Genomic DNA, 144,179 nt, shown 5'->3' with positions numbered 1-144,179 from the left:
CGATAGAGTATTGCAGAGGTGTCTGCATGGGGGAAAAGTAGTCTCCTGATGGGGAGAAACAAACAAACAAAGAGACTTCTAATTTCTCTTGCTTTGTGCCTCATATTTTATTTATTTATTTATTTATTTTTGAGATGGAGTCTTGCTCTATCCCCTAGGCTGGAGTGCAGTGGTGCAGTCTTGGCTCACTGCAATCTCCGCCTCCCGGGTTCAAGCGATTCTCACACCTCAGCCTCCTGAGTAGCTGGGATCACAAGCATCTGCCACTATGCCTGGCTAATTTTTGTATTTTGAGTAGAGATGAGGTTTCACCATGTTGGCCAGACTGTTCTCAAACTCTTGATCTCAAGTGATCCACCCGCCTCAGCCTCCCAAAGTGCTGGGATTACCGGTGTGAGCCACTGCACCTGGCCTCATATTTTAAAATGTTTATTAGTGTGCTGCATAATAAATTAGTACAGTAGCACCTACACATAATCTATTAAAAATACCTAAGTTTTCTGTCAGTGATCACAGTAAAATTTTTTATCAATAAAGTGCACAATCAAAAGGAGGTGGAGGCGCCTGGGCTAGAGGATGCTTTCATGGTTGTGCTGAATGCACTATCATGTAGTGGTTGGAGCTCAGGGCTGGGTCCAAAAGTTTTAAATCTCAGTTCTGTCACTTATGCACTCTTTGACTTATCAAGGCACAGCCTCTCTGGGCCCAAGTTTTCTCCTCCATGGAATAGGAGTGTTGTACCCACCTCATAGGATTGTTGAAGGAATTAAATAAGGTGATTCATGTTTAGTAAGTGCTAGTTGACGTTGTTGTGGTTATTAGCATTATTATTTTAGCCTTAGTAGCTTTTTGCTCTTTTTGAGGCTCAACTCGAGTCTTCGAGTTGATCGTTCATGAGTCTGCTTCATCTTCAGTACCACTCTCTATGCTTTGTAAAAAGTTGCTCTGATTTCCTTTCATCTCAGGAGAAAGAGATCTCTACCAGGGACTCCTATTGTCTTTCCTGATGTCATTCTGATGCCACCTCTCTCACACTGTCTTGTATTCTAATTTTTTTTTTTTGCCCCTTTCTTTTTGTTTTATTTTATTTTTTTGAGATGGAGTGTCGCTCTGTCACTCAGGCTGGAGTACAGTGGTACAATCTCAGCTCACCGAAACCTCTGTCTCCCAGGTTCAAGCAATTCTCCTGCCTCAGCCTCCTGAGTAGCTGGGACTACAGGCGCATGCCACCACGCCTGGCTAATTTTTGTTTTAGTAGAAATGGGGTCTCACCATGTTGGCCAGGTTAGTCTTGAACTCCTGACCTCAAGTGATCCACCCGCCTTGGCCTCTCAAAGTGCTGGGATTACAGGCATGAGTCACCGTGGCTGGCCACCCCTTTAAAAAAAAAATTAAATTTTATTATAAATTGACAATTGGTGGTTGTAGATATTTATAAGGTACTAAATGTGGAATAATTAAATTAAGCTAATTAACATATCTGTTACATCAAATATTGTTTTTCATGGTGAGAACATTTGAATTTATTGTTAGTGGTTTTGAAACGTACAATACACCGTTATTAACTATATTCACCATCCTGCGCAATAGGCCTAAAATATATTTATTCTTCCTGAGACTTTGTATCCTTTGACCATCATCTCCCCATTCACCCCTTTCCCCAGTCTCTGTAACCACCATTCTACTCTGCTTCTATGAGTTTGATTGTTTCAGATTCCACATATAAGTAAGAACATGCAGTATTTGTCGTGTCTGGCTTATTGCCCTTAGCATCATGTTCTCTAATATTTTCCTTCTTTTTAAAGGCTGAATAGTATTCCATTGTGTATATAGATGACACTTTCTTTATCTATTCATCTGTTGATGGACATAGGTTAATTCCGTAACTGGGCTACTGCGAATAGTGTCTACTTCTCTTAATCTTCTTCTTTTGGGGGGCAGTAGCCCTACTCTGTGTCATTATTACTTCCTGTGTGACTAGAACAATGCTGTGTATTTAGTAGTGTTCACTTGATACCAATTGAACAATTGCAGAAGTAATGGCAAAGCTGATGACTTGGCCTTCTGCTGTGCATCCCCTCTGCTCTGTAGTGACAGTACCTGGGCAGCATCTGCGGGACACACAGGTGGCAGGAGAGAGAGAGAGTCAAGGAAGTCAAGCTTGTTTCAACTCCATGCACTCCATTCACTGTCTGGGCTAAAGTCAGTCCTTATATTAGTGAATGTTTCACAGAATTTTTAGACGAAGTGACACTCAACCCATTCTCCTTTGGTCATAAATGAAAAGAGAAGCTTTGTACTTGTACTTGTCAAGGAGTTCCTCCTTGTCGTTTATTTATTTACTTTTAATGATTAGGATTGAAAAAAACCCCTAACAACTAGCATCGTTTAACTGATGACCCCGCAGGCTCTGTGCTTGTTTTTACACACATTGGTGTAGTATCAAATCTTAGTGATGGAAAGGAACAAGTTGATTTTACTTACATTATCAATTGGATCTTCACCACAAATCTTTGAGGGATATTAGTATTATCATATTATAGATGGGGACACTGAGGCCCAGAAAGGATAAATCATTTTCTTAATGTTACTCAGTAAGCGGAAAATTTAGAATATGAACACAGGCTTTTGTCACTTCAAGGTCCATTTGCTTCCCACTTTCCCACAGGTGGCTTGGGCTAAAGTGTTTGAATTAGCAGTATTGTGTCGACCTGCCAGTGGCCACTTAAGCTTCTTCATGACTTTTGCATGGGCTTTCCCTGTGGCCAGAAGGGCAGGGCTTAGATGATGATTGTGGCAATACTGACATGGAGAAAACTTCAAGAAGTAGGGTTTTCTTTTCTCTCTGGGCATGCGCTCACTCATGTGTTTGGGAAAGTGAGGGAGAATAGCAGAAAGCTGCTGCTGTCTTTCTCCCCAGCTCCATGACCAGCTGGATGTGAAGATGGCAAAGTGAGAAGGCCACTGAGATGATCATGCTCGATACTGCGATGTGCTAAGAGCTTATCGCCTTCATCAAGGCCTTGCTGACTTCTCCCATCATGTTGCAGACTTGTAGAATTCTAGGACTGACGTAGGTCTTCACTTTTCAGTTCTCAGAGTAAAAAGGTGGGTTGAAGAGGGGAGTACATGAAACGAGCTAGTTTAGCAACTAATCTATCAGGCAAAGAGCTCAGCACTGATTCTCAAAGGATGCCATTTTTACACCTGAGAATGTATATGGTGATGCTGGTGGGGAGATAAATACCAATTAGAGATTCAGTGCCAGTGTCAATGTGAATGTTGTTTTCTTAACGTTTTTGGCCATTGGCTAAGTTCTAGATGAATAGGCAGAGAAATAATGTCAAAGTTTATTTAGATTGTCATCCTGCCAATGGGCAGAGAAGTATCTTGAAAGAAAGTTGATATGAAATGAATGCTGCTAAGTCATGGGAATTGCTCTCAGGAAGGAAAGTATTAGCAGAGTTAAGTAACGTTAATTGCAAGGGATGAATTTGCTTTGGTACTGAGGTCTGAAATGTTGCCATTCTCAACTTCTTAAATGAGAAACAATAATATTGCTTTTAAAAAAATAATGTTGATTTTATATTTATTTTATTTTGGTTCCTTGCAAGAAACAAGATTTTTTATTTTTATTTTTTATTTTTTATTTTTAGTAGACCTGCAGATCCTGAGGGTTAAACCCTCCTTATGCCTTTGAATAGTTGTCAGGTGATTTGGGGCGGCTTCATTTGTTTCTGGAGAGGGTAAGGCTAAACTAGGGACAACTACATTCCAAGTGTAATCCCAATCTCTTGACATCACAGAAGAAACCACTAATTTTCAGAAGCTTCTCAAGTCTGGGAATTTGTCAATGCACTGGGCACAGTCGACCTTGGTGCAGCATTAGACATGCTTAAATGAGGCAAACTGGACTGACCGATTCGGTCAAATAAGAAGTAGAATTTTTCTTCTAAGTTACTTTGAAATTGACCAATTCAACAAAATGACAGCACTGGAGAGCTGTTTTGGTGATATGTTAACATTTCTCTTTTGTATTTAACATTTTAAATATTGTAGAGCTAATTCATAATCTGACATGTACAAAATAAATGCTTATCCCATAAACCTAATACCAACACATGATATACTACAAATAATTTGATTCCAAATGAATTAAGAAAAAAGTTTTCAAGTTTTAGATTCTTTTACCAAAAATATCCTGGGAATTTGAGATTGTGCCTATGCAGCTTCAAACAGATGAATAAAAAGTAATGTAGGCCAGGCGCAGTGGCTCACACCTACAGTCCTAGGACTTTGGGAGGCTGAGGCGGTTGGATCACCTGAGCTCAGGAGTTCAAAGCCAGCCTGGCCAACATGGTGAAGCCCCGTCTCTACTGAAAATACAAAAATTAGCCAGGCATAGGGGTGCATGCCTGTAATCCCAGCTACTCAGGAGGCTGAGGTAGGAGAATCGCTGGAACCCGGGAGGCGGAGGTTGCAGTGAGCTGAGATCGCGCCACTGCACTCCAGCCTGGATGACAAGAGCGAAACTCCATCTCAAAAAAAAAAAAAAAAGCAATGTAAGGTTTTTTTTTTTGTTTTCCTTTGGGTGATGAGATTAAAAGTAATTTAAAAATTTTAAATACTTTAATATATTTTCACATGTCCTACAATAAATATATAGCTTTTTATTTCAACAAAAAATAATTTTGAGTGGTTACAAAAAGAGACAGGTGTGGCTTGGTAACTAGGAAAACATTCCCAGCCTGGCAAACAATCTGGTGAGAGCTTGGAGGCAGAAGGCAGCACTCTGACTACATTCAAGGAGTTTGCCAGATGGCAACAGATAATGCCAATGTTCGATTGCACTATAATTATTATACACTCTCTGTCACTTCAGCAAGCTCTCTTTTCACAAGACAAGTGGGGACAGAATGTTGTATTAAGATTACCCATCGCTAAGCTTATGTTAAAATGAGGAAACGAAATGGAAAGTCTTGTTTTGGTAATGTCTCTGGGGTATGAGGAATGGAATGGACGGAAAGGTTTCACGACGGGCACAACTACGTAGAGAATTTCGTTTGTTTATGCCTTTTGGGAATGCATTATTTTGATTGACCCTAACTGGGAATTCAGAGGGGGAGATTTCCTCTATTATCTATAAAGAAAGGATCTGCTGAGCAAACACAATGGCTAGGGTCATGTTTAAAGTACTCAATTGATCTGCTTTCAAGTCTAATGAAACACTTCAGGGGCTCTAAACATGTGATATGTTGGTTACAAACTCATCTTAGTCTAATTTTAGTCAATGTTTGTGTTAGAAAGTTATATAATACTTGTCTTTCATTCAGATATATTCTATAATTCACATTTTCCACTAATTTTACCCCAGTTCTCCTTCCCCCCCAATCTATCCAAATAACTGAGTTGAACTCTGTGAGTTTACTGCTCTATTAATTTATTGACAGAGATATACAAACCATGACTTCCTCGGCTGTTTCAGATGAAACTGTAGATCCACATGTAAACTTGCAATGCACAGCTTAGCCGGAAAGTTATGTGGAGCAGGTGACTGAGGGGATAGCTTTCACTGCTTGGACTAAAGTCAGTTTTCAAAGAGCTAAAGATGCCTATTGAATTCTGGAGTGTGTGTGTGTGTGTGTGTGTGTGTGTGTGTATGGGTGTGCATGTGTGTGGGTGTAAAGCAGCAAACTCTTCACATTTCAAATAACTAAAGATATGGGTGGTAAAATGAAGTCACATTTTTACACCTCACATGCTGACTAGGGAGAGCAGTCAAATGCAGCATCGACTGGTTAAAATTAGTCTCTCATTCTTGGTTTAGGATGTTTTAAAGACATGTTAAAGATATTCGTGAAGATGTAAAAGATACATTTAAAACCCACGTCAATTGCACTAAAAGTCAACTGGAAACAGAAGGTTTTTAAATCCTGGTAGTGGCAAATTGGCAGCCAAAGGAACAGAGTCTTAGTCAACATATTCCCATGTCCCCCTGAACACAAATAGCCTCGAACCTTCGGAGGGTGTTCCTTTGAGATATTTCATCAGTGACATCACAGTGATTGCCAGCTTCCACGGACTACTTTAGGCACTGCCCAGAGTCTAGGAGTCCAGACAGCCTGGGAGGGGAGAAGGAGTTGGAGCTGAAGTTGGAGACAGCGAGGAGAAACCTGCTATAGCCAGGGTGTGTCTCTGATCCTCTTCAGGTAACTGCAGGATTTTTATGCTTAGCATACGGTGTGTGTGTGTGTACAAGCTGCAAATGAGAAAGGCACAGGAATGTTTACATTTCTTAATGAAATAGGCAATGCCCCTTGTATACAGCGTGCCTTAAGGTATAAAGTGAATACTATTGCTTTCTCTTTTCCTTTTCTTTCTCCTAAGGGTATGCATTTTTTCCCTTCCTAGTAAAAAAAAAAAAAAAAAAAATTTTTTTTGGTATTATGGAAGAAGGTCTGTTTGCTATCTTCTCTAAGTCTCCATTCAAAGAAAACCAACGTCAAGCTTCCTGTACAATTTATTCAGAGCTTTTTTGGGTTTTAGTTCATCCACTTGCAATCACTGGATCATATGGCATGACCTTGACTTCAGGGAATGTTTAAAATGAAACCCAAAGTGTCTTTATGGGTTAACAGCAGAAAAATGGAACTTGGCTGATCTGAATTTCTGCCTAACTGGTTCATTCTTCCTAAAGTGTATAAATGTGTGTGAAAGGAATGTTCACACCACACCTTACAGTTAGTATATGTGTTGATTGAATTGAATTCACTAGAAATTCTCAACTTAACTCTTTATGTTTAATTCATCTAAAATCACATAAAACAATAAATACTTAAGGTCACCGTTAAAGTGCAAGAAGTAGTAAGAAGTAAATCCCAAGAAAGAAAGAAGTGTGATGGGTAGCCTGCTAATTCAGAGATGACTGAAAAAAAAAATGTAAAGAGTGCATAAACATATACAGTTTAAACAGTAACTAAAAGGCAACACTTCTATAATTATCATCCAGCTCAAGAAACAGATCATTGCCAGCGCCCAGAAACCCATTCCTGATCAACCCCCATCCTGCCCTTCTGCCTCAGATGTTGGGATCCTCTTGTCCCTGTTATTCTTTATAGTTTGACCATCTATGTGTGCATTCCTAAACAGTATGATTAGCCTCCCTATTTTTGACTTCATATAAATGGAGTCATATTCTATGTTTCTTTTGTAAATTCTTTCACCCAACAGTTATATTTGTGAGATCTACCCATTTTGTGTGTAGCTATAGTTCATACGTTTTCTTTGCTTTATAAAATTCAAATGTATGAATATACCACAATTTATCATCCATTCTGCTGTTGATAAACATTTGAGTTGTTTCCAGCTTGGAGTTATTGTGATAATATTGCTGTGAACCTCTTTGTTTATGTAACCTGGCACACACGTCCTTAAATGTCTTAAGGTAGAAGTGAAATGCTAGATATTAGAGAATGAACATTTTCACCATTAATTCTAAGAAAGCCAAATTGTTTTCCAAAGTGGTAGAAAATTTATGCTAACTTTGTTTAGCCAGGCCAGTTAATTGCAGTGATAATTCAATTATGTCATAACTCCTAGGAAGTGACCACAATTCTAGTAACTAGTTCCAGTCTGCTAATTCTAGCTTTGCCTCTAACTTGTTATCTGTCATTACACAAACATCTTAATCTCCTCTCTCTAAAAGTCAGTTTCTCAGCTGCAATCTTGAGAAAGAGAAAAACTGCAGTAACACTTGCCTGCGTTGTTGTGAAGGTAACACGAACAGAGCTGTGGAACAGCTTTCAATAGTATTTTTCTCATTTTCTGAGTATATCCTGTTGGATAACTATCCATGATTCCTGTGACTTAACAGCTTAATTTAATAGGCAGATTTGGTGGGACCGTTATTTTGCCCTCCTTGAATTGAATTGTTTTGATCATTATAAGCCAGGCTTCATATTTTCTGCATTTCTTGAGAACTTACCCAAATAAATGGACATTTGGACTAGGGTTTTATTTCATTGATAAGTCTATAAGAAAGAATCTGTCTTCATTTCTCATTCCTTTGCCTCCAGGCACCTTGGCAAGACTCATTACCTTTCTGTTCTCCTCTGCTCTTTTGTACATTCTCATAAATCCTTTTTCCTTGATCCATTCATTTTCTTCTGTTTACTTTCTCCTCCAAGCAAATCTTTGTAAAGATTTTCTATTTTTTCCCCTTTTTATTTTCTTGGAGAGACAGGGTCTTGCTATGTTATCCAGGCTGCTCTTGAACTCCTAGGCTCAGGTGATCCTCCCACTCATTATTAGACTGCCTGAATAATGTGCAAGCCTCCCAAAGTGCTCATTAGAGGCATGAGCCACCATGCCCAGCCATTTGCGATCGTTTTCATTGGCAATTTACTATTTCCTTCATGCTGAGGTCTAAAAGATGGATAACAATTAAAAGGGAGATGAAACATAAATCTGTCATCATTTGGCTATATATTTGCTGGCTGGCACCATCCGATTTGAACTTGTATTTTTTTTTGAGACAGGGTCTCATTATGTTGCCTAGGCTGGTCTTAAACTCTTAGGCTCAAGGAATCCTCCCACCTCAGCTTCGCAAGTAGCTAGGACTACGGGTACCCACTGCCATGCCTGGCTGAACCTGTATGTTATGCCAGTTACACAATACGAAAAATGATTATTCAGTTGGCATTTATGCAATTAATAATTTGGTCCATTGATAATATAATCAATACAGTAATTACAATTAATAATTCAGTCATGTTAGATAGTTAAAAAAATACCGCTCAGACCAAAAGCTTGCTCACAACCCTTTCAGCCTCTTGAACTCTCACCTTTAGCAAACAAACAAAACACCTTTTCTCCCTAAACTTTCACTCTACAGTAGACTTTGGCCCTAAATATCTAAGATATAAATATCTAATTATTCAAAATACATAAATCTTTAATTTCATTTAGACTGCCTGAATAATGTGCAATTTACACTACCTCACTGAAGACAATAATTTGATGACTTCATTGCATATGTTCTCAAAGTATGATTTCCTGTATGGACAATCTGTACATACTATGAGGATACCATCCCTGCTCTTTGAAATGTTTACAATCTAGGCACATCCTGGACCTGACTAAAAATAGCTGGCACAAGCCCTTGTTGAAACAGAAGTACCCATGAAGTTAACACTTGCTCTTTGGGCTGAATGCCTGTTATGCGAGGGGCTTTTGGTTGATCCCAGTAGGCTGTGTGCCCAATGCAGGACTTGTCAGAGGCCATGCAGCTGTGGAAAGTGCTTTCTGCTTTCCGTAGAGTTAGATGAAGACCTACAGCAGTCTGAGGCCTGAAAGATTATGGCATCCCACTTACCTACGTAATTCAAAGCAAGAACAATACTAAACCATAAAGTTTTTCTGTTTTGGTACCCCTGCTTATTGATACTCTTAAGAAAAGTATACACATGCATATGCACGCACACACAAACACACACAGAAGTTGGAGAAAGAAAAATGTAATATTTCACATTTTATGAAAAGCACCAATACAATCATCACAGGAAAAAAAATCAGGACAAAAATGGTGGTCTTTATGACATTAGACAGAAAAATCAGGCTGTCTGTAATCATTAGGGCTCTTCAGAGAAACATAACTAATAGAATGTGTTGTGTTGAGAGATTGGTGTCTGTTTTTAAGGAATTGGCTTGTGTGATTACTGAGACTGGCAAGTCCAAAATCTGCAGGGTGGGCTGGTGGGCTGGTGGGCTGGTAGGCTGGAGACTCAGGGAAGTCTCCAGTCCAAAGACAGTCAGTAGGCTACATGTCCCAGATCAAGGTGTTGGCACAGTTGGTTTCTTTTGAGTCCTTTCTTTGGCTTGTAAATGCCCATCTTCTCCTTGTGTTTTCACATGGTCTTCCCCTCTGTTTCTGTCTGTGTCCTAATCTCTTCTGATAAAGACACTAGTCATATTGGATTATGGCCCACCTTAATTACCTCATTTTAACTTACTTACCTCTTAAAAGACCCTATCTCCAAGCACAGTTGCATTCTGAGATACTGTGGGCTACGGCTTTGACATGTAGATTTTTGGGGGACACAATTTAGCCCATCACACTCTCCTTTTCCACAACACTTCTGTTTCCTTTGAGGAAAGGACGAGCATTGTTATACAGGAATGCTCATTAATCTCCTTGTGTTTTCTTTGTTATGTTTTATTAGGAGGTGAGGACAAGCCAGAGGTTCTTGGTGTGCCCTCAGAAGTCTGCCTGAAGTTCTCACCAAGCTGCTGGGAAAATGGGGATAAACACCCGGGAGCTGTTTCTCAACTTCACTATTGTCTTGATTACGGTTATTCTTATGTGGCTCCTTGTGAGGTCCTATCAGTACTGAGAGGCCATGCCATGGTCCTGGGATTGACTGAGATGCTCTGGAGCTGCCTGCTCTATGCCCTGAGACCCCACTGCTGTCATTGTCATGGGATGCCATTCTCCACCTGAGGGCACCTGTGACCTGCACTCACAATGTCTGCTATGGCGTAGTGCTAGGATTGATTATGTGTTCTCTAAAGATGCTGCTCCCAAGGGCTGCCAAGTGTTTGCCAATGAATGTTAGATTTATTCCCCAGCTCTTAACTGAAAATGTGTTAGACAAGCCATAAAGTTAAAATTAAACTGTATTCATGATGATGTAGGATTGTTACAAGCCCCTGATCTGTCTCACCACACATCCCTTCAAACGGTCTGCAACCAAACTCTAATTCAACCTGCCAGAAGGAATGTTAGAGCAAGTCTTTGTCAGCCCTTACAGCTATCATGTGAATAAAGTTAAGCCAACTTCAAAAACAACTTCTAGAATTTATTTTAGCTTCCATGTGTGATAGAGCATTTGACCCTTGGCTGGGATTGGAATGACAAGTGCTACCGTATTTCTAGCATTTGAGGTAAGCCAAGATGCTCCAACTGCTGAAGATTTGAAACCAAGTCAACACACTGTGTCATATTTCAAGTAATTCCATTGGTTCAGCGCTCCTCAAACTTTTCCCCTAAACTAGTCTCAAGGGCAGAGGAAGAATAAATCCGTTCCACTACGGGGTCTGAAGCATAGCCTGAATTGCCAGCTAAAAGTGCAACATTTCTTTGAAGTCTTGTGTTTTATCTTTAGAATCCACGAGAAATGTATTTTCTACCTTATAATATCTTCATGTTTGTTTTCATATAAATATTTAAAATTATTTACACTAAGTAACACAAGAACATGAGTCATGTCCCCAAGAGTAGCATATTCTATTTTGGTTATTGTTATTACACAAATGGAGCTAGTCTTTAATCAGCTACAGTTCTAAAAGGAGGAAAATAGAGAATGCAAACTTATATGTTTATAAAAGACATATAAAATAGACATTTCTTAAACATGTTGCCAGAACACCCCATGTTAGACAGACCAAATCCGCTATTTGTGCCAATGCTGAGGTAACCACAGAGAAAGGGAATGTTGTTAAACCTCATCTTACAAAGCCGCCTTCGTGAAGGCGTTTCTTGCCAAGAATTTGACCTGTCATTGAGGCATTGCCTACATTGCATTATAGTTCTTAACCCTGGCTACATTCAAAGAAAGTCAATTATCCCAGGGGTGATTTTTCAAAATACTGAGGCTGGGTACTTCTCAGACCAATTAAATAAAAATCCCAGGGGATAGAGTCCAAGTATCTATCTTCTAAAAATATTTTCTAGATGATTACATTGTGTAGCCAGAGTTGAGAATCTACTGATACCAACCCTTGCTTCTCAAAATTCGATGTGATTTTGAATCATTGGGAAGTCTCATTTAAATGCAGATTCTAATTCCATTCTGATTCTGATACTGATTCAGTCTGGGGTGGGGCCTGAGAGCCTACATTTTGGACAAGATCCTAAGTGATGCCGGTGCTGCCTGTCCAGACTGCCACCCTTGGATTAACATATTAGAATCACTTGGAGGACCTTTAGCAAAACCACGCAAGCTTAAGCCCAATTCCTAGTTGTTTCTAATTTTTCAGCCTTGGGTGAACCTGAGTGTTATTCTTTTTTGGAAGAACTCCAGGTGACTCTAATGTGCAGTCAGGATTACGAATCTTCAAATAGCAAAAGAAAAAAATGTTATATTTTGAGAGGTTCCTCTCCAAATTGGGAAATAGTAGTGTATAGTCCTCAGTGCCTTGTCCCTAATTTCAGTTAGACTCCACATATGGATGTGCAACTGCTAATGATTTAGCAGGCAGCACCTGTACTCATAGACTTTTGGCTCTAGGGCCCTTAGTAGATGGTTAGCCGTCTTTCCCCTATTTGCAGAAAACCTACTGGTTGTGTATGTGTTTGAGAAAGTGTGTATGTGTGTTGGGGAGAGCCACAACATTCCCTTCAGATGTTGGACCATCTGGCCTCTCACTGAAGTCTGAGTGATGGTGCCAACACTGACAACAGGTACCATTTATTGAGTCTACCATATATGAAACCCTGTTCTGGGCACTTTCCATAATTCATGCCATTTGTCAGATTTGGGAACTGAGGATCAGAGACTTCACTAAATAGATGTAAGTGGGGAAGCTGCAATGAGAAAAGGATCATGTTAACCTCTATGCAGAACTGTGTACACATCATGCTTTGTTACAGATCTCCAAACCATTGGATTATGGTTTAGGTTTTACCCTCACATTCTTTAGCAGTCTAAAATATCAGCCTGTTTAGATCAAGGTAAGAATTGCAGTTCTCTGTGTCATTTCTTTTTGCTTGTTAATCCTCACTCCTTTCTTTCTCTAACTTCCTGTGACTGAATCTACTGAGAAGGCTCATTTTTAGACCACACTGTGAGCAAACTTTGCAGGGATAGGACATCTATTAACAACTTCAGTGGTGGGGCTAGGAGTTATGTATTGTCTTTCACATTCAGGAGTCCTAGTCATTATGGCTAAATCCCAGTCTGACTCATAAATCTCCTTTATGTACAACCTTCCCTATGACCTCAAGTACCCTGACTCATCACAGAACTCTGCGTCCCTCAATGTTGGCCCCATTCACTGAAATGCTGCCTGATTATCCCAAACAAGATGCTGGTTCTCCTCTAGAACCAGAGCACTGAATCCTAGTTAATAACTGAAGTTCCAGCTCATAGACTTGGTCCTACTCTGGCTTTTTTCTCTTGTGTTCATTCATTCATTCAACAAGTACTTATTATGCAACTAAGTGTTGGACGTTTACTAGACATTGGAGATAAAATGGCGAGACAGCCAAGCCCCATTCTCATGGAGCATACCAATTAGTGGGGGAGACAGATACATAAATAGGTAGTTATAATGGTGTGAAAAGTTCTTTGATGAGATAAGGATAAGGTGCTGTTGGAGGAGATTCCAGGCAGAAGGAATAGCATGAATGAAAAACCAAAGGCTAGAAAGGATGACGAATTTAGGTGTAGCTGAAGCACACAGTATCTCTCCAGCCACTGGCAGTAGTCATGCCACATAAGAGCAGATTTCACAATTCTCACCACGTTGCTCTGACTTCCAAGTTGAATCACTTCTGCTATTCTTGCTGGCGTGCTCATGCACTGGAGGGGGACCTTTGCCACCAACAATTGTTTGAGTCGTGTCTGTGCTTACATATAACTTAGACACTGGCCTAGGGCCATCCTATCACTTGTATCCACAGCAGCCAGACTGGCTCTTCCCATTTACCATCTCACCCCATTGAGCAGTTCTCTGTTGGGTGATGTTCTCCTCTTCTTGCCATAAGTCGCGGGATGCCAAGATCCCAGCATGTATTGGTATTGAGCTGCCTACCTTACCATACCATACCAACCAACCAACCATCTGAATTTTTTTAAAAAGATACCTTTCAGTGCTGACTTAAACTTCCAGTCTTCTCTAAACTCACTACTAAGGTGTACATCCTTTGGAACTTCTCGTTTTTATCTAACTATTCTCCTACATTGAAATACACACACTTTTGCTTCATTTCTGGCAGTCTCAACACCGTATCTGGTCCCTAACTCCTCTTCCTAGGGCTGCCACATAGTTGGCTCTGTAAGATATAAGAAATTATCCAGGTAATTCATGTCCCAAGCCGTGGCTCTAAGAAAAGAGACTCAAGATACTCCAACCTGATCAGCATCCATAATCACATTTCCGTCTTTGCTTCATGGACCCATATGGGGTGTGTGAAATGGTCACAAAATGGTAGTGCTTCCATTGTTTTCTAAGTTAATTTAAGGCATCTCAAGGGGATGGCACTTTCTTTACTTTTACTATTCCTTTATCATTTTGCTGTCTCTTTTGTTTCACTGGAACACAGTCTACCATTCTTGCCTGCCCCACAGGCATTTTGATGAATAATCAATGCCATTTCTAGATGGCATCCCTGGACCTTTCCTTAGCAGGGTGGGCATGTCTGTTACCACCTTGAAATCTCATTACCCAGAATCCTGTCCTGAATGTCTAGAGTACCCCCAGAAAGTAGTTAGTGACAAATTAAACTGGTTCTGTTCCCTTTTCCTCTGAATATGTTATCTATCATTCTTTCAGTAGATCTATTTTATCATTTCCTGGTTTCAGAATGTTTTTTAAAACTTTGGCACAGGAGATCCTTCTTAGGGGACCCAGGTCTACCTGTGGCCTCGCTTCTGTTTACCTGTCCCCCACGCCCCACCTCCACTCTCATTTCCAACCATTTCCTACTATTTGTTGTTTTCAGTCATGCTATGCTGTCTTCTACTGTGGGGTTCTTGCATAGCTATTCTCTTTGCCATTAAGTGTTATTACCTCTTGAAAGTTATCCCCAGATAATTTCCTTCTCTGGGCCTCATGCCTAAAAACTCATAGCGTTTATCACATTGTATTGGTTTGTTTGTGTGTCTCTCCCATGTGAAATTCTTGTTTATGGGGACTGTCTTCAATGTTTAATTTTAGTTTCTAGCTGGTGCATCATAATCACTAGATAAGTATCTGTTGAACACGTCAGTGACTACTTGGCTAGATGTAAAAACTTTTGGAAGAGACATGTACCTATTTCTATGACTAGGTGCATGATCTGTGTTCACCACAGTATAATAAAAAGGAGGCATAAACAGTTCTAGTTCTTTTTTTTTTTTTTTTTTTTTTTTTTTTTTTTTTTTTTGTGAGACGGAGTCTCGCTGTGTCTCCCAGGCTGGAGTGCAGTGGCGTGATCTCGGCTCACTGCAAGCTCCGCCTCCCGGGTTCACGCCATTCTCCCGCCTCAGCCTCCCAAGTAGCTGAGACTACAGGCGCCCGCCACCACGCCCGGCTAGTTTTTTGTATTTTTAGTAGAGACGGGGTTTCACCATGTTAGCCAGGATAGTCTCGATCTCCTGACCTCGTGATCCACCCGCCTCGGCCTCCCAAAGTGCTGGGATTACAGGCTTGAGCCACCGCGCCCGGCCAACAGTTCTAGTTCTAAAAGTTCTATGAGGTTAATGAGCAAACCAAACTTCTTTTTAAACTTTAGGCAGTTGAAACAGGTTTTCCAAAGGCAGTTTGTTTCTTTATGAAATATTCATGATGCTTGCTTCTTTTGATCTGTCTCTATCACCCCTGAACAAGTTGACAATGTTTATGAATTACTCATCAAAGCCCAATGTGTCGAGCATGTTTTTGAGTTCATCTACAAACAGGGTGAAACCAGAGAAATGTCCACTTTTCAAACTGCAGAAAGTTAAGGTCAAACTTCATGTCCACACAGCATATTTCAACTAACTTTACTGCATGCCTCCTACATGTGAGGAACTTTTATGTGTTCTATTTTACTCAATTCCCTTTTATATTGTGAAGTATTTATCTTCATTTGTACCTTAAAAGTGAGAAGCCTGAGGCTCAGAAAGGACAAGTGGCCAGGCTTAAAACACAAAGCTGAGAAGCAAACCCAGTTCTCTCCAATTCTGAGAGCTGGCTCTTCCCAGTCACCACGGTTGCCCTTCTGCGTCACTCTAGGGCACAAGCATGTTTCCTTATTCTGGGCTGAAAGAGCCAAAAGCATGTGTATGTCAGAAGCCTCCGGGTAAATGCCTCAATCACTGCAGCTCAGTCATACAGGGTTTGCCACTTACACAATTCTGTGTTTCCCAGGACTTTGAAACAAGCCCTGAGATCACCTTGTCTTTGTCAGTCAACTGCGCAGCAGATAATAAGAGAGGAGAGTATTGATGGTTGATTAGCTGTTTTCAGTGTGTCAGTTTTATACGTGGGGATTGAGTGGAAATGACAGCTCCATCTACAGCATTAGCTGGTTACACACACTTGCAGGAATTTGTCACATGGTAATTTTCATCTCCCACCCATTAGATCATTTTAAAATAAAGTACTAGAAAAAGCATGGTCTTTGGATTCACTGGCTATATTTTGCTTACTAATACGTGATCCCAGATAAGCTACTGAACTTTTGTGAACCTCAATTTCCCTAGCTATAAAAGTAGAAGATAACAGTAAGTATGAACAACTATTATGTATCAATTTAAAAAATAGAGAATAATACCTTTTTTGCAGGATCACTATGTTAAGTTACGTGATATTTTTCAAAGTGCTTAGCACAATGCCTGGCATTAGTAAATGCTCAATAAATGATAGTTAATCTTGTTATAACATAAGTAAAGCACAATATTTGATACATAGCCTCACTTTTAAAAAGAAGTGTTAGATTTTAGTACTTTTTTTTTTTTTTTGAGACAGAGTCTCACTCTGTCGCCCAGGCTAGAGTGCAGTGGCACAATCTCAGCTCACTACAACCTCTGCCTCCTGTGTTAAAGCGATTCTCCTGCTTCAGGCTCCTGAGTAGCTGGGATTACAGGCATGTGCCATGACACTGGATGATTTTTGTATTTTTAGTAGGGACGGGGTTTCACCATGTTGGTCTTGAACTCCTGACCTCAAGGGATCCTCCTGCCTTGGCCTCCCAAAGTCCTGGGATTACAGGTGTGAGCCACCGTACCCAGCCAAAGATTTTAGTACACTTTTAAAGAAAGCATCAGGGATTGGTGGTGGGGTGGTGGTTGCTGCTGCTGCTATTTCAACACTATTTCTTTTAAGAGGGTAACAAAACACTTTGAGAAAGTTGTGGCTTCTTTTTTTTTTTTCTTCAGCAGGGGAAAGGGATAGGGATACTGAATTGTAGAATCCCTTTGCTCATGAAGAATACAATGTATTTCTCAAAACGCAAGAACTGCTTGAATTACAATACTCAAAATACCTTTTCAATTGCAGATTCCTGCACCAACCCCAGAACAACTGAAAGGGAACTTCTGAGAGTGGGATCTGGCTTGCTACGTTCTTAAGCCAGCTCCCCAGATGATTGTTATAGTCACTAAAGTTTGAGAATCCCAGATCCACAACATCCTACCACACCAGCACCCAAGATTTGCATTTCTGCTTTTTTATTTTTATTTTTTCCACAGGAGTCTTACTTTGTTTCCCAGGCTGGAGTGCAGTGGTGAGATCACGGCCCACTACTGCCTTCGCCTCCTGGGCCCAGGCAATCTTCCCACTTCAGCCTCCCCAGTAGCTGGGACCACAAACGTGCACCACCACACCTGGCTAATTTTTGTATTTTTTTTTTTTTTTTGTAGGGATGGGGTCTCCCTATGTTTTCCAGGTTCGTCTCAAATTCCTGGGCCCAAGTGATCCTCCTGCCTCAGCCTCCCAAAGTGCTGGGATCACAGGAGCAAGCCATAGTTCCCAGCCCTGCATTTCTACTGTTTTCAACAACTTGGGCTCTGGTTGGTTGGACTGAGAAGTTCACACAATTCCACTTTTCCAGAGAGGTCACAAAATTCTTACCCCCATCCCTTTGAACTGCAAAGATACATTCTTTATCTTCCCATCTCTCCAGGAAAAGCTTTCCTTGCACCCTTTACCCCCATTCCTAGTCTGTTCCCACACCGGGTCTATATTCTCTCCCAAACAAGTTTGCCCTGTTGTACTTGGAGATTCAAACCCTGTCTACAACGCCACTTAATAAAAGGTATTTTTTAAACCTGAAGTTATATAGTGCGTTAACTTGCATGCAAGAGTTCTATTTTGACATATTTTCAATGAAGATGCTGGAACTGTCACTCCAGTTTCAACGGCTTTAGAGACTTTAAACATCAACAGGTGTTTCCAAATTATGTGTCCTTTTGACTTTCATTTTTCCGGGCAGTCAGACTACACCCAAGGATTAAAAATCAGCATAAAACAGTCTTTACTTTAGACCTCAGATTTAAAAATTTCAGAACTTTGTTACTTTCTCTCTGGGGAAGTAAATAAAAAATGAGTTTTCTCAGCAGCAGCAGTTCCAGCCAGGGTCTGCATGAAGCGATATCAGTCTCAGGGCAGTGTTCTCAGGTTCCAGCCAGTACTGCCTGACCCAGATCCAACTGTGAGCTGCCTCTCTTCCAACAACATACTCATTTTATATTCCTCTGACACTGCTTCGAAAGGACATGGAGAAAAAAGTCTATTTTCAACACACGCTGTGTCTACAATGATGACATGCATGGTGATACCCACCACCCACATCACAAACACCCTGCCAAGTCCTAAGCTAATTTGACTTCACAATGGCAAGCTTTTCAGACGCCCAGAGGTTGTACGGTGATTATTTGATGATTCAACATGAAAGCAGCTCCCGTTGTTTGCCACATCCGCACTGAGCTTTCCATTCATTCAGAATGACAAGGTATTCATAGTGTCTTGCAATCAATTTTGAGACGTCTCTGCCAAAGAGCTCCACTGGCAACATTGCAAGGCCCTTTTTATAAGTCACCATTTCCATCCCCACTCCATCCTGTCAGAATGACTGGGGTCGCATTCATATTGCAGACCAACAGAAACAGCGGGAACCTGAACTTGGAAGACTGGATTTGATCACATGCATCATACCATCTTGATTTTGGAAATGAGACAAGCCATATGCAGTTTGAGAGATGCCAACCTGAGATACATTTTGCATTATACCATATGTCACTGACTTTAAAGATGGGTTTAGACCAGTTCATTTTGAACAACACTTATGAAACATCACAGGCCAGGTAGCGGGTTTCACGCCTGTAATCCTAGCACTTTGGAAGGCCCAGCTGGGAGGATTGCTTGAGCTCAGGAGTTCAAGACCAGCCTGGGCAACATAGTGAGACCTCATCTCTATTTTTTTTAATTAAAAAAATTCTTAAAAAAGGGCACATCTCAGACATGTAATACGACTGATGATTAGTCTCTAAGTCATACAGCATTCTGCTCCTGAGAAGGATGTATATAGTGAAATAAATATATTTCCCTTGAAGACCTCTGTCTGTGGTTTCATCTTGTCTTTTTCATCTTTTCCTGGTATTTTCAGTGTCATAGATATGTTTATTCTGATGCCACAATGATTGATGTGAACTTTCAGCTGAGGTTATATTTAATCTACAATTAATTCTCTGAAATAAAAGGACATCCTTTTTATCTGCGGTGAAAAGGTAAAGCAAGCCCAATTCTTCAGACCTAGCTGTACAAACCACATGGCCACTTATCTGTGGAGATAAGAATGAAGGTATATCTTGGCCGGAAGAAAATGACGTATTATTACCTGAGAGCAGGACATATATTTGGATAACATCATTTTTGATTTGCACTTCAAAGCTGGCAAGTGTTCTTTTGAATATTATTTATGATGATTTGAAAAAGAGATACCAAAAGGTTTTTTGTTGTTGTTGTTGTTAATCTGGGTGCCAATCAAAAAAGAACTCAGACAGCCAGGCGCGGTGGCTCATGCGTGTAATCCCAGCACTTTGGGAGGCCGAGGCGGGTGGATCACAAGTTCAGGAGATCAAGACCATCCTGTCCAACACGGTGAAACCCCGTCTCTACTAAAATACAAAAAAATTTAGCCGGGCGTGGTGGTGCGCATCTGTAGTCCCAGCTACTCGGGAGGTTGAGACAAGGGAATTGCCTGAACCCGTGGGAGGCGGAGGTTGCAGTGAGCTGAGATTGCGCCACTGCACTCCAGCTTGACGACAGAGCGAGACTTTGTCTCAAAAACCAAACCAAACAAAACAAAAAACAAAAAAAGCTCAGCCTTGAAATATGAGTTGTTCTAAGTTACAACACTATTTAATTGTAAATTATTATAACCATTTGTTATAATGTCTTATCTTTTCTGGGAAGAGACAAATTTATTCAAATTTTGTTTGGCTGGAGTTTCCTTGAAGCTATCAGGGCTCTTTGGCTAAGTGATATTAGATTCTAGCCATGTTTATGAAATCAATCTTTCATCATCAACACCGACCTCTTTCATTAACAAAAACTTCTTGGTCGTATTTCATAACTTTTTTTTTTTTTAAGATACCGGTTTTGCTATGTTGGCTAGGCTGGATTCAAGCTCCTGGGCTCGAGCTGTTCTCCTGTCTCAGCCTCCTGAGTAGCTGGGACTGTAGGTGCACACCACCACACCTAGCTATTTCATAGCTTTTAGTTTTTTTTTTTTTTTTTGAGACAGGGTCACTTTGTCACCCAGGTTGGAGTGCAGTGGCATGATCATGGCTCACTGCAACCTTGACCTCTTGGGCTCAAGCGATCCTTCTACCTCAACCTCCAGAGTAGCTGGGACAACAAACATGTGCCCCCAGACTCAGATAATTTTTGTAATTTTTGTAGAGATGGGGTTTTGCCATGTGTCCCAGGCTGATCTCATATTCCTGAACTCAAGTGATCTGCCCTCCTTGGCATTCCAAAATGCTGGGATTACAGGCATGAGCCACAGTGCCCAGCCTAATCTTACGGTTCTATGACTATAAAATACTTGAGATCAACGTCTCTGTAGCCATATTTGTGTTACTGAGGTTGATGAAGAAATCAAGGGGAAAAGAAGAGAAAGAGTGAGGTCTATTGTTGCCTCTTTTAATGTGGTAGAACTTTTTGACTTACAGAAAGTGTGGAGCCCTTTTAAATGAATGCTTCACATTGGACATCACCCAGTGGTGCTTAAACTAGACTACATGATGTAGGCACAAGTTTCAACACAGAGTAGGAGAGATACCCCCACAATATGTGGGCTTAATTTCAAGCACAGGGAGTAATTGTCTCGTACCAGACCTCCAATAAGGTTTCCAGACTGTTCCAGCTAGAGGAGATTTCAAAGATACTAGGTTCAACAGTGAGATTTTATAGAGATGGGGGACAGGCTTAGAGAAGTTACACAACTACCCATGTTTTGTTTGTGGCAATGCTGGGGTGACAAGCCAGATCCCCTGATGTTTAGACTAATATTTTTCCAAGTGGCAACTCTATTAAATTGGATTTCTTTATGGAATCTGTCTTCACAGCTCTCGGGTGGGGGAAAAAAACAGCAAAATGTGGTTCCTTTTGTCTGTGGCCCAAAGAGTGTATCCTATTCCACACATATATAACTGAAAGTGTTTCATTGTGTGGCTACCCATGACCAGGTTTCTCTTTTATGGGCTGGAAAATATATTGACATTTGTCCTGGCTGGATAGCCAGGTATTTCTACTGAATATTCAGCTTCTAGTAGTGCGTTACTTGAAAAAGGGTGGGCCCAGGGGTGCTGCAATCAGAAGCCTCCTGTCTCTCTCAGAATCTTTCTAATGTCTATTTAGTGATAGACACTTTAGCCATCATTAAGGCTGGAAGTGGAAAGGAAATATCAGCAAGGGTTGAAATTTTAGCTGTGGAGAGGAATAAGTGCTTCTATGACCTCTAAGATTCCTTACAGTGTAATATCATTGGATGATTTTCTTAAGAACTTTATTTACAGCTCTCAGATGCTAAAACCAGCTGCTTACAGATATCTTTCCTATCTTTCCCTACTCTCAAGGAACATGATCTAAACATGAGTCATCACAGGCACCAAGATCTTGGCTAGAAAATCTTCCTAGTGACACGGTATCCTATTCCCTGAGAGCTGCCAAAGGAATTCTTTCCATAGCTTTTTCCTCAGAACAGAGGCAATTAGGCATAGTGGAAGAAGATGGACTTTGGCAACAATTAGTTAATCCCGAGTAAGCCACGTATTAATGTTTGACCTAAGACTAGTAAATTAAAGTCAATGAGCCCCACTTTTCTCGTCTAAATATAGAAATAATGCTACCTATCTCAGAAAGTAATAGAAGAAGTAGAAATGGTAAATATAAAAATACATACAAAGTACAAAACATAGTAGAATCTAGGTAAATAACTTTCAAACATAATTTTTAGGTTATATTGGGCTAATACTATGGAACCCCAACTTCTGTATAAGATAAGCTTTTGAGAGTTTATTGCCCCACCAAGTCCTACATACTGACCAGCACGTGTGTGTGTGTTGGGAGTAGAGGGTTGGATGAGAGAAGACAAAACAAGACAATGATTCTCATTTTGTAACTAAAATTTTAGTATTCTTTTTCATCTTTCTCTTTCTCATTCATTGCTTTCTCATCCCATTTTACAAAACTACTTTTAAAACAAAAAATATATATTAAGACATTCTTGTTAAAAAGTGTGAACAGAAGCATCTTTGTCATTCCTTTTTTCTGACTAGGGGAGAGTCAAAATAGCTGCTGCTATAGAGATGAAATGCTAGCAAGTAAACAAGGCTGGCTCTTCCTGTTAGAACTCAAAATTGTCTTAAGTACTCTTGCATATTAACTTTTACAAATGAAGTTTAGAATAAGTTTTTCAAATTTTGTAAAAAGCCCTTTGGGATTTTGATTTGAATTACATAGAATTTTAAGTTAGTTTTAAGAGAATTATCACCATTAAAAGATCAAATATTTCCAGTAATGAATGTGAAGTATTTTTCTAAATTTTCTAGTCTATTTAAAAAAAAGTGCTTCAGCAAAATGTTTAGTTTAATTTAAAAGGTCTTTGATATTTCTTATAAAATTTATTCCTATAGATTTTATAGCTTTTTGTCATTATAAATGAAATGTTTTTCTCTTAATTTAAAATAATTAGAGTATTTAAAAATAACTAAAAACCAACATTACTATTAATTTAATAACAATAATATGTTTATAATAATGTATTTATTTTATATCCAGCCACATTGCTAAACTTTTTGTCAGTTCCAGTAGTTTGGCAGTTGTTGCTTTGGAATTTTCAGGTGGACAATCACATATTAGGCAAAGACAGTTTCCCCAGTAGGTATGATATTTGACATAAGTTTCTGGTGGATAGTTTTTATCTGGTAAAGAAAGTTTTCCTTCTATTCTGAATTCGTTAATTTAAAAAATTAGGATTTTTTTTTTTTTTTTGCTTTATCAAACACTTTCCAAGCATCTGTTGAGATCCTCATGAAGTTTTTTTCTCATTTGACCTGGTAATTAATTAAACTATGTATATTCCTGGAGTATAACCTACTTGATCACAACATATTCTGTCATTATAGTATCAGAGTCAGTTTACTATCTTATTTAGAATGTTTGCATCTATATTCATAAGTGGAATTGTTTTCTAATTTTCTATTTTTGTGCTGTCCTTGTTCAGTCTAGATTTTGTAATAGGATCATGCATCATGCTGGTCTTATGAATTGGATTGTGTAGCTTTCAATTTTTCCTTATAGTTTATAAAATTTATGTAACTTATATTTTATGTAATATTGGAGTTATCTTTTCTTGAGGGTTTGGTAGAACTCATTGGTAAAATTGTCTTGGTGGACTACAGTGATTAGGGATAGATCTTAGATAATTCAGTTTCTTATATGGTTGATAAATTATTTAGATTCTCTACTCATGAATCAATTTGAATAATTTCTATTTTCTCTTAAAATCTTTCATTTCTGCTAGGATTTTAAATGTATAGAAAGTGGATAACCCAGCCAAACTTGATTCTGAAAAAAGCAAAAAAAAACTGGACAAAAGATTTTTTAAAAATCTGTTTGAAGTCTTCAGGAGCTAAGAAGGGAGTAAATAATTACAGAGATAGAATCATGGAGAAAAAGGAATCATAAGAAGTCAAGTCAGCATTTGGGACTGTTTTTTCCCATTAGACTCTAGATTCTGAAGAAGTCACTGAGAGGGTGAGCAGTGGTTTAGATCACCGTTAGGAACTAAGGGAATAAATATTTGAATTCAGAATCCCCTACGAAGGGAAATCATGGCAAGCTCCATAGCCTTTGGGACCCTCAAAAGTTTACCCTAAGAAAAAAGGTAAGCCAGAAGTAAACCAGACTTGATCCAATCTTTTATTCATGTTGACAATCTCTCTTTAGACCATTTATATTTAATATTACTATTAATATGGCTATATTTAGTATTATCATTTTATTATTTGTTTTCTGTTGTTCCTTCTGGGTGTTTTTGTTTGTTTGTTTGTTTCCACTGTCTTGTGTATTCCCTATAAATTTTTCTAGTTTTTGGCTATATATCTTTGAATAATTGTTTTAGTAGTTGCTCTGGGAATTGCAATATGCACTTTTCACAATCTACTTAGAGTTAATATTTTACCACTTTGAGTGAAATATAAAGGGAATCCCTTTACTTTCCTATCTTTACATTAAAGTTGTCATATGTTTACATCTACATAAACTGAAACCCCCCCAGAAAACATAATGTTATAATTCTCTCTCAGCACTTTAAAAATGTTCCACTGTCTTCTGACCATCATAGTTTATTTTTATTTTTTTAATTTATTATTATTAGTTTTTGAGACAGAGTCTCGCCGTCACCCAGGCTAGAGTGCAGTGGCTCAATCTCAGCGCACTGTAACCTCTGCCTCCCAGGTTCAAGTGATTCTCCTGCCTCAGCCTCCTGAGTAGCTGGGACTACAGGTGCATGCCACTACACCTGGCTAATTTTTGTATTTTTGTAGAGATGGGGTTTTACCATGTTGGCCAGGATAGTCTCGATCTCCTGACCTCGTGATTCGCCTGCCTTGGCCTCCCAAAGTGCTGGGATTACAGGTGTGAGCCACTGCGCCCGGCCATCATGATTTCTTAAAAGAGATCTACAACCATTCAGTTTGTCGTGTCCTATACGTAGTGTTTTATTTGTCTCTAGCTGCTTGCAAGATTTTTCTTTTATTTTTGGTTTTCAGCAGTTTTAAGTCATGATGTGTCAGACTGTGGTTTTCTTTCTTCCTTACCTGCCCTGCCCCCACAACCTATCTGGCTGTGGTTTTCTTTGAGTTACTCTGTTTGAGGTCCACTGAGCTTTTAAATCTGTAAATCCATGTCCTTCAACAAATTTGGGGTATTTTTGGCCGTTATTTTTTCAACTCTTTTTCTGCATTAATTTATTTCTTCTCTTCTTCCTGGACCTTAGTGATATGGACTATTAGACCTTTGATGTTGTCCTGCAGTTTCCCAAGGCGCTGTTCAGTTTTTAATAAATGGTTTTTGTGTTTGTTTTTCAGATTTAGTGATTTCTACTAATCTGTCTTTAAGTTCACCCACTCTTTTCTCTGCCATCTCCTTTCTGCAATGGAGTCCATTAGTGAATATTTTCATTTTATGTTTCAGTTCTAAATTTTAGGTTTGATTCTTTTTTATAGTCTCTATTTCTTTGCTGAGAACTTCTCTTTTTATTCATTTCAAGAGTATTGCTTTTACTTCATAAAGCATAATTAGAATGGATGCTTTAAAGTTTCTGTCTGATAATTTTAACTTCTGGTCATCTCTGAGCTAACTGTTGATTTTCTTTTCTATTGAGAATTGTTAAGAATGTCCTTATTCTTTACATGTCAAGGAATTTTGAATGGTTTCCTGAACATTTTGAATATTATGTTATGAGACTCTGGGTTCTGTTAAGATCCTCTGGATAATTTGATCTTTAGTTTTAGCAGGTAACCAGTCTTTGTAGTTTAAGATTACAAATCCCAATCTACCTTCTCTGTTCTATGGTTCCAAAGTCAGTTTAGTTTTGAAAACCTTTGCAGTGCTATTTTGGTTCACTTTATTTATGTCCCACCCAAAGTCTAGGCTGGCACATGGGCAGTGGCCTACACTATGGTGTGGTTCTGAAAACCTTTGCGGTGCTGCTTAATATCAGTTCCACCTACAAGTAGCTCAGAAGTGACTTCATACAAAGATTTAAGGAATCCATTTCCTCAGCGCTCTCTTCTCCATGACTTCCCCAACACTTTCTAGTTCTCAAGGGCTTCTTTTCATGGTCTTCTGGCTAAAAAACTGGGATTTTAGCCTCTCCATGTTGTTGTATACTTCTCACAGGGGGTCTGCCTCAGGAGCAGAAAGTAGAGAGAAAAAAGGAGGAAAACAATTAATAGAGAGTCCCCCAACATTCTCCATATCGCAGGGATATCTTTTTCCAGTTCCTCTGGTAATAAAAAAGGATTTTCTCTGAGTTCGAGGTGTTTGCAAGCCAACCACTGCTGCTGCTGTTGCAAAAGGGCAGCTTCATGACTTGCCACAGGGCAGGGCCAGGAGATTACTAAAAGAAAGAAAATGAGGATTCCCTTCACACTCACAATCCTACAGGGCCCCCATACTTTGTCCACTGACTAGACAAAGAGGATTTGTCTTAGTCCTTTTCTGCTCACCTTTGCTGTGTAGTTCCAGGATTTGGGCTGCTGTAGAGTGTAAGTTAGGATATATGCATGGGAAAAAAACCAAAAACAAAAGAAATAAGAAACTCACTGTTGTAATGGCTGTTCTATGAGTTTTGAGAAAGATATAGAGTGGAACCAGTTTACTCATTTTAACTAACATCAGAAGTCTCTGACATTCAGCCATGAATCATCTAAATCTTTCAGTAGATAATAGTGATACAAGATTGCTAGTGCCACAGCAGCCTGCCAAAGCAAACGAAAACTCCCTCAGGAGAAAGATAGCACAATCCTAGGCATCAACTTATCTTTACCATTTTTCATATACAATGTCTGGTACTCAATAAAAAAGAACCAGGCATAGTGCCAGTGTCTACGGAGTGCTGTAATGTAAGTTATTCAGAGCAACTTTCTTTGAATATGTTTTCTTTAAAGTAAAAATAGAAACCTCTTTACAGAAATGAAAAGTCATCACCCCACTTACATCTCCCTTCTCACCACGGTGCACAACAGTGTCTGCTAATATATAAATTAGATGTGTTATTTTCAGGCAAATATATTATTTTAAGTAATTTGTCACAAGATTAATTGTAATTTAAAAAATCTCTCCTGTTTAAATATTTTCTTTACGATAACATGATTAAGTCACCATGGCATATGATCTGGCATTTACTCTGTGAGTTGAGATACATTTGGATGTCGTCAGCTAGAATCTCAAGTGATGGATATATCCCCTGTATGTAGTTGCTGCTTCTCTCTCTTCTCAAAAGGATTCCAAATGTGGCAGGGAACAGAGTCCGGTGATCGAAAAAAAAAAAATTTTTTTCTTTTTTTTTTTTTGGTCACACAGGCTGGAGTACAGTGGTGCGATCTTGCGCACTGCAACCTCCGCCTCCCCAGTTCAAACGATTCTCCTGCTTCAGCCTCTTGAGTAGCTGAGACTACAGGTGCGTGCCACCATGTGTGGCTAATTTTTGTATTTTTTTTTTTTTAGTAGAGGTGGGGTTTCACCATATTGGCCAGGCTGGTCTTGCACTCCTGACCTCATGATCCACCCACCTTGGCCTCCCAAAGTGCTGGGATTACACGTGTGAGCCACCGCACCCGGCCACTAAATATTTTTTTTTAAAATTAACTGGGTGTGGTGGCATGCACCTGTAGTACCAGCTACTCAGAAATCTGAGGCAAGAGGATCACTTGAGCCCAGGAGTTCAAAGCTACAGTCAACTGTGACTGGGTCACTGCACTCCAGCCTGGGCGACAGCAAGACCCTGAAAAAAGAAAAGAAAAGAAAGAAAACAAAGACAAGAAAAACCTCATAAATAACATAGGTGGTTTCAGCAATAAAATAAACTGACCCCAGGTGTAGAACTGTGGCAAGGTGTAGTACCCCTTGAGTTGAGAAACTTTTGCTCAGAATGAGCCTTTCTGGAAATTTTCCCGTGGGCTTCCTTAAAAATTTCACTTTAGACCCAACATATACACAGCAGAGGGCGCCCCAGTATAATCCAAGAGCCCCAGGGCCACTGAACAGCTCTGCGATTATTGGGCCTTTGCTCAGTTCTTACACTTCTGGTGATGTTTGCTCAACAAACATCTAATGAGTGTTTATTATGTGCCAGGCACATATTCTCTTTAGGCACTTCAGACACAAAGCTGAATTTGAGTCATTTCCTGTTCTCAAGAAGCTTATATGCAGTCAGGCAGGGGAGATGAACGTGTGTGTTAACTAACTAAAAATATCAACAGCTAACATTTATTTTCCACTTACTGTGTTTCCGGCAGCATGCTAAAGGCTGTGCCTCTATAATCTCATCTACTCTCCATAAGAGCATTCCAAGTTAGTTATTGTTATTATGGCTGGCATCGCACTGTGAGAAGTGCTATAATCGAGGAATGAAAGTGCGTGGGAAGGAATAAGAAAGACTTAAGTCTACTTAAAGGAGTTAGAGAAAGAAAGAAGTGACATTGACTGTTTACTCGTTTACCTTGTCCTCAACTGTGAGCTGGTTGAGTGCACAGGCTGTTTTGCTCAGTTGTGAGACCTCAGTGCCTTGTCTCAATACATATCTGATGAATGAATGAATGATGTTTCAGCTGGATCTTGAATGACAAGCAGATTTTCACAAGATAGGAAAGAGAAAAAGGCCTCCTAGGCAGAGGATGCAGCATAATAAAGTCATTGAGACATGATTGTGAGATATTCAGGAAATACCAAGTAATTTGGGGTAAGAATCAGAGTACAAAGTGGGAAGTGGGAGGAGAAGCTGGAAGGTCAGTTGGTGGCTTTTGTAGCTACTACTGTGTGACAAATCACCCTAAATGAAGCGGAGTAAACAATAAGTATGTATTACTGTTTATATAAGCCCTCTGGGGGTTTCTGCCGGGGCTGGCTTGCCTAGGATGGCCTCACCCACACATGTGGTGATTGGCTGGCTGTTGGCTGAGACATGAGTCTCTGATCATTTAGTAGGCTAGCATGGCCTTGTTCACGTGGCAGTGGCAGAGTTCCACAAACGTGAGTGGACATGGACAAGGCCTTTTTAGAACTAGATTTGGAATTGGTACTCTGTCATTTCTACCATATTCTGTTGACCAAAGAAAGTCACAAGAACAGCCTAAATTCAAAGATTGGGGAAATAGACTCCACCCCTTAATGGGAGGAGCTACAAAGTAAAATTACAAAGGGTGGAGATACAGAGAGGGGCCATGAACTACAGACATGTTTGCACTCCAGCTATTTCCACTGAGACTAGATACCAAGGGGTTTTCACCATCTGAATGCCAAGTATGGACTTTATTTTGCAAGAATGGGAAGCTCTCAAAGGCATGACGTAAGTTTAGGTCTCAGAAATCTATCTGTGGTAGTGTGACATGATACAAAGTTTGAAGGGAGGAGAGACTGAAAGCAAAGTACCTTGGAGGAAGCAAATGCAGCAGTACAAGATGATGTGGGTTTGAACAAAACCTATGATGTTAGTCTAGTCTATCTAGTCTCCCGAGTTAAATCAAGACCACCTCCTCTATTCTCTGTCCCCACCAATCCATTCTGCACAGAGCTTTAAAAATGTGAGTTTAAATATGTGGGTAAGAAATCAATCTAGACGACCTCTAAATTTCTTCGGTGTGTTACGTTTCCTTCATTCTAAGAAGAGCCTTGTCTATGGTTGTTTCAAATGCCTTAAGGATAAAATATCATCTAAAGGCGATTTTTTCTTACATAAAGTTTGTGGGGAATCAAGGAGGGTTTTTCAGCCAAAAAAAATGTGATCAGAGCTGCCTATGGGAAGCTAAATTTCACAAATAAGAGTAGAACAGATCAATGGGGGAAAGCTGTAGTGGGAGAACTATTTGGAGTCCATAGACATAGTTCATATACAAATTTATGAGGACGCGGATGAGCCAAGGAGTGGGCAGTAGGGGGTGAGCTGTGGACCCTGGGAGTGGGAGAGGAGGGATGGATCTGCAGGGGGGTTCTATTAAGATTAGAAAGAGGCCGGGCATGGTGGCTCACGCCTGTAATCCCAGCACCTTGGAAGGTTGAGGTGGTTGGATCACCTGAGGTCAGGAGTTGGAGACCAGCCTGGCCAACATGGCGAAACCCTGTCTCTACTAAAAATACAAAAATTAGCCGGACATGGTGGTGGGCATCTGTAATCCCAGCTACTCAGGTGGCTGAGGCAGAAGAGTCTCTTGAACCCGGAGGGCAGAGGTTGCAGTGAACCTAGATCATGCCACTGTACTCCAGCCTGGGTGACAGAGTTGAAACTCTGTCTCTCTGTTTGTTGTTTGTTTAGAAGCATTTTGATGACTAAATAAATATACATTTATTTTTATTTGAGGACTAAATAAACATGCTTTTCTCACATGAATTATAGTGTAAGCATTTTTTTTTCCCATATTAGTACCTATTATTTATTACGGTCTCTTCTTGGCTATATGAACCCAGGCAACATCTGTGCCTCAATTTCCTCATCATAAAAAAGGTATAATGGGGCTGGGCACAGTGGCTCACATTTGTAATCCCAGCACTTTGGGATACCAGGGTGGGAGGATCACCTGAGCTCAGGAATTTGAGACCAGTCTGGGCAACATGCAGAAACCCTGTCTCTACTAAAAATACAAAAAATTAGCTGGATGTGGTGGTGCAGGCCTGTAGTCTAAGCTACCAAGGAGGCTGAAGAGGGAGAATCACCTGAGACTGGAACACGGAGGCTGCAGTGAGCCGAGATCGTGCCATTGCACTCCAGCCTGAGCAAGAGCGAGACTCTGTCTCAGAGAAGGTGGGGCAGGATAATAGTAGTATTTTTCTTACAGCACTGTTTTGAGTGTTGGGTTAATACATTTAAAGTGCTTTGAATACTGTACGTTGTAGTGTAAGCATGCAATAAATTTAGCTTTGAACACTATCATTTTTTATTATTAATATTATAAAACAACATTATTTACCACTATGCTATTCTTTTTACTTTTTTTTTTTGAGATGGAGTTTCGCTCATTGCCTAGGCTGGAGTGCAGTGGTGCGATCTTGGCTCACGGCAACCTCCGCCTCCCGGGTTCTGACGATTCTTCTGCCTCAGCCTCCTAAGTAACTGGGATTACAGGCTTGCGCCACCACGCCCAGCTAATTTTTTGTATGTTTAGTAGACGTGGGGTTTTGCCATGTTGGCCAGGCTGGTCTTGAACTTCTGACCTCAAGTGATCCTCCAGCCTCGGCCTCCCAAAGTGCTGGGATTACGGGTGTGAGCCACCGTGCCCGGCATGAGCATCTCTTTATATAAAATCTTTTTTCCTCTATCTCAGATTACATCCCAGGGACTGAATCCCACGAGGTGAATTACATGGTTAAAAAATCACACTCTTTTGGGCTCCATGGTCTTGTGATTTGACTTTTAAGTCTCTGCATTACTCTGTGTGGTTGGAATCAGGGAGATTCAGGCCTAGCTCCAGGCAAAACAGAGGTGAAGGTGAATGTTACCTAGGTTCCTCCATCCTCCCCTTTCATGCCCTCCTCTTCATTCATTCCTCAATTATTCCGCAGAGAACTTGCTGTGTAGCAGGTGTTGTGCTGCGCAGTGCTTGAGCAAAGAAAGCCCAGTCCCTGACTTGAAGGAGCTTCAAGTCCAGAGGCACGATTACAATTTGACATTGCTGTTTTGGCGGGAGAGGACTTGAGCTGAGCTTAGGGAGCAGCAGAGAGCCTCCCCAACTAAAATTCTAACACTTAGGGGTTCAGGGCTTTCTAGGGGAGATAAAACTTGAGATAAGTCGGGCAGTAGAAGATAGCAAGATACCCACATGAATTTGACTTTGCCATTGTTATTTACTAGATATGGTGCCTAAGGCAGGTTTTAAACTTCTCTGGGCCTCAGTTTCCTTATACATACAATGGGGATGATTGTGCCTACTCCAAAAATTGTTGTGAAAAACAGAGAGAGTTGTTTGTAAAGCACTTGGTATACAATAGCCAATAATGATGCAGCACTTTCCAGGTGCCAAGTATTATACTCATTCAATATATTATTGAATTTTACTCTCAGGCAATATAACTCATCGAGTCCTCATAACAACCCTATGATGTGGATGCTTCTATTATCCTCATTTTACAAATGAAGAAACTGAAGCCAAAGGTGTTGTGTTAGTGTATTCTCACACTGCTATAAAGAACTACCTGAGACTGGGTAATTTATAAAGAGAAGAGGCTTAATCCACTCACAGGCTGTACAGGAGGCATGGCTGGGGAAGCTTCAGAGAACTTACAATCGTGGCGAAGGGCAAAGGGGAAGCAAGCATCTTCTTCACATGGCAGAGCAGGAGGAGAGAGCAAAGGCGGAAGTGCTACACACTTTTAAACAACCAGATCTCGTGAGAACTCACTCACTATCACGAGAACAGCAAGCGGGGAAATCCACTCCTGTGATCCAGTCACCTCCCACCAGGCCCTTCCTTCAGCCATGATCATAATTCAACAAGAGATTTGGGTGGGGACACAGAGCCAAAACAACGAACTTGTTATATCATTCCTAAGTGGATAAACTGGGACTTTAACCCGTGCTTTTAACTGCTACACTACAGAATCGCCATAAAACGTACCCCCAAATTGTGAATTACTTATTTATTTTTTAAGAGTATATTTTTAATTTTAATTTCTTTTTAAAAATTTCAACTTTTATTTTAGATACAGGAGGTATATGTGCAGATTTGTTACATGGGAATATTGCATGATGCTAGGGGTTGAAGTACGGATCCTGTCACCCTAGTAGTGAGCATAGTACCCAATAGGTAGGTTTTTTTTTTATTTTTTGAGAAAGAGTCTCGCTCTGTCGCCCAGGCTGGAGTGCAGTGGTGCAATCTCGGCTCACTGCAAGCTCCGCCTCCCGGGTTCATGCCATTCTGCTGCCTCAGCCTCCCGAGTAGCAGGGACTACAGGTGCCCAGCACCATGCCCGGCTAATTTTTTTGTATTTTTAGTACAGACGGGGTTCCAAACTGCTGGGATTACAGGTGTGAGCCACTGTGCCTGGCCCCCAATAGGTAGTTTTTAAAAACCTGCTCCCTTCCCTTTACCTTCTAGTACTCCACAGTGTCTATTGTCCCCATATTTATGTCCATGTGTACTGCTCCCACTTGTAAGTGAGAACATGTGGTATTTGGTTTTCTGTTCCTGCATTAATTTGCTTAGGATTATGGCTTCCAGCTCCCTCCGTGTTGATGCAAAGGACACAATTTCATTCTTTGCCTTTTTTTTTTTTTTTTTTTTTGAGATGGAGTCTCGCTCTGTCACCTAGGCTCGAGTGCAGTGGTACCATCTCGGCTCACTGCAAACTTTGCCTCCTGGGTTCAAGCAATTCTCCTGCCTCAGCCTCCTGAGTAGCTGGGATTACAGCTGCCACCACGCCCAGCTAATTTTTCTATTTTCGGTAGAGACAGGGTTTCACCATGTTGGCCAGGCTGGTCTCGAACTCCTGACCTCGTGATCCACCTGTCTTGGCCTCCCAAAGTACTGGGATTACAGGCATGAGCCACCGCACCCAGCCTCATTCTTTTTTATGGCTATGTGTATTCTATGGTGTATGTGTACCACATCTCTCTATCCAGTCTACCACTGATGAGCACCTGAGTTGATCCCATGTCGTTGCCATTGTGAATCATTATTCAAAGAGGAAGAGCACACAATGCAGAGGAATCAGCATGTTAGGGTCTGGGACATAAGAGACAGTATAACACTGTGAACTTAGGCACATGACTGGTTCTGGTGGAATATCATGAATCAGGCAGGATTTTTAACTACTAGAAATGAATTCAAAATAGCGTAAGCTAAAGGGAATTTGTTGATAACATCACGGGGCTCACACAATAAACATGAGCCTGAAGGTCCAGGCTTCAGAAACATGTAGAAGCCATGGAAATCTCAACAGGCATTGTGGGGAAAAAAATCATCTGGTGAGCAACACCTAGAAAGAATGACATCCAATCCTAGCCCCAGCTGGCTCACTTTCCAAGTCCTCATAGGAAGTGTCCTATTGGCCAACCTTAGTATTGCGTGCTAAGACCAGAGGAAGAGGATCCTAATTCTTCATCTTCTAGTGTGAGAAATGTTTTTCAAGAATCATCCTCTCTCCATGACTACATAGAGGAGGATAATTATTCCCCTGCCAGCAAATTGAGATGCTAATAGAATGGGGATGGATGTTGAAAGCTTAGTAACGACCTAGACGACTGTATGTATTGAGAGTAATGACAGTTAATGTTGAAGTACCATTCCCTAAGTCATTAAACAGGTATTTATTTGAACTCTGAGACTTTGTGTTCCAAGGAGAGAGAGAGAGAGATGTTTGATCATTTTTCACACTGTCAAAAAAAGTAGACATAGGCCTCATTACTCTTGGGAGATTTGAAAGGTTTCTGGAAAAAGATAATAGCTGAAAGATTGTTCTTTTTCATCATGCATTCAAAGTCTAATGTGGATAGCTCCCTCATCCTTGGCTTTGAAATGACAGTTTGCCGCCTTTTTCTCTCTCCTTACAGCTCCTTGATGAAGAGCTGATTCTTGCACCAAAATTAAGGTAGATGACATATCCCCCAAATTACATTTTCTGTTTTATGGCTGGCTTCTTCTTTCATATAGAGAGTTGGAGAATTTCAGAAGTGGAGAAACATTAGAGATTACCTAATGTCTTCATTTTCTCGATGAAGAAACTAAGATCCAAACATTCTGTGGCCAGCCCAAGGTCAACCAGAAATAAAACTCAGATCTGACCTTAACTCTGTTTTTTTCCATCCTAGCACATAGCCAATGAAATAATTTTTTTTTTCAGATTTTTAAAAGTTTTTTTTTTTTAGAGTTTACAGCATGATTCAGATACTTCAGGAAACTGAGCTTCCAAATTTCTAGGGACTGTATTTTCCCCATTCCATAGGAAAATGTGAGTCAGTTTCTCTCCTTCAGTTTTCCTGTACCCCAGTGCTGTTCCCGTTCTCCAGTTTCTGTGGCACTCAGCCCCCATATCTTGCCAGTGTGCATTCGACCATAGCACAAGGATTGTTACGCTCTGCTCATTTCATGAAATTGTCTGCTCTTCTTGGCTCCTTTATCTTTGCCTAGATACATTGTACCACCTAACAGTATTTCAATCAATGTATGAATGAGAACTTGCAGGTTGATTAGTTTGTCAATTGTCTTCGTTTTGCAAGTTAACTTCTGCTTTCAGCACTTCTTGATCCTGCTCTCCATGGCCTCGGGCAGGCTGCCTGTCCACTGTAGCAACCTGCTTAGGCTACAGTCGTGTGTCAGTCCCCTTCCAGCTATCTTCCCAACCATCAGAGTTAGCTCACTATTAGTCTCTTAGGCTTAGTTGCTTTGTTAACTTTGATGATCATATTATTAGGTATACATGGAGAGTGTCTGTTTCATATACTTATTGCTGCATCATAAATCACCACAAAATGTTGTGACTTAAAACCACAGGATTTTATTGTTTCTCATGAGTCTACGACTGAGTGGCCCTTCTGATCTGGGTTGAGCATGGCTAATCTTGGCTGGGCTTTGCTCATGCATCTGTAGTTAGCTGGCAGATCAGCTGCAGACTTGTTGATCTAGGATAACTTTGCCAAAGATAGCTTGACTTGCCTCTACATAGTCTTTGGTTCTCCAGCAAGCTAGCCCGAGCTTGTTCCCATGGTGGTGAACACGCTCAAATAGAGGAACAGGAAACTCAAAGGTTCTTTTTCTTTCTTTCTTTTTTTTTTAGACGGAATCTCACTCTGTCACCCAGGCTAGAGTGCAGTGGTGCAATCTCGACTCACTGCAACCTCCGCCTCCCGGGTTCAAGCGATTCTCCTGCCTCAGCCTCCAGAATAGCTGGGACTATAGGTACGTGCCACCACGCCCAACTAATTTTTGTATTTTTAGTAGAGACAGGGTTTCACCATGTTGGGCAGGATAGTCTCAATCTCTTGATCTTGTGATCCTCTCACCTTGGCCTCTCAGAGCAAAGGTTCTTTTTCTAACTTCTGCCTGCGTCAAGTTTGATACTGTCTATTGGTGAAAAGCAAGGCAGAAGCCCACAATCAGTGGAGAGAGTGGAGAAATCAGATTCAGGGGGGTGTGAAAATTGAGGTTTCTAGTGCAATCAATCTAGTACAACATCCATATCAAAATAATTCAAAACTATCCAAGGCCAGGCACAGTGGCTCACACTTGTAATCCTAGCACTTTGGGAGGCTGAGGTGAGTGGATCACCTGAGGTCCAGAGTTCGAGACCAGCCTGACCAATATGGTGAAACCCTGTCTCTACTAAAAATACAAAAATTAGCCAGGCGTGGTGGCAGGTGCCTGTAGTTCCAGCTAATCAGGAGGTCGAGACAGGAGAATTGCTTGAACCCTGGAGGCAGAGGTTGCAGTAGCCTAGATCATGCCACTGCACTCCAGCCTGGGCAATGGATCGAGACTCTGTCTCAAAAACAAACGAACAAAAAACAAAACAATATCCAAGCTGGTTGGTTGTCATATATATGCATATATGTAAGAATGCATATGTAGATAAATAGATGATAGACAGAGAATGTCTATGTGCGTGCAATTTTAATCCAAAATAAAAATAATAACCAATGGAGTAGTAATCAACAGAGTAGACATTAGTTGTTTTTTATCACCCTTCTCCAGTGTTCATTTGTCCCACTTCTTCTAAAAGTACCTGATTTATTTAGAGGTGAGTGACTCCTCCTCCTCTCTTCATGTCTGTAGTTTTGGTGGAGTGACACATGACCACAATTAGTCAAAGCACCGCTTTCCCCTAGCAACTGTCATTGTTCAAGAGATGAGTGGATGTCTCAAATTAGGCTACTAAGTGACTCAATTCCAGGTCTTTATTTAACACAGGCTGCCCTTCCAAACTTCTTGCCAGGACCTGAACTTAAAAGTAAATAGCACGGGAGCGGCTTCAGTCACTTTGCCACTGTGGAGCCAAGAGATGGAGACAAACTCAATTCTGGGGACATTTTCTGAGCTGCTAGATTCATCTGTGTCTGAAGCCAGATGTATGATTCATTTATTGATATTTATTGATGGTAATCAGTAAGTCTTTTTATTTTATTTAAATGTTAAAAGATTAATACATATAAAGTACTTAGATCCATTTCTATCAATAATAAGCACTCAATATGTGCTATCACTTGTTTATAGCAATTTGAGTTGGATTTTCTGTTATTTGCAATCAAAGGAATTCTAACTTATGCAACCAATGACAGAACAAGACATTAAAAACAGCCCATTTGTAATAGTAATGGGGAAATTACAAAAAAAAAAAAAAAAAAAAAAAAAACAACCCACCAAATCCATAGGCATTAACCTAGCAAGAAATAAGACCTATATGAAGAAAGTGACAGAGCTTTATTGAGAGACCAGAAGAAGATCTGAATATTTGAAAGGAAACAATAACCTAGATGGGAAGACTCCATATTTTAAGTGGGTCAAATATCCATAAGAAAATCTACAACTTTGTCTACTGATTGATTCCTTTTTCTCCATGTCCCACACTGTGATACACCTACCCCAGTCTTTCAAATGCACACTCTTCTTTCTCCTGTAATCGTGTACTCCTGATTTAACCTTCTCAATATTTTCCGAATCTGTTTCTTCATCTATATACTCACTTCCACAATTCCAGTTTGGGCCCCCATAATATGTCACCTGGAATGCACTACCAATCTCCCAACAATCTTGCTGTTTCTTTTTGATGCTTCAAATTCAGCCTCAAGTTCCAGCTTTTTTTTTGTTTGTTTTTTGTTTTGTTTTTTTGAGACAGTGTCTAGCTCTGTTGCTCAGGCTGGAGTGTGGTGATGCAATCAATAGCTCACTGTAGCTTCAAACTCCTGGGCTCAAGCAATCCTCATGCCTCAGCCTCCCTGGTAGCTAAGTCTACAGGTGTGTACCACCATGCCTGGCTGATTTTTTTTTTTTTGTAGAGACAGGGTCTTGCTTTGTTGCCCAGGCTGGCCTCGAACTCCTAAACCCAAGAGATCCTCCTGCTTTGGCCTCCCAAAGTGTTGAGATTACAGGCATAAGCCACCATGCTTAGCCAAGTTCCAGCTCTTTAAGCCATCATCCAAGATCTAGTTGCCATGATATATGATAATGATTTGTGATCCTAATGTCTGAAAATGGAGTCACTCACGTCAAGTGACATTGAGCCCACAGTGAAGTTGTTTACATCTCAAAGTGATAAACATATATGTGATGGACTGAGAGTAAGATAATACCTGCTGTGGCCTAGAACCACTGAGACATGAAACGAACCAATAAAAAGTGAATTCAGAAAGGTGGCTGAGATACTGAGAATGGACACACCTCTGGAGGACCATAAGTATAGCAAGAACCTGACCTTGGACAGGACACCTTTTGACCCTCTGACACTGAGGCCTCCTCCCAACTTGGCTTTTGTCCCCTCCCCACCCACTCCTAAGCCTCTGCCTAAGAGAAGTGGTGACTTCATGGCTGATTGAAGTCAAGGACTTCGGACCCACTCAACCACATGTTGGTCTCCCAACCCATTGCTGTGGTTTGTTACCTCCAATTACTGCTTCTGTGGATGTTATATAAGATATTATTGTTTCGGCCGGGCGCGGTGGCTCAAGCCTGTAATCCCAGCACTTTGGGAGGCCGAGACGGGTGGATCACGAGGTCAGAAGATCGAGACCATCCTGGCTAACACGGTGAAACCCCGTCTCTACTAAAAAATACAAAAAACTAGCCGGGCGAGGTGGCGGGCGCCTGTAGTCCCAGCTACTCGGGAGGCTGAGGCAGGAGAATGGCGTGAACCCGGGAGGCGGGGCTTGCAGTGAGCTGAGATCCGGCCACTGCACTCCAGCCTGGGCGACAGAGCAAGACTCCGTCTCAAAAAAAAAAAAAAAAAAAGAAAAAAAAGATATTATTGTTTCATTAATCGTATGTGACTCTCTTGCAACAAACTGTGAATTTGAGCACGTTTAATAGGTTATTGAGTCATTGTGAAAGTCAGAGTTAGCATACCTAGACTGCACGAACCTAAGTAACACAACACCATTTTTATCCCATGCTCTCTGCTCTCTGACAACACTGAAGAGCTTGTAATATTCTGTGCTTTTTCTCACCTTAGTGCCTTTATTCATGTTGTCTCCATGCGTGGTCTCTCCCATAACACCTAGGGCTTGGTACCAACCATTGCCCTCAGCTCACTCTAGCATAATGAACTGTTTATATGTCTGTCTCTCAACTCCTGGACCTGCGAGCAAGGAGTGGGTCTTATTAATCTTGTATCCAGGTACCTAGCAGAATGCCTGGCATGTAATAGGCCCTTGACGAAGATTCGTCGAAGCCTGGAAAAAAGAATGCAGGTTCCCCAGCCCTCTGATTATGCCAGAACAGGAAAAATGAACATGTCTTTGAGGGATATTCCTCGCATGTTACAGGACCAAAAGCAAGTCGGCCCCACAGTGCGTGAAGCTGATGAGCGGGAGAAAATAAAGACACAATATTCAGGGGTGAGCAGTGAGATGGAAAATGAATATGGTCACTTGTGCTACAACTGTCATTCCTTGCAGCAGTGATAATAGCAAGACATAAATATTCATGATGTCATTATTTAGAGAGTTATGAAGTGTCAGCAGAGGATGTACTGTCTGGAATTTTTGCTTCAGTGCCTAAATTTATTACTGGTAAAATTAAGCAAAACAAAACAAAACATAAATAAAAGCCAGTGGTCTCTGAGAGCCAGCGAGACGATGACAAACTCTCAAGGTCATGGCTAAGCAAAAGGAGGGCCCTGGTCGGTGCCAGCCCAGGGGGCTCCTCTCTGACGAGGCTTTTATCAGGAATATTGCTAGGGTTGGCTATCATTGCTAATGGCAACCTGGCCTGAATACTTAAGAGGGTGTGCTCTTCCCTGCCAAAGAACATGCATAAATTCACTCTCCTGAGGCTGTTCTTTCTTTCTCAGAAGGTTATTTGTGTTATTTAAATAAAAACATTTATTATTTTCTCTAGATTACAGATAGCGTACGTATGGAAGAAAATGTGGTAAACATAAATAACATATATAAAATAAAAATAACTTCTAATCTATCACCCAAAGATAATCGTTTTAGTATATTTTCTTTCAGTTCCATTTCTAACAGAATTTAAGTGCTGAACTGGTGGGATATAGCATATGTTGTGTAATAAAGAACCAAGCTGAGCCAGAAAAGCTGGGTTTGCAGCACATCTGTGCTAGTTTCTTAAAGCTGGGAAGCTGTAAGCATGGCACTCAGTTTTCTTATTTGTAAAGAATGGATAATGACAATATACCACAGAATTAGTTTGAGGGTTAAAAGAGAAAATGGACTGAGCTCAGTGGTTCATACTTATAATCCCAGCACTTTGGGAGGCCAAGGCAGGTGGATCACCTGAGGTCAGGAGTTCAAGACCAGCCTGGCCAACATAGTGAAACCCCATCTCTACTAAAAATACAAAAATCAGCCGGGTATGGTGGCACATGCCTATAATCCCATCTACTCAGGAGACTGAGGCAAGAGAATGGCTTGAACCCGGGAGGTGGAGGTTGCAGTGAGCCAAGATCACATCACTGCACTCCATCCTGGGTGACAGAGTGAGACTCTGTCTCAAAAAAAAAAGAGAAAATGAATTGGTCCTGGTATAATAGGACCACAGCAAGTCTGCCCCATGGTGTGTGAAGCTGAAGCTGATGAGTGGGAGAAAACAAAGCCAGAATACACTTGACTCAATGAATAGCATGCACTAGGTGGTCAGTCACTGTGGGCTATCGCTATTATTATTATTACTTTTTTTTTTTTTTTTGAGACGGAGCCTTGCTCTGTCGCCCAGGCCACAGTGCAGGGGCGTGATCTCAGCTGACGGCAAGCTCCACCTCCCGGGTTCACATCATCCTCCTGCCTCAGCCTCCCGAGTAGCGGGGACTACAGGCGCCCGCCACCACGCCCGGCTAATTTTTTGTATTTTTTTTGTAGAGATGGGGTTTCACCATGTTAGCCAGGATGGTCTCGATCTCCTGACCTCGTGATCTGCCCACCTCGGCTTCCCAAAGTGTTGAGATTACAGGCATGAGCCACCGCGCCCGGCCACTATTATTATTATTAATAACTTATGTCATCTAGTCTCAGAATTCATCCTATACCTCCTCTCTATACCTCACCCCTACATCTCGCCAGTTACCAAATCCTGCCGATTTTACTTATTTTGTGCTACACAAATATCTCTGAGGGGATGGGATACTCAAATATATCCCCTCAGTCTCTGCTTCAGTTCAGGCCCTCAGAATTTCTTCCCTGGGCAACCGCAGTTCTATTTGTTTCTTTTTCTGCTGCCTTCCAACCATTCTTCAAGAGGCAGGCAGAGAGAATTTCTTAGATGCAAATGTGACCATATCAAGCCTCTGTGATAGTCACAGGGCTGCCTTATATACGCGTGTATATATGCGTATTTGCGTGAATATATATGTGTGTGCATGCGTGCGCGTGTGTGCGTGTGTGTGTGTTTGTGTTTGTGTGTGTGTGTTTGGGAATTCTGAAGCTGAAGGAAGGAGTTTTGTGGTTTGGCCCCAGAAGAAGGATGGAGGGTGTGGAATTGTGTCCAAAATCCCATCTGGGCTTGGGTTCCCCCTCATGGAGGAGGGGAGTTTCTGTGAGCCTGAAGACACTGTTTTTTAGACATCTTTGGTGAGGCTATTGCTGCAGGGACCTAGTGACCAGAGGGGCTTGGAATGATTTGTCATAACATCTGCATGACCCACAGCTGCAGTGTCAGCTGCTGCAGCAGCAAGGAAGCCAGGAGGCGGCAGCCTACTGAGGGCTCTGGCATAGCACAAAAGCCAAGGCCAACGCGCATTCTCTCTCAATCATTTGTAGAAGAGCACATCTGAATGTACGGGTATTCCCGAATCTTCCTCCAGGAAAGATTTCGAAGAAAGGATCTGTGTTCCTGAATACAAGGAGACCTGGTATACCACACCCTTCATGACCTGGCTTCTGCCTTTGTCTCTGGCTCCTGCCTCATTCCTAGTTAGGTACCAACAACACTCATGCTCCAGCCATTCTGCGCTAACGTTGTTCTCTGGATGTGTATGTATATCTTCATGTGTTTGCATCTGGTCTGTTAGTCAACATCAGGTCAGGCTGTAAATAACAGAGATTTAAATAAAAGCTAGCAGCTTAAACAAGATGGCTTATTTCACTTTCACATTCAAGTCTAGAGGAGGACAGACCAAAGCTGGTAGATCTGCTGAGGTTCTCAGGGATCTAGGCTATGTCCAACTCACCACTCTGACATCCCTAGGATGTGGCTCTTGTATTTATGGTCCAAGAAGGCAAATATTGCGTCCAGTTTATAGCAGCAAGAAGAACCTAGAAACAAAGGAGCAGAGAGTAAGTTCTACATATCTTTTAAAAAATTTATTTTTATTTATTTTTTATTTATTTTTATTTTTTTATTGAGACAAGGTCTCACTCTGTCGCCCAGGCTGGAGTGCAGTAGCATGACCTCAGATCCCTGCAGACCTCCACTTCCTGGCTCAAGTGATCCTTTGGCAGCCTCCCAAGTAGCTGGGACCAGAGGTGTGTGCCATTGTGCCCGGCTAATTTTTGCATCTTTTTTTTTTTTTTTTTTTTTTTTTTTAATAGAGATGGGGTTTCACCATGTTGCCCAGGCTGGTCTCGAACTCTTGAGCTCAAAGCAATCCACCTCCCTTGGTCTCCCAAAGTGCCAGGATTACAGGCATGAGCCACTGTGCCTGGCCTCAGTTCCACATATCTTTAATGGAATAATTTCAGAAGCTTCCAACAATGCTCCCATCTACATGCTATTAATCAGAATTAGTCAAACACCTAGCTGGAAGTAAAGTCAGGAAACGTTAAGTCTTTGTTCTGGAGAACCATGTGCTCCAGTTTAAAATTAAGAGTTTCTGTTACTATGAGAGGAAGTTCCATCAGGTATTGGAGAACAACTTGTAGCCTCTGCTTACCTGGAGATTCCTACTCTTCTTTAAAGACTTGGGTTAAGCAACAGTCTTCCTGGCGAGATCTTTAACCCTTACCCTCAGCCAAGATTGGTGCTTTCAGAGCTCTCTGAGATCAGTCATAACCCTTGTTCCATTATGATGTGTTTGCTTAGATGTTTACTCACTTCCAAGACTGATAATAATTTAAGGGCAGCTATAGTGTGCCTGGCACACAGTCTGCCTCATAGCAGATTAATAAATATTTTCTGAATGAACTGTTATTATCCAGACAAGAAACTGAAGAGCAGAGGCGTTCAATGATCTTTTAAAATAGCTACACACCCACAGAAATACATCTAAGTGATTTTTGACAAAGGTGCAAAAACAATTCAATGGAGGAAGGATAGCCTTTCCAACAAATGTGGCAGAGCAATTAAATATCTATAGGCTAAAAAAATGAACCTCAATCTAAACCTTCCACTTCATACAACAGTTAACTCAAGATGGATCAGAGACTTAAATGTAAAATATGAAACTCTAAAGCCTTTAGCAAAAAATCATAGAAAATCTACAGGGCCTAGGACTGAGTGATGAATTCTTAGACTTTGACACCAAAAGTGTCACGATCCACAAGAGGAAAACTGATAAATTGGACCTCATCAAAATTAAAATCTTAGTTTTGTGAAAGACTCTATTAAGGGGATAAAAAGACAAACTAAAGACTGGTAAAAAATATTTGCAAGCCACATACGTGAGAAAGGACTAGTATCCCATATTTATAAAGAACTCTCAAAACTAAACAAACGATTCAACTAGAACACGGGCAAAAGATATGAACAGAAATTTCACTGCAGAGGTTACAAAATAGCAACAAAACAAAACAAAACAAAACAACCAACAACATGAAAAGATGTACAACACTGTAGTCATTAGGGACATACCAAATGTAAACTACAATAAGATATAACCATATACCTACGTGAAAGGAAAATATCTTGGGACCCCCAAATCACTAAACTAAAGGGAAAATTCAAGCTGGGAATTGCTTAGGGTAAACCTGCTAAACAAACTGTGGTATGTTCACTCCATGGAATACTACTCAGCAGTAAAAAGGAGTGAATTACTGATGCACATAAAAACTTGGATGAATCTCAAGGGAATTATGCTGAGTGAAAAAGCTGATCCAAAAAAAGGTTATCAACTGTATGATTCTATTTATAACATTCTTGAAATGATCAAATGATAGAGATGAAGAACAGATTAGTGGTTGCCAGGGCTTACGGGGGCTTGAGGGAGGGAGGTGGCATATTTACGGTGATGGAACTGTTCCAGATACTGATTGTGGTGATGATTTCATGAATCCACCAACATGATAAAGTTGCATGGAAACACACACACATGTAAAACTAATGAAATCTGAGTAAGTGGGTAAATGGTATCAATGGCAATTTCCTGACTGTAATTTTGTATTATGTTATGCAAGATGTTACCATTGGGGGAAACTGAGTGAAGTGTAGATGGAATCTCTTCATATTATTTCTTACAACTTCATGTTGTAAATAAACACGATTATCTTAAGAAGTTTAATAAAAGATGCTTTTGAAAGCTGGAAAAAAGTTCTCCAAATAAATGTACTTAAAATGTATTAATTTATAAAAACAAGTAAACCTATAGCCAGTTAATTGTATTTTAGATAGATCCTGTTTAGATGATCCATGTGTCCTTATGTGAAATAGTAATAATTTTTAAAAAGAGAACTTTTCACATTTGTGTAGCATGTTCATCCATGTTAATTCATTTCTTTTTTTTTTTTTTCTTTTGAGACAGCGTCTCGCTCTGTCACCAGGCTGGAGTGCAATGGTGCGATCTCAGCTCACTGCAACCTCCGCCTCCTGGGTTCAAGTGATTCTCTTGCCTCAGCCTCCTGAGTAGCCGGGACTACAGGCGCCCTCACCACGCCCAGCTAATTTTTGTATTTTTGGTAGAGACCGAGTTTCACCATATTGACCAGGATGGTCTTGATCTCTTGACCTCGTGATTAGCCTGCCTTGGCCTCCCAAAGCTCTGGGATTACAGGCATGAGCCACCGCGCCTGGCCCTCATTTCTTACATGGGGTCAGGAATATAAGTTGGGAATGTAAGTTTAAGCAAGGAAAAGGCCTGAAGCCAGGAAATTAGCTATGTGGCTTACGGGAAGAATGCATATAACCCCAAACCTACATTTTCATAGAAACATGTTAATAGCTTTCTTATAATTGGCTAGTATTTTTAATTGATTTAAATTCCTCATCTTTATTCTAGATCATTCAAAAATATTCAGATGTGTGAGATTCTTTGGTTTATTTAAGAATGGATTCTACCTTGCTCTGCAAAGGTTTTGGTACTCTCTTAAAATAGGATTAGAACAGTTGGGCAGCAGAATTGTACTATTTTGATTGTATTGGTGCTTTCAAGCTCCTGGGTTCATTCTAGGAAGCACAAAGCTCAGACTTCAAATAACTTCTAGAAAGAGTTGGTGCTATGGACTGAATTGTGTCCGCCCCGCCCCACCCCCAGACCGTTTTATATGTTGAAGCTCCAACCCTCAATGTGACTCTGCTTGGAGATGAGCATTGGAGGTAATTAAGGTTAAATGAGGCCATAAGGGTAAAGCCCTAATCTAATAAAACTGGTGGCCTTATAAGAAGGGTAAAAGAGGCCAGGTGTGGTAGCTCATCTTGTAATCCCAACATTTTGGGAGGCTAAGGCGAGAGGATCACTTGAGACAAGGAGTTTAAGACTGGCCTGGGCAACATACTGAGACCCCATCTGTAAAAAAGAAAAGAAAAAAGAAAGTTAGCGAGGTGTTGTGGCGAATGCCTGTGGTCCCAGCTGCTCAGAAGGCTGAGGTGGGAAGATTGCTTGAGCACAGGAGTTCGAGGCTGCAGTGAACCCTGATGGCAGGACTGCACGTCAGCCTGGATGACAGTGAGACTTTGTCTCCAAAAAAAAAAAGTAAGAGATTCTCGGCCAGGTATGGTGGCTCATGCCTGTAATCCCAGCACTTTGGGAGCCCGAGGCAGGTGGATCACCTGACGTCAGGAGTTTGAGACCAGCCTGACCAACATGATGAAGCCCCACCTCTACTAAAAAGACAAAATTAGCCGGGCATGGTGGTGCATACCTGTAATCCCAGTTACTCGGGAGGCTGAGGCAGGAGAATCGCTTGAACCTGGGAGGCGGAGGTTGCAGTGAGCTGAGACTGTGCCATTGTACTCCAGCCTGGACAATAACAGCAAAACTCCGTCTTAAAAAAAAAAAAAAGATTCTCTCTCTCCCTTTCTCTTAGCACATGCACGGGGGAAAGGCCACGGGGCGCACAGTGAGAAGGGGGCCATCTGCAGGCCAGGAAGAAGACCCTCACCAGAACCCGACCACGCTGGCACACTGACCTGGGACTTGTAGCCTCCAGAACTGTGAGACTGTTGTTTAAGCCACTGAGTCTATGGAATTCTGTCAACGGCAGTCAGAACGGACAAATATCGTCACCGAGCAGCATCCAGGTGGTTCTGGTTAGTGAGGAGACAACGAACAAGCTAACAAGCAAAGACTCGACTCATTTGTTTTCTCCAGCATCTAGGAGATTGGCCATCCTGACAGATACCTTGAAAGAAGGACCCTCTGAGAAAGGTCATCCGTGGGGGTCCACATGGGGGCAGGACCAGCTTTGGCTACTGTAGGAAGCGTCCCAAGCAGCATGGCATGGGGGTAGGCCACCCTCTGAGGCCGGTGTCCAGGATGAGGCCCTCCTCCTCTCCATGCCAGCTCCTGTTTGCACCTCTGGGTGATGACAACAGAACATGAAGTCCTTTGTTAGAGGTGGGAGCAGGGTCAAGTTATAATGACTGCGTAAATTGAGGGAAAACAAAGGGAATATTTGATTGATTTCTAAACCATCAACAACTGAGACTAAATCTTGTCAGGTTTCAGTGAAAAAACCAGATCAATAATCCCTAGAGAAGTGCTTCTCAGCTGAATGTGCACATGCATCACCTGGGGGAGTGTTAAAATGAAGACTATCATTCAGTAGGTCTGGGGACGGGGCTGAGAGGATTCATTTCTAACAGTGCTCTTCATGGCGGTCCAAAGACTGGGCTTTGAGAAGCCAGGCACTAGATTCAGACTGTGAGGTCCCTGAGACCAAGGCCACACTGTCTTGTCTCCCATTTGGTCCCCAGACTTGGCACGATGCCTGGGACTAAAATAAGTTTTCAATAAATATTTGCTGAATTGAATTAGTGAGGAACACTGGCTCCAAGGACAAATTTTGTAGCTGAATTCTTTGTTAGAGGAAGTTCATAGCCAAAAACCAGAGGGATGAAAATTGAACCATGATTAAACCTGTGTTTGACTAGCACTTTGGAGTTTCCCAAACACTTATAGCTAATAATTATTGTTAGCTTATTTGAATTTTACTCCTACAATAATCCTCTGAAGAAGAGTTGTCATTATTATTTTTATGTTACAGATGGTAAAAGCAAAGTCAGAAGGATGAAATCATTGACCTAAGGAAGGAAGCAGCACGTGCACTAGAACGTGGGTCTTTGGATTGCAATTTTTTGCGGCTGTGCTCTGCAGAAAGAGTAAAATCGTCACCCAAAGTGGATGATGTAACTCTTAGTACCATATAGCTTGAGGCTGTTGATGTCCCTATTCCTCTATAATTGTTATACACTTGGTACAGAGAGCTATTATGTCAAAAATGTAAGTATATGGGTGTAATATGAAGAGATTTCTCAAAATATAATTCATGAGCTCACTCTGGGCTGCCTGGACAAACCAGCTATAACTGAAAGCTCCTCTCTCTTCTAGCAAAGAGGTTGCATCCCAGCTTAGCTTCCCTTAGAACCAGAGATTTCCTCCCCCAGGGCAACATCCCACAGACCTCAGGGCCTCCAGGTGCAGGGAACTTGTGCTCCCACTCAGCTCGCAACCGGCTGGCAGCCAAGCCAGACTGCCTGCTGCAATGTGTTCTGATCAGATCTTCACCCCTTGGCCAAGGTTGCTTTCATGCTTTCCCTAAAAGAAAGAACGATAGGGGGTAGGACCCTCTCCAGCTGAACTCAGACCTACACCACCAGGCCTTGGTGTGCCTTGTGAGCATGGGAGGTACTTGAACCTTCTTCACTTGCTGACCCTTGCTTTAGAAAATTTCCTAGTAAAGCTGATTCCAAAACTTATGCCTTGTGATGCTGTGGAAATCCTCTGACCCTTTGTAGGGTAGGTGAAATCACAAAAGGGCCATTTAACTTGTATAACAGAGGGGGTTTACCTGTGGTTTTTCAAGATTAATCTCAGCTATCTCTTCTCTTTGCCACTCTTTTCTAGTGGCCATAAACTCTTTATTTTTATTTTTATTTTTATTTTTTTTCAGACGGAGTTTTGCTTTTCTTGCCCAGGCTGGAGTGCAGTGGCACAATCTCAGCTCACTGTAACCTCTGCCTCCCAGTTTCAAGCGATTCTCCTGCTTCAGCCTCCCAAGTAGGTGGAATTACAGGTGCCCGCCACCACGCCCGGCTAATTTTTGTATTTTTAGTAGAGACGAGTTTTCACCATGTTGGTAAGGATGGTCTCGAACTCCTGACCTCATGATCCACCAACCACAGCCTCCCCAAGTGTTGGGATTACAGGCGTGAGTCACCTCCCCCGGCCCATAAACTCTTCTTCTATGGTCTTTCCCAAAGCATTGCACAGTGCTATGATTAAAAAAAAGAAAAGAAAAAAAAAGTAGTCAAGGGTTTGATCTTTGTAACCATGTCCTGACCCTGTCCTGACCATCTCCGTGGGGTTTCCATGAAGCATCCCAGCGATGTTAGCGGACAACATAATTCCTGTTAGTGTCTATGAGTGGCAGCATTCTGAAGGCTATGTCAGGTCAATGAGACACAACAACCTCAGCTGCGAAAGGAATGTTTTATTTATGAAGCGCACACATGCCCAAAGCCCTGCGTGTTTCTCCTTCCATAGAGATAAATGCTGTGTAGCTTCCGGCCTGAGCTTGCCATCGCACAGGTCCTGCAAACCCACCTTGCTGAGGTTTGCCCTGCAAGGGAACAGGAAGGAGGTTTGCAGCCTCCCCTCCTGGGGGAGACAGGGATCAGGAGAAAGAGCTTACAGTCCTAGAATTGTTCTTTGAGTAGCAAGGGGAAAAAAATCTGACCAAAACTGTGGGCAGTCCTGAGGGATAGTATGGCAGCATTTGAATTCACCCTACAGACATCTGAGCGAGAAATATTTATGAACACATCTGCTATCACTTGGGGGTGGAGTGTGTGTGCACATTTGTGTGTGTTTATAATTCACCAGTGTCCTGGGATGGTAGAGGATTCCAGTTCGGTAGACAGCAGCATAATGATTGAATGTCTGGGGTTAAGGTCTTGGGTTCAAGTCTAGCTATGCCATTTATTAGGCTGGTGCAAAAGCAACTGCAGTTTTTTGCCGTTACTTTCAATGGTGAAACCACAATTACTTTTGCACCAACCTAATACTTCTCTTGAGACCTTTGGCAATGTATTAACTTATCTAAACCTGTTTGTCTAGAAAAACAAGGGTGTTTGTCTAGAAAAACAAGTGCGCAGGCAGACAAAAACCCATCTGATCCTGTGTGTTGTTAAGGAAATGAAATAATGCAAGGTAAGGACTAGCACAGTCCTGGCACATGGCATAAAACCCGGCTAAATGTGAGCTCTTGAAATGGAATCTGTACCAGAATCTCTTTCATCTTCTAGGACTTGATGTTATATTTGGTTCTGCTTTTCTGCCATTTTGTCTCTAGATTAGAGCAGCTACCATTTCTGAGCTCCTTGAAGAGTTAGAGGCATTGCTTTAATAGAGTCTGTGTCAGAAGGCTCAGTGGCTATGGGCCTAGCTGATATTTTCCTTTTTCTCTGCCCCCTTCCTCTTCTCTCCATCATCTCCCATCTCCTATCCTCATATTCCACCAATTCCGCTCCCCTCCGCACTCCCCTTCAATTTGGATCTGGCACCATATGTTTATGGGTCAAGACAGTTTGTTGCCATGGAGTTTGATTGTCAGGTTTTATGTCCCCATTGCCAACTTAGGCCCCATCTATGCAGCTGAATTTCTCAGCTCAAACCAAGCCCATGCCTGTGATGGGTCTCTAAGATTTTGGGTAGTGTCCTGCATATCAAAATGTCTATATCTCTATGATGTACTTCTCCTGCCAGAGGCTTGAAAGTAAAGAAATCGGGCTATATTTGATTAATCACGTTGTGGGTGCACAATCCTTACGTCTGTCTCTTGGTCTCTCTTGGCCACCTAACATCTCAGTTTTCTTAAATTGTCCCAGTTTACTCTGTTGTTCTAAAGAAACTATTAACGACATCCTCTTTCTCTCTCAACAGTGTTCTGTTTTGGAAGATACATTGTAAGGTCACCCTGTCTTTTGGGATTGGTATATATTTAAGCCTCTTTTCAAATATGGAAAAGATGGTATGTTACCAGGCGAAATTTTTTTCAGTACCATAACAAGAACTGTGAGAAGGAAGGTCACAGTCAAGTTTCAGAAACAGTGCTTCGAAAGGTTTTCTTTCTCTAGTGCAAACAGGAATGTGTTTTTATCGTAGCAAGTAGTGTTTTGGAAGACTTGGAAGAGGCTTGCCGCACAATTTACATTTTATGTGGTCAACCCTTATTCAATGGAATAAGTATAAGCTGAAAATACTCAAGGGAAACACACACACACACATACACACACACACACACACACACACACACACACACACACACACACACACACTCCACAGGTTGTTGATGCTTTTGAAGCCTCTCCTCTTCTTTTTCTCACCTCACTTTGTGTGACTGGGTGGAATGCATCTTCCACAAAGTGGTGTGAATGAGAAATCTAATAATACTCAGAGCTCAAAGGAGCTGTCAGAGCTTGTTCATCCTAAGATTGTGCAGCCATGCTCAAATACAATAGAAAGAAAGCATCCTAGGAGCCGAGAGCGGAAACTCTTAGCTTTGTTGGCATCAACTCTCTCTATCTGAACAGAAGAGACGCAAGCTGGTGTAAGTGCCGCATGCTGTCAAGCCGTGACAGTGACATGGGACCGCAGTGGATAAAAAGAGACAATGAGCACATGTGGCTGGCAAAGGCTGGACTGCATGTGGAATAACACCTTCATTGACAGCAGCTGCAGCTACGGTGGATATTCAGGGCTCCTCAGGCAGGCCTGAGGAACTAGGTTGACAAGTTCTCTGGAGAGGAATATACATTCTTGTCATTACTCATGGTATCCACCATGTGCTAACCAACTATTTTCCTTCCTCATTCTAAGAAGGGACACAGGGCCATAAGAAAAGGCAATGCAAAATGCTGCCACTTGGTACATGGCTGAAAGGGAAAGGATAATGCAATCCCAGAAGGGAGAGAAAGGACAAGAAAACAATGGGTAGTTAATGTTTCTGCTTTATCTAGCAACAGCCAAGCCAGGTTTCCTAGGAAGTTATGAACTTGCTGACTCTGAATGATGGTGTGATTTATAGTCAGCTCCAGGTTGTCTGTTTTTGACATTCTATTCACTCACATATTTGCATATTCAGAAGCTGTACGAGCACGAAACTATTAATATGAAATCCACTATACGTTACAGTAGAATGACATGTAATTTATTCATATAACTGACAATTAGGCAGTACTCAAAATTCATTTAAATAAGCAAGTGGTTACACAAACATCTAATAATACTAAAATTGATAGTCAGAAGGTATAAAATACCATGGGTATGAAATGCCATGGTAAATACTATTCAACAGACTACAATCATAATTCCAAACTAAATCACGGTTTTTAAAATGATTTTTAGCAGTTCTGGAACGATTTGACTTTTCCCTTTCTAAGCAATTTACATCTTCCACTGATACAAGACAAGGTCGTTATTTTCAAGAAATATTGCAGAGTGACTTAGCTTAGGTTGCTCTCTTGAAACACATTTTCTTGCAAATTGTTTTTTAATATTGCCTCTTGACATAGAAAACAAACTAGTCAGCACTTAGTTCCCCAAGCAAATATGCTTGGATCAGAACAGTGCCAGGGTGTAACCCAGTTCCGCAAGAGGCAGGCAGTGAAAAACCTTTTGCAGTTTTTGAAATATGCTTATTTCTTTTCTGAGGCTTCAAGCATCATACACTTAGGCATCCAAGCCAGTGGAGTTATGGGAATAAAATAGTTTGATATACAGATGACTATGACACAATTGCAACTGGGGTGAGGGGAAGTTACAATATAATTCTGCAGTGCTTCAAACAAAAACAGCTCCTACCTAAAGTTACTTCTTGTAAGCCTCATTACATTTCATGAAGCGTAGCTATGTTTGCAGGAACAGTTTGGCTTATCATGTGTCTGTCTGTATTATTTTATTTATTTATTTATTTATTTATTTATTTTTGAGATGGAGTCTTGCTCTGTCACCAGGTTGGAGTGCAGTGGTATGATCTCGGCTCCCTGCAATCTCTGCCTCCCGGGTTCAAGTGATTCTCCTGCCTCAGCCTCCCGAGTAGCTGGGATTACAGGCACCCGCCACCGCACCCAGCTAATTTTTGTTATTTTTAGTAGAGACGGGGTTTCACCGTGTTGGCCAGGATGTCTTGATCTCTTGACCTCGTGATCCGCCCGCCTCAGCTTCCCAAAGTGCTGGGATTACAGGTGGGAGCCACTGCGCCCGGCCCTGTTTGTATTATTTTAAAGTCTTATACTTTATCAGAATGAGGTCCAAGCATGAACCTGGCTTGAAAAGCTAGCAGCAGTAGTCATGAAACATATCAATAAATTAAAAGGCTTTCACAGAACAAGATTCGGCTAAACCTCTTACATACAAAATACAGCGAGAGAAATACAATTCTTTAATGCTGAACTATGAGGGAGAGGAAAAAAAGTCTAAAAAAATAGAAAACTCTCTCCATACCTGGGTGTCAAGGCAAGATGTAACACTGCATAATGCCACAATATGAGCAGTCACTGGATGACAGATACTCCAGAAACAGTGGTCTCTGGGGATCTCGGAATTATGACCAAGAGATGAAAATACTGTACCAAAAGGCATGCATACAATCACTGTGTGCATTCAATGCGTGAGCTGCAACCTAAGCAGAGATCTAACAAGACAATGAGGCAGTGTTCCAGGGTATCCATTAAAACTGGCGTGGGCAACTACATGTTGATTAAACCTTCCGAGGCAGCAAAATGTGGGCACAGCGCCATGTCTGGATTCTGCAGCTGTTTTATGATCCTCTTGCGGAATTTCTCCCTCACACGATTAAATTCCATTATGTCCATGGGGTCCTCTTCAATCCAAAACTTATGAAATTCGTGCATCAAATAGCCTGTTGGAGACAATACAATGATAAAAATGCAGGAGAAAAAAAATTCTTAATCACATTCAAAATCATTCTGAATGCTGAGGGAGATGCTGAACCAAGCCACAGCAACCATGGAGCTCAAAGAAGATGTCAAAATCTAGAAAATACCACTGTTTAAGATTATTCTTTAAAATCAGTGCAGTTGAAGACTACCAATCTGCAAGCTTATTGCAATTGGCTCTGGAATGGTTCTCATTCTTCCCAAGCAGAAAGACAAATTAGTTCTGTCATCTCTTGAATATGAATCGCATCGGGAACATTGTCTGAAAGGCTGACAGTGACTACTTCATCCTTCTCCTCCTAATTAAATTAACCTAACGGTCCAATTTTTCCAAATCACCCCACTCATTCTTTATTCTCTTGATATTTGATATAACTAAAGTTTTAAATTACCCCAACAAATCAAACAAATGCATTCTGACACTCTATTATGAGACAATAAAAATTGTAAATCAACCCTGAACAACACAGCCTGGTCACAAAACCACATGAAATTGTTAATAAGACTTCCTTGCTCTGAAGCAATAATTTCATATTCAAATCCTTTGGTGTCTCAAAAACGCTACCCACGAGTGATCGGGATTGAAACAATTTGGGGAATAAATGTGAAGTATTTGGTATAAGAACCTATTCATTGTGCTTTGTTCCCCATTATGCCCCCTCCCATTACCACATTTGTTTAATTATTTTTATCTACCACATTTAGTATTGAAATGTGCATAGGCCGGGCGCGGTGGCTCACGCCTGTAATCCCAGCACTTTGGGAGGCCGAGGCAGGTGGATCATGAGGTCAGGAGATCGAGACCTGCCACGATGAAACCCCGTCTCTACTAAAAATACAAAAAAATTAGCCGGGCCTAGTGGCGGGTGCCTGTAGTCCCAGCTACTCAGGAGGCTGAGGCAAGAGAATGGCATGAACCCGGAAGGCGGTGCTTGCAGATCGTGCCACTGCACTCCAGCCTGGGCGACAGAGCGAGACCCTATCTCAAAAAAAAAAAAAAAAAAAGAAATGTGCATAGTGTTTTGTTTTGTTTTGTTTTTATAATGCTAGATACTTGTAGGTAGTAAACTACTACAAGCTCAGGTGTCTCTATATCTTAGAAAGAAAAGTACTTAAGGAAGTAATCCTAGTTTAAAAAAAAGAAAAACAGCCAGGCATGGTGGCGCAAGCCTGTTGTCCCAGTTGTTTGGGAGGCTGAGGTGGATCACCTGAGCTCAGGAGGTCGAGGCTGCAGTGAGCTGTGATTGCGCCACTGCACTCCAGCCTCAGCAACAGAGTGATACCTGTCTCAAAAAAAAAGAAAAAGAAAAAGAAGACAAAAGAAAAACAAATATTACGCAAAATTTTCTTTGTCTTAACATTAGAAGGAGGTAGAACATAGAAGACAGGATTCTGGAGCCAGAAACCTGGTTTGAATCCTTGCTTTTCCACCTGCATGCATAAATGAAAATGGGGAAGGGGAGGATGAGAAGAGAATTTGGAATAAACATACTCAATACTAACAGTACAAAAAAAATCAATACTTTTTGGTTTTCTGGTAACTAGCTATGTATGGAAAAATGCTTCAACATAATTTCATACATTTTTAAAAATCTTTACTCATATTTTATTTTAATACAAAAATAGGAGTGACCTTCACTGTCCCCAACACACACGGCCGGCTGCTCGTCCACTTCCACAGACCCTTCCCACTGGTTACTTGTCTCATTACATTGTTAAGTATGCTTATACTTGTTTAAGTATGTGGTCTGTCTGTAAACTTAGGAGGAGGGTTGGGTTGACTGTTCCATTTCTTTTTTTTTTTTAAGTTTGTTATTTTTTTTAGAGGCAAGATCATGCGATGTTGCTCAGGCTGTCCTTGAACTCTGGCCTCATATGATCCTGCTGCCTCAGCCGCCCAAATAGCTGGGACTACAGGCACATGCCACTGTGCCTGGCTTATACCATTTCTTTTAGGACTAGCCTGCCTTTGGGCCCTTCATACTCTAGAACTGACTGTTTTCAACATTTCTGATGAGGGCACACACCAACCCATCACTCTACTGGCCTTGAGGCTACACAAGCCAGGGTTCCACTATCACTGTCGTGGGAACCTGACCACATCAGAAAAGGCCCAAATCAGAAGGATCAGTCGCCCCAGAAGCCACCTCCTCTGTCTCTTGTCATCTGATGCTTAGATTCCCAGAGGCAGCCTTCAGGCTTGAACTTCTCTGGTGACAACACTATTTGTTCCTTGGATGAGGAACCTGATTCTTAAAAGCTTCTTTCTTGCCAGGCACTGTGGCTCACACCTGTAATCCCAACACTTTAGAAAGCTAAGTCAGGAGGATCACTTGAGGCCAGGGGTTTGAGGCCAGCCTGGGCAACACAGGAAGACCCCATTTCTACAAAAAATAGCTTTTTTTGAGACAGGGTTTTGCTCTGTTGCCCAGGCTAGAGCACATGGCGAATCTCAGCTTACTGCAACCTCTACCTCCCAAGTTCAAGCAATTCTCATGCCTCCTAAGTAGCTGGGACTACAGGCATGTGCCACCATGCCTGGCTCATTTTTGTATTTTTGGTAGAGATGGGGTTTCACCATGTTGGCCAGGTTGGTCTTGAACTCCTAACCCCAAGTGATCCACCTGCCTTGGCCACCCAAAGTGCTGGGGTTACAGGTGTGAGCCACCACACCTGGCTTACAAAAAGTTTTTCTTTTTTTTTTTCTTTTTTTGAGACAGAGTTTCGCTCTTGTTGCCCAGGCTGGAGTGCAATGGCACGATCTTGGCTCACCACAACCTCTGCCTCCTGGGTTCAAGCGATTCTCCTGCCTCAGTCTCCCGAGTAGATGGGATTACAGGCATGCGCCACCACGCCTGGCTAATTTTGTATTTTTAGTAGAGACTGGGTTTCTCCATGTTGGTCAGGCTGGTCTCGAACTCCCAACCTCAGGTGATCCGCCCACCTCGGCCTCCCAAAATGGTGGGATTACAGGTGTAAGCCACTGCGCCTGGCCACAAAAAGTTTTTTAGAATAAGCTGGCTATGGTGGCTTGCACCTGTAGCCTCAGCTACTCAGGAGGCTGAGGTGGAAGGATCACTTGAGCCCAGGAGTTTGAGGCTGCAGTGAGCTAGGATGGTGCCACTGCACTCCAGCCTAAGCAAGAGAGAGAGAGAGACTCTGTCTCTAAAAAACAAACAAACAAATAAAGGTTCTTCCTCATTCTGGGCCTAAATTTGTTGCCCTGTATTTCACAAAACAACTTCAATCCTTCTCCAACTCAAGTGTTTGACGTGTGCTTTATGCGTTGAGCTTTTCTCTTTCCCTGCTTCTCCTCACCATTTCTCATATGCCATGATTGGAGCCTGTTTGTCATCTGGTTGTTTTAGCGCACATCAACAGAAACTTGTTTCCTCTGATCTCAATATCTTCTTCAACCAACCAAAAGAATTCAATCACCTGTCCATTTCAGTGACTGGGCAAACTCCTAAAATACTCCACAAATGATCTGGGGTACTTGTTAAAAATGCAGATCCTCCTAGATTTAACCAGACTTGTAATTCAATAAGATGAAACTCGTGTCACAAAAGTTGAGAACCTGTGGTCAAGAAGATTCTCTTTCTAAAAAGAAAGTTTCCTTGGCTTCCTTCTAAATATAATTTTTATGGTTCTAAAATAAATCTATGATAATTTATAATTTCTTCTTTCTTTATATAAAATGCATACATAAATTTTCCTGACTGGTCTCTGAGCTCAAATAAACATAGCTATTTTGTATGTAGAGTCAGGTTTCCAATACTATGAATTAAAATCATTGATAATGCATCTCATTAGTATTTCATGAGTGACAGCATCTTTTCTCCTGTTGACAATGATAAACAGGCAATATGAAAAATCATCTTTTCTACAATGTGCAGGAATATTGGCAACTCACTCTAAAGGTGATGTAGTGTGGCACAGTTATAGAAGAATGTGGATTTATTTGGTTTCCCCATTTTCCTACCTTACACACAATTATAGAAAAACATCATGAAAGGTTTAAAGGGCTTGGGTAAAGGTAGAGGAGTGGGTGGCTCCTAATCTGACACCATGCTCAGGATTCTTCCTCTGAAGATTGAAGACTGATTCCCTGAGACTCTCTTTCTCTGTCCCATCAGGAAAATAATTAGAGACCGTGTAACATGATCTTAATCAGAATGCAGAAATGGTGGTCTGGCTTCCAAGGTGCGTATTATAATCATAAAACTCCACTCACTTATACAAATCACAGTGTTCAAAAATTCATTTGGTCTGTCAGTTAACTCATCTGCCGATGAACAACTATGAAACAGACACAGTACTAGGTATTGCGGATGAAGAAAAAGGCAGACTTCCTGTGGTCCCTAATGCTGGGTTTGTTGGAGAGATGCAAACAGGAGTACAGTTGCAGCTGATGATTTGTTCACTAGGGAAGCTAACAAAGTGGCATGGAAAGGAGAGGGAGAAAACAGAGGCCAGGCTATTTTTCCACCATCTCATTGCATTCTTACAACAGCTTTGTGGAGTAGGTAACACAGATATGACATCTCCATCTTTCAGATGCAGATATTGGGCTTAGATAAGTTCCTCGAATGGTCTACAATAACAGGTACACCTGGAAGCTGGAAACCAGGGCCTGAAACCAGCTGACTTTTCGCCATGGCAATAGGCTGCCTTTTCCAGTGCATTCTGTTCCTCTGGTTCTTATTCCTATGGAATAGTCCCTTCTTTTGGAGGTCAAAGAAAAAGTAGTTTCCTCTTTCTCTTCTGGCCTTCATACTTTCCCTTCTGCTCATTACACCTAACCTCGCTCCATTTCAATGGGGCTGTGTGTTCAGTGGAGCTTTAGACTGAATACAATTTTTGTAACATAGTGCCTTGGCAGCTCAGTGTTCACCGAATAATACTGTAAAGTCAGAAGGATGGAGCTATTATATTCTTACATTTTTCTGCCTAGATGGAATACTTGTTTTGAATATTAATTTGGCTCTCCAATTCCAGCCTGCAGCACATTTGTTGCTGCTTGAATGTCTTGGTTTTGCTTCACTGCATTCAGTTAGTAGAGAGCAGAGACATATGCAAGGACACAGGTAATTGCAAGAATATTACAGAGGAGACATGTAGAACTGATCATGTCTGATTGAGGAACAGTGAATCTAGGGCACAGTTTGTTTCCCTTAGAGAGGCCTCAGTCCCTTTGCCTACATACCCCACAATCCATAGGGGGGTTGCTGCTGCTTCTAAAACCTGATGAGGGCCTAAGGAAATATGTAATCCTATTGCATACTTGCTCATCTGGGCTAGGATTCTCTTGAAGCATATCAATCCAGACCAAGACTAATATTGTTTTTTTTTTTTTTGTAGAGATGGGGTTTCACCATATTACCCAGGTTGGTCTCAAACTCCTGGGCTCAAGTGATCATCCTGCCTTAGCCTCCCAATGTGCTGGGATTACAGGTGTGAGCCACCGTGCCTGGCCTAGGCTAAAATTTCCCACAGAAACTAGACTCTCCTTTCTCCTGCAAAAAAACATCAGCCAATATTTTAGCCTTCCATCCATCTATGCATCCATCCATCCATCCACCCATCCATCCACCCACCCACCCACCCACCCACCAGTTACTACGCACCTCTGCCCTGTACCAGGCTTTGTGCTGAGGATACAGCAATGAAACCTGCCCTTAAATGCCAATTCTTTATGATTCTAACTTTGAATCTTTCCTGGGAATGTTCCCCCACTGTGTGGCTCTGATATTCTCCCAGGTGCTCACAAATCACAAATCTGTAGCTTGAGCCTTTCTAATCCTTCAGCACTCCAGAGCCCTACATTATGAGAATGCCCACTCTGCAGCTCCACATGGATTTCCCAAGAGCAGCTCACCCTCAGTATGCCTAAAACTAAACTCACTCTACCTTCCCTCAGAACTACTTCCCTGACTTCCCTAATGAGCATGGTAAATATAGAATAGGGCAAGTATAAGGGGCCAGGGAAACATGGCAAGAGGCTTTCTTTATCTGCATGTTGATGCACTTTGATGAGGCTTACCGAACTCTTCAGGACTGCCCTTTATCCTGCTCTTGGCTTCCAGTGCCATCTCTCGTCACTGGCAAACCCTATGCTCTACTTCTTAAATCCACATACTCTTTTGCTTTATGGCCTTCACCGGACCACTCAGCCACCATTGCCTTATTTCCTGCCACTCATCCTTTGGTTCTCTTCAAAAGGGGCATTTGCTTTGCAGAAACTTCCCTGACTTCCAGGCTGAATGAATTAAGGCAGCCACAGACTTTTTCTATATATATATTTATTTATGAGATGGAGTCTCACTCTGTCGCCCCGGCTGGAGTACAGTGGTGCAATCTTGGCTCACTTCAACCTCCACTTCCTGGTTTCAAGAGATTCTTGTGTCTCAGCCTCCCGAGTAGCTGGGATTACAGGCGTGCGCCATCACACCTGGCTAATTTTTCTATTTTTTCATAGAGACAGGGTTTCACCCTGTTGATCAGGCTGGTCTTGAACTCCTGACCTCAAGTGATCTGCCCTCCTTGGCCTCCCAAAATGCTGGGATTACAGGTGTGAGCCACTGCGTCAGCGACTTCCAGTTTTTAGAAGCAGTGTCTTTACTTCCTCAATCACTAAATTCCTCCCACTACATTTTATTTTTTTTAAAGACTTTTTTGTTTCCCTGAAGATAATGCTGGACCCACTACATTTTAAGTATTTGTTTAAATGCCTGTCTTCCTCAGCATAGAACCTAATCCATAGTAAAATCTCAATCATATTTGTTGGAGATGCTCAGAATTTTTATAGGAGTGAATATAATCATCCAATTATCAAAGCAGGAGCTGTGATAATGCATGTAAGGGACTTACATTTTCCATTAACAAGTTGTAAAGTATATGTGTTTTATAATTTACTTTTCATTTTTATCTAAGTTATACATGCACATTGTTCAGAGTCAAATAGTTTAACAAGTCTTGTTACAAAAACAAAAAAAAAAATCCCAAAAACAAAAAGAAAAAGCAGTCTCCTGCCCTAATTCCTGCTTTCCTAAAGCAGTATTTCAATTCTTTTAGCTGATTATTTTGGTTATCGATCTTCATAGCTCTAATCAACATGCTTTCCATTACTTGATTAAAAAAATTTTTTTTCTTTATAGAAGATTAAGATTTAGCTCCCTCTCACTCACCCCAGCCACATAGTCACTTATTTTCTCACCCTTTTCTTTACTTTGTATTAATAACTGCCTTCTTTGTTTATTTGCCTGGCTTCCCCCTTAATTTAAGCCTAAACTATCTCCTAAATATGCCAATGTTCTCGCAGTGCGTTCAAACATGGTAATATTCTGTCAATTTCAGGTTCTTCAAAGAGTCTCTCCCACAGCCTTCTGACCTTCTAGAATCTAGATTTATTATTTGCAGCCAATTGCACAGATATCTTGGGCTTTCCCTTCACTGCTCTCCTGGGACAGAGTTCCTATTTTCCAGACCCCATTTATTCCTTTAGGATTATTACTCTCTTATTTTGTGGAAATAAGCTTCCCGATAAAGGTACAGGGAAGTAAAATGCTTAAGACCTTGCATTAAGAAACTGTTTTTATTCTATTCCCATATTTGATTGGTAAGGTAGTAAGTTATACCGGGTGTAAAATTCTAAACTAGAAATCATATTCCCTTAGTTTTAAAAAATATTCTGTTAACTTTGATTGACTTATTGATTGAGATGGGGTCTTGCTCTGTCACCCAGGCTGGAGTGCAGTGGTGCAATCACAGCTCACAGCAGCCTTGACCTCCTTGGGCTCAAACGATCTTCTCACCTCAGCCTCTTTAGTGGCTGGGATTACAGCTGACTAATTTTTTATCTTTTTGTAGAAACAGGGTCTCGCTATGTTGCCTGGGCTGGTCTCAAACTCCTGGGCTCAAGCAATCCTCCCGCCTCAGCCTCTCAAACTGCTGGGATTACAGGTGTGATGTGCGGCGCCCAGTCTCTCTTAACTTTTGAAGACAATATTCTATGTTTTAGAATACAATGTAGTGTTGAGAAGTCCAATGTCATCTTGATTCCCAATTCATTATGTGACAGCTTTGGAAGTTTTCGGGGTCATCTCTTTCCAATGTCATTAAATTTCACAATGATTAGGTCCTTGGTGTGGGTCTACATTAATCTGTTGTGTAGGTACTTATTTCTTTAAGTATGAAAACTCATACTTCAGTTCTGAAAATTTTTCTTTCTTTCTTTATTGGATTCCCCTTCCTTAGTTTTCACCACTATTTTTCTGGCACTTCTATTATTCAGCTATAAGACCTCATAGAATGATCCATTAATTTGACAACCTTTTTTATTTTCTATTTTCCATCTATGCCTTTTTGCTCTACTTCCTAGGAGAGTTTCGACTTTATCTTCTAATCCTTCTTGGAGATTTCACTTTTGCTAAAACATAGATCTGAGAATTAACTCAGGCTGTCTTCAGAACCTGCACTCTCGAGTGCTATGCCATGAGGATCAGAGGGAGAGAAACACCCATGACGTCTTTAAGTCAGAGCAGAAGTGGATACACTGGAGATTACGCAAGAGCCAGGAAAGAGAAGAATTTACCATGCCTGAAAATGTAAGTGTGGATTTTTGAATGAGAAAACAAAAAAATCAGAACCAAAAGAGGAAGTTCAAAGGCTCCAAAGCAGCCAAATCACAAAGATCTCTCAGCTTCGATCCTTGTCGGGAGTGTTCTATAGAAACCTATATATATATATATATATATATATGATTTATATTTTTTGAGATGGAGTCTCACTCTGTCATCCAGGATGGAGTGCAGTGGCACGATCTCGGTTCACTGCAACCTCTACCTCCTGGGTTCAAGTAATTATCCTGCCTCAGCCTCCCAAGTAGCTGGGATTACAGGTGCGCATCACCATGCCTGGCTAGTTTTTTTATTTTTAGTTCAGATGGGGTTTCACCATGTTGGCCAGGCTGGTCTTAAACTCCTGAGCTTAGGCAATTCACCTGCCTTGGCCTCCCAAAGTACTCGGATTATAGGGGTGAGCCACCGCGTCCAGCATAGAAACCTGTATTGACAATTATACAACAGGATACTTACAGAATGTTTGCTGAAAGTGAGACAATGTTGGAGCTTCTGGGGCGATATTGTAGAAATGGGTTTTTAGAGCTCCACTGATCAGTAGATTATATGCCAGGTCAGTTATATTGATGCCCACAATTGCAAATGAATACCTATAAAGTATAAACCATAAAACCAACTGTGTGTCACATATAAGAAATAAGCATTTCCCATTAGCATGCTAAAAGACACTACTACCAGTGCCATGACAGTGTACAAATGCCATGGTAATGTCAGGAAGTTACCCTATGGTCTAAAAGGGGAAGAACCCTCAGTTCTGGGAATTGCCCACCCCTTTCCCAGAAAACTCATGAATAATCTACCCCTTGTTCAGCAAATAATCAAGAAATAACCATAAAAATAGCCAACCAGCAGCCCTTGGGGCTGCTCTACCCATGGAGTAGCCATTCTTTTCTTTTATTCCTTTACTTTCTTAGTAAACGTGCTTTCACTTGACAAAAAATAAATAAATAAATAAATAAAAGCATTTCAGTAATTGATAATCTGATATTTAACTTACTATTAAATTATCAGAGTAGCAGGTCACCCTTCCATCTCTACCCTATCAAAACCTTGACTTTTGTAATTTAGCAGAAAATTTCAGTAATGTGTATCAAGAAAATTGGTAGTTCATATACTTTGACCTTTCCATTTCCAAATATATGACAGAAAAAAAATCCGAAGTGGACAAAGCTTTATAGATATATTTCATTATAGCATTTTTAATAATAGAAATGACATGGAAACTATTCAAATTCCTAAAGAAGACAGATAGCAAAATAAATTATGGTAATCTCATATATTACAGTTGATTAAAATTATCTTCTTAAAGATGATTTAAGCAGGATATAAAACATTACGGATAGAGCAAGCCATTTTATTATATAAATGCACACAGATGTGCAAGGAAAAAAACTAAAGTAAAATGCCACAAAAGTAACAAGATTGGGGTGATTTTTTGTTTACTTTTCTATAATAAATTGTATATTACTTTTAAGATAAGAAAAATTTAAATAAGTATCTTAACACAGTGTGTATTTTCTAGTTCCTTATTTACATGTTTACCAAAAATTAATGGAACCCGAGTTCTTAAATCTTCTCTGCTAATATAAATCCAGCACAGAAAAAATTCTCTGTTCAGAAATATTTTTGGATAATATGGGGCATTATAAAAAAACTAAAGTAAATTTTTATCAAATAGCCCAATATTTGATGAAATCCTTAAAAGAAAACTACCAAACACAATTCTAAGTGATTTCTGAAAATCATTTCCTTATAATTACAACTTTCTACCTTGTCAGTTGTTCATAGGCAAAGTAATATCATATAACCATACAGATGAATCCACAAACATATAAAAGGGTGCTTTAAATATTTTAACTAGATTGTATATTTCTATCAGAACAAGTAGAGTTTCACTCTTGTCTTTCATGATACTCTAGTTCTGGTTCTGGTTCAGATGGACCATCTTTCCATGTGAGATCCCATACTCACCCAATTGCCTTATCCATCCTTTTCTTCTCCCATTCTGCTTTGCTGAATTTGCTGAACGGATGAATGAATAAGTAAGTAAATCAGATTTAATCTCTAATTGGTACTTGTCCTCTTTTAATGCTTATGTTAAAACTGTTAACTATATGCAGAGATGTCTGTAGCTCAGTTATCTAACACTTATCAATTTAAATATTATCAGTTTTAAAAGCCACAATACAATTTATGTGGAGCTCAGAAATGGAATTATTTAAGGCCCTGCTATTTACCTCCTATTCACTTTAGTACAGCCATGGGAGACAGCCCTAAAGGCCAAACATTAAGATATTCTTTTGCACTATCATTAATGATCAAACCCCTCCTTCCTGAAACATTTAGTGAGGTAACTAGATGTCATCTCACTCTCTCATGATTCCCCACTGCATTTTGTTTGGTTTTACCTAGTGGTGTTTATCCTATTCAGTCTTATTTGTGATGCCTGATACATGGTAGATGCCAAATAAATGTTCATCGATAAATAAATGATTGAATTAGTAAAAGAAAGAAAAGAAGAAAAGAAGCAGGGAGGGAAGTAAGCAAGGTAAGGAAAGGAGGAGAGGAAGGAGAGACAGAGGGAGGGAGGGAGGAAGCAAGGAAGGAAGAAAAGAAGGAAGCAAGGGAGGGAGGGAGAGAGGGAGGGAGGGAGGGGGGAGGGAGCATTTACAGGTTTTAAAAATTCTGTCCCAGTAAGTGCTATGGTGTTTCTTCTGGCTAAGTCAGTAAGCCACACTAGCTCCATTTTCATCTGTTTTTGTAATTTAAGCTTCTGAATAAGACTGTTTGAAAAAAGATTTCTATCATAGAAGCATTCTGAAAATGCTTGCTTGCTCTCTCTCTCTCTCTCTCGCTCTCTCTCTCTTTCTTGGCCTCGCTCTGTCATCCAGGCTGGAGTGTGGTGGTGCAATCTCGGCTTACTGTGCCCTACATTCTATTACTCTGTGTGCATCTGCCCCACTCCCATGCCCTTCCGTACAGCCAACAGGAGGAGGCAGGACTCATGTTCCATTCTTCCCTGTGACTGATGTAACCTTCATTCAGTATTTTACACTAAGGTCATTTAGCCTTTTCTTATATTTCCAATGCAGATAGATATGTAATTTAACAAATAAGGAGGCACCGTTTATTTATAAAGCTTTGTTGAAGAGAAAAGGGGTGCTTATAAATTCTTATATACAAAGTTTGTATACATTGTATAAACCGTAGTTGGCATTTGAACTCAATACAGTGTAAAAACTAGTTATTATGAATATTTAATTTCTCTCTATCTGACTAGAAGAAAGGAAATCCAGAACACACAGCAAAGATTTGATTACAAGACGCTCATATAATACACACAACACACAACTACAAAAACATTACACAGAATTGATATTTAACTATGTGTATTTTCTATTCTATAAATGGTTATAATTCAAAATAACTGCTTTTAATTCATGTTAAAATGTGCCACCTGTTTCTAAAGTGTAACTTCTGGCTAACAAACCAAACAGCTGAAGAGGAATCAGGAGATCAGGAGATTTTTTTACCTTAAAGATTCATATCCAAACTAAAATAAGGTATGTGTGCAATTTAAGAAATTATATATATATAAGAATTTATAAGCACCTATTTTCTCTTCAGCAAGGCTTTATAACTACACAGTATCTCCATATTCATTAAATCATATATCTATCTGCGTTGGAAATAAAAGAAGAGGCCAAGTGATCTGTACTTATTTGATACTTATAGGATATCCTGACCCAAACAGATTGCATTCCCCTCGTAGGGAGAAAACAAACACACACACAAACTAACAGTCAAAATTTTCTTCTTAAACTTGAATCCGCTTTTATCCCTCAGGTAACTTTAATACTCAACCAATGGATGTTAACAAACGCAGTAATGTGTCATGCTTGCTAAACGATAGACAGGAAAGAGCTTTCCTTAGTACGCACTGACTTTTGAACTTTATTGATTCAATTTTATTGTAGTTTGAGGGATAAAGCATGGTAATTTTATATACATGACTACACATATATGCATGCACACACAAATGCTAGTCTCTTTTTAAGTAAGAGTAGTCACCCCAAACCTCAAATACTTTCTCTTGGATGGCTGACACAGGAGATACAACTATAAACCTTTTTTTCCTCTTCTTTTTTTTTTTTTTGAGAAGGAGTCTCGCTGTGTCGCCCAGGCTGGAGTGCAGTGGTACGATCTCGGCTCACTGCAAGCTCCGCCTCCCAGGTTCATGCTATCGAGTAGCTGGGACTACAGGCGCCCACCACCACGACTGGCTAATTTTTGTATTTTTGATAGAGACGGGGGTTTCACCGTGTTAGCCAGGATGGTCTCGATCTCCTGACCCCGTGATCTGCCTGCCTTGGCCTCCCAAAGTGCTGGGATTACAGGCCTGAACCACCGCGCCCGGCCAAGCTTTTCTTTAAGAAAGACTCATAGACAAAGTCAGTGCCCCTCCAATGGTTAATCAGAAATATTGTGAGCTTATTGTCACTTTCCAAGGACCGTGGAGGACTCGTGTCTTCTGACTGATGTTCCTCCAGGAAATGCCACCTGAGAGCATGGACAGACTCCCCAGCCAATTTTAACTAGAGGGAGTTTAGAGTCTCTACATTACAGAAATATGCAATTCAGAAGATGTAGTTAAAAAATTAAAATAGCTTGATTTTAACCATATAACAAGAAAAAGCTAAACAATTGTAGTGTTTTTCTTAAAGGAATGAATTTTTAATCTTATAAAATATTACAAATGTAAATTCGGGAAGTGTAATATGACTTAATGAATCTTAGCCAAATGAAGCTAGAATGAGTAAAATAGTAAGGTGGGGGGGGGGGGGAAAGCCCAACTCAACGTATCCCTGAATTTTAAGAAGGTTTTGATAAAATTTTGGATTTACTTAGCCAACATGAATACTAACAACTAATCTACCATCATGCTGAGGAGAAAAAAAAAGCGATATAAAACTATGATTGCAAAATAATGGAACTCCTTCTAAGAAGAGTGACTAACACACACACACAACTACCATTTATAATAATTAAATTAGATATATTAATAGAGAGTAAAGTTGTTCCGTGCAACAAAATTCCCAAATAAAATGCCCTCCTCTGGGGTAACTGGAGTCAGAACAGGTGTGGTGAGGGGTTCAGCCTTTAGGTGAGTGTTCAAAATGTTTCTCCAACCAGATTTCGTCATGGCTGTAGAAAGACCGTTTGACATTTTCCAAGCGGTCAGTCTCATCTGGTTTTCAGTTCGTTAAAACATAGCCCAGCTATAATCAACTATATTAGATTAAAAGTTTGAAAATGTTGGCTTTTAGAAACAAATAAATTCAGAGTTCCTTAAAAAAATTCTTACCCATACTTATTCTAAAACAAAATAAAAGCAATAAAACACAAAAACAAAGAAAAGATACCTTATTTCTTCTTTAGTGATATCCCTTCATGTAATCAAAGAAAAAAAAAGTAGAAAAGCAAATGAAAATGCAAATAATTTAGCATCTAGAATTTTACAAGAAAGAAAGAAAAAAGCCTCAGCAATTCCAGATGTTCTCACTTGGTCCCTGACTTCTTAACTTCCATTCTTCCTTCTGTTCCCCCGTCATCTTTCTTGTCTCTGGACCCTTTCCCCCAGACCCTGCCTTTCTTCCATGGCCACCTCCTCAGTCTTCCTGGACACTAGTGACACTATCAGTCCCTTTAAATATAAACACATATCTCACCTGAATAAAATAAAATAAAAATGCATATCTCACCCGAATGGTGCCACTTGATATCCTAAATCTTGGAATGAGTACCTGAAGTTTTAACCCTCCATCTCAGCATTTATTATGAGGGCTTGTTTGAAAAAGCTTTGAGTCTCACTCTCCTGAGAATCTCATCAACAGATACATGTAGGAGATGAAGTTCATTTGATCTAACCCATAAAACCTAATTCATCTTTTACTTTCAACAATTACCTGCATTTGGGATGAAGAGAGTCAGACAGGACCTGCTGAGCTGCTGTGGCATCCCTTTCTGCGAAATACCTGCAGCGGGGGAGGGAAAGAAAACCGTAACTCTGTACTTGCTTACTTGCTGAATATATTCATTTTAATCCAATTCGAGGTCATTCTGAATTCAGAGATGGATACTGGCATAAGGTTATTACTTGTTTCAGCTCCTCCAGGGAACAAACAGTTTTTCACAACAGAGTTTTCGAAATGTAATGACATGGTAGAGTAGCTGTGAAACCTGCACAGATTTAGGAATGTATCCAGTAGATTTTGAAAATTTAATTAAGAACTTTGCCATTACCCCGAGAACCAAAGATTTTATTATAAAGAGGGGTTATAGAAGAGGGGGTCAAATAGTTCGATTTTTGGAGGCCTTCAGAAGGCAGAAGCCTCGGTTAAGGGACATGATGAGAGAAAGAAAAGACTGAAGGAGATGAGAGAGGATATGCTTCGAATACTCACTGGGAATTTGAATTCTGGATGAATGGAAAATATCTTTTGAGTTTAGATATGTTAAAAACAATAACATTTTATTCTAAAGGGAAAAGGGTAGTTAGGTTTCCTAATAAACACAAAAAACTGCACACCCTCAAAAATAATCCGTTAAAAAGTACTTCATAGAGACAATGATAAAACAATAGCATCTATTATTTAATGTGATGTGTGTATATTTCCTGCATAAATCCAAAGGGTAAAAGAAGTTCTTGAATTTCCTCTGAGGAAATTTCAACCCCAAGTCAGCAACTGTAATGCACACATTCACAGTTGTTAATGAAACGGAGTTTCTTTTCATACTTTTGTCGGTTATCTGAGTTTCCTCTTTTATGTCTCATCTGTTCATATTTTTTGGCTCAGTGAGTCTAAAAATGACCTCAAATAAAAAAGACAAATAACCTTATAGACAATAATATACTGAACATAGATCCTTTATCATTTATGTGTCAGTCTTGTCTCTTTTTACTTTGTTTATGGGGCTTATCTTACTGCAGTTTTCAATTTTAATGTGTGAAATTTATTGATTCTTCTTTTCCAGTGGATGCTTTTTTTGCTCGTGTCTTTAAGAGATCTCTCCTCAGTCAGATATCTTGATTTTCTTCTAAAAGTAGGAAAGACTTGTTTTGGACTTTCAGCTTGTGAACTGAGGTGACGTAGTGATTTAATTTTATTTTATTTTTCTCAGTGGAAGGCCAATTGTCCCAGTTATTCAAAAGCTGACTCTATTCACTTATCTGTAACATTGTCTTTGTCATTAATGTTTACTTTCCGTTCATTAACATTACATTAAAATGTTTCATAAAAGAATGGGTGATTATTAAACTTCTTAAATTTAAAATAAAGGGAAAGATCTAGGGGAAAATGGGATGCCACCAAAATGACTGAGTAAGGCTTAACTTCTTTTAAAAATACATCACTGCCCTAATAGGGTAGCGTCAAAGGACACAAGAATCAACTTGAAAGGACTCTTTGGCTCAAAAAATAATGACTATACATGACTGAATTAAAGCATGAAAAAAATAACAAGTACAATTAGTTGAGTTACAATAAACATATAGAAACACAGGAGTTAACAAATGGTGTTTTAAAAATAGAGAGAGAGAGAGCAAAAAAAAAAAAAAAAAAATTGATCACTAACAGGGGAACGAGGCAACCAACTCCTGACTCTGAGAACTGGCAACCAAATGCAAAAATTGAATATCTGTCCTGCCTATATTTCAGAGAAACCAAATAACTATACTCTATAAGGAAACGAAGTCTTTAAAAATTCCAGCCAAAAATTATAGGAAAAATAACAAAAATAGAAAAGCACTCTTTATACAATTAATTAATCGGTTCAGTAAAGATCATAGAAGGAGGACTTTACACTGGCGGCATCAGAATGGGATTCCTCTGATTTGTTGCAGCACAGGGCTGAGAGTGGAGGGACACGGAAGGCCTCCCGCTGTGATGTCAACCTGAATCTCTTCAGGCCTGTCTGCATACCTCCAATTTTCAGGAAATACAGGGGATGGATACAAGTGTAAACAGGCAAATCCAGACCATGGGACATATTACAGGACAACTGATCTGAAATCCTGACATGGAGAAAGGGGCAAAAGGAAGGGACAGAGCAAGAGAGACCCATCTAATTTAAGAACAACAAAGGGCATAGTTGGAAGTGCATAGGATAAACCAGCCATAAAAAGTATTTTCGAGAGAACTGGGAAATTTGAATATGGACTGGATAAAGATGACATCAAGGAATCACTGTTAATTTTGTTTGATGTGATAATGGCATTGTGGTTAATGTGAGGTAATATTGATATTTTTTAGAACTACATATTAACATATGAAGGGTGAAATGATGGTGTAGAGTTTTCGTTAACACCCTTCTGCCAAAAAAATAATGTTGTGAATATTTCAAAACCTCAACAATTACTGAATCTGCATGATCAATACAAGGGTGTTCTTTACAATCTTCTCTGTTTTTACATATGTGTGAACATTTTAAATAATAAAACAATTTTTAAATATAGTTGAGATTTGCTTTAAAAATCCATGAAATTTGCTGAAATACAAGGAAGGCTACTAGCAGACACTTTTAACATTTTATGAACCTGGCCTCTCAGGGAATTTGAATGTTTTCTTAGAGTCTTATGGGAAGTAGCTTTTGAAGCTAATTACTCAGCTTTTGCCATTTCAATATGAGGAGACCAAAACATCACTCGATCAGTCAGCTGTCCTTCATTTTACTTACTGCAAATTGTACAGTCCCAGAAGTCCCATTCCTCGAAAATCTGTTTTAGGATCATCACCTTGGAAACCAATTTCACACCACTGCTTAGAAATCCGAGATTCCAGTGGAGTATTGGGCTTCAAGAATTTCCATAACTGTAGGAAAAAAGAAGAGAATTACCGTGTTGATATACACTCACAAATACTCTTTCCTATTGGTTCAGATTTTATAAACTACATCATTAGGAGGAGCTTTGCAAAGCTGAATGTATGCAAATACATTACAATTAAAGATGTGGTCATCTTTCAATTATTTATGACAGCATTTCTCAGAGCATGATCTGAAGCCTCCCTGGAGGTTCCCAGGACCTTTCCAGAGGGTCTGAGAGATAAAAACAAAACCAAAAAACTACTATTTTATAATAAAAGAAGAGGTTATTTGCCTCTTCTCTCTCATTGTCTCATGAGTACATAGTGGAATTTTTCCAAAGGATGCATGATGTGCTGTGATATCTTTGCTCTGAAGGCAATGGATTGAGTACTTACATATTTTAATGTTTAAAATCTTTCTATTTTAATTTTGAATAGGAAATTACATAGCAGATAGGTAGGTAGGTAGATAGATTAGATAGATAATCTCTCACAAAAAAGCTCTTTGGTGCTCTCAAAAATATTTAAGAGTATAAAGAAAAGAGAGAAGTGGAAAAATTTCAAGGCCACCTATTATTATTATTCAGATTCTCGGAAAATGCTGTAATATTATATCAAAACTTTTAGCAGCATTATTAACCAAAAAAAAAAAAAAAAAAAGTGAACTGACATGAGTTTCTTTTTGCTTTTTTATTTTGGAGACAGAGTCTCACTCTGTTGCCCAGGCTGTGCTCTTAAAAATATTTAAGAGTATAAAGGAGTGCTGTGGTGTTATTTCGGCTCACTGCAACCTCTGCTTCCTGGGTTCAAGTGATTCTCCTGTCTCCATCTCCACAGTAGCTGGGATTATAGGCATGCACCACCACACCTGGCTGATTTTTGTATTTTTGGTAGAGACGGGGTTTTACCACATTGGCCAGGATGGTCTCAAACTCCTGACCTCAAGTGATGCGCCTGCCTCGGCCTCCCAAAGTGCTCGGATTACAGGCATGAGCCACCACGCCCGGCCGAGTTTCATTTTTTTAGATCTCACCTATAACAGGAGTGAGAGTAAATATTATCGTGTTGCTAGAGGAAGCAACATCAGTAACGTTCATGAATAAACCTCAAAATGTATTATTATCTTTAAGAGTTACCAAAAGTAATTTCAGTTAAAATCAATTTTATTAATATATTACTGGACAATTGTAAATTTTAAGCATTATACTCTTTACTGCTTAATAAGCTGGTTCTATTTTTTAAAGTTTTCTGTAGAAAGATTCAGCACATATTACTTGAGAGAGACTCTGAGAACCATAGTTGTATAAATACGTAATGCTGAAACTCTTAGTTTTTTCTAATAGAGATGGGCATGTAAGTAAGTTTACTTTTTAGACTTACATCTTCATTACCAACAGGGTAAAACACAAATGTAAAATTTCCTTACTACTATTTCAGAAATAATTCAATTTCTAAATTGCTTATTCTACATTACGAAGCTTAAATGAAACAGTAATACACAAAATACCTTGCTAAATCAAATTGTCACATACCTGACACAGTGTAAAACATAATATTCGATGACAGAAAATACTAATAAAAGCTGTTATTCATTTTACTAATGTTATTTTACACATTAATCTAATATTACTTATTATTCACATTATACAATATTTTATGTTAGTGCCACAACAGGTAAATTCGATTTGTCTAAAGGGCGAGAGAAAAAGGGTAAAAAGGAGGTAAATCTCTCACGCTTGAAAGCAAAATATCAAGCATGATTTACAAAATCTCTTTTTAAAGAATTCACATAAGAATATGCCAGTGCTCTGCATTCATCAAAACGGAAACTGGTCCCGTACGGTGGCTCACGCCTGTAATCCCAGCACTTTGGGAAGCCGAGGAAGGTGGATAAATTCAGGTCAGGAGTTCGAGACCACCCTGGCCAACATGGTGAAACCCCATCCCTACTAAAAATACAAAAAATTAGCCGGGTGTGGTGGCGCATGCCTGTAACCCCAGCTACTCGGGAGGCTGAGGCAGGAGCATGGCATGAACCCGGGAGGCGGAGCTTGCGGTGAGCCGAGATCGCGCCTCTGCACTCCAACCTGGGCACAAGAGCAAAATTCCATCTCAAAAAAACAAAAAACAAAAACCAGAAACTGTTTGAGATCATCAGAAAAGACTAAATGAGACCAGGAAATCGTCACTGGGGAAAGGTTTATTTTAAAAAATCCTTTAGAGGGCCGGGCACGGTGGTTCACGCCTGTAATCCCAGCACTTTGGGAGGTAGAGGTGGGCGGATCACGAGGTCAGGAGATCCAGACCATCCTGGTTAACACGGTGAAACCCCGTCTCTACTAAAAAGGCCAAAAAAAAAAAAAAAAAAAAATTAGCTGGGCGTGGTGGCAGGCGCCTGTAGCCCCAGCTATTTAGGAGGCTGAAGCAGGAGAATGGCGTGAACCCGGGAGGCAGAGCTTGCAGTGAGCCTAGATCGTGCCACTGCACTCCAGCCTGGGCGACAGAGTGAGACTGTCTCAAAAAAACAAAACAAAACAAAACAAACAACAACAACAACAAAAAATGTTGGAACTGATTTTTCACTTTAGGAACTGATTTGGTGACTGACACGAGGGGAAAAAAGGAAAAAAAAAATGTAAAACTTGTCACATTCATTTGAATAATAATGTGAAGTCATCTCAGGGCCCTGCACAATTAAAAAATATCTTATTTTATCGAATGAGTGCAGCAAGATGGCAAAAGCAGGTGCTTCATTTCCGTAGGTGGGTGATAAACCTCACTCATTAGGTGAATGCTTAGTGTGGGATGCTTAGTAAATGCTTAGTAAAACATTTGAATAATAAAATGCTTTGGTTTTTGTTTTGTTTTGTTTTGTTTTTCACAGAGACAGGGTCTCACTCTGTCGTCCAGGCTGGAATGTAGTGGCATGATCTCAGCTCATGGCAACCTCTGCTTCCTGGGTACAAGAGATTCTTGTGCCTCAGCCTCCCAAGTAGCTGGGACTACAGGTGTGCACCACCACGCCCAGTCAATTTTCGTGGTTTTTTTTTTTTTTGGTAGAGACAGGGTTTCGCCATGTTGGCCAGGCTAGTGTGTCAAACTCCTGACCTCAAGTGATCTACCTGCCTCGGCCTCCAAAATTTCTAGGATTACAGATATGAGCCACCATGCCCGGCCTGAATAATAAAGTGCTTTAAAAAGAAATTTCATTTTAGTAATTTTATGGATCATGAAAGACTAGAATAATGGCTAAAAAGTGTTGTTAATCTTCAGATGATAGCACTGTGGTCATGGCAGAGGACATGGCAATGCTGAGGTGGACCAGGCTGGGCACCTGGCCTGATGATTCTTTTGATGAAATGACAGTATGCTAGCTGTTCAGCAGTATATGCAACAGAACATAAGAGAAGATTGCTCCAATACTGACAAAAATCTTGAACCACCTGAAGGCCAAGATGCAGGTATATGGAAGTATGAACATTTAAGGCAATTCTTCCTTGAGCTAAATGGACTTGCTGTCAAACTTCAGACTGAATGCCATCCAGACACTTGTATTCAAATGACAGCAACTGAACAATGGATTTTTCCTTGTGCAGCTCATAAAAATCCAAGTGTTCTACTACAGACTAGACTAGACACAGACTTGATGGTGCTGTGTCTTCTGAAAAGCAATAACTATTTCCCTAGCAGGGTTAGTATAAAGGAATCATCTGTAGCAAAACTTGGACCAGCATACGCGGTGGCTCACGCCTGTAATCCCAGCACTTTGGGAGGCCAAGGCGGGTGGATCATGAGGTCGGGAGATCGAGACCATCCTGGCTAACACGGTGAAACCCCGTCTCTACTAAAAATACAAAAAATTAGCCGGGCGAGGTGGCGGGCGCCTGTAGTCTCAGCTATTCCGGAGGCTGAGGCAGGAGAATGGCGTGAACCCGGGAGGCGGAGCTTGCAGTGAGCCGAGATCGCACCACTGCACTCCAGCCTGGGCGACAAAGCGAGACTCCGTCTCAAAAAAAAAAAAAAAAAAAAAAAAGATTTCCAGAATATTTTCATATGCTTTTTTTTTTTTTTTTTTTTTTTTTCCCTAGATGGAGTCTCATTCTGTCGCCCAGGCTGGAGTGCACTGGTGTGATCTCAGCTCACTGCAACTTCTGCCTCCTGGGTTAGAGCGAGTCTCCTTCCTCAGCCTCCTGAGTAGCTGGGATTACAGGTTTCAGCCATAATGCCCAGCTAATTTTTGTGTTTTTAGTGGAGATGGGGTTTCACCATGTTGGCCAGGATGGGCTTCACCATGTTGACCAGGCTGGTCTTGAACTCCTGACCTCAAGTGATCTGCTGGTCTCGGCCTCCCAAAGTACTGGGACTACAGGTGTGAGCCACTGTGCCTGGCCACGTGCTTCTTTTTATTACTCTAGATATTGGATGAATACGAAAATGAAACATTTTTGTGTCATTTTGTATCACTAAGTTTGTGATAAAAGAAAATTTGATGTCCAAGGATAACCTGATTGTACCAATTTTAGAAGAGGAAGTTCAGAATTCAGTTTCTGAAGAAAGCAGCATGAAGGGGAATCACAAAGAAAAATATACCGATCACATGATTAACATTAATTATGTATGGTACGTATCATCTTAGACCCATCAATCCTGTATCCATATTCTAGCTTCTTTGTTTAGTATAGTTGTCTGCTGTGTTTGCCTTTTAAAATGGGAAATTTTTTTAAGGTTATTCATAAGCTGTATATTCACCACTGTGGCACTCATTATTTTTAAATAAGATTAGTATTATCTGTTTATAATGTCTGTTAGTAAAAGAACTTACAGTTTGGTAAAATTGCTGCTAACCAATCATTGGATTACAATCCTCATCAGACAAACCCATGTATTAAAAAATGGGTGAGGCGACATGGGTGGCTCAGGCCTGTAATCCCAGCATTTTGGGAGGCCAAAGCAGGTGGATCATGAGGTCAGGAGTTCAAGACCAGCCTGGCTAAGACGGTGAAACCCCGTCTCTACTCAAAATACAAAAATTAGCCAGGCATGGTGGTAGGAGCCCGTAATCCTAGCTACTTGGGAGGCTGAGGCAGAGAACTGCTTGAACCCGGGAGGCAGAGGTTGCCGTGAGCCGAGATGGCGCCACCGCACTCCAGCCTGGATGACAGAGTGAGACTCCATCTAAAAAAAAAAAAAAAAAGAAGAGTAAGCTCATATGATCCATTTACTAAAAAGGTGGTAATGTTTTCCTTTGATTTTACCTCTTAGTTTAGATATTCTAAATTCTATAGTACATAGTTCCATCTTCCCTGAAACTCTTTAACTCATTTAGGGAAATGAGTTTTTAATATGCATATAGGATTATGTATAATCTAAGTGCAAATGAAGCATTAGTAATACTTAAATAATCTTACTATGCTACATAAAGTATATTCTAGGCTAGCATACTTGAACAGGATTTACCTTCCTGCATCAGTGGATTGTTACATATAAGAGGGTGATGATAAGGCATGTAAATGATGTTTCCACTGAAAACCTGCCCTTTCTGCCCTTTCTCATTTCCCTTAACTCTCTTCTCCAACTAGCTTAGCTGAAAAGCTTTTCACCAGACTGTGATTTCGTGGTGGCTTATGCCTGTTTATATTTGTATTAATTGCTTACCGATTATACCTCATATTAGCAATTACATTACACTATAGGAAAAACGTATTGGCATACTCTGCCTATCTTGGTTTTACTAAATTGTGGTAACTACTTAGAAAACAAGTTATTAAACTAGTTTGCTTCTTCCTGTTAGCTATATATACATATATATATGTGTGTGTATATATGTGTGTGTATATATATGTGTGTATATATTTTATATATATATATCTTTTTTCTTTTTTGAGACAGAGTCTTCTCCATCACCCAGATAGGAGTGCAGTGGCACCATCTTGGTTCACTGCAACCTCTGCCTCCCAGGCTCAAGCAATTCTAGTGCCTCAGACTCCCAAGTAGCTGGGACTACAGGTGTGTGCCACCACGCCTGGCTAATTTTTGTATTTTTAGTAGAGACAGTGTTTCACCATGTTGGCCAGGCTGGTCTCGAATGCCTGGCCTCAGGTGATCTACCTGCCTCGGCTTCCCAAAGTGCCTGTTAGTAATATTAACCTTTTCACCTAACCATCTAGGCAGCATTAAATAGGACTGAAGAAATATTGTAGTATTTATTTTATATCCCCTCTCCACAAAGTTTATGTTTGAATTATATGCATACATGAGATTCACTGCAATGATTCACAGGTTTTAAGGGTGTTGATGAATGGTCATACATTTACTGGACTTTGTTATAATTCAGTGTCCTAATAATGATTCAAATGCAGATTGAATAATTTTATAATCTATTGAATGCTGTTTTTGATAAAGCACAGAAGGTTTTATTGCTAAACTGATTTTAATGAGGCACTAGGGTCAAAAAATTGTACATGTTGTGAACAAAGTATTTAAATCCTTCTTTTAAACAGATTTCACATGAGGAACTTCTTTTTCATTAAAAAGGTCATTTTGAAATTCAGATGAAAATGTATTCATCTTGTTTTTTTTTCAGACTTAGGGAATAATTTGTACCATATTATGAAACAAGAATGTACAGCAAAAATGTGGGACTAGTAGTATACTGAGAGTATGTATAAATAGTTTATGCCTTTCTGAGCCTGCCAGTCCTTTTGGCTTTTAACAGTACCCAGCAGCCACAGTCATTATTGTACCCCTTAAGAATTCTTATGTCCACAGTGAAAGGAATGTTGACTTTGAAGTTATACATTTATATGAATGGTACTGTAGACCAATGGGAATAGTAATTTTTAAAATAAACTTGCTAAATATTGAGAGGCTAAACCAGTAGGTTAATAAATACATGTAGCAAATAAAATAGTCAAACTTATTTTGGAAGATGAAAGCCCATTATGCTAAAATACTTACATGAAGTACAATTATCTGTATATTTCCTATTTTAAAAAAATCTTGAGCCAGGTGCCGTGGCTCATGCCTATAATCCCAGCTACTCAGGAGGCTAAGGTTGGAGAATTGCTTGAACCCGCGAGGTGGAGGTTGCGGTGAGCCAAAGTTGCACCACTGCACTCCAGCCTGCATGACAGAGTGAGACCCTGTCTCAAAATAAATACATATAAAATAAAATAACCTTGAGCTATTTCGATTCTCTTCCAATAGGTAAGCTCTTCCCTGAAAAAATAAGAGTAGGGGATGGGGTGCTCCTGAAGGATGAGGTCATGCACTAGGAAGCCAACTTCAGATCTGAGAAACGGTGGTGGCTTATGGTGGGGACTCTGAGGAATCCTCTCATCTAGGACTGTGCTACTGGGAGTAGTTATTACAAAGCCACCTGCCAAGCGGAGGAGACTAGGGGCTAGGAAAAGTGATTCCTATAGCAGAAGACAAGAAACAGATGTGGAGACTACACTCTGAGTCAGATTGTTACCCTCACAGACTGCCCTCTCTACTGAACTCTCTTCATTTCGAACTGAAGCTTTACACAAGTTTATTTGAACACTTCTGCCTGGTCATGAACTCTCTGCAGAACAGAAAGGGAAGGTGATTCGTCTACCCTTGAGCTAGAGCATTCAAGGAGAAGCAGCTTCTCACCAAGGTCACCATGGGATTGCTCTTTCCATCAGGAGAGGGTCTTTAATTCTGGACTTTATGTTTTTCATTAAATGCATGAATCCACCTAGAATTTTGTCTTCATTATTAATTTGGTTGGAACACTTTTAATAGAAATGTCTATATAAGTGATTCATATGGACAGTGATATTATTCAATTTCATCCCAGGCTATGTTCAAATGATCATAAAATCTGGACTTTGAAAATAATTTAGAACTCTAGTAGCACTGATAACACTCTCCTATGCTTAAAAAGCCAAGCGCTTAAACATGTGGCAATACTATATATGACCTGTGCTTAGAAACTAGAGGTCAGCAAACATGTTTTTACATTTAACTTAATTTAATTATTATTATTATTATTATTTTTAGAGCTAGGGTCACACTCTGTTGCCCATGCTAAGTGCAGTGGTACAACCATAGCTCACTGTAGGCTTGACCTCCTGGGCATAAGTGATCCTCCTGCCTCAGCCTCCCAAGTAACTGGTACTACAGGTGGACATCACCATGCCCAGCTATTTATTAATTTTTTTGTGTGTGTGGAGATGGGGTCTTGCTATGTTGCTCAGGCTGGTCTTGAACTCCTGGGCTCAAGTGACCCTCCTGCCTCAGCTTCCCAGAGTGGTGGGATTACAGGTGTGAGCCACTGTGCCTGGGCACAAACTTTGTAAAAGACCACTTGACAAATATTTTAGGCTTTATGAGCTGTATGGTCTCTGTTGTAACTACTTAACTTTGCCTTTAAACTAGGACAGCAGCCATAGCAGCTATAAATGCCACACACAAATGCATGTGGCTGTACTGCAAATATTACTTGTAAAATGGGTGGAATGCCAAATTTGGTTTGCAGGCCTTGGTTTGCTGACTTTTGCTCTAAACGGTTCTGTGAAGTAGCTAACAAGGGTATTATGACCCATTTTAAAGATGAAGAAGCTTAAGCTCAGGCAGTGAAACACAAACCATGGGTCAGACCTGGAAAGACAAATGTGAACAAGATGTGGTTTGTCTCTCAAGACCTAGTGCAGTGTGGTAGCTCAGAGCGCTTAGCTACCACGCTATGTGAGCTCGCACAGCCACTTCACTGCTCAGCTTCAGTTTCCTCATCTGAAAAATGAAGATAAGAGCAGTGTAGCACCACAAGGCTACTGTGATAATGAAATGAAATAATGCCAGAAAACACTGACTGTAACAATTGGCACATACTGAACACTCAATTAATGTTTTATTATTTCTGATTTTATTATCATACTTGAAACTTGAACAAACTGAAGAAGAGAACAAAGATTCCCACTCCTAAGTTTGCTTGGGGAGCTAGTGAAGATTTCAAAATTCTGTGAGTAAGGATTTAAAAAACAAGCTGGCTTCTGCAGTGACAGTAATAGGTAACAGAGGGAACAGCATGAACAAATTCCTGGGCATATGGTATGGCACGGCTTATTCTGGGTCATGGTGAATGGCAGAGCATGGCAGAAATGTACTATATGTGATGAGGATACAGGAGCTGTAGCTTCAAGAAATACATTGGAAAGCCTCCAAAATGACATGCTAAGATGCGTGGGCTTTCTACTATAGGACATAGCCTGAAGTTTCTAGTCTAGGGAATAACAATGAATATATCTGTGTTTTGAGAAAAAAAAAAATCCCTCCAACAGTATTTCGGATGATGTGAGGGAAGAATCTAACAGTTACTGGCATAATTAAAAGGCTGTCACAGCCCAAGTTGGAGATGATGGCTAGAATAAGGCATTGGGCATGGAAAACATTTCAAAGATACCTTAGGGTGCTGTATGGATAAGATTTAGTGATTTTTGTTTGTTTGTTTTTTGAGATGGCGTCTTGCTCTGTCACCCAAGCTGGAGTGCAGTGGTGCGATCTGGGCTCATTGCAACCTCTGCCTCCTGGGTTCAAGCAATTCTCCTGCCTTAGCCTCCTGAGTACCTGAGATTACAGGCATCTGCTACTGTGCCCGGCTAATTTTCGTATTTTTAGTAGAGACAGGGTTTCACCATGTAGGCCAGGCTGGTCTCAAACTCCTGACCTCAAGTGATCCAGCCACCTCAGCCTCCCAAAGTGCTGGGATTACAGGCGTGAGCCACCACATCTGGCCAGATTTAGTGATGTTTTTTTGAAGATGTAGAATATGCCCCAATTGGATTGTAAGCCACTTGAGGGCAGAAATGATGCCTTTCCCCAAAGTACCTAATGCAGTAATGAACAGCCCTGACTTTATAATTTACCAGACATGTGAATGAGAACCTGAGCTAAAATGCTTACAGTTTTCTCATCTCTAAAATAAAGATAGCCACCATTTCCTTGCCTACCTCATATAGCTGACAGTTTAAATAACACATAATCTAATCATAGCCACAGATGAAAGTCATATACAAGTTGAGATGTAGCTAATGAACTATAATAATTCATGCATTCACTCATATTTGTTGAAAACCTACTATGTGCCAGCCCACATACAAGAGATCAGCTAAAGATGGTGCCTAGCAGGCACCTGGATGTCACTCATTCTGAGGGAACCTCAGCTATTCTAATACATTGTTCAGGCTCTTGTGACTATCGGTTAATTACAACACCTCTTTTCTCTGTCACCTCTTATTTCCTATGTTTGGGTAATTTTGTTGAACTACCTCCATCAGAAAATGGTCAGAAAAAAAAAAAGGCAATACAAAGAGATAAAATTCAGTCAGCAGGTTAGCTAAACTTCAGCAGGGAGAAAAGGAAGAAGAAAAACTATTGCCAAGAATGAGGTATCTTTAATTTTTAATGATTTACATCAGATCCAGCACTAATTAACAGAGACAAATGAGTCATTTGCTTAAGTACTTACATACATAAAAACACACTCCTTCACACAAAAACACAACAGGATACATTTTTGAAATTACATGTTCTGTTGACATTTTTCAATAAAATAAAGGCAGCTAAACAAATGTTTTCTTACAGTTTTGTTACTGCCTTTTTGAATTCTAAGAAAAGGCAAGGAAGTACCCTAATGCACTCTAATTCTAAAGAAGCATCTGTTTTCAGAAATGAATTTATAAAACATTTCTGGTAAGTATGTAGTTCTTAAGGGTAGTCTTAATTATTGGGGGGTCTTAATTTCTTTAGCCCCAAACTCAGTGTTTTGAGGGAAAGTATTACTGATGTTTTTTAATACACCATCAGATCCTGTAAGATTTTTAAGCTTTTGCTTTGACAGCCAGGAGTATTCATAACTTCATATTATTTCTCCAGAAGTTCTAGTGTGCCAAATATAAACCTTTACCTCTTCTAATACTCTCTAAGTTGCATGCAAAAATAATCAGCATTAAGATCTTGGGTAATTTCCCAAGAGGGCCGTTGCTGAGGCAGAAACCGACTTTATCTTCTCTGATGTGTATTAAAAGTCATAAATGGGAATCCCAAGTCACTCTTTGACAAATGCTATTTCTCCTGTTGGCTTTCAATGCATGTTAAACAATCTAAACTGAAGCCAAATGCGAGAGCCCACAGAAATCACCTCTGATGCTTTCTCAGATTATAAAAGAAAATTGGCTTTGGACTTAACTTCTCACAGGAATTTTCTGATGAAAAATTTACTTCCAACACCTGAACCAGCAAGAAAACTTGACCTTACCAACCAGTCAGGGGCCCGTGTTTCATCCATCTTTGTACCCCTGATGTACAGAGCAGTGCCTGGCACATAGCAGGTGCCTGGCAAATGTCAGCTGACTTAGATGAAGAACTGAAATGTGTTCAAGCACTAACCTTCAAAAGCATTTCTTCATGTTGGGGATTATCAGAATCATAGGGCTCTCTACGCAGTTTTTCCACATCTGCAATAAGGTTCCTGTACCCAACGATTTGCAGAAGGCAAGCCTGAAGAGAGATTCCCAGCCTAGGATGTTCAAAAACAGAGGAGACACACAAGGAAGAACAGGGCATCACTTTGGCATTTGTTCACTTGATGTATGCATGATAGAACTTTTCATATTAATGTAATATTCAGGGAAAATTGCTCAAAGATGATCTATTTAATAGAAGCACAATTCTTATTAAATCTCCACATGGACAACTGTAGAACCTGGCTAAAATTTGCCTCAAAGTCTGACTTTTTCTACAGCTAAATTGCAATGGTATGGCTTAAAAATAAGGAATTTCTGAGGCCAAGATGGGAGGATTGCTTGAAGCCAGGAGTTCAAAACCAGCCCAGGCAACAAAGCAACATCCTATCTCTACCAAAACCAAACCAAACCAAACCAAACAAAAACCCACAAGGGATTTCTTTATGCAGGTTACTTGAAATTATAGGTAATACTGGACTCTTAGGGATTATATAGCACCCCCCTAGGCGGTCATATCAGAATTACTTTAGAAAGATGTATGGAAGAGAACGAGGGTGAGGACAACTGAAAAAACCCTTAGGGGCTTCAAGGAAAAAAAATCAGAACAAAATGAAGAGAAACAAAGTAACAATAACACCACCACCTCCACTTGGGAATGTCCTCCTCAGGGGAGACAGTGCTAAGAGGGTAGTTACAACTTTACAAGATGTTCTATTACATTCTGACCAGCTGTAGTTGTCTGAACACGTTTTCTTGTGCTGAAACAAAATCTGCTTTGCTTATGATCAAACGGTTCAAATTCTTTTCTCTGAGCAAATTTATTTCCACCTTTCCCCTGCCATGACTATTTAAGATAGTGATTCTTCTAATCTCTAGGGAAAACAGAAATCTTATTTCTTCAATTGCCTCTCATGGGACATGGTTTTCAGATGTTTTATTTTATTTTTATTTTTTAGGTTTTGAGACAGAGTCTCACTCTGTCGCCCAGGCTGGAGTGCAGTGGTACAATCTTGGCTCACTGCAACCTCCGCCTCCTGAGTTCTAGCGATTCTCCTGCCCTAGCCTCCCGAGTGGCTGGGATTACAGGTGCCCACCACTACACCCAGTTAATTTTTATATTTTTTAATAAAGATGGGGTTTCGCCATGTGTGGCCAGGCCGGTCTCAAACTCCTGACCTCAGGTGACCTCCCTCTGCCTCCCAAAGTGCTGGGATTACAGGCATGAGCCACCGTGCCCAGCCGGTTTTCAGATGTTTTATGATCGCTCTCAGTTCTCTCTGAATGTACACTATTTGAATAATAGTACCGTTAAAGCATATCACTAGAACAGAAAACAATCTGGCAACTATAACACACAGAGGATCATTACTTTCTGTGATCAGAATGCTGTTTTCCCTTTCTACAGCCTCTAAAGTAAGGTAGAATCTGAAGGTCTAAAAGTAGTACTTCATGTTTATCTTTTCCTCCTAAATTCTTTAGAGTCATGTATTTTCTGTGGCTCAAAAATGGCTGAACATTGGCAATTGATACTCTCCAATCTAGTCTTTTGTCTTGTTCACTCACGGACTTTGAGCATGTTGCTGTGGTGTGGTGGTGGTCATTATAATCACTGTACATCATCATATTTTTTTCAGGGGTAAATGACATGCACAGATGTTAAATCTCAAGTTGAAGGCAACAGAACTTAGAACTGTGTACCTGCTCTAAACTTACAGGACAGTCAGACAGCCTAGGAGTACTGAACTTTAATAAAGTCGTATTCAATGAGTGGCTTTCATCATTACTTGTTACCATAGCACCAAACAACTAGGTCAGATATTAAAATTTAGGAAAGGGCACCATAGCACTACTCACCCAGAAAGTCTATGTAGGATGGAGAAGAGAGTTAATTTTGAGGGAAAGAGGAGAACGGAAGGAATGCAAGAGGCAGGAATAAGGAAAGTCAATTAAATTTTCTCAGGTCGGGCGCGGTGTCTCACGCCTGTAATCCCAGCACTTTGGGAGGCAGAGGCAGGCGGATCACAAGGTCTGGGATTTGAGACAAGCGTGGCCAACATGGTAAAACCCCATCTTTACTAAAAATACAAAAATTAGCCAGATGTGATGGCACGTGCCTCTAGTCCCAGCCACTTGGGAGGCTGAGGCAGGAGAATCACTTGAACCCAGGAGACAGAGGTTGCAGTGAGCCTAAACTATACCATTGCACTCCAGCCTGGGTGACAGAGCAAGACTCTTGTCTCAAAAAAAAAAAAAAAAAATTAAAATAAATAAATAAATTTTCTCTTTCGTAATTTTTAGTGCCACCATAAGCAGCACTTAAAAAAAATGTAATTAAAACAAGCGAGGTTAATAGTAGTAACAGTTTGGTAGGTTACAAAGTGTTTCCCCATCTCTAAGCTATTTCTTTGTTTTCTCAGGAAAGTATTTAATTTTTTTATATCAAGCTTATCAATGTTACCCTGGAAAAAAAGGCATTAGAATCCACATGGAGATTAAAAAAAAAAAATACGACAGGTTGAGTAACCCTTATCTGACATGCTTGGGATCAGACGTGTTTCAGATTTTGGAATATTTGCATATACATAATGAGATATCTCGGGGATGGGACACAAGTCTAAGCATGAAATTCATTTGTGTTTCATATACACCTTATACACATAGTCTGAAGGTAATTTTATACAACATTTTAAATAACAGATGCAATCTGTCATACAAGGTCACCTATGGAATCTTCCACTTGGGGCATCCTGTCAATGCCCAAAAGTTTCAGATTTTGGATTTTCAGATTCGGGATCCTCAACCTGAACCTAAAAGGGTCTTTTAAAAAAATGAGAACAAGAGAATGGATGGCAAAGAAATGCTCTTGAATGCACCTTATATAACTTTCATAGAAAAGATATGCTACTAAATCTAATCCAATCTCTAAACATGATTATTACAGGACTCATATGTCCCTCTTGCCCAGTTGTAGTCTTAAATTTTTCGTTCAATCTTATTTATAATGAATTGCCTTCTTATCACCTTCCCAGAGGAATAAAATATATGTTAGAAGGTTTCAAAAAGACATTTACTATATAAGTAAATCAACCTTTGGTAGCGGAATAGGCAAAAGGCAGCTAATGAACTGAAGTGGCTGCCGAAGAACGCTATGGAGACCAGGTGAAAATGGAGTTTTTGTGACGAGCCCCTGGATAGCTAATATCTAAAATCCTTCCAAGACGGAGACCTATGCAAGTATGCTCTGAAATTCCCTTCAGCTACAGTTCCTGTAATTATTAATAAAAGCCTTTCTCATAGGTAACATCTGAAGTTCTCAGACACGAACATCTAAAAGACAGTTTGATTATTACCAACCGAAAACCTTCTCTAAATATATCTGCGTTTGGAATTTATTCTACTCAGTGTCTTTAGTGTAAAATTTTACTGAAAAATTGCTGTACCCAGTGGAAAATATGAAGCTAATTTTAAATGTCACGAACATTGCCAAATGCATTTTAATACTTCCAAGATGAGAGGAATAAATTAGGAAGTTCTAAAGTCTTCATATAAAAACCATTTCTCCCTCCCACACATGCCTGTCTTCTTGACAAGCAGGTAGAAATGGTCTCCAAGATTCTCAGTCTGTCATAAAGTAATATTCATGAAGGAAGTGAAGGACTATTCTAGATGAAACAGAATCAGCTTAAGCACATTTACAATTTGAACATTTACTGTTAGTGTAAAACACAGGCATCAGATGGAGTGATTGCTGATGAATGGACTCATCTTTCTCTATCGGGGCACCCATCACATTTCTTACATTCATTGCATCTGAGAAGCATAAGCCACAAAGGAAGTACAAAGTTGCTGCCATTTACAAACATGAAAAAGGTACTTTTTTTCTCTATTCTTTATCTGAAAGTCAAAAAATGGCAGATGATTATTTTAGGGAGAGAGGGAGGGGAAAAAAGAGAGGAGACAGAGAAACACTAAATTTGTGGCCATATGACTTGTGTTCTGTACTTCTGACATAAGAAACATATTCTTACTGTGGATTTATGTCAGGATTAATTTTTTTCAGTTCCATGATATCTTCTATAGTTTTTTCAATAGCGTCAGGGTGAACACTCACAGAAGTCTGCAACAGCTGGAAAACATGTTTCAATCAGTTTTCTTTTCATTAACACCAGAGGCTTAATCAGTATCTACTGGGATACAGGCTTCAAGCATTCGCTTAAGCTTCTATATGAAGATTTAAGTTAAAAGCAAAAATTGATTTAGTGTACTTGAATTCTAATAAATTTGACGTTTTCACAATGGGGGTGGCAGTGCAATTTTCCTGATTACTTTAATCAGGAAAACACATACAATTTTTTTGGTTTTGTTCTTACCATTTTCCTGTTTCAAGCTACCTATATTGAAATGTAATATTTTCATTTCCTTGCCCAACATAGTTTCTATTGTTAATGGGCATTAAGTTTATGACTAAAGAGTGAGGCACATGGGGGAGATAGTCTTCAGGATGCCAAAATTAATAAGATAAAATTATCAAGAACCTTGAAAAAGAAAACAGGTTTTCTTTCTTATGTGGATGCTCCACTATGCTATAAAAGCTAGCGTAGTAGCTTCTTTGATATTATTGAAACATCTTCAGTATAATGTTAAATGATTTCAATATTGAGGAAATAGTAGGGAGTTAATATTGTTCCCATGTTCAAGGAATATTTATTTTATGATGTGGGAAGAGGTATAAGAAAGGGTTCATTTGACAATAAAGTAATAAGTAGTTCACAAACCTGCCTAGAAATTCACATACAGTGGCTGTTCTCATGTAAATAGTACAGTGGTTTGTAATGGGCAAATGATTATTTCTTCTCAGTTGGCAGTTTTCCTAGCCAATGCTGTATTTTGGTTTCTTAGAATTTTCACTTCTTAGGATAGAGGTAAGCCTCCAAGTGAAAAAAAAAGCTGCTGAAAAATAATTTTACTTACCTTACTTTTAGAATCCCTCAGTGATGTTTCTGTGAAAGCAGTAACAAAAACAGTCATTCAAAGATTATCCTTTACACATGGTTTAGAATTACTACACTGAAAGATAACATTGTATCCTCTATCCTACCAACTCTACCTTTTGCTTACTTCTTTGTCTCAGGCTTACCGATTTTCATGGTTCTAGAAGCTCCTGGCTTGGTATTGTAACAGATCCGCTGTAGTTCACATCTTCCAGTTAGCTTCCTCATTACAAATTTCAGGCAGCGCCACAGAAATTTACAGTAAAAATACAGGCATACCTGGATCAACATTCTGTGAAAAACAAAAGACAGCACCCTTCCAATAGAACTCTGGAAGAAAAGAGAAAGCAGCCACCACCAGCAAGAAAAGAAGCCCGGGAGAAAATCGGGGTTAGAAAAATCACCTTATACTTAACATATGTTTCTAGTACCATGCTACTTTATTTTGCAGTAGCTACACTTACTATGGCTGTAAGAAACTCCAGAATTTTCTATTCTAGTAAATTTGATATTCCAACAAACGGAGGATGAAGCATTAGAATCTTTTCTTTTCCCTCCTTTGCCTAAAAACATCTTGGAAATAAATGAGTGCCTTGAAAACAGATTCCTTTAATACTGCTTGTGTTTTAGGAGTCGCTCCTCCCTTTGATGGGGGGAAGAACATGCTTTACTCTTTTGCCTCCATGAACAGCCTCTCAGCTTGCCCTTCTCCATTTCCAGCCCCTCTCTAGTGCCCTCCTTACCCTCCACCAAACCCACTATTTGATTCTTCCCTTGCTGTCTCCCTCTGCTTTCCCTTAGGCATTGCAGACCTCCTTGAGGACTTGGTTGTGGCCACCTGCCTTTTCTGCCGACCTATCCTAACATTCCCTGACCTTGTTAGAAGCCCTTCTCATCAATTCACTGAACAAGCACCATTGACCTTTGATTTTCCTAGAGGTGACAACTTTCTGTGATTTAAATGTTTCAAAAACTCCTCTTGAGAAGTTTGTTCTTGGCTCTTGCTGAAGAAAGTTTTCTTTACTGTACACCATACCTCACTCCAGCAATACCTCAACAAATGACGAACTATATTGTCACCAGTCATGTCCTTATTCACACATCTATGGCCCATGTAAATCCATCTTTAATGATGACTTTTAATTTTAAAAATGTGAGTGCCTACTATTTCACGGTATGGTTCAGAATTTCAAAAATGACTCAAGCTTTAGTGGTAAAGAGGACTTATTATCTGGGAACTTATATATTCAACCTATCTTCTCTTTGTACTGTACATTCCCAGGAGGCAAAATTATTTATATTACTTCCTTTTGGTGTTATTTGGAAAAGATTTTTCTTTATTATCAAAAGTTCACTAATTCCTTCCAGTTCTAAAATAAGGTGATGTGTGGTCACTCAGATATACTGGAGTAGTTAACTAGTAGCCTCCACAATGTGATCCACCCCTGAAAAAGAATCAAAACCTTGGCTGTGTTCCTTTCCTCAAATTGCTCTGGTTCCAATATCTTCAACAGCCTTGTGTTAAAAATAAAAACTCGAACAATCTGATTTGCACAAAGGCATGGGGTTTATACCTTATAAAGGAAATGGAAAGAAACAGTACAAAACAACCAAGCTGCTACACTGAGATAACATAATGGAATGTTTTGCAGGCAACAAGATTATGTCCTAGAATATCTAATAACATGAAAATGTCCATGATATGTTTATCAAGTAGAAAAAAAGTTAAAAAGAAATATGTATGGGATAATCCGCTTTTCCTTTAAAAAATAAAACAAAAAATTTTAATAGTATCCTATAAAGCAGGATATACAACAAAAATGTTAACAGTGGTATTCATTGGTAATAAAATAATCAGTAATTTTTATTTTCTTTTTTAAGAACATTTTTGTAACAAATATGTATTATTTTATTTAAAAAATGAAAATTATAACTAAAATTATGATACATAAAATGATCACCAAAAGCCATTATAAAAGTGCATATAAAATTTCCATGTATAGTCAGTACAAAGTCAACCAGATTCTGCTGAAAGACAAAAATGGATTTACCATATTGTAAAGCCTAACATTCAACTGTTCTAGTCAAATATATTCTAAGATTGGTTAGGATTTAGTTTAACAGCTTCCAAAAAAAAAAAAAAAAACACCCCAAACAACAACAACAACAAAACCCAGTAGCCCTAAAAATAAATTTAGTGGGATATTTTAATTAAACAAGTGAGAAGATTTATAAAACCTCAGGGCTGGGCGTGGTGGCTCACGCCTGTAATCTCAGCACTTTGGGAGGCCGAGGTGGGTGGATCACGAGGTCACGAGGTCAAGACCATCCCGGCCAACATGGTAAAACCTCTCTACTAAAAATACAAAAATTAGCTGGGTAGGTGGTGCATGCCTGTAGTCCCAGCTACTCGGGAGGCTGAGGCTGGAGAATTGCTTGAACCCAGGAGGTGGAGGTTGCAGTGAGCCCAGATCGCACCACTGTACTCCAGCCTGGCGACAGAGAGTCTCTGTTTCAAAAACAAGCAAATAAAAAAACCTCAGCTTGCTGTCTTGGAAAATGTTTTTCATTTTCTAACTACTGGATAGCTATGCCAAAAAAAAAAAAAAAAAAAAAAATTGAGCAAATACCTTGTTAACTGGTCCCCAGCCAAATGGTAATGATATTCAGTACTGGGATATATGTGTATATACATTCACATATTAATATATACTATTAATTACTAAGTCAAAGATAAAAGCTTTCCCTAATATCTGTTCCATGTGCAATTTTCAGGGAAGTCCACCCCATCTGTGGGCTTGCAGCTCAACAGAAGCTACCTTTTCGTGTGGCAGAACTCTAGCACAAGTGAAACTATGTGATAATCCAGTTCTGTTTGTACTAAATCTTCCTAGAGAAGAGGACCCTTATGATTGTTCCTGGAGTGTCTCCGTATTCTTCCTATTCAGGTTCCAAGGCATCAAATAGAGCTTCAATTAAGCTACAAAATGTTTTCCCTGTGACCTCTGTATCAGGTCTACACAAAAAGGAGGCTTGAGACCTAGAAGTGTCATCCTAAGTGGCAGGAAGTGTCCATATATAGAGTTACCTACGGCCCAACTCTAATTTCTCCCACTGGCCTCCTTGTGTATGAGGAAAATGGCTGTGTTACTGTTTTGCATCAAGACAGTCTTACATCAAAAGGAAGAAAAGACATCACATTCTGTTTGCTTTTATCTTTTTAAAAAACTTCCTTGACGATGCTCATACTGTCAAAGACATGAAAGCCAGGAGAAATCCACAGTGGGGGTTAGGGATGAAGCATCATTTCTTAGGGTTCACCACTCTGAGGTAAATCACATCTCTCTCACATAGTCATAAACAATTTCAATTATGCACATTTCAATTATGAAATGATATCTATATGCTGCTTGCTCTTTCATAATTCCTGGGCCAACAGGACCTGATAATGCTACTTACTACCCAAGAAATATTCTATTTTCTCCCCTTATTTTTCTAATAGACCAATAAGCCCACAAATATTTAATTAAAACCTCAGCTTGCTATGCCAGGTACCATATTTTCTTGCTATGCTAGTTACTATATTCTTTTTAATCCAGATCATCAGATCAAATTATGTTTTGACAGGTGTAATTTATTTTGTGTGTAGGTTATAAACCTGGCCCAGGCACATCATGGTCAGAGACGGAAACACCAGGGTGATCCCTTACTCTGGAAACAATAGACAACTTGCTTCCTTATAAAAGGACCAACTCCTCAAAACCTCCACTTGAGCAACTCAGGCTGCCATCAAATACTGCCAGGAGCTCACTTCTTAAATTATGTGGACCTATTTAAGTCCCTAAATCACAAAGTTTATGGAAAAAAACTGCTGAGCATCAAAAGCAGAACAATAAAAATGATTAACTATTTTTAGAGAATGTTTTATTGGCTTGACATGTTTACCTTTAAAAGGAAGCAATTAAGAAATAGATCTGTAAATGCTCTTGAGCTAATCCGTGGTTGTTTAGGAAAGAAAGGAAGAAAGAGAGAAAGAGAGAAAGAGAGAAAGAAAGAAAGAAAGAAAGAAAGGAAAAAAGAAAGAAAGAAAGAAAAAGAAAGAAAGGAAGAAAGGAAGGAAGGAGAGAAGGAAGGAAAGAAGGAAGGAAGGAAGTAAAAAGGGGAAGGGGAAGGAGAAGGAGAGAGGGAAGGGAAGGTAGAGACAAGAGGGAAGGGAGGAACAGGAGGGAGGAACAGGAGGGAGAGAGGAAGGAAGAGAACAAGGAAGGGAGAGAGAAAAGGTGTATCTGTTTCTTATTTGAGTTTAAGGCTTTGGGGATTCATTGTACCCTTTCCTCCTTTCAATTACATTTGTTTTATGCCCCCCTTTTTTTTTTTCATGACTGCATGCTTTGGGAGGAGGCATTTCAAATGCACCTGTGAGACAGAACCCACGTACTCTCTCTTGCACCAGCACTAATCTCCACCTCCTGTTTCACCCCCTCTTCATCTCCTGAACCCTCTGCTCAGGGGGTTTATGATTCTGCTCCTTTTCCTTCCAGGCTGAATCAGGAAACCAATGAGATTAGTTTTAATTGGGCAATATTGGCTTTTCTTCTTCATAACGTTAGACTTAGTTTTCTTCATTTTGATGGAAGATTCTTGACTCACTACTACAAAAATCTGTTAAGATTTTGTAGGAACAACAATTAAATCCTCAAGACTAGATGGAGAAAATACTGATCACCACCTCCTCTTTCTAACAACTACATGCATAGGCAGCAGTTTTTTGTTTATTTCTGTTTTTTAACCACAGCTTTTTGATAGTGTTCCAAAAAGAGCTACTGTAGCTTCCTAAGACAAATGCCTTGCTTCAACACTGGGAGAATCTGATTCAATAATAAGAGCTACTACACATGCTCCATTTCCAATCTTTTCTGTTACTACCTTTTATTAATATGCTGCAGAGTGATGTTTATGGCTGAGTTCACAGCGGTGTTCTTCCATAAAGCAATCATGATCACGTTTATTATTTAACATTCATTCTCTAGTTTGAACCAGAATAGCCACCCAATGTAAATTATTCGAAATGGATCATATCTCTGCTACCAAATAAAAACAACCTCCTGTCTTGTGGCACTTTGTTAGAGGAATCCATTCAGGAGGGATGGGGCCTCCGAAACAGGAAATGCACCTAAAACCATGTAGCCCCTTGCCTGTGGGGTGAGGGGGTGTGGGTACCTGTAATGCAACACTACTCCATCATCTTAAATTTGTGACTCTGACATCTTCTTTTGGAACAATAAGAGAAAAGTGGCTTATTTTGAACAGTTTCAATGAATGTGCTAATGAAAGTTAATTCTTGCTTGAAGAAATCCTGTAATAAATAAAAAGTACACTATTGTTGATGAAAGATACGTACAAAAATAATCACGGTTCTTGGTTCAAACCACACTTTCCCAAATGAAACACTTTTCATCTAAACACCATAGAGAAGAGCAAGTGGCTCAATGTCCCCAGCAGTTCATTTAGTTGCTCCATTGAAGTTCCTAAGCAGGGGCACTGACAATCAGCTGAGAATTAACTTATCAGTAGGTACTTTGCCGAGTAAATAGGACCATCTCTCTAAGAGCTCTCTGCTAGGAAGAGAGGCAGCAGAGGACTTGGTACATGAACTGGAAATGTGAAATCACACAAACAAACCATCCGTGGGTCTCTAGGAAAACAAGAGTGCTTCCTTCCTGTAGAGCAGGTGAGAGGTTCCAAGATCCCATGCCCAGATAGCGTGGGGCCCTATGGTTTTTTTCCATTATTCTTTTTCTGAAGAGATGACACTAACTTCTGAACCGTAAAAATTAAGGGGATTGGGGGGTATATATCTATCATGGATCAATGTGATTCAAAACTATACTGCTGTAGCAAAGGGCACTCTTTTTATAATACATTCCAGGGAAATTGTATCTGAGGCCTTACAGAGCACTAGCTGATTGTGTAACAATTAAAATAAATAAATTATAGTGTAACCCTTTCCTTTCAAAGAAAAGGAGGTACAGGTTTCTCTTAATTTATTAACGACATCATTATTCAACTAAAATTTTGATGCATAAATACACTTTATAAGATTTATTTCTATTTATTTATTTTTCAAGACACAGTCTTACTCTGTTGCCTAGGCTGAAGCAGTCTCAACCTCTCTGGGCTCAGGTGGTCCTCCTACCTCAGCCTCCTGAGTAGCTGGGACTACAGGTGTGCGCCATCATGCTCGGCTAATTTTTGTATTTTGTATAAAGACAGGGTCTTGCTGTGTTGCCCAAGTTGGTCTTGAACTCATGGGCTCAAGCAATCTGCCCACCTCAGCCTCCCAAAGTGCCAGGATTACAGGGATGAGCCACTGTGCCTGGCTACAAGATTTATTTTTTAAAATCAGGTTATTTTTTACTCTTTGGATAATATTTTTATTGACTTATTTATAAGGAGAAGCAATGAACACATTATAACACATTATACTTTGACATTTTAAAAGTATTTAAATGCAACCTCAAATATAAACTTTTATTGGTAATTATTTTTAAGGCAACTCAAATTAAGTAAATATATAAATAAAGGAAAGTCATCAAAGGTATTATTCATGCTCCATCATCCATTATAGGGTTCAAAATATTCTATAGGGGATAAGAAATAGGCCTGTTATTATTATAAATTTGCTACATAATATAATTCAAAAAAATTTAAATAACCCAGTTAGAGGACATGCTCAGTATTGTGAACAAATTCATTTTTGTTAAAGATCTAAAGCAGCTGAAAGAAAGAGATTTGAAATGAGTTGGGGGAAAATGAAAAATGATAATTGAAAGGTATTTCAATTTATTTTATTTATTCCTTCATAGAACCAAACACAAAATTAGACTGACTATGCAGTACAGAAGAAACGAGAGTGGGAAATATGGCGGTGGAAAAAGTGAACATGAGTCAAGAACTGATTTTCGCAGCAAGCCATATGACCTCCCTGTCCACAAGGAGCTTATAGTCTAGCAAGGAAAAGGACAATAAAAACAAAACATTGAAAAACAGTGTGACAGTTCTATAAAAGAAAAACACCCAGGGTGTTGGAGAGGCAGAGGAGAGAGAGAGAGAGTACATTCCTCTGAGGTTGGACAGGAAAGTCAACTTCGCCATCCCACAAGGACAGCCAGAAACAGTCTGGAAAATCAGCGTGCCTTCCTTGCTTTAGAACAAAAGTGAAAATTCCAGTGAGCATGTTCTCACTCATAGGTGGGAACTGAACAATGAGATCACTTGGACACAGGAAGGGGAACATCACACACTGGGGCGTGTTGTGGGGTGGGGGAGGGGGAGGGATAGCATTAGGAGATATACCTAATGTAAATGACGAGTTAACGGGTGCAGCACACCAACATGGCACATGTATACATATGTAACAAACCTGTACGTTGTGCACATGTATCCTAGAACACAAAGTTAAAAAAAAAAATTCCAATGAGTAAATGAATGAAATTCAAACTAACATTTATTGAGTGCCCATGGCTTTCGGTTATATTGCTCATGCTCTGTGGGAAGAGCTTAACAAACAGCGAAGTGGCCAAAGAGTTGGCCCTGAAAAGCTGAGAGAAAGCCAAGGGGTGGGAGAGCTGGAATGTACGTGATCCAGCTCCCAGAAGATCTCCGACAACAGCTTGAGGGCAATGGGCAGACTTTGGGAAGGTCACCTACAGGAGATTGCCTAGAAAAAGATGCAGGTTAACATATTTCAGTGAGAGTGTGGACACAGCTTTTGTTTGTTTTAATGTAGGGAGCAAAATAATTTAAAATATATGTGTGTGTATATATGTACATATTTGTGTTTATATATATGTATGTGTCATATATAAGCACACATACATGTACAAATATACATGCATACATGTACGTACCATAAAAAAGAGAACACTACAGCTGAAAGTACCAGTCTACAGTGAGAGAGGTATTTGGATGCATAGGCCATAAGCGTTCCCCTTTTTAGGACTTAGCTTCTATATCTTATAAGCTCAGTCAACGCCTCAAGCAATGCTAATCAAATTCTGGAACAACTACATGTTCCCGCACCTTCTGCTCTTCAAAAACAATGGAAAGTGGGTCATGCTGAATAAAAAGTTTGACTAACTTGTCTGGAAGTCAGACTTGGAGTCTAGTCCCAATTTGCCTCTATGAACTATGAGACTTTGGAAAGGTTACTTTGCTTCTCTGGGTTTCTTCTTTCTCACACATAAGGTGAAGGGATTGGAGTAGATTTCTGGTTCTAAGAGAAGGCCAGACGTATTACAAGGGGAAAAGATTTTTTTATCCAATTTTCCTTTCTCTTTGAGGTGCTCTTTAAGTCAGGGTGAAAACGTTGCCATGCCCTGGGCTGCTTTATGCTGTGCTTGCAAAGGTGACCAAGAACTGCTCCTAACTTGATTTTTGCAACTCGTCTTCTACTCACCCCAAACAGGGTCTACATCTAACAAACTTGAACCTAGTGCTTATGGCATCAGTCATGCCTTCTTGGCCTTGTTTATAGCATCCCACATCTTCCATCTTTATTTTAAAATATTAAAATCCTAGTCCTTCCTTTCTCTCTCTCTTTTTTTTTTTTTTTTTTTTTTGAGACAGAGTCTCGCTCTGTCACCCAGGCTGGAGTGCAGTGGCCGGATCTCAGCTCACTACAAGCTCTGCCTCCCAGGTTTACGCCATTCTCCTGCCTCAGCCTCCCAAATAGCTGGGACTACAGGCGCCCGCCACCTCGCCCAGCTAGTTTTTTGTATTTTTAGTAGAGACGGGGTTTCACCATGTTAGCCAGGCTGGTCTCGATCTCCTGACCTCGTGATCCGCCCGTCTCGGCCTCCCAAAGTGCTGGGATTACAGGCTTGAGCCACCGTGCCCGGCTCCTTTCTCTTAACATTGTCTCAAGGAAGTGTTTTGTGAATATTCCTTCACAAAATGTCTGTAACCTGTCACTGATCGCATTCCTTTATATATCTTAGTTTTGTATGCATACGCCTCGGCTCTTACCAGGTGGTGTGTTACTTTGGAACAAAGACATCTCACATTCATTTATTTTTGAGATGGAGTTTTGCTCTGGTTGCCCAGGCTGGAGTACAGTGGTGTGATCTCGGCTCACGACAACCTCCGCCTCCCGGGTTCAAGAGATTCTCCTGCCTCAGCATCCCTAGTAGCTAGGATTACAGGCACCTGCCACCATGACCAACCAATTTTTGTATTTTTAGTAGAGATGGGGTTTCACCTTGTTGGTCAGGCTGGTCTTGAACTCCTGACCTCAGGTGATCCGCCTGCCTCAGCCTCCCAAAGTGCTGGGATTACAGGCATGAGCCACCATGCCTGGCCCTCACATTCATTTTTGAATCACCCACAATACCTCACAGTAGGCTCACAGTAATGGGGTAATGTCATACAAACATGAGAAACAGCTCGGAAGTCAAAAAGGCCTGCATTCAAACATCTGTGTGCCTTTGTTTAAGTCACTTAACTTTACTAAGCCTCCTTGTCCTCCTTTGTAAAATGGGATATTATGTCTTACTAATTACATTTGCTATGAAGAGAGAATAAAAGTGGCATAAATACTTGCATTATTAGCTACGAATGCACACTAAATGAATTAGTGGACCAATATATTAATCAAGTATGAATGACTTAAAAATCCAATTTGTAGTTATTTTTGCTGATTGTAAGCCTTTATTTACCTAATCATACTAGAAAAATAGGTTTTTCCCTCGATTGCCTCAAAGTTGGGACATGGGATAAGTGTGCTGTATTGCTCAGTTCCTCCCACAGAGGTTTGAGCTTGGCAGATATTTTCCTTTCCTCTTTTCTGCTGGAGGAAGGAAAATATGAGGTGAGATCCAGGGCCAAGAAACAGATTCTGAGACTGGAACAGTTGGAAGCAATGATTTATATGGGGGACTTTAAAATTTTCCTTTATTAATTTCCAGAATTAATCATGTTCTGGTAACTTTAAAAATTATACCCTCAATAACTAAATTCCAATGAGGGAAAAGATCTTCAGCACAAGTCTTCAGACTTCTCTGTAATACACATTAACTGAATTAAAGTTAGTAAAATATATTACAAAAATGAAACCCTAAGCTTTTGTTCTAGCTGGGACTTAAAAAATGTTCCTTCTTTTCCTGATCACATGTAGGTATGTTTTGTTAACCATGTTATTCCATGTTTTCTTTTTATTTTCTTTTTTTGTTTTTGTTTTTGTTTTTGTTTTTGAGATGGAGTCTCACTCTCTCGCCAGGCTGGAATGCAATGGTACGATCTTTGCCCACTGCAACTTCCGCCTCTGTGGTTCAAGTGATTCTCCTACCTCAGCCTCCTGAGTAGCTGGGATTACAGGCATGTGTCACCACACCCAGTTAATTTCTGTATTTTTAGTAGAGACAGTTTCACTATGTTGGCCAGGATGGTCTCAATCTCTTGACTTCGTGATCCACCTGCCTAGGCCTCTCAAAATGCTGGGATTACAGGCAGGAACCACCATGCCCAGCTTCATGTTTTCTTTTCATGCACATCATGGCTAAAGTCAGATTGGATGATTTGGGGATATATATCCAAGATCTCATTTCTATCCTCAATTTAAAATACACACTTTAGACCATCCTGGCTAACACGGTGAAACCCCGTCTCTACTAAAAAATACAAAAACTAGCCGGGCGAGGTGGCGGGCGCCTGTAGTCCCAGCTACTCGGGAGGCTGAGGCAGGAGAATGGCGTAAACCCGGGAGGCGGAGCTTGCAGTGAGCTGAGATCCGGCCACTGCACTCCAGCCTGGGCGGCAGAGCGAGACTCCGTCTCAAAAAAAAAAAAAATACACACTTTAGCCAGGTGTACTAATCGAATAGCATTTGTTCCTTATATTTCATGTAATTTTTGACATAGATTGAATATTTTCTCTATTCCTTTATGCTCTGAATATTTATACCATTAATATATCTGATGGTAGCAATTGGGTATCATGTATCTTAAATGTGGATCAAAATCCATTTTTTCCCACAACCTGGTTTCTCTAAGGTTAACCTAATTTCTTCTGGGACTGTGCATGGAGCATTTCATTCTAGAGCATCTCAGAAGTTGACAGATTAATCACTGCGTGGGCTTTTAAACAATGCTGAATTCTTCCCTGTGAAAATCAGCTCCTCATTCTCCATAATACATTTGCTGAGCTCAGGAACTAACACCTGATTCATTCAGGCTTTGCTTACATAACCTTCTCTTTGGTTCAAATGAAAAGATCGCCAAAATCGTCCAACATCTGTGGAAATGGACTACAGAAAATAAATCAACTAAAGAAGGGAAATGATCAAGTTTCCTTTTATTATTTCTAAACCAATGGTCAATGAAAATCCTCAAGTTTCTGTTTTAATGTACAATCTGTTATCCTAGCTTTAGTTTCACATAGATAATCAATGCCATATAATATTTATAAAATATACACTCCAAGTTACATGAAAAAAATGTTTATCAGAACACGTAACTAATAGGGATGTGTTGGTTCTGTAACCCTTGGTGCTAGTCTATGCAAAATTACAGTGGTATATTTTCACTGTACCAGTTCCAAATCATCATACACAAATTAATTTAAAAATATACTCTCTACTAAACATGTTGCACCTATTCAGTTTAACAATAAAACTAACAGAACCAAAAGCTACTATTTTTCCTAAAATGACTGGTTTTGAGGTGGCTCAAGTTTTTCTAAAACAAATGAGACACTGAGGAAGAAACTGAGTAGCACAAGGCTTGGCAACCTCACCACCATCATCACCACTTTTACAAAGGAAGCTCCTAAATTCTAAGCTTCATCTCACACTAAAGCTTTCTGTTAACAGGATTCCACAGCTGAAAGACCCCATGTTTACATTCAGGAGGTGTGCACAAATGCCAAATTTTCATGAATATAGAGATAGGTCAGTTAATTACCATGACAACCAAGAACATATTAGGTCAAATACTTGGCTGGCAAATGTCCTCGTGAGTTTCAAATACTATATTTTTACACAACTGAGATCAATACTATTCTGTACAATAAAACAAATGCTGATGCCTGTAAATTGTTCACAGTAATCTCCTGAGAGGTTTTCACAATTCTAAGATCCAGTAAACTACCAGTAGCTGCCTCAAAACCCAGTGAATCCTACACAAGCTGATCTGGGTGCTCCGGAAACAACAATGGAACCAAAACCACTGGAGGGGGGCGGGGGGTATCTTAAATTATGGCCATTGAAGGAGTCAAACCATTTCTTAAAAGATGCAAGTCTATTAATTTGCTTAGAAAACACAAGCCCGAGTGAAAGACAAGAACGTGTAACAGAGGAAAGTCACCATCTTGAGGAAAAGGAGCCCGATCTTCTGGAAAGTGGGCTGTATTTTCTCACATTCAGGACCTAAGTTTATTTTGCCGTATTTTAATACTATGCAAAATTTATCTGGGAATTCCATTAATAGACAACTGAATGGCAGTCAATACTCTTGAAAATAATTATAACTTTAGGTCCAGCCAAATGGTTTTCAAAACTAAAAAAAGATCACCCCAAACATACCAATGTATGGCAAACTCTGTCCAGCACAGTCTTCAGGGAACCAACAATTGATACAAATTTCAGAGACATCACTGAGGTAAGAAGAGTGGAAGCTTAGAACATATAGTTTGACCCCCACAAAATTTTCAAATGCCCGTATGGATTGGCCAGCCACCCAAAATCTAAATTAAAGGATATTTAAAAGGACACTTATTTCCAGAAAATGATTTTGCACAAATTGTATCAAGTGATTCATTGACAGCTATTTCCTTAAACCTTTCAGGCCAGCGGTGTACCATTGTGCAGAGACAGGGCACCAGGGCTGTCTCAAGTGCTTTTGTGCCCACACTCTCTCACTATCTACAAGTGCTCTGTCTTGTCATCAACACATACATAGAGTTAGCAGAGGAATTTTGTGGCCAAGTTATTCTTGGCAAAAATGCAATGCTATTTCACAGACTCTTAGGAGAGCTGGTCACAGGATCACAAATGATGACTGGTAATACTACCCTAACCAGTGAGGAGGTTTCTCCACTGCAGAGGGCCTGGCCAGGGAACCGCAAACACATACCTCAGGAAGTGCTTCATGGTGCCCGTGTTGACTGTCCAGATACTATACGAACTGTCCTCAAGTAATTGCTTCCAAATTTGCCTTTGTCAAAGTAAGCGTCAACTGTGGGAAGAAATTAGATATTAGGTATATTTACTAATAAGGCTGGAAGCTGCAAAGCAAAAATTTCTGCTTACTGAGGTAAGCAGGTAACATGCCAGCCACCCAGAACATTATCAACGGAACTGTCCACAGAGCAATGCAATTCAATGGATGGAGATTACAGTTATAGACTTTGACTTTATAATTATATTAATACAATTAGCCTTTCATTTTAAGTCACTTGCTGGAATAATTATGAATTTCATGAGCAATCTCTGCAATATTAAGCTTTTCCTTTATTTTGAGTATTGTTCCTATATCTTTAGGAATAGTATTCATAAGAAAATAAAAATGAAGAACAATAAAATTAACCATCTGGATTTCCAGATATCCAATAGTCCAAAATCTGGCGGCCCCAACTTTGTAGAAGTACAACTCAAAAATAACTGGAACCAACTAATTTTAAGATAAAAGATAACTGTTAAAGAGCTCAAGCTCAAGAATAACTTAAAGAGCAAGATACTACAAAGAAATGAATGATGCCCCAGGCCCCGTTGTCTTTTGGCACAGTGAACAGAGCAGTGGGATTTGATATTTGCATGGCACTTTTTGGTTTATGATTTGCTTTCACAAAGTGTATATCAGGTTATCAGCCTTCTTCCTTTTGATAAGGAGGACACTAGGAGCAGCCTACAAAGCAGTAAGTTAGGATGAGAGGGGATAAAACAGACTATAGAAGAGAGAGTGTCTGCAAGTGGAGAGAAGTTATCTCATGAGAAAAGAGACAAATGGAACATCCACTGCAGCAGCAATGCAAGGAAACGAATCTACATTCAAAAAAGAGCTGCAGGCAGAGACACATTGCCAACTAGAACAGCCCAGAGTGTGGGAACTCATACTTAGCTCGAATAAAAGCTGGTCTCTTATTTAACACATTTATTTCTGTAAATATTCCATACATGCTTGAAAAAACTGTCTATACACCAATTTAAGACTGTGGTTGCTTTTGGGAAGAGAGGTGGGGTTTAGGATTGGAAGGAGAAAAACGATCTTCTTAACTTTGTGTGTTTTATTTCTTAAAATATATCTGAGGAGAAATAAAAGGAAAAATAACGTTTATTCATTTTGAGTGGTGGGAACATATATTATCCTTTGTACTTTTGTGGCTTTTATAAATGAATCCAAATTTTAATTTAATTTAGTTAGTTCCCACCAACACTCAGATCATAGTTTCTAATATATTCAACAATAAAAGCATCTAGGGGACGTTAGGGAAATGGTTGATTCTAAAGCTGGGTTAGGGCAAGGTGAACCCGAAGCATCTTGCAGCACAAGAAAGTCAAGAAGTGCTCAAGGTAAACAAAATAGATGTGTGTCAAATAAACACAGCAGCCAACTGAAAGAACTCCCAATGGTCAAATAATTGATGTAGCTACTCTGCCCTCAAGTAGGTTGAGCAGGCGAGGTGCCCTGGCTCACGCCTGTAATCCCAGCATGTGCACATGCAAAGCCCTAAAGGCAAAAGAACGCACAATATCTATAAGAGATAAAGTTCCAATATGACTTAGTGTGGTGCTCAGTGAGAGGGATGGGAAAAATAGTGATGGCAAGATGTGGAAAAGCAAGTAGGGTCAGATCAAGAAGGCTTAGTAAGTAATGTTGAAGTTTGAACCTTATCTCAAGAGCAATAAGGAACTATTGAAAGTGTTCAAGCTGAGATGTGACGAGATCAGATCTCTAGTTTAAAAAATATACTCTGACTCCAGCCTGGGCGACAGAGCGAGACTACGTCTCAAAAAAAAAAAAAAATACTCTGGGCCAGGCATGGTGGTTCATGCCTGTAATCCCAGCATTTTGGGAGGCCAAGGCAGGTGGATCACGAGGTCAGGAGATCGAGACCATCCTGGCCAACATGGTGAAACCCCATCTCTACTAAAAATACAAAAATTAGCCGAGTGTGGTGGTGTGCACCTGTAGCCCCAGCAACTCAGGAGGCTGAGGCAGAAGAATTGCTTGAACCCAGGAGGTGGAGGTTGCAGTGACCCGAGATCGCATCATTGCACTCCAGCCTGGGCAACAGAGACTCCGATTCAAAACAAAACAAAACAAAACACTCTGATTGTAATATGAAGAATTGTAATATGAGGAATAAATCCTATACCTAAAATTATAGGTATAGGATACCATCTACAAACTTGTTGCAATAACCCAGGCAAAGGTAATAATGGCTAAGGCAATGGACAGAGGTGTGAAAGATATTAGAGAGAGTTAAAAGGTAGACTTGATAGGACCTTTGTTAATTGATTGATTGGGGGATGGTTGGTAAAGGAAAAGGGGGAGTTGAACATTATGCCCATGTTTGTGGCCAGCAACTGGATAGACAGCAGAATTATTCATTAAGATATGATATTTTGGAGAAGCACATTTGGGGATTTGGGTGTACAAAAGGTCTTTGGAACATTTTTAGTTTTCAGGACAAAGTGGTAGAATAAAGATTCATGGATCTGAAGGTCAGGAAGACAGGTCGGAAACAAAGATTTGGGCTTCCTCAGCATGTAGATGGTAATTAAAACCATAGTTCAGAAGGAATTACTAAATAAGTAGCATATATGACACTTGTTCATAACAAAAGCTCTTTGTCATTAGAATACAATTGAAAAAGAATTCTCATGCAACTAAGGTAGTAAAGAATGGATTGCATTTTAAAAATAGTTTTTCTAAATTTTTAAGAAGTCTGTCCCCTTAAGTGGTTTGATTTCAGTTAGCTATACAATTGGTTTACCTAAAAAAAATTTTATTTCTTAATGATGTGAGATAAGTGAAATAATACTTCAACTCCCCACTCTTTACATAATAGTTCTTGAATTTATCCCTTGTAAAAACTTCTTGAATGCTTATGTGTCCAACATTGTGCTGAGTAATGCAGCACAGTTTAATACAGTAAAAGAGCCTTACAATTAAGAGAAAATTTGGCAAATATGGCAGGGAGTGTGCATGGTGGTTAAGAGCACAAGTTTTGGAGACAAAGTTCTGGTCTGGGATCTACCACTAGCCAAGCGGCAGCCTTAGACAAGTTGCTTGACCTCCCTAGGATTAAATGGGGTAAGTAATTAAATGAGCTTGTAGGATTGTTCTAAGGATTAAATGAACCAAAGCATGTAAGGCACTCAGCATGGTTACAGGTATTTAATATACATTCAGTGAGTAGCATTTATTATTAGTATTATTATTTTGTCATTCTTACTGTGTTCTCCTCTAAAGTAAAAGATCATTTTGTCAAGTGAAGAATCACTTAGGAGAACAGTTAAAATAAAGTCTCGCAAGTTGATGTGACCTGAACTGGGATGATGACTGTTGGGAGGGAGAGAATTGAACAGAAGTAAAAAAATATTTAGATGGTAGAATCAATTGGACTTACTGATTGAATGGGAAAAGTGAAGGGAAGGAAAATAACCATTAGTTCTAATTGTCTGTCCCCCAAACAGGAAACAAAGATAACAATTAGATCTCATTATCTGTCCCCCAAAGAGGAAACACTAAAAATGGCTTTGGGTGGCAGAATAAGCCTGTGCGAATGCTATTTAACTCATTATTCACAGGATATTCATTAAATAATTATGCTAAATGTTTTATATAGAAAACAAAAACTTACTGTTCATTTTTAAAGTCAAATAGCTTTGTTTTAAAGGAGACCCACTTGTTAATGGTCCATTTACTATTAATTAGACAATCTGTGTTTAGCAAATCATGGCTGTGTGTGTGATATTCTGAGCCCACTATTGATAAGAAATGCCCTTCGCATTATTATTTTTCCATGAGTGGTACTGAGTTCATCTATTTCTTTCTACTAAGCCTCCACTATAGCCAAACCAGCATTTCTCAAGTGGTTCAGTAGGACCTAAGTATGGGGAGAATGTTTTCAAAATAATTTCAGCTTTTATTTTAAATTCAGGGAGTTTATTTGCAAGTTTGTTACATGTGTATGTTGTGTGATGCTGAGGTTTAGGTACAATTGATCCTGTCACCCAGGTAGTGGGCATAGTAGCCAATAGTTTTTCAACCTTTGCTCCCCTCCTCCCTCCCAACTCTAGTAGTCCCCATTGTCTATTGTTGCCATCTTTATGTCCATAAGTACCCAATGTTTAGCTCCCACCTATAAGTGAGAACATCTGGTATTTTGTTTTCTGTTTGTGTGTTAATTTGCTTAGGATAATGGCATCCAGCTACATCCATGTTGTTTCAAAGGACATGATTTCATTCCATTTTATGGCTATGTAGTATTCTATGGTATATACATAACACATATTCTTTATCTAGTTCACTGTTAATGGGCACCTTGGTTGATCCCACGTCTTTGTTATTGTGAACAGTGCTGTGATGAACACATGCATGTGTCTTTTTAGTCGAATGATTTATTTTCTTTTGGATATATACCCAACAGTGGGATTGCTGGGTCAAATGGTAGATCGTTTTAAGGTCTTTGAGATATTGCCAAACTGCTTTCCACAGTGGCTGAACTAATTTACCTTCCCACCAGCTGTGTATAACATTCCCTTTTCTCCTAGCCTTGCTAGCATCTGCTGTTTTTGGACTTCTTAATAATAGCCATTCTTGCTAATGTGAGATGGTATCTCATTGTGGTTTTGATTTGCATTTTCTTCATGTCTGTTGGCTGCTTGTATGTCTTCTGTTGAGAAGTGTCTGTTCATGTCTTTTGCCCACTTTTCTTTTTTCTTTTTTTTTTGAGATGGAATCTTGCTCCGTCGCCCAGGCTGGAGTGCAGTGGCTCAATCTCTGCTCACTGCAAGCTCCGCCTCCTGGGTTTGCGTCATTCTCCGGCCTAAGCCTCCCAAGTAGCTGGGACTACAGGTGCCCGCCACCACGCCTGGCTATTTTTTAAAAAATATTTTTAGTAGAGACGGGGTTTCACTGTTTAGCCAGGATGGTCTCGATCTCCTGACCTTGTGGTCTGCCCGCCTCGGCCTCCCAAAGTGCTGGGATTACAGGCATGAGCCACTGCTCCTGGCCTTGCCCACTTTTTAATGAGGTGCTCTGGTTTTTGGATGTTGAATTGTTCAAGTGCCTTATAGACTCTGGGTTTAGACCCTTGTCAGATGCATAGTTCATGACTATTTTCTCCCATTCTGTCTGTTGTCTGTTTACTTTGTCAATAATTTCTTTTGCCATGCAGAAGTTCTTTACTTTAATCAAGTCTGGTTTTAGACCCTTGTCAGATGCATAGTTTGTGAATATCTTCTCCCATTCTGTCAGTTGTCTGTTTACTCTGTTGATAGTTTCTTTTGTTGTGTAGAAGTTCTTTAGTTTAATTAAGTCACACATATCGATTTTTGTTTTTTGTTGCAATTGCTTTTGAAGAGTTAGTCATAAATTCTTTCCCAAGGCTGATATCCAGAATGGTGTTCCCTAGGTTTTCTTTTTTGTTTTTTTGTTTTGGATTCTTATAGTTTGAGGTTTAACATTTAAATCTTTAATCCATCTTGAGTTAATTTTTGTAGATAGTGACAGGTTGGGTTCCAATTCCATTCTTCTGCATATGGCTAGCATGGTATCCCAGCATCATTTATGGAATAGGGAGCCCTTTCAGGATAGGCAGAATTTGAGTTCACTCTTCATCTGCATAGAGTTCTAACAATGAGGCGGCCATGATACACTTCTCCTGTGTTTTTATACATCAGCCTATTGACTTTAATACAGTTACATGTAAGCTTGGTAAGCTTGGTTTATATCTGTTTAATTGAAAAATACAGATACTTTTTTTTTTTTTTTTTTAGACAGGGTCTCACCCTGTCACCCAGGCTGGAGTGCAGTGGCCCGATCTTGGCTCACTGCAACCTCCACCTCCTGGGTTCAAGCAATTCTTGTGTGTCAGCCTCCCGAGTAGCTTGGATTACAGGCATACACCACCACATACAGCTAATTTTTGTATTTTTAGTACAGACGGGGTTTTGACATGTTAGCCAGGCTGGTCTCAAACTCCTGGACTCAAGTGATCTGCCCACCTTGGCCTCCCAAAGTACTGTGATCACTTTACCACCAGGCCTGGCCCAGATATTGACGTTTTGTTTGTTTAATTCAGCTTTACTCAGTTATTAGTTACATATAGAAAAATTCACCCTTTTTGTTCATACAGAAACTTTAATGCCATCTGTTTCACAAAAATCAGGATGAACATAAAAATCACTCTCTGTGCTATACCTTCCCAAAGACTTCCTCTCTAGAGGTGTTTTTCACCTGAGGGGGACATTAGAATTACCTGCTCTGTGTTACTAATAAATCGCTAATATTGTTCCAAAATGATCTGTTTCATGTCTCTTTCCGCTCTGGACTGTATGCTTTTCTAGGACACCCGTGGATGGGTATATTGCCTGACACACTGCTTGCTTAATATATACTTGTCAAAATGAACTTTGCACTCTTTTAGAAAAGTACTTTTTTTAAACCAGCATTATTCAATCACAGTACTAATAAAACCAACTGAAAATCTCCCAACTGGAAGAAAACAGATCTGTAGATTTATTTTTAACTAAAATAAAGAATATGATTATAATCCTGGGTTTACTAACGTGTTCCCCTGATCTGTAGTAATTTCTCTCAGTGTGTACACAGACATTGCCCTGAACTCATCCAAAGGGAAGGATCAAATGATTGTGCTTTTCATATCAAACGCCCCTAGAGAGCAGTTGATACTTCAGTGCTATGCTATGAGGTTATCTGCCTCTTGTCCTTTTTTTTTTTTTTTTTTTCCAGCTGGGAGAAAAGGGGCAGTAATGAGTGTGGTCTGCTACTTCTGAAAGCTCATCCTCTCACCTGGCATCAAGAAACCTGCCTTGCTTCCTTTGAGCAAGAAGCCCCCTGAGGCTCTTTGTAAAGTGCTACGGGGTAACCCTAACTCTTAGAAGTCGATCTCTCTATTAAGCACCCCAGGGAATGAATTAGAGACTCAACTAGAAGGAACGGAACTCCTTTCTTTAAAATCTTGAAATCCCTACAGGAGACAAAGAAAGTTACTTTCTGTGTAGCCCTTCATATCCTAAGTTTAGCCCCTGTAACAACCAAAAGACTTGTGGACTCATACTGTTTATACATAAATAAAACGTAATCTACAAAGTAAATACTATTTCATTTTTATAATCTTCCTAATTTGAGATTACCCTAGTTTAATAAAAAGTTGTGGAGAGCACATTTACAAACAAAATTTAATTTTAAAAATTACGTCTTAGCTTAAAGTTTTGTAAAATTAATAATAATAGCTAATATTCACAAAGTGCTTATTATGTGTCAGGCAATATGCTATAAGCTTTACTCATATTAACTCACTTAATCTTAACTGTCATCTTATGAAGTGAATAATAACAATTATCTCCATTTTGCAGCTGAAGAAATTGAAACACAGAGAAGGTAAGGAAACTTCCAAGATCACACAGCTAGGATGAGGCGCAGATTCAAACCCTTTCAGCTTGCCTCCCAAGGTAGTGCTATTAATCACTTTCCTATGCAGCCTCTGGAAACCAAAGGTAAACTTCTGGACTGACATGAGAATGAAGAGAATACATAACATATTCATTTCAAACTAAACTGCAAAGCTGGGGATAATCAAAGCCAGGATGTACATACGCATCTAAATAACAGTGTTCCTGGGTCATATGGTACATCTAGTTCTAGATCCTTGAGGAATCGCCATACTGTTTTCCATAATGGTTGAACTAGTTTACAATCCCACCAACAGTGTAAAAGTGTTCCTATTTCTCCACATCCTCTCCAGCACCTGTTGTTTCCTGACTTTTGAATGATTGCCATTCTAACTGGTGTGAGATGGTATCTCATTGTGGTTTTGATTTGCATTTCTCTGATGGCCAGTGATGATGAGCATTTTTTCATGTGTCTGTTGGCTGTATGAATGTCTTCTTTTGAGAAATGTCTGTTCATGTCCTTTGCCCACTTTTTGATGGGGTTGTTTGTTTTTTTCTTGTAAATTTGTTTGAGTTCTTTGTAGGTTCTGGATATTAGCCCTTTGTCAGATGAGTAGATTGCAAAAATTTTTTCCCATTCTGTAGGTTGCCTATTCACTCTGATGGTAGTGTCTTTTGCTGTGCAGAAGCTCTTTAGTTTAATGAGATCCCATTTGTCAATTTTGGCTTTTGCTGCTGTTGCTTTTGGTGTTTTAGACATGAAATCTTTGCCCATGCCTATGTCCTGAATGGTACTACCTAGGTTTTCCTCTAGGATTTTTATGGTATTAGGTCTAACATTTAAGTCTCTAATCCATCTTGAATTAATTTTCGTATAAGGAGTAAGGAAAGGATCTACTGCCCAAGGTAATTTATAGATTCAATGCCATCCCCATCAAGCTACCAATGAGTTTCTTCACAGAATTGGAAAAAACTGCTTTAAAGTTCATATGGAACCAAAAAAGAGCCCGCATCTCCAAGACAATCCTAAGTCAAAAGAACAAAGCTGGAGGCATCACGCTACCTGACTTCAAACTATACTACAAGGCTACAGTAACCAAAACAGCATGGTACTGGTACCAAAACAGAGATATAGACCAATGGAACAGAACAGAGTCCTCAGAAATAATACCACACATCTACAGCCATTTGATCTTTGACAAACCTGAGAGAAACAAGAAATGGGGAAAGGATTCCCTATTTAATAAATGGTGCTGGGAAAATTGGCTAGCCATAAGTAGAAAGCTGGAAGGGGAACATCACACACCGGGGCCTATCATGGGGAGGGGGGAGGGGGGAGGGATTGCATTGGGAGTTATACCTGATGTAAATGACGAGTTGATGGGTGCAGCACAGCAACATGGCACAAGTATACATATGTAACAAACCTGCACGTTATGCACATGTACCCTACAACTTAAAGTATAATAATAATAAATAAATTAAAAAAAAAAAAAAAAAAACAGTGTTCCACTGGGAGCTACCTGCAGGACTCCCAAATAAAAACAGTTACCCTGCCACTGAAAACTAACCTCTTTCCTTTCCTGGAGCAAATTATATTACAGATCTAGAAGTTTCTAAACCAGAAAATTTTATGGGAAGAAATTATACAACGGAGCGAAAATACATGAGTTTTATATTATTCTTTATTGAGGCTACATTTCCAAGGCAATAAAAACTGTTGGCAGTATAATTCTGAAATAACTAGAAGTAAAAATATCCCCCACCCAAAATGTAAATCAAGGCTTTCTAAACCTTGGGTTTAGAAAATTCAATGAAATTCAAGCTTCCGGTCCACACTGTAATTTACGTGGTGATTTCGGTCTCCAGTCTTCAGCTTTTTTCTTCATTTCTCTGCATGCTTCAGTCTTCATAATATATCACACCTTTCCCTTTATAGGTGAAAATATGTTATTTTTTTTATGATACATAAAATATATCTAGTGGCTGGTAAAATATTTCAAATCACCTAAGAGATATAAACTAACTTGAATGAGTTCTTGAATTCATTGGAAAGCAGAAGTTCTACGGTCCTTTAGGTTTCCCTAATTGCTTCTTCTCGTTTACTTTTCATGCTATAACACCAGTAGGAGAAAAAAATCACAAGGGTCACCCTCAAAACACAATTACTGTAATTAGTAATAACTAGAAGATGAAAACATGTTCCATGTTCCACTCTCCTAGATTTAGATAAAAAAGAGAAAGGTTAGGCAAAGTTTTTTTTTGTTGTTGTTTTGTTTTGGTTTGGTTTTTTTTTTTTAGCAGTAATGAAAAACAAAAACAAAAAACATTCCATTTAACAATAAGGTTGTGGGCGGGGGGGGCGGCGCTGGGAGTTCACACACAATTTGACTTTGCCAATGATACATTCAAGATCAGCAATATCTAAATTATTTGCCACTGATTAATTGCCAAAGCTTGGGCTATTCTCATTTCAGGTGAAAGAAGAAAGAAAACAATGACATGTAGAACCATAGCCTCATAAATAATAATGTTTGTAGTTTTCTCTCCTAAAAATAAGATTGATCCAAAGCTGATCTGGGTATCAGAAGGAAGCCTGTAGCTAGTTTGGTTCAATACTATTTGTCCTATATCTTTTTTGTTTGTTTTTGTTTTTTTTTGAGGCAGAGTCTCAGTCTGTCGCCCAGGCTGGAGTGCAGTGGTGCAAGTGCAGCTCACTGTAGCCTAGACCCCTAGGCTCAAGCGATCCTCCCACCTCAGGCCCCCAAGTAGCTGGGACCACAAGTGCATGCCACCATGCCTGGCTAATTTTTGTATTTTTCGTAGAGACAGGGGTCTCACAATGTTGCCCAGGCTAGTCTTGAACTCCTGAGCTAAAGTGATCCGCCTGCCTCAGCCTCCCAAAGTGCTGGGATTACAGGCATGAGCCACTGCACCTGGCCTGCCCTATTTCTTTATTATACTGTGTCACTTTAAAGCTTTTCTAAAAGTAATTGAGAAAGTTTCAATGACAATTAAAAACTACTAGTAAATTCTCTTTAATCTATGTGAAAATTTTTAGTTTCTCTCTTGAATGGTCTGACAGTATGTACATGTGGCCTGTCTAGAGTCTGATGAAATCAAAACAGTGACATCCCTCAATCAGCCCATCAAGTGGAGATTTTGGAATCAAACAGAAACAGATACAGGCTTCTCTTTTTCCACTCCTTCTTCAGTGATGGCTACGTCTGGGTGAGGTAAAAGGACGCTATTCTGTATGTATATGATTTTTAATTGACAAACCATAATTGTATCACACTATGATTAGTATGTATATATATATATATAGAAAGTGGAGAGATTAAGTCAAGCTAATTAACATATCATCTCATTACTTTACATTTTTTATGGTGAGACACTTGAAATGTACACTGTTAGAAAGGCAACTGAAAAAGTTGAAAAAGGTCAAAACTAACAGATAACTGAGCCAATGTAGGTTTTTTTGTTGTTGTTGTTTTGAGACAGAGTCTTGCTTTAACGCCCAGGCTGGTGTGCAGCGGTGCAATCTCTGCCTCCTAGGATCAAGCAATTTTTCTGCCTCAGTCTCCTGAGTAGCTGGGATTACAGGCGCATGCCACCACACCCGGCTAATTTTTGTATTTCTAGTAGAGATGGGGTTTTACCATGCTGGCCAGGCTGATCTCAAACTCCTGACCTCAAACGATCCACCTACTTTGGCCTCCCAAAATGCTGGGATTACAAGCGTGAGCCACCGCGCCCTGCTGCCAATGTAGTTTTAAGATGTAATTAATTCCTGTCATGGCTCCCATGACTTCTTTATTATGTTCTGCACGTATGCATGTCTGTGGATGGTTTTCAAGAAATCAGAGAAAGTTCTCCAAAACACGCCTGCCCTCCTAGCAGAAGCACGTCTCTGAGGGAACATCAGGCAAGAGCACAGATGGTTTGTAGATGAGTAGATGGTAAGCCACCTGCCATGTGAGGGCAGGTTCTCGCTGAGCCAACCCACAAACACAAGGGGTCATTCTTCTGAAATCAGATGGGCCAAGTATCAGATTCACTAAAGTCTGAATTAGCAAATTCAGATAATGGCTAAGTTTGCATCTTGCTTCATATGTCGTCAGATCCTAAGAGGCACTATGTCTGTGCAAGGAAGACCTAGACAGGTGAGGGACTCATAGATTTCAAAGGATATAATTCAGTAAGACTCTACTACGTGAAACAAAATGAGAGAGAAGAGAAGGAATGGGCAAGGAAAGGAAGAGAAGAGAAGGAAAGAAAAGAAAAATAAAATTTTCTTAGGTTATTTGTGAGCATTTGAAGCATGAATAAAATGCAATTTTTGACTTTATACAGCTATGCACACGATGAGAGAAAGAAGCAATATGAAAAATTACTATCACATACAAATGAAAAATCTTTCAAATTACCCATTTACATTTCACACAGGCTATGCAGCATCTCATATTAGAGGTACAATGCTCATGCATAAAGATCTCCCTGAGGCCACATTCCAGAATTTTCCTTTCCTCCTCCAGTGACTAGCCTGAAAAACACTGCTGATGCTCATTAAAATGACAACAAAGAAGGTTTTTTCCCCTTCATGAATAAAACACTCACCTAGAGTTAATTTTTGTGATTTATAGCAAGGGAGGTCCATGCCAGCCGCAGAATTCAGGGCTGCCTGCAAATGTACTTATGATCTGTTTTAAAGTCAGTAACTTTCAGGATTTCACTGTGGTTGCCTACATCTTATGCACTGTTTTCATGGAGGCAGCAAAGTAGGAGGATGCAGGATTGATGAAATTCATTCTCAAGGCTGGGCATCCTGGCTCATGCCCATAATCCCAGCACTTTTGAAGGCCGAAGTGGGTGGATCATTTGAGGTCACGAGTTCAAGACCAGCCTGGGCAACATGGTGAATACCCATCTCTACTAAAAGTACAAAAACTTAGCCAGGTATGGTGGCATGCGCCTGTAGTCTCAGCTACTAGGGAGGCTGAGGTGGGAGAATCACCTGAGCCCAGGACGTCAAGGCTGCAGTGGGTCGAGATCACGCTACTGTACTCCAGCCTGGGACACTGGAGGGAGATCCTGTCTCAAAAAGAAAAAAAAAAAAAAAGGAAATTTCATCTCTCAGCTAAAAAAAGAATAAGGAGATTTCAGAATATATATATTAATCTGTTTTGCCCCCAAAATCATCTGAATTTTGGAAATTCTCAATTTTATATTTTAGTTTTAAAATTAAATTTCTCAATAAAATCATGATAAAAGAATGATAAACTTATGTTTGCATGAAAATTAAATGGTTATAATTTTGCCAATATAATCTAATGCTTTTGGCAACATTTTTGCTTTCATACAATCAGAACATAGTGAAAGCATTTATCTAGAAATATTTGACAGGAAAGTTCAAGCAAATTGGGGCATTTCCAGCAGCTTGGAGGCAAGCAGGGTACTCTGCTCTTAAGGCAATGCTAACCCTGATCATGCAGAAGAGGTAATAGCATTCACTAAAGGAATTCGACCATTTAGACTGGACTTCTGCAATAATTCATAAGGTAAAACAAAAAAGTAGCTTTTAACACACTTTAGAGCTATGATTATGCCTGGTTTGACAGATGTTTGCCGAGTGAATATTATTTTATTCTTTCCAATGGTATTTCATCAGTGCCATCAATGGTAGAATTTACCATTATTTTATGTGCCCTTAACGAAAAATAAAATGCTGCTAATTAAACTACAATGCATCTAATTTTAGTGATGTGGGGGAAAAAAGTATCTTAGAATCCATGTAACCGTAAGACCGAAGCCTACTTACTTCCAAATTCTGGGCTGTGATGCTTCTACATAAGAATTTATCGGTTGGTGACAAAGAGTACTAATGACCTGCAGCAAATCACACTTACAGGACTCTCATTTCCTGACTCTGACATTTTTATTCAGGTTAAGCCAGGTTAAGTAATTCCAGAATATGTTATATGTTGTTGATAGAGCAACTCATATCCTTCTTAGCCTCACTGGAGAGCCTCCCAATGCTCTTACTCCACAGTCTCTGAGTCCTGGTTCCCTTGCCCTATCACAATCCCTCCAGTGTATGTAGCCGTGCATACACTTCTCACACATACACAGTGCTCAAGACAACTTCCTTTTGACACACAGACAGCTCAGATCATAAACATCTCTGGAGTGATTAGCACTCCTTACCGCAACACAAAGGGTGGGTGAGTAAGTATGTGCTTGGTCGAAGGCAGGCTATATTCTACTCTAAGCTCCATTTTCCCGTCCTGTCTCATTCAGCTTCTCACACATGTGAAGCTGCTTCTTAAAAGGCCTTTTTTGTGGCTTCTGTGATCTCATGTTCTCCTGGTTCTCCAGCTACCTCACAATCATCATTGCTGATGTATTTAACACTGTTTTTTTGTTGTTTTTTTTTTAATCTTTAATTCCTTTTTTTTTTCTTTAGACAAGGTCTCACTTTGTCGCCCAGGCTGGAGTGCAGTGGTGCAATCTTGGTTCACTGCAACCTCTGCCTTCCAGGTTCAAGTGATTCTCCTGCCTCAGCCTCCGAGTCACTGGGATCACAAGGCGTGTGCTACCATGCCCAGCTAATTTTTGTATTTTTAGTAGAGACAGGGTTTTGCCATGTTGGCCAGGCTGGTCTCGAACTCCTGAGTGAGAACCTCAGCCATGTTCAGGAGTTAGAGGTGCCCAGTTCCTCTAAAAGTGGATGTGTAAGAAGAAGCCCAAAATAGAGGCTTGGTTGAAAGGTTTTTTGTTGTTGTTTGGTTTGGTTTTTAAATTTAGGGTCTCACTCTATCACCCAGGCTGGAGTGCAGTGGCATGATCTTGGCTCACTGCAACCTCTACTCCCTGGGTTTAAGCGATCCTCCCGCCTCAGCCTCCCTGGTAATTGGGACTGCAGGTATGCGCCACCACACCCAGCTATTTTTTGTATTTTTAGTAGAGATGTGGTTTTGCCATGTTGGCCAGGCTGGTCTCGAACTCCTGAGCCCAAGCGATGTGCCCACCTTGGCCTCCCAAAGTGTTGGGATCACAGACATGAGCCACTATGCCCAGCCTGGTTGAAAGTTTTCATAGGAGTAGTTAGGACCTACGGCTCCTTCTCCAGCTTTTGAAATTAGGCATAACCCTTCTCCATTCTATCAGCAGAGATGAAATTTACTTGTAAAGAGGTTGAGCTAGAGAGGCTCTGAACTTGGTGATGTAGGAAAATGAGATTGAGTTGACATATGAAATACAAGGAGTTTGCATGAAAATCTACTGGTAAATGTGAGATCCCTGCCATCCTTCTTCTACCACTCAACTCCCAGAACAGAGGCAGCCAGCATAATACTTCTCAGGTAGGATATTAGAGGAGTTATCTCTCAGGAAATTAACCAGAGACACATAAAGCTCTCCCCTAAAGAAGCATTAGCCCCCAACTGGGCTACTGTGAAACAGATGGTCAACAAGGCCCACCTGTGCACAGAGAGCATTTTAGTGCCTCAATCTTAAATATGAACAGATAGCCAAGGATTATCAATTAAGGGACATTTCTGACATGAATTACAGAGCCCCAAAGCAAAGAAAGAGGAAAAAAAGGGAATCTGAAAGCAAAAGAAACAATGCAATTGTTTATTAAAATTAAAATTAAAATGTCATAATTTTCATAGATAAAAGAAAAATATTATACTCATTAAATAGGAACAGGAATCAATAAAAGGGAACTTTAAGAGAATTAGAAAATGTTCTTGGAAATTTTATAAAAGTGAAATGAAAGACAAAGTTGAAAATATCTATCAAATTTGAGGGAATCTGCCAGAAGAATTTAACAAAAAGATGAAACATGGTGAGAAAAAGATTCAACATCCAAGATATTCTAGAGAGAAAGAAAAGTGAGAATGTTGGTGAAGAAATCATCAAAGAAATAATACAGGAAACTCTCCAAGAGCTGAAGAACGTGAGTCTCCAGATCAAAAAGACCCACAGGGTACCCAGCTCCTTGAATAACAAAAGATCCTCACTGAAGCACATTATGATGAAATTTCACAACACAGAAGTTTCCAGAGGGGGAACAAAAACAAACAGTTCACATAGAAAGCACCAAGTCTTCACGAGCATTCAATTTGTCAACAGGAACACAGAAGCAAAAAGAAAAATTCCAAGAAAAAATTCTTTCTAATCTAGATTTCTACACTGAGCCAAAATATTCAGCATGAGGAGAAAATGAAGACAATTTCAGACATACAAGACCTTCTATGTATCTTTCAAGTATGTGTTTTCTGGAAGTTTCTGAAGAAAGCATTCCACCAAAATGAAGATGGCGAATGAGAAAGACATTGGATCCAGGAATCAGAAAATCCCATATTGGAGAAAGGTGAAAGGATTTCTTAGAATGATGGTGAATGTAAGGCCCTTAACAACCAGTTCAGAGTGCATTAGAGCTTAAGGAAAGAGGTCTTCATAAAAAAACTAGAACTGACAGATTATTTGACATGTATGAATGTATGCAGAAAATATTCACAACTCTGTTGGTTTGGGGATAAATTTGGGATATGCATTAACAGATAACAAGAACATTAATAGAAAATAAGATTAATAGGCTGGGCTTGATGGTTCACACCTGTAATCCCAGCAGTTTCGAAGGCCGAGGCAGGTGGATCGTTTGAGCCTAGGAGTTCAAGACTAGATTGGGCAATGTGGCGAAACCCCGTCTCTACTAAAAATACAAAAATTAGCTGGGCATGGTGGTGTGCACCTGTAATCCCAGCTACTCAGGAGGCTGAGGCAGGAGAATTGCTTGAACTTAGCTGACAGAAGTTGCAGTAAGCCAAGATCACGCCACTGCACTCCAGCGTGGGCAACAAAACAAGACTCTGTCTCAAAAAAAAAAAAAAAAAAAAAAAAAGATTAATAGACATCAATAAAAAATAAGAAAAACAAAATTAGAATTACTAATTCTTGAGAAAACAGAAAGTTGTGCAAAAAATATAACAAGCTATAAATAAAATTTACATTGTCAAAATAAACACTGAATATTTAATCAAAAATAGTGATATTGGGAGAATTGAGAAAGGAGAAATATATGTGTATAAGAGAGCGGGATTAGATATGAAAGTTAAATTTTCACTTCTGTAGTGGAAAATCAATAGATCTGATACTTTTAATATACTGAGAAACAGCAGTATAAAGTCAAAATAATTAAAATGGCATTGCTGAGAAACACGAATCTGGAGTAGAGATGGATTAGGGAATGAGTTTTTCCATTAAAAGTCTTGTAGCAATACAATATTTTAAATGATGTGTAAGTGCTCCTTTGATATACACAAAAACTTACATTTTAAGAAGGTTCCATGGGGCTATGATTTCAGCCCAGATGGAGGCACCAGTCACCTCTTGAGATCCAGTGCCATTAAACCTTGACTTAAACCACACTTAAAAAACAAGAAGAAGAAGAAGAAGAAACTAAGGCTTGAGGAACCAGAGCATTGCCTGCAACAAGTGGAGGAATTCCCAAAACCTAAGCCACTTCTAGCACAGTATCCATCAGGCCACACATTACAGATGTGTGTATTGGTTTTGACATTAGATGAAGATGTGTGGGAAATATTTAATAGGAATGTGGAAGAGCTTGAGTAAACAAATGTTGACATGGTTCAATGTGATGTATGCTCATTAGCTAACTGATTGTCCAAATCATTTGATGTGGTATTATGAATCCTTCGTTTAGGACCAAAAATAATTAAGGGACAGATATGGCTTTTCTGAACACTGCATTGGAAATGGCAAGAATATTTTTATACACAAATCCTCAGCTAGAGCATATATTCAAAAGAAAGCTGCAGGATGAAAAATCAGAAGAGATACTGTTGCAGAACAATATCACAATGCTAATGTGACGTGTTAGCATCATACAAATTTCATAAAAAGAATTCAGTGGACATCGAAGTGGACCTAATTCGTTGTTACTGTTTTTTAAAAAACCTTCAAAGACAAAAGTAGCTTAAAACTTAAATTAAGTAAAAAAAAAATAATGCATTTACTAAAAAAAAAAGATGCCACAAATTACAGATTTTTTTCCAGGGGTATATTTTTGAAAAGTCATTTTCTTTTAGAGATACTTACTGAAGTATTTATAAATGAAATCATATGGTATCTGGGATTTGCTTCAAAATAATATGGATGGATATAGAGTAGGGTTAGAGATCAAACAGCATTGGTCATGATTTGATGATTTTTAATTACTGGGATTCACACTATCCTATGTACTTCTGGATGTATATGAAATTTAAAAAAAAGGTATCAAAAAAAAGGTGCCATCCACATAATTGAGAATCATCACAGGTATGCTAGGTATTTTTTTACAGTCAAGCAAGGCTATAATAATTAGCACCTGAATTGGTTTATAACAGAAGTTAGAGGTAAATCCATTACTCTTTTAACAGTTTTGGAACACTATGAAACAACAATGAAAAGGACTTTGGTACCTAACCCATATCATTTCCATAACTGACTTAGTTCTCTTACGGTCTCTTTGAATCCTCTAGTCTGGAGAGTCCCCAGTATGCTGTTAGGATATAGTCTTTTTTTTTTCTTTTTTTTTTTTTTTTTTTGGAGACAGGTCTCGCTCTGTCACCTAGGCTGGAGTGCAGGAGCACAATCTCGGTTCATTGCAACCTCTGCCTCCTGGGTTCAAGTGATTCTCTCACCTCAGCCTCCCGAGTAGCTTGGATTACAAGCACATGCCACCATACCAGGCTAATTTTTGTATTTTTAGTGGAGATCGGGTTTCGCCATGTTGGCTAGGCGGGTCTTGAACTTCTGGCCTCAAGTGATCCACCCGCCTCAGCCTTCCAAAGTGCGGGGATTACAGGTATGAGCCACCGCACCTGGCCGAAGCATTCTTAAAATAATTATTTATTGAGCTTTTTCCTTAAAGGTATAAAATATAATAGTACATGTCAATGACATTTTAGATTCAGTAAAATATGGTAGACAAGTTGAGCAGAAAAAAGTAACAATTAAAACACGGCACACTCTAACAATGCTTCCTAATTTCATAAATGTTAAACTGAAGGAAAAAAATTTTCTCTTGGAATGGATGAAATGCAGTATTTATTTTCCTGAAAAGTATCCTTTCTTTCTCAACACTTCCTCTCTGTACTAAATCAATTTTTAAAATTAGCATAGCCATGGAATTACATCTACCCTCCCTTTAAGTTTGCCAGTAGTATTCCCACCTCCTCCTACTTGTCCTCATAGCACTAGTTCGAAAATACCAGCTTTGTATGTCTTTCCTTCTGGCCAATGCCAAGCAAGATGCCTTATTCCATAAATACTCAGAGAATGAAAAAGCATTTCCTTTTGTGCCTTTCACAGTGCTGTGTGCTCAATAGGTCCCATGTAAACATGGACTCGCACCCTGTTTATCACTGCAAGAAACGAATCTAGCTCTGCCAACTGAAGCAGAAACGGAATGTGTTCTGAAGGCAACTCACAGAATCTCCAGGTGGGCTAGAGAACTGGGGATGGAGGCTATGTAGCAAAAAATAACACTTGAAATGCTGACACAGAACTGGCTCAGTAAAGACACTTCTACCGTCACCACCAGGCACAGACTGGCGTGGCCCCACTGACCCTCCAGCACTGGTCAAGGGGCACTGCCGAGTGGAAAATCTGCCACTGGGACAGAGTTTGGATCACGGGCCCAGGCCCAGATGCAAGGAGGTTTGGGGAAAGGAAGCATCTGGCACTTTCAGCTCCTAGAGGGGGAGTGGGCTCTGCCTCATCATGCAAAAGAGCCCCTGTGATGGTGAATTCTCTGTGTCTACTTGACTGGTCAAAGACTGCCGAGATTAAACATTATTTCTGGGTGCACCTATGAGGGTGTTTCTGAATGAGATAAGCATTTGAATTGGTGGCCTCAGTAAGTCATTTCCCCTTCCCAGTGTGGGTGGGCACTGTCAATCCATCGAGGGCCTGAATAGAACAAAAAGGCAGAAGAAAGAAGAATTCACCCGCTTTTGCCTCCTGCTTGCCTGCTAAGCTGGGGCATTAGTCTTTTCTTTCCCTTGGACTGGAATTACACCACCAGCTTTCCTGGGTCTCTAGTTTGCAGACAGCAGATTGCAGGACTTCTCAGCCTCCATAGTCAAGTAGGCCAATTCCTCATAATAAGTCTCTTAATATAAATATATTTCCTTTTCTCTGGAGAGCCTTCACTAATACAACCCTCGACATGGAAAAGAGATTCAGATGGCGTTGTTGAAAAAGAATGACAGTTGTCCACTGTATGCTATAAACAAATACTTTCAAAAGTCAAAACACAATGCAGAGTAATGAGAGTACACATAGAGTACACTCAGAACAAACACATGTTCATCTTCCATCGTTGTCTAATTTGATTAGGTGTGCTGTGCAATTTTATTTTAGGACTTGGACACAAGCCTATTTTATGGCTACTCAAAATACATATCATTTTGAACTAGAATTTCAAATATGAGATTAGATAATTGAAGAATACCTGGAAACAGGCTGTTTAATTTAACCTAGTGCTAGTTACAGAGCAGATGCACCTATTTTTAGTTAGATTGATTAATTACCTAGGGAAGAACTAACACATGGAAAAGAATAAGATCATATATTCATTATAAGTCAAAGGAATGATGTACAATAGCTATCTATCACATACATGCTGCTAAGCTGAATTAGACATTCACAGATTCGTGGATAAGTGCCTGGGATCTCAATTTAAACTGCAGGATAAGATTTAGGAGGTGTTTTTAAGGTCATCAGAATCAACGTCCTCCCCAATAAAAGCATTTCTCTCTCTGATAGGTGGCCCAAAATGCATCACTTTCAGCACAGTATGTTATACTTTTTGTTTCTGACCTTCTTAGATCTGGGCTCTATTTATCTGTGAATCCAACCAAAGTATAGCATTAATTTCTTCTGTACTGTTTGCTAATGCTCAAGTGAATTAAAACTATTTTTTGAAAACCAAACTGTTGGTAAACTAGGACTTCTACACTATGTCCTTAGCAAGTGATTTTAGAACCTACATGAACTTCACATCCATCCTTTTAAAACATAATCTTAGTTCCACTGCTTGTTCTGGGCTAAGAGATTTCAAATTTAATCCTGATTGTCATCCAAATTCTCTATTGCTTTGAGCTTTGCATTATGATCTATGTACATCTGAGTCCTTGAGAACATTGTAGAAATGTCACGGTCAAATAAAGACCTGTAAGGTAGACCAACAGAAACCAGCTTCTATGTTGGCTTACAGACCTATGAACATTCTTTGGATGTAGCTGATCAACCCAGCTATGACACTACCTTTCAGACCTGATTTCTGCCTGTCACCCATAAAGATTACTCAATATTCTAGTTGATAAATGTGTGCTAGAGGGATTGTGTATATATAAAAATTTGATAACTCTGCCTCTATTTTAAATACTCCAGGTTATCTACAATTTAAAGGGATAGTAGAGGAAATTTTTGGTACGGCACAAAACTCTTTAGTGAAGCAAAAACTATAACTCAATCCATCTGTTTCATAAGTCTTGATTTTAATATATTGGATTCACGTAGTGGGCTACATATACATTATCCATGAGACAGAATATGAAAGTCAAAATTCTATGTAAAGTATTTTAATAAAGGCTTTTAAAATTATGACTAATGATGTACATAATAGGCACTTTAATTTAAATAGCCTTGATAAATGTTTACCATTTTAAGAGAATGTACAATTGAACTTCTCAACTAAAAGCAATTATTGAAATTTTTGCTCATTTAAGTGGATCATAAAGCAAAGGAAATCTGAAATTAATATGTCAGTGTTTATGGAATATGGAACCTTCAGAAAATCTGGCTTCCAAGTTCTGAAGAGTGGAATATTCCTATTCTTTTAAAGGAAAAAGTAAGAAATGTACAGTAAATTCATTCCAAAGATTGATTCACATTTTAAATATTTATAATGCCAAGTGGTAAAGTAAAAAAGATTTAGGGAACAGGGTTTCTGATGTCACTGATGATATCTGTTAAGCCAAAAAACAGCTGTGAGATAAATAATTAGTTTCATTATGAATGAAACCTTCAAAACATATGGTAGCCTTTCACCAACTACCTGCACAAAAAAATAGAGAGTTATAACAGCTGAAATGAGCTCTTATAACCAGCATGCTAATTACCCAAGTCCTCCAATAATTAAAATGGAAACATTTAAAAGTTATATAAAGACTTTTGAATCTGCAGTTACTGACTTTCATGAGACTGATTTTTAAAAGAGGCTTAATGAGCTCTCCTTAGGCATTTCCCACAATTATTTTGCTTTGCACCAAAAAAGCAAAAAAATCAAATTGTGAATTATTTTGATGGCATCTGAAATATCATATAGAGTACCCAGACATTGTACAAATCATCTACTTTCATTGAGAATAAAGTTATTCATCCCTTGGAACCATAGCAACACTTAGAGTTTATTTTATACATACTGAGATTAGGGTTGGTACAATATTATTTTTTTAATGTGCGTATCTTCCATTTTACAGCATAGAAACTGATATAAAATATGACTTGCTCATGGTCAGCATAAGTGAGTTGGAAGGTTAAAAGCTCCCAGGATGAAAGAACATACTGTCTTCAGAATCTTTAAATTCAGAGTATCCACTGAGGACTTAGAATATAAAATGTAAATTGGGCACACAATTTCAGTTAAGGCTCTCTCTGGGTGATATTCCACATAAACTGTCATTGAGGATTACTGCAGTAAGCCTTTCTTTAATAAGCCATGTTCATGCGAAGTCTTGCTGGAAACAAAACCTATGGTCTAATTGCCTTGAAATTTTAGCAGCATCAACACATTCTTGATCATGTATTTTTTTTTCATATACTATCAGAATTACAAGGCAGAATGTGTTTGGCAAACATTGCAAAGAGGAACAGTAGAAAAACCTGAAGTAGGACTGTTTTCTGCTCTTTTGAAAGGATAATCATTTGATAAGAAAGATCCTAATGAGCTACTTAGTTATAAGTTTTAGTATAGGGTAATTTTTATAATTTTAAGATCTTACTATAAAAGTTGAAGTGGAAATTTTTTTTTTTTTTTTTTGAGACGGAGTCTCGCTCTGTCGCCCGGGCTGGAGTACAGTGGCCGGATCTCAGCTCACTGCAAGCTCCGCCTCCCGGGTTCATGCCATTCTCCTGCCTCAGCCTCCCGAGTAGCTGGGACTACAGGCGCCCGTCACCTCGCCCGGCTAGTTTCTTTTGTATTTTTTTAGTAGAGACGGGGTTTCACTGTGTTAGCCAGGATGGTCTCGAACTCCTGACCTCGTGATCCGCCCGTCTCGGCCTCCCAAAGTGCTGGGATTACAGGCTTGAGCCACCGCGCCCGGCTGAAGTGGAAATTTAACCACACATATGGACACTCAAACACATGAGGCTCTTCTGAAGGATGGTTCCAAAAACAAACAAACAAACAGATTTGTTGACAGAAGGGCAATCTAGAATGGCATTCTATTATCAGTTGCTGGAGTTTGCAAATTGGAATCTTCAAGAAATGAGTAACTATTCTCTACCTGGACTGCAGTGGTTTGATCATCAACTTCCCTGGAAATTTACCATGTTACTCAATAATGAAAGTAGCTTCTGGGTCTTCAAAGACACACATGTATGTGGTGTGCCAGTTTTTTTGGAATTAACTGCATTTGGAACATTCTGACTAGGTCCTCTGGTGGTACTACAAGCATATAGTCATTTCACATAGTGCTATTTCTGTAAAATGTACACTCTTTCCATCATCAGAATCTAGTTTTTTAAAGACAGCTGGATCAAATCAGAAATGATCTCAATTTAATGTCTTTTCCTACTTGAAGCAACAGATTTGCTAAAACCAAGACATCTGCTTATCTTATTTCAGAAATTTGTGCCAAGAAGCAACTGACTATTGGATCTAGAACTAGAAATACCATTTGACCCAGCCATCCCATCACTGGGTATATACCCAAAGGATTATAAATCATGCCGCTATAAAGACACATGCACATGTATGTTTATTGCGGCACTATTCACAATAGCAAAGACTTGGAACCAACCCAAATGTCCATCAATGACAGACTGGATTAAGAAAATGTGGCACATATACACCATGGAATACTATGCAGCCATAAAAAAGATGAGTTCATGTCCTTTGTAGGGACATGGATGCAGCTGGAAACCATCATTCTCAGCAAACTGTTGCAAGAACCGAAAACCAAACACTGCATGTTCTCACTCATAGGTGGGAATTGAACAATGAGAACACCTGGACACAGGAAGGGGAACATCACACACCGGGGCCTGTTGTGAGGTGGGGGGAGGGGAGAGGGATAGCATTAGGAGATATACCTAATGTAAATGACGAGTTAATGGGTGCAGCACACCAACATGGCACATGTATACATATGTAACAAACCTGTACGTTGTGCAGATGTACACTAGAACTTAAAGTATAATAAAAGAGAGAAAAAAAGAAGAGAAATAAATAAAACATTACGAATTGAAAATAAAAAAAGAAGCAACTGACTATTGATCGGCATCTCAAATATTATATTTAATTACCTACTTTTATATAAATGTAATAAAACATTTAAATGATATATTCCAGTATTGTGTGATGATGACTTTTTACCTGAGACCAGGATGGTAATAGAATAGTAAACTAGCACTTAGGGTATGAGTCAACAGCAGATCAATTGCTATTTTAAATGCACTGAGGTCCATTCACCTAAGTACCATTTGCCAATTCCTGCCCTTGTCCCTTTTCAGCTCTTTTCCATTCCCATTGGCGACTATTTAAAATCTTTCTTTCAGAATCCCCCTCCCTTCCCTCATTCTCAGCAGGCCACTCTGTCCTCTCACTGAGGCTATCAGATCAAATCCTTCAACTTCCAGCACTACTCTACTATCTATTAACACAGAGATTTTTTTCCCTCATTTTCTCCCAGGATAAGATCTTGCTCTTTTATTCAAGGCCAGTCCTGTCAAAACTGCTAGGCATCTCACTCCCTGACTACAGCTGCCCAGCATAGTTCAGTGCCTCTCCTAGGCTCCTACAGTAGACACGCCCCTCCACCACCATCATAAACACACACTCCTGGCACAACAAATCCTAGAAATTATGATGCAGATCCCTCCCCCTGCCCCATTTCCCCTTGTCGTCTTTGCATTCTTGGCACCTTCCACTAAGTCTAGCAAGCAGAGATACCCAACCAGTATGTGTTCAAGTGAAACTGTTCACTTTTAAGCATGAGTTATTTTCAAAAGCTTGAACCAGAACTGAGCTTGTCCCAGATTGTCTGCAGAAGAGCATATGATTTCTGCTCCACTTTATTTTTTCAACCCACAAATGACCCAAAAAGGAGGAATGAAACATTTCCAGTAACTAGGGTTGCCAGAAAAATACAGGCTGCCCAGTCAAAACTGAATTTGGGATAAACAACTAATAATATTTTGTAGTATAAGTACGTACCAAATATTACATGGGACATAGGTAAAAACAATAATTCACTATTTATCTGAAATTCAAATTTAACTGGGCAGCCCACAATTGTATTTGCTAAATCTGGACACCCTAACAGTGATTTGTTAAACATTCTCAGAGGACTCGGAGAACACTTCCTTTAAGTCACCTGGAGATTTGTGTGCAAGCTCTGCAAACTTCTCAATCATCCAGATTTCATATCTGTTAATGTAACTGGGTTTCTTTCTGAACCTCTCAGTAACATGCTTTAAGAAATGCTGCTTGATTTATTATATGACATTTTCACTTATTTTGCCAATTTCATAGAATTTTTATTCTAATGCAATTTATCGAAGATTTTACAAAGAATACTGTAATTTTGCTTAAGATCTCTTGGAAAGCTAACATTTATAGAGTTATTATCACGCCTCAGTTAAGTCCTGGCTGCAAGTATTAATTTTTGAAATTTTCATATTTTTCAATTAAATCAGCAGAACGCAAAAAGAGAAATAAATAAATCTTTGATTTGGAGATTTCTTTTCTTCATTAATCAAGCACAGCAATACATAGTATCCTAACTAACAGGCTTGCAGAAGCAGGCTGGCAGGCGGAGGTGGAGCCTGTGATGTAACTGCAGTAGGTCTTTGTTGGAAAAGCCTTCCTAAATGTAAAACATCTGTAAATTGAAGCACTTCAGCTTCACTGTGTATGGGCTGGCAAGATTAAAGCGTTGCTTCTTTTAGCATCCTGCACTGGAGGCTTAAAATTTTGTTCCACAGAGGAATTCCTTATAGGTCCTTATGAAGATTACATATCTATCTCACCAAAGCTGGGAGAAAAGCAGGCTTTTTCTGCAAAAGAGGACCATTTCGAGTACTGATTGCTGTGTGTGCTGGTTTACCGGTAAATGGTGGTGATGCAATGGAAGTTATAACCTGAAGTGTAGGAAAGATGCCCTACAGCCTGTTCCAGTTCTCAACGTTCCCTACATTAATGGGTTCTTCTTTCAGTGTTCTTGACAGTGATATCTTAGAGAGAAGACATTTATTTCTTCTTCCTATGAAAAAGATTAAGATGAGAGAAATACCTCCCAATGTAGATAGATACAAGAGTGTGCCTTTGGCAAAATACCAACTAAACTGACCTCAGAGAAAACTTCTGGGGGAGGGAATGACTAAGTCTGCTATAACTACGTGTTGTCATAATATGTTAATGAATTAAGACATTTATCCCAATACACGCATACTACCTGCTTTCCACCATATTGGCACCACCAGTTAAGGACGGTTGTCAGGCTACCAGCACAACACGTATACACTGCAGAGATGCAGAACAATGCCTGGATGCCTGCCCAAAATTGGTCTCTCCAAATGACAGACTCAATTTATAGTACCAATATATGGCCCACTGGGGGTTAGCAGCATCTTTTTCCTAGTTGGTGAGGGAAAGGGATGAAATAATGTAGAATGCTCAGAGCACTGGTTGGGGCTTCCACCTGCCTGTGCACAGCGGAAAGGCAGACAAACATATTCATTAAACTTGATCTGAAGCAAGTGAGCCCGTGAGGTCGTTCCTGAAATATTCATAAGGTGTGTTACCGGACTCGCCGCTTAGAGGTTGAGCAGAAACACTGAGTCAGAGCAGTCCGTACCCACACTTAGAAAAAAAAAAAAAAGCACCCACAACAGCTCACCCCACCACCACACTCCACTGCCCTGCTTTTAACAGCCCCGTCAGCACTCAGCTGTCACTCTCCACTAGGCTGTCCAATTCTACCTGCCCAGGAAAGAGATGCTCTAATACTGAAGTGCGGAGTTTCCCAGCAGTTGGAGGAGGCGCAGCGCAACAGCCCAGGCGACCGCTCCTCCCGTCTCTCTGCCAGGAGGACCCCACAGTCCGGCGGCCCCGCAGCCCGGCTGCCTTTCTCCTCCCTGGAGACCGAAGCCCACAGGCCAAGGGGTCCCCAAGGACCCAGACCAGCCCCTCGCCCCAGCCAGGCCGCCCTTGTCCCGCCTTCCATTTTGGCTCTGCCTGGGATCCCTTCCCCGAGCCCTCGGCGTTAGGTCGCTAGGCGACCTACGCCCGGGCCGAGATGCAAACAGCCTCTCGCGCCGACCTGCAGTCTCTCGGGTGTTAATTGGGAGGACAGGATAGGAGGGGAAATCACTGTCCTGGGTGACCCCGGAGCCCCTGCACCGAGGCAGAGTGCACTTTCATTCACGTTCCCTCTCTGCTCCCGATGCTTAGCATTTCTGCTGCGTCCCAGGCACCGCGCAGCTTGCGTGATGCCTCGCGTCCTCGCCGCACCTCTCTCCTCCCCAAGGGCATTCGCCCCTCGTCCCTAGGCTCCTCTGGGGTCGCCAGTCACCTGGACTCTGGCGGCGGCAGGCTCAGCAGCTCCCGTTGCGCGGCGGCGTGGTCTTCATCTCCGCCTTCCCCAGGCACTTCGGCTACGCGCTCCGCGGCGGCGATCGACGCGCTCGGTCCCGGGCGCCGAGGCTGGACAGGGGCGGCCGCGGCTGCCGCACTGGCTGCGGGCGCGGAAGGGGCGGGGGCGGGGCAGGAATCTGGGTCGCGTGGAGCGGAGCAAGCCGGGATGCACCCGGGGCGGCTGGCGGCGGGGAGGCGACCGAGAGCAGCTGGGGAGGGCGTGCAGAGGCTTCCCTGAGAGCACGAAGCGGGCGGCTACTGAGCATGCCCAGTCCGGGAGCCGGGGGCGCGGGCGCAGTGCTGTGGGAGGGAGCGCGGCCCCCAGCGCCCGAGTCTGCGGGGAAAGGGTTAAATCTGCGGACCCCGCTGCTGTGGGAGGTGGCTGGTGTGGCCCAGTTTAATTGCTCCCGGGTGGACTCCCCGGAGGAGCCCACGACGGGAAGATGGTGAACCTGAGATGACCTGTCAATGGGATTCCCAGGCAGTCCCGGGAAAGGTGTGTTCCCCGCCCTCTCCCTGGATAAAGGTCCAGAAGTCAAACTTTGTTTTAGTTCAGCTCCAACCTTCCCCATCTCACCGAGCACCCAGTGACTCTCCCAATCCTGATCCCCACCCCTCATCTGCCTTCCTGGGCCCGCAGAACCCTACCCCTCACCCCCACCAGCAGCCCCCGCCTTTCCCACTCCTGGCCCAGTCGGGTCAGATTCTCAAAGAGCCAGCTCTTTAATTAGGTGTAATTGAGAGGTCGTGTCAATCCTGCCAGGTCCATATCTGCATTTCAACAAGGGCTTCAGAAACAATACCGTAACCCCGGGGTTAATTATAACAGGATGAATTATAGACACCCTGGTCTGGGGCTATTTGGGGGAACATTGCTTCGTGGGGCCCCAGAAGCCACTTCATACACACACACACACACACACACACGCATGCACACACAGACACACACACGCAGAGAGAGAGAGAGAGAGAGAGAGAGAGAGAGAGAGAGAGAGCGAGAGAAAAGATAGAGAGACCTGTGCCTTCAGGATTGCATTTCATGTTTGATGAAGAACGTTTTCTCCATAGCTAATCAAAAAAGTCTCTTTAATGAGGCCGCATGGGGTTGGGGAAGGACCAAATGAGTTTCGAGGTCGGTGCTTATTTTAGTTTCATTTATCACTCCAAGGCGGTTACCTGGCCGTCCTGCGCCTCTGTTTCCTCACCTGTAAAACAAAGGGTGGTTATACCTACCTCTGTGGGCTGTTGTGAGGGTTACTCCGGCAGCCGGCAGCGCAGAGCAGCCTGGATACCAAAGCATCAGGCTGTCCCGCAGTGGGTGTTCCCTGAATAAAGTCTCTGCAGGTTCCACCTCCACTATTCTGCGTTTATGAAAAGTTGGGTTAGTGATAATCCTTCAATGCTGAACATTTATCTTATTTCCTCTTCACATTAAATGACATTAAAGCCTTGACCTTTCTGATTTTTTTTTATCATTGTTAAAAGCATTAGCCACTATTTACTTTTCTTTCTTTTCAGGGAGATATGAAGGATACCTCCCAGAATAAATGTCTTGGAAAAAGCTAGACCTTTGGAGGGAAAAGCTTCTCGGGAGATATTCATTAGGGATAGATTTATCCAACTGACAAAAGAAATTTACTCCCTAGTCTTTTAAAAGTAATTTACTTGCATCTCCCTGTGGTCCTTGTTTCACAACTATTGCATGAAGTATGCCTGTATGGAAGGAAATTTGCTTCACACACATACTGTTGACTGCTTAAGTATGAGCGTTCAAAAGATAAACTTTTTATTATCCCCCAAACATACTATTTTTTTCATAACACATTGCTTTATTCATGATAGTCCACCCTTTCTGAAATACCATTCTCTCTCATTCTGTTTTGTGAAGTGCTACTCACTCTTCAAGCTCAAATGTCACCTTCTCTCTGAAGCCTACCCTGAACCTCAAGGCAGAGTGAATGCTCTGCTGTCATAGCACCAGTGTATACTGCTATCACAGCACTCATCTCAGCCTATCGCTGTGGTTCAAGCAATGTAAAACTATTTACTCAGCAACTGTTATGTGCAGGCACCATTCTACATGTTAGAAAAATAAGAACAAACAAGACAAGGCTCCTGCCCTCATGAAACTTACAGTCTAGTTGAAAAAGACAGAAAATAAACACCTAAACTATAAATAATCAGTAAGGACAGAAGTCTAGTAATTCTGGTAATTTTTGTCTTTTGTGTTATTCATCAAATTACATTATAGAGTCTTGACTCATCCTTCCAAAAAACATCAGTAAAAATATTAATATTGGCTCTAGGCCAAACAAATGACATGGACATGGATCTCTGCCAGTTTGTTGCTGAACCAATGACTTTTACTCCTTTCAGTTGATTCCCTCAGCTAAAACTTTCCTAAACTCAAGCCACTCAAGGTAGGTAGCTGCAATCCCGTATGATGAATGGAAAATGGTCGGGGAGGGCCAGAGAGTTTAACCTCCACAACAAATTATATCCTTTATCTAACCTTTGGGAATGGCATTTCTAAAATGTCCAGAATCAACCTGGATCCCCAGATCTCCTGCATCCCAAACATCTCTTTCAGGGTCTTGCATACCACTCCCAACCTCTCACTTTTTCACCATCTTTGGCCTCTATTTATGTCAATAGTTATTCTCTGTCATACATCATCTGTTTGAATCTACCTACTGTCTGAATGACAAGCTTTTCTCTCTGATTCTCTTGCTGTCTGAGTGTGAGACAGCCTTGGTATCACTTAGAACTGACTTCTTCAAAGTGCGTTTGTACACATGTATTCCATAGCAGTTAGAGACAATCTTGCCACTGTTTAATGCGAGCAATTCAAGTGGAGGGTCTCATTCATCTTTGTATTACAGAACTTAGCAGATGACCAATATGTAATAGATCCTCAATGAAAAGTGTGAAAGGAATGAATGAATGTAAGCAGGTTCTTAACTCTCTGTGTCTCCTTAGACTATAGTTCTTTTCTAATTGGTTATCCTGCTAACCCTAGACTTGCTTCACCAGGATTTGGCCCAGTTTTTCTTTTCATAATTTCTCTTCCATCACAAATCCACAGATTTCTCCATTTCTGGGTCCTGCACACGAGGATTATACTATTTGACTTAATCTTTTGGCTATTTATCTCACAATAAACATAAACACTAAGGCTTATTTGTGTCTGTGAAACAGAAGTTTATTTTTATTTCAAAACTGAAGAATTCTGTCACTTTGTCACCCAGGCTGGAGTGCAATGGCACAATCTCGGCTCACTGCAACTTTTGCCTCCCGGGTTCAAGCGATTCTTGTGCCTCAACCTCCCAAGTAGCTGGGATTACAGGCATGCACCACCACGCCCAGCTGATTTTGTATTTTTTAGTAGAGACGGTTTTGCCATGTTGTCCAAGCTGGTCTTGAACTCCTGATCTCAGATGATCTACCCACCTTGCCCTCCCAAAGTGCTGGGATTACAGGCCTGAGCCACTGTGGCCAGCCCTCTTCAGAATCTGCCAGCTTGTGGTAAAAATATTTTAAAAAGTAATAAAATGTGTTCTTTTCCTTGACAGTTATGCAGTAGAGAAGAATTTGATTTAGATTTTTGTTTAAATTTTGAAAAAAGGTTTAAAATATTTTTACAAATTTTTATAAAATCCTATATTATATGGGCTGTTAGCAACACATTCTGTACTAAAGCAAAGAAAGGTAATCTTGCCACTTTGCAGTTACTTTAGTAAGTCTAAAGCAACACATTTCCTCCCTATTTTTGAAAATGTGAGTTGGTGGTGTCCTTTAAATAAGTCATGGATGAATGGATGGACGGATGGATGATGAGGGACAGATAGGCAAGTGAATGGCTGGATAGATGGAGAGAGAAAGGGAAGAATAAATGAGTAATGTAACTCGCACATGGATAGGGCATTCATCTGTTCAGGATTTTCTGAGACCATCTAGATTTCAAATATTTTCTCTCACTGTCAGATTGTGTTTCAGATGATGGGTCTTAATTTTTGGTTTGTAAAATATAATATACAAAATATATATGGAGACATTTCTCCTGCTTATTTACTATGGAAACTGAAAAAGATGAAGATGACTGTGACATCCTGTCTTCAAAAGTGAACATTTGTTGAGTGCTGCGTGCTAGGTTCTGGTGAGCACTGGAGATATGAAGATAAATAACGTGAAGACTGCCCTCAGGAAGCTCACAGCTTGACAGTAGAAGTGATGGAAGCAGATAAACAATGCCAAGGAGTACATGGTGGACTGGAGATATGAACAGCTTTCTGACAGGAACCCATTGGAAAGAGTGTTTATGATCTATTTTTCTTTAGTAGGTCCCAGAATTTCCTACGCACAATAAAAATATTCCACCAAGGAGCATGCCTACTCTTAGCTCGGTGACACATCATGACAGTGCCCTGTTACTCATGCAGTACAGGTATGTAGGTCACATAAAAGTCTGTGGCTTTACATTTCATGGCATCACGTATTGAAGCGTATTAATCACAATATAGAGCAGCCTGGAGCGATGTGCCCATGAAAGTTTTGACTTTTCAGCTCTTGAAATTCCACATAAGAGCTGTGCTTAGAGCACCTGTTCTTTCCTTTGTTACTCTCAAAAGGACATTTCTTCTATGAAGCATCTCTGAAACTCGAAAACGTTATTTATGTATTCACCAGGATTATTTTCCTTTACTTCAATTCAATAAGATTTCTTGAGTGCCTGCTATAAATAAGACACATATCTAGAGAGATTCCACATGTTTAGGTCCTAAAAATTGGTTGTAGCCCAAATATAATAATAAAATTACCTGAAGGTAATAAAAAGGGATAAAAATAACTAACACACATGCATTTACTATGTGTCAGGCACCATCCTAAGCACTTTACATATTAACTCAATGGAAATGACATAGGGGGCTCCCACAAGCCTCTGACTTGATTGTTCTTGATGGTCCCAGGAATAAAGGAGATGAGAGATTATGTTGAATGTACAGAGAAATAAAGTCCCCTTTTAAAATCCCTTTTTTACTTGTCAGATCACTTTACCTGGTATTTCCTTAGAGCCAGTATAGAAGGGACTACTGTAGATGGTAGAATTATCAATAATTTTTTTTTTTTTTTTTTTTGAGACGGAGTCTCACTCTGTCACCCAGGCTGGAGTGACATACCTGTATGGGGGGGGGGGTAGGTTTGAAAACTTCCCCAGGTGATTCTAATGCACAGAGCTGATTAAGAACCACACACTTAGCAGATGAGCCAAGTAAAAGCAACAATTGGAGTTCATTTGTTTTTTTCTTATTTTATTATAGTCTTGCAATAAAATAATAAAACATATATGCTGCCCCAGGCTGAATCTTCTCAACAGGCCTGTTGTGAATAGACTACAATGTGGTTAGTTCTTTTCTTTGACTAACTGAAATTACTGCATTACTAGCACAATAGAGCGTTTAATAAGCTCTCCACAGAGAGAAGCAAGAGCATTGAGTGCCCCAAAGCTTGCCATCCTTTACCATCAACATTTATTAGGCTGTGACAGGCATGGTAAGGGCAAACGGGACTGGGCCAGTTCACTTGCAAGGAAACATAATGTTGCACTCAAGGATGGAGGAAGAGACTTAAAGCAAACCGTTTTTTGTTTTTGTGTTTTTTTTTTTTAGAATAACAGCCAACATGTATAGCGCCTAGTGCCTTACTTTGTACCAGGTCTTATTCAGAACACTGTACCCATATCATCTAATTTCATCCTCATAATGACCTTAAAATATTATTACCCCCACTTTTCCTACAGATGAAGAACCTGAGGCATAACAAGGTCAAGGTCACAAAGTTAGGAATGACGGTGGCTGCCAAGATTCCAGGCAGTCTAACCAAGAGCCCACACTTTAACTTCGTGTGATATTATCTTGCAAAATCATACTAGTTGACGGCTATTTGATGAGAAGGAATGGAGAGTGCAAGTTTTATTCTGTTTTTGTTTTTTTACTAGATTGTTAGTCATAAGCAGACTCACACATAGCGGAAATTGGGATGTATTTTGGAGAAGGAGTGAGGAAGAGTGCATATCACCCATGCCAAGAGACACACACCTTCTTTCATTCCTCTTGCCTTCCTTATCTCCTTTTATCTTTTCTTTTTTTGTCTTTTTTTCTTCTCCATTGGTTAGGCTGTTAGTCTATAGATATCACCTACAAAATTTTTTTAGTGTTCATGGGAATCCTTTTCAGTGATTACAGGCCAGGGCTGGAGTTTGGGTTGGGGAAGCCAAATACTATGCCAGGCAAAAGAGAAATACTAAGAAGCACAAGGTAAGAATGCAATGGAGAGCAAACGCGGAAAGAACAAGGAATGCAATCAAGCTGAGGGAAGGGAGGGAGGTGTCCCAGGTGGCTCTCCCAACAATTAGGACACCAATTAAGTTCACACGAAGGTTGGAGGGAAGGGAGGAGGTTACATGTTTGAGATGACTAAGATTAGGAGCACAAAAGAGGAATGCAGTTAGACACACACAACATCCATGCAAAAGTGGGAGATGTCCCCAGAGGAAGGTGAGGGTATGGGGAAGCACAGTTCTTAGATTGGGATGGACCAATACCGGTTAAGACCACTATCATTTAAATGTCAATGAAACAACAAAATCAAAGGTTACAGTCAAAGGGACCTTTGAAATAATCAGTTCGGGTTAAGATTTTACAATTTTAGCAACTGAACCCTTATAAATGACTTTCTACTGTGAACCCCAAAATGTTAAACTGACCAAAGCAGATCCACTCTCAATAAAGTTGGGGTGGACCAGTGCCCCAGTCCTCTGTGCTTGGTGGCTACTGAGGCATCTCTAAGAAGCTCTAATGAGGCTCAAAGGAGCAGAGTTTGAAAATCAATGGTTTCGTCCAACTACCCCATTTTACAGGGACACAATTGAGATGTGGGAAGGTGGCAGGACTTCCACCCCCATGCAGTGTGCTCTGTCCTATGACTCTGCTTTTAAACCAGCACACAAATACATATTGAGCACCACCTGTGTGCAGCACTGGGTCCTGGATGCTACAGTAGGATACAAAGGTCAACAATGGCCTTCAAAGAAGGCCATTGTTTCTAGCTGGGTGCAGTGCTCACGCCTGTAATCCCAGCACTTTGGGAGGCTGAGGCAGGTGGATCATGAGGTCAGGAGTTCGAGACCAGCCTGACCAATATGGTGAAACCCTGTCTCTACTAAAAATACAAAAATTAGCTGGGTGTGGTGGCGTGCGCCTTGCACCTGTAATCCCAGCTACTCGGGAAGCTGAGGCAGAGGAATTGCTTGAACTTAGGAGGCAGAGGTTGCAGTGAGCCGAGATCATGCCACTGCACTCCAGCCTGGATGACAGAGTGGGACTCCATCTCAAAAAAATAAAAAATAAAAAATATATAAAATAAAGAATTTCTAGCCTAATTAGGGAAAACTGAATAATAATGTCAAAGTTAAATGGTTGTGAATAATAACGTAAAAGTTAAATGGTTGAAAGAGCCCAGCTGGGTGCCGGAACTCATTCCTATAATCTCAGCACTGTGGAAGGCTGAGGTGGGAGGATCTCTTGAGCAGAGTTCGAGGCCAGCCTGGGCAACACAGGGAGACCCTGTGTCTACAAAAAAATAAAAGATTAGCTGGGCATGGTGGTGCGCACCTATGGTCCCAGCTACTCAGGAGGCTGAGGTGGGAGGATTTTTTTTTAATTTTTAATTTTTGTGGGTACATAGTAAGTGTATGTATTTATGGGTTACATGAGATATTTTGACACAAGGGTGCAATGAGAAATAATCACATCATGGTAAATAGGGTACCTATCACCTCAAACATTTATGTTTTTATGTTTCAAACAACCCAATTATATGCTCTTTTATTTTAACATGAACACTTATTTTTTTTTTTTTACTATAGTCACCCTGTTTTGCTAGCAAATACTAGGTCTTATTTATTCCTTCTAATTATTTTTTTGTGCCCCTTAACCACCTGCTCCCTACTACTCTTCCCTCTACTCTCTAACTCCATGAATTCAATTGTTTTAATTTTTAACTCCCACAAATAAGTGAGAACAGGTGATGTTTGTCTGTCTGTGCCTGACTTATTTCACTTAATATAATGACCTCCAGTTCCATCTCTGTTGTTGCAAATGACAGAATCTCACTCTTTTTTATGGCTGCATAGTACTCCATAGTGTATATGTACCACATTTTCTTTGTTCCTTCATGTCTTGATCACACTTAGGTTGTTTCCAAATCTTGGCTATTGTAAACAGTACTGTAACAAACACGGGAGTGCAGATATCTCTTCGATATACTGATTGGAGTTTTGGAGTTTCAGTCTCCAGGTCTGCATAGGAACCTCGCCTGTAGGCACTTGCTTCTTGAATGTGCACGCTTCTCTTAGTACTTCTTATTTGGTGTGGCATAGCCCAACTCTAACCTGGTACACCTGAGAGCTGGGCCTTCCTTTGAAGCCTGTCACCACTATGGACTGTGGCTTTTCTATGTCCTTTGAAGGCTATTACTTCTATGGCTTTCAGTTTGGCGATCCGTCCCCGCTTCAGTGTTTTGAGAGCAAAAGGTGTTCTCATCATGTATTCCATGGCTTTAGGGCCTTCTGGGTGATCAAAGTCTGAAGCCCAAATCCTTCAGGAATTTCCATATATCAGACTTCCTTGGAGGCTTTCTTGTCCCATTTGTATAAGAAACAGAACTGGAGTACCCTGGTGTTGCTTGCCTATCATCCTCTACCCCAGGACCATCTCTGCTAAGCATTTGTTCCAAATCTGACCTCAACAGGAGAGTATGAGCTTGGATCCTGATATAAAAGAGGACTGTCTGGACCTAGCAGGGCTGCCCTGAGGCACTGCTGTGTATCTCATGCTGACCACCATCTCCCATAACTTAAAAGAAGGATGACTGAGTCTCGCTTGATCCTGGACTCTGGCCTAGATGGACAACCCAATACATTTTGATCTTAACCCTGCTTATGAAATCCAAAAAGTACAGCTAATGGAAGTAATGCTCCTGGAGCACATTTCCCCTCAGGAAATGCAAATAGATCTCTCAAATCTAAGTGTTTTTGTTTAGAAATGCAAACAAAAGTTCTCAGCTTTTTCTTCCATGAGTACAGTTTGACCTCATTTCTCCACTTTCACTGTTCCTAGGTACTTAGGGCTCCAACCCCCATCCCTGGTATAGATTTGTCTAGAAGAACTACAGGCAGTTCTAGATAGTCTTGAGATCAAGCCATGTTTTTTTTTTTTTTTTTAAAAAAGCACAACCAAGGGTATAAGGCATCGTATTAGAAGTGAATTTCTTACTGCAGTATCTCTCCCTCTTGTGGTGATGAAGTCTTTCCCAACTCTTCGAGATACTGGGAAGATCATTCTTGGGCCTAACTGACACCCCTGTTTCAGTCCTTATTACTATTTACTTAAACAGCTAATTGGCAAGGAAGGGGACATTTGCGAACAATACCATTAGATTTAAACTACTCCACAGACACCTTCGTATGGCCCAGGAAAGTAGACTACCCTCTGAATACCTGATGGTTTTCCATTGCTAGACCACTGGCACTATCCTTTGTATCAACACCTTTGGTTCCCAGTTAGATTTGCTTTTTTATCTGTTCTGTGACTTGTGGCTTAAATCCTAGTTCATCTTTCAGTTGTTATTATAGTGGTTCAGTGTCTCTGTTAGTTCTTGTTGATTTTTTTTTTGGTATCAACTGGGCTGACTTTTGAGAGATTCTTTGTTACTAAGGCTTAGTAACATCTGCTTAAAACTCCTAACCTTTGATTTTGGTACTTGGACTCCTCTTTTTGATGCTAAATGGGAGGAGCCTGGCATCACTTCAGGGAAGTGGCACCTTCTAAAGGCCTCCTTATCAGCCAGAAGCCTTTGGTGATTCAGGAGCTTTTGAGACAGTGTAACTATCCAATGGGTTCACCTTTCCCTCTGCCTAGGCAGAGCCGATTTATCAAGATGGGGGAATTGCAATGGAGAAAGAGTAATTCACCAGAGCCGGCTGTGCTGGAGACCAGAGTTTTATTACTACTCAAATCAGTCTCCATGAGCATTCAGGGATCAGAGTTTTTAAAGATTCTTTGGTGGGTAAGGGCTTGGGAAGTGGGGAGTGCTGATTGGTCAAGGTGGAGATGGAATCACAGGGGGTTGAAGTGAGTTTTTCTTGCTGTCTTCTGCTCCTGGGTGTGATGGCAGAACTGGTTGAGACAGATTACCAGTCTGGGTGGTGTCAGCTGATCCATCTAGTGCAGGGTCTGCAAAATGTCTCAAGCACTGAACTTAGGTTTTATAATAGTGATGCTATCCCCAGGAGCAATTTGGGGAGGTTCAGACTCTTGGAACCAGAGATTGACCCCTAAACTGCAATTTCTAATCTTGTAGCTAAGTTAGTCCAGCAAAGGCCGACTGGTCAGCAGGCAAGAAGGTGGTCTTTTTGGGAAACGGCTCTTATAAATTTTGTTTTGGCGTCAAACCATGAACTGAAATCCTTCTCAAAGTTAGTTTGGCTTGTGCCCAGGAATGAATAAGGACAGCTTAAAGGTTAGAAGCAAGATAGAGATGGTTAGGTCTGATTTCTTTCACTGTCATTATTTCCTCAGTTATAATTTTGCAAAGGTGGTTTCAGCAGTGTTGTTATTTGCCCCAAGATACTTTGTTTCTAGAAGTTCTTGCTTCCACTGCTGCCACCTCCTGGTCAAAGGTGCCTGCTACACTGAAAAGAACTTGTATTTATTTTGGGTCCTAGATTTTTGTCTTTAACAATTTGTCCCTAATTTTTTGTTTCCTGAATTCTTTGCCACGGCTTGTCTAACCACTTCACCTCACCTCACCCCAATTTCCTTGGGTTAGATTAAAACCAATTAATGTGAAATCACTGCTAACCACCTCACCTCACCTCATAATATTTATTTATATTCATTTGCCTGAAAGACCATCTAAAACTGTGGAGGAATGGGTAACATGAGGGATAACATAAGAAATAAGTCATAAACTCACAAGCCCCAAATAATAATGACAGGCATGAAAAATATTTGTTAATATGAGATCATGGTCCACCTATATTACCAGGTCAAACAGTCAACTTCACTAAACTTTTTGTTTCAAGTAATTTTTTCAAAACTTTTCTCGATGTGATATGTTTCTTAGTCCATTCCTGCTATTATGTCAAAATGCCTTATAAATTACCTAGTCTAAGTAACAGAAATGTATTTGAAACAGTTCTGGAGACGGGGAAGTCCTAGATCAGGGCAGAAGCAGATTCAGCCTCTGGTAAAGATCTGTTCCTCATAGATGGCACCTTCTTGCTATATCTTTGCATGGCAGAAGGACAGAAGGAGCAAACGTACTTCTTTCTCTCCTTTATAAGGGTATTAGTCCCATTCATGAGGGTGGAGACCTCGTGACTTAATCACTTTCAAAAGACCAACCTCCTGTTTTTTTTGTTTTTTTTTTTTTTTTGAGACTAAGTATCTTTCTTGTCCCCCAGGCTAGAGTGCGATGGTGCGATCTTGGCTTACTGCAACCTCTGCCTCCCAGGTTCAAGCGATTCTCCTGCCTCAGCCTCCCGAGTAGCTGGCACTACAGGCGCCTGCCACCATGCCCGGCTGATTTTTGTACTTTTAATAGAGACGGAGTTTCACCATGTTGGCCAGGCTGGTCTCGAACTTCTGACCTCAGGTGATCCGCCCACCTTGGCTTCCCAAAGTGTGGGATTACAGGCGTGGGCCACCAAGCCCGGTCAGACCCACCTCTTAATACTATTGCACTAGGGACTAAATTTAAGCTTATGAATTTTGTGGGGGAGTGGAAGACTCCAACATTCAGGACATAGCAATGTGTTGTTTTCTGAAGAGGGCCATAATCAATGCTAATTAATTATTAATTCATCATCCTGATTATGTCAACAGGCCTCCTAGAGATATTGAAAAGTAGATTCTAGGTCTGGTTAACTTTCCGTTGACCACATGGTCCCCTAAGCCATATTTTAAATAGGTGAGAAAATAATGATACGCAATCTTATTTCTGACTTTGAAAGCAGGGGCAAGAGAAGAAAACAAGACAATTAATGCTGTTTGTCCTTTAGAAATATTATCACATCTAAACTTTCAATTAAGACTCTGTATACACTATCGTTCTTAAAGATTTTAAAAGTTATACTATGTAAACTACCCTGTATGTGTTTGCGTAACAGATGCACCCACTTTAACAAAACATTTTTCACCTTTTTATGTCTATATTTTTGTCTCATTATACTTGGAATACTTCAAAATATAAAAAAGGACACGTCCTCTCTGCAATGGTGTCCCTCAGCAATAATGCATGCAGTTGGTAAGAAGAAACCTTTGGGTTAGACTGCTGGCTTCATCACTAACTATGTCATCTTGGGAAAGTTGCTTAAACTCTCTGAGCCTCAGAGCTCATTTGTAAAATTGGGAGAATAAAACTTGTACGGTTATTGAAGAATTCAGGAATAGTGTATGTTAAACACTTTGTGCTTGTAAGTGTGCTTGTAATAAAAGGTGGATGTAAAGAGGTACATGTTTTAACATATAAAATTTGGCCCTAGGCTGTGCGCAGTGGCTCGCATCTGTAATCCCAGCACTTTGGGAAGTCAAAGCGGGAGGATCACTTGAGGCCAGGAGTTAGAGACCAGTTTGGCCAACATGGTGAAACTCTGTCTCTACTAAAAATACAAAAATTAGCCTGGTATGGTGGCCGGCACCTGTAATCACAACTGCTTGGGAGACTGAGGCAGGAGAATTGCTTGAACCTGGGAGGCTGAGGTTGCAGTGAACTGAGATTGCGCCACTGTACTCCAGCCTGGGTGACAGAGTGAGACTCCGTCTCAAAAAATAAAAAATAAAATAAAAGCTAGCTCTTTTATTCATGTGATAACAGATATGGATGTAAATCGCTCTTTAAAATATTTTATTTTTAAATCTCAGCACTTCGGGAGGCTGAGGCAGGTGGATCATGACGTCAGGAGATCAAGACCACCTTGGCCAATATGGTGAAACCCCGTCTCTGCTAAAAATTACAAAAAAATTAGTTGGGCATGGTGGCGCACGCCTGTAGTCCCAGCTACTCGGGAGGCTGAGGTAGGAGAATCACTTGAACCTGGGAGGCAGAGGTTGCAGTGAGCCGAGATCGCATCACTGCACTCCAGCCTGGCGACAGAGCAAGACTCCATCTCAAAAAAATAAAAATAAAATAAAAAATTTATATTTAAACAGCTCATAAATTTTTTCTTTAAGTCTCAGTTGTTACATTTGTAAAATGGGATATAAGAGATGCCAATCATTAGAGTTTTTATTTTTTATTAAAAAACTTTTTTAAAACTTTTGTCAAATTATAAAACATAATCTATTATTCTTTAATAATTTAATAATCTGAACTTTGAATCATCTGCTTCTTGGTCCTTTGTACCTTATAAAATTAAAATACTTCCCTTAAAATGAGAATTGCAAATATACGAAATCTGGCAGCTTCTCACTCTGGGGATGATTTTTAAAGAGGTCTATGCTGACAAATAAATACAATCTTTTTCCTCAGTGGTTGAACCGTTGCAAAAGTAGCAAAATTGCTTGTTAAACATGCAGGTTACTGGGCCCTGGCTCCAGAGATTTTGGAGCACACACTGTAACCCACTGGGGTTCAGAGAATTAAAATTTATATTTGCTTTTAGTTGACTCGTTATGTCTAGCGGGGTTGGAGACCACTTAACCAAGCACTTCAGTGATTCTGATGCGAGTAGTCTAAGAACCAGCCTTTGAGAAACATGCCCTGGTGCAGTGACCTCTAAGGTGAAATGTGTATGGCTTGTGGGATTTAGAGGAATATTCTAGAAATTCCATTTATATATGTATCTAAAACAAATTAATCTCTATTCACATTTAATATCCTGGAAGCTTCATTAGGTGTGAATGTTTGATGTTACATGTCACAGACTTTATGAGAGGTACTTTAGAAGAGGAGAGGAGTGAGAGCTCACAGGCAGGGGAGCTGCCTCTGGCATCTTCCCTCTTTTAATTTAGGCGAGACATTGCTTTTCGGATTATATAATCCAAAAACTATTTTTTGCAAAATGGACAAGTGGGTTAGAAAACTAAATTTCCTACAGGGAAGATGAATAAAGACAAGAATTCAAGCACGAATAACCAACAGAAAATAGCAACATTAATGCTTCTAGTATGAGATCTCGGTCCCAACCTAACAGCTAAGACCATCTAACCAGATCTGACAAGAAGTCTACTCTCCAAATTAAAAGCAATCACAAATATAGTTAATAATGAAGCTTGCCCTCTCTGGGCAAATTATTTGGGTCTTTGAGAAATTAATGGTAGAATGAAGCCATCAAAGTGACAAGACATTTTCAAATGAAATGTTTATACATTTTTAAAAGACATTTTTCTCTTGTAGATTTAAGGAAAACATTTTTAGAAGATTGTGTTTTATTTTACCATAACCTTTTAAAATCCACAAATCCCACACCTCTTAGCTACCCCAAAGATTTTCCTGCACCCTGAGTTGCCTGCTAGTTCTTTATTCTCATCTATTTAAAAAATCTATGTAGAAAAGAAAATTATTCTGCAAAGGAAGCAGGCCTTTAGCCTCAAGAATAAATAGACCATTTCGGGGAGGTTAATGCTTCACAGCTAAAATCGTATGCTTTGCAAATGACCAAATAATAATAATAATAACAATAATAATAATAAATGAATTCTCCAAATTGAGTTTTATGTTTTGTATTATAAATTAAAGGCTGACCCTTTTCCTTCTCCTCTGTTTTTTTTTTTTTTTTTTTTTCTTGGTTACCTTTTGTCTTTAATTATTGTACAGGGAATACTTTCACCATATGACTCATAAAACTGCAAACTTTTCATTGAATTTTTATCACCATAGCATGAATAATTTATTCAGTCCTGAAATGTCACAGTGAACATCAAATGGTTTTACATAATGCATTCTTGCTGAAGTTTCAAGAAGCCAGCAACCGGGGAAGCAGCAGAGAAGATACAAGTTTGGAAAGAAAACTTGATACAAATTTGTCATTTTTCCAAGAGGGATAAAATAAGTAGCAGAAGAGTAAATGAGAGGAAAGACTGAGAAATAAAAGGTTTTTTTAAAAAAACCATAAATAGAAAAACAAGCAAAAACTAGTAGTTGCCACTGGGGACAAGTGGAAGAAAAACTAGAAAGTAGCCAGAAACAGATGGTGGGGAAAGGGGGTGTAGGGAGAAGGGGAAGTTAGAAACCTCATAACCATAGGAATTGAGTTTGAAACTGCAGTAAAACAGTATCATGGTTGGGAACTACAGTAAAAATGTAACAATTTTCGAGGACCGTTGGGGCCTCTTTCAATTTTCTTCTGATTGAAGACTCTTGAAGTAGAATACAATAGCTGTAAGAATTCTACTTTCAGATGCTTTATTAGCTGGTGAGATTTCTCATTACTGTGTCTCCCAGGCTGGAGTTCAGTGGTGCAATCATAGCTCACTCTCACCTTGAACTCCTGGGCTCAAATGATCCTCCCATGTTAGCCTGTTGAGTAGCTAGGACTGTAGGTGCAGGTCACCATGCCTGGCTAATTGAAGAGTGGCCATTCTTTTAGCATCTTTTTCTCCTAGATTTGGGGAGAGCTTGTAATGTGACAATCTGGCCCAAAATAAGTGCTCCATCCCTTATGGAACACACTGTTAGTGGTCTACCCAATGAATGTCTCCCCTTTCTTTTGCTAATAGAAACATATTCCCCCCATTCCCTGCCCATAGTCTCTCGAGGTCTCTTGATCTCAGGGAGGACACACTCCACCCAAGCCCCACAGAGTGAATCATGATTGGCCTTACAGCAGTCATGGTAATTCTACTTCCCTTAGCTACTGGTTAGTGTGGGGGTAACCGTCTGTAGTAGGTTTCTATTGCTGCTGTAACAAATTACCACAAATTTAGCAGTTCACAACAATGCAAATTTATTATTTTACAGTTCTGTAGGTCATAAGTTTGGGTTGGTTCAGTTGACTTCTCTGCTCTGAGCTTTGTAAAGACAAAATCCCAAGAAACCAACTGGTTGGGCTCTTATCAAGATACCCATGGAAGGATCTGCTTCCAAACTTATTCAGGTTGTTGGCAGAAGCCAGTTCCTTGTGGTTGCAGGATGAAGTCCCCACTTCCTTGTTGGTTATCAGA

The 144,179-nt window shown here is 40.1% G+C and overlaps 3 protein-coding genes across 6 annotated transcripts; 1 reads left to right on the top strand and 2 right to left on the bottom strand.

Moving 5' to 3' along the window:
- Positions 1-6,069: 6,069 nt before the first annotated feature.
- SLN (sarcolipin) lies at positions 6,070-10,843 on the top strand. The gene is made up of 2 exons (XM_015115605.3): positions 6,070-6,209; positions 10,221-10,843. Exon 2 carries the CDS (start codon positions 10,296-10,298, stop codon positions 10,389-10,391), a length of 96 nt encoding a protein of 31 aa, XP_014971091.1. The 5' UTR covers positions 6,070-6,209; positions 10,221-10,295; the 3' UTR covers positions 10,392-10,843.
- A 40,784-nt stretch (positions 10,844-51,627) lies between these two features.
- Positions 51,628-128,216, bottom strand: ELMOD1 (ELMO domain containing 1). Of its 4 annotated transcripts, XM_015115591.3 has the most exons (13): positions 127,895-128,216; positions 100,510-100,611; positions 92,603-92,738; positions 87,529-87,674; positions 87,363-87,391; positions 86,420-86,517; positions 82,315-82,444; positions 70,772-70,905; positions 68,002-68,070; positions 67,459-67,482; positions 64,007-64,057; positions 62,492-62,625; positions 51,628-53,359 (listed from the first exon to the last, which is right to left on the bottom strand). In XM_015115591.3, exons 4-13 carry the CDS (start codon positions 87,671-87,673, stop codon positions 53,187-53,189), a joined length of 987 nt encoding a protein of 328 aa, XP_014971077.1. In that variant the 5' UTR covers position 87,674; positions 92,603-92,738; positions 100,510-100,611; positions 127,895-128,216; the 3' UTR covers positions 51,628-53,186. The 4 variants fall into 4 exon arrangements, with proteins under 4 accessions (XP_014971077.1, XP_028688483.1, XP_014971078.1 ...); XM_028832650.2 differs by lacking the exon at positions 67,459-67,482; NM_001266487.1 differs by lacking the exon at positions 92,603-92,738 and having other exon boundaries at positions 52,682-53,359; positions 127,895-128,060.
- On the bottom strand, positions 126,817-127,546 carry LOC114672388 (uncharacterized). The gene is made up of 2 exons (XM_028833940.2): positions 127,285-127,546; positions 126,817-126,950 (listed from the first exon to the last, which is right to left on the bottom strand). Exons 1-2 carry the CDS (start codon positions 127,544-127,546, stop codon positions 126,817-126,819), a joined length of 396 nt encoding a protein of 131 aa, XP_028689773.1.
- Positions 128,217-144,179: the final 15,963 nt, after the last annotated feature.

This window comes from Macaca mulatta, chromosome 14, assembly GCF_049350105.2.
Source record: "Macaca mulatta isolate MMU2019108-1 chromosome 14, T2T-MMU8v2.0, whole genome shotgun sequence".
Lineage (NCBI taxonomy): Eukaryota > Metazoa > Chordata > Mammalia > Primates > Cercopithecidae > Macaca > Macaca mulatta.
Note: the sequence above shows the minus strand (reverse complement) of the source record. Positions and strands in the feature narration are given on the sequence as shown.

Bases quoted from the DNA above. Each gene is read 5' to 3' on its own strand.
- ELMOD1 (NM_001266487.1), bottom strand. The intron at 82,445-86,419 runs GTAAGAATATGT...TGAACATCCTAG, and splicing joins AATCCTGACATAAATCCACA to GCTGGGAATCTCTCTTCAGG. The intron at 62,626-64,006 runs GTGAGTATGGGA...TATACTTTATAG, and splicing joins AGGATGGATAAGGCAATTGG to GTATTCATTTGCAATTGTGG.
- SLN (XM_015115605.3), top strand. From the start codon at position 10,296: ATGGGGATAAACACCCGGGAGCTGTTTCTCAACTTCACTATTGTCTTG.
- LOC114672388 (XM_028833940.2), bottom strand. From the start codon at position 127,546: ATGGAAGGCGGGACAAGGGCGGCCTGGCTGGGGCGAGGGGCTGGTCTG. The intron at 126,951-127,284 runs GTGGAGAGTGAC...ACTAGGAAAAAG, and splicing joins AGGTAGAATTGGACAGCCTA to ATGCTGCTAACCCCCAGTGG.